Source organism: Xiphophorus maculatus, chromosome 13 (genome assembly GCF_002775205.1).
Source record: "Xiphophorus maculatus strain JP 163 A chromosome 13, X_maculatus-5.0-male, whole genome shotgun sequence".
Lineage (NCBI taxonomy): Eukaryota > Metazoa > Chordata > Actinopteri > Cyprinodontiformes > Poeciliidae > Xiphophorus > Xiphophorus maculatus.
The window spans coordinates 6415587-6517229 of NC_036455.1; the positions used below are offsets into that span (position 1 = coordinate 6415587).

Sequence of the window (101643 nt, forward strand, 5' to 3'; positions counted from 1 at the left end):
TGCGCTTTCGAGTAGGGATGGGTCCAGGCTGTGTTGGCTACTGGCTTCACTGTCTGGATCTGGTCATTCTATCCTCAGTAGAAGCTTTCCCTCCCCTGTACGCTATACAGTTACTGCGAGGGTTGTGACTGATGGCCTTATCAGTCACCACTAACTCTTTTCCCTAAGAGTTAGTAACCCAAGTGAGCTATTCAGAGTCTCACATCTGTTTTCACTGACTTGGTATCTTTGGGGCCCGCCTACTCAGTTGTGCGCCGCCCCACGTTGGGCGCCACTTGTTGTTGCGCAACACCCCCCCCCTCCTTTCTGTCTCTACTCTCTCACTCTCGTACTTCCTCTTCTGAGAGGGGAGATGTGCTACCAGCTCTCCATCTAACGGGTTAATTGAGTTTCCTAAATCTGCCGGGATTTACCCTGTCCAGAACTGAAGTAAACTCTGTTTAAGCTGGTTTCGAGAAACGATTCACCTGATTTTTAACGGCCTACATCCAGGTGTCTCACCCTTCTTCCCTCTGTGAATTAGCCAGACTGAGCAGCCTACAGCCAACTAGTTTCACAGAGCACACCTGTTAACGGTCGCTCGTTCTCTATTTTACAACTTGCATTTGTTATTGAACCAGGTAGGTTTTAGTGACTCGGGCGAGTCCCAAGGATGTTGTTTTAAATTTGGGCTACCAGCAACCTATAAAACATTTTCCACCTCTTCCTCTCCAGAATCAAACATCACAGCTATTTTACAACCATCAAAGAACTTTAAGGTGACTCATTAACTGAATGTCCACAACATCTTTTAGATTTTCTTTATGCTAAATATTTTATTAGTAAGGCATTTTTGCAAGGGTCAGTACAGCTTAATTCAGTAGCAGAAATAATCAAATAAGTAAAATCAATCATCTAGTCTATCTTTCCCTACTGCTGACACTGAGAACTAAAAAAGGAACCTTTGAGAGAGACGGACGGAGCCTGGCGCCTCGAACCCCAGACCTGGCACGACGACGAAGAAGGTGCTGCAGCAGGAGGAAGACGCCGATCGATGAAGGCCAGGATCTCCGCAGGTCTGATGATGAAGAAGGTGTTGCAGCAGGAGGAAGATGTTGATCGATGAAGGCCAGGATCTCCGCAGGTCTGATGATGAAGAAGGTGTTGCAGCAGGAGGAAGATGCCGATCGATGAAGGCCAGGATCTCTGTAGGTCTGATGAGCCTCCTCTCCGCATGGATGGTGAGGTCACACAGGACTTGGTGCTGGCAGGAAGGAAGGCACCAGTTCTTCTTCTTTGTCTTTGCCTTTGTCTTCATCTTTGTCTTTGGGGTCTGAACCCAGCCGATGAGAGAAGTGCGATTTGAAGCCACAGGTTGTGGGGCTGACGGGTTGGTCCCCATGGCCGGACAGTCTTCGGCTCCGTGGCCCCGGCTCTTCTTCAGCTGCAGAGTTCTTTGTCCATCTCTTGGCTCGAAGCTGCCCGGAGGATCCAACGAAAGGTTCCTCTTTTGCACCCACCTTATATAGGGTTTATCCACCCTTTTGGTGCGTTTTCATTGGCTGTCTGCTTAGACAGATGACCTCACATCCATCACTGTCCTTCAGACATTATGTCCTGATGTCTGTGCTGATGTCTCAGAGTTGCTCAACCTCCTGTCTCCGTTGTCTTCACAACCTTTCACCTAAATAAGGCGTTGATCATCTCTGCTCTCCTGTTAGTTCCTTGCATTTCACCTTTCACCTACTCTCTACCTCCAACATATCAGTGATGTTTAATTGCAGTTACACCTTTTACACCATTTCAAGTTCAATGTCAAAATCACATTTATATCACATTTATTTTCTTTAGCTTCTCTGATCTAGCATTCATTTATAATTTTATAACCATAACTTATATCACATTTATTTTCTTCAGCTTCTCTGATTTATCATTCATTTATGATTTTATAACCATAACTTATTAGTTACTCTTATTATGATCTTAATGTGAGTTATTACAGATGTTTTTCTGAAAAGAAACCAAGAATAATCCATGATTCTAATTATTTAATACTAAAGTTACAGTTACTTGTTTTTCTTGTAAGTGTTCCCACAAATATAAGTGTAAATATTATTACAAGTAAACCAATATTAATATAAGTATTTCACTTTGAATCTTATCAAATTACTCAAAATGTTTTAGATTTCATTCTTTAAAACTTTCATGTTTTAAAATAAGTAATAGTCTCAGCTATTTTTATAAATCTGCAGGCTGGAAACTTCCTCTTTTTCCAGGAAACCTGCTTTTCCTGTTTCATGACTCTCTCTGTCTGACTATGATTTCTTATGATTAGATAGAAAAAAGTAAAATTAAAGCAAAGTTTGCATGAGACAAAAACAACACACACAACCAGATTTATTTTATTGACACTTAAGTCTACTGTTGGGCCTAGATATCACTTGAGTGATTCATTTTAAAGATAACTTTATTTATTATTACTGTTAAACTAACTTTATTGACACTTAAGTCTACGGTTGGGCCTTGATGTCACTTGAGTGATTCATTTTAAAGATAACTTTATTTATTATTACTGTTAAACTAAAATCTCCAGCATGGGGAAGTGGGATGAGCTCGGATTTTCCTTGCCTTTCAGCTGTCAGTGCGCATGATCACCGTCCCCTATAAAGGGATCTACTCAGTCGGAGCAGCCATCAAAGTGGTACCAGACGAGCAGACTCACGCCACCGTGTCCAGTACGGAGCCGGAGCCTCCCAAGAAGAAACCCAAAACTCACGCCTGGCAGAAGCTCGCCTCAGCATTTCCATGGAGAAAGACAAACCAAGACTGATGGACGCACCGGAAGGAGGAAAACGAGTCGTCGAGTCTGCAGGTCAGCAAAAAACCAAAAAACGAAAGGGGAGACAGTGTTTTGTGACTAGATTGTTCAAAGTGGGGGTTGGAGTCTCATCGGGACTATCAGACAGAGGCCCGTTTTTAAAACTCCCTACCACCTCCATTCTACTAGATATGCCAAGAGAAGATTTCACTGTTTCCAATCCGCTCACCGAGGCCTATTTTCTTAAGTATCTCATATATCTCCGACCCACCAATTTCCAAAACGTAAAAGAGGTGGGGGAAAGTGAAGAATACACGACGCCCCCTGCCATGAAGCCACATTTATTTATCCCTACCGCACCGCCCGCTTGGAAAGGAAGAGGATCCGACAACACGGTTAATGTTGCATCAATCTCACCTATGTGCCCAAGATCTCTGCCCTGGATTTTTAATACAGTGTATCTCAGGGTATGGGGGATCGAACTACGGATTAGGTGGGGTCCCCATTATCTTGAACCACTGCAAGGACTGTATTGTGAAATTTCACTTAATGACATGATGATTTGGACCACTTCACCAAGTATGGCGAAAACCATAGTAAGGAGGGAAATAAATCCTGAATGTTATATATTTAATAACACCAGGCTTCCATTAAAATTGGAAATAGACAGGGTCTACCCCAATCCACCACACCAGAGGATTTTTACTCCGTCAACCTGGGGGTACCGCACTAGACTAACTCTGCATGGACAATCATTGTACACCTATATCTCAGTACCTGCCCCAATAGGGTACAAACACGAATCCTGGCAAGACCAGGCGCTGAAAAATGGAACCGCCCCAGGCCCATTCCCTAGGCCGGACTACTGGAGGGTGTTCCACTGGAAGTGGGTGTGGAGGGGGTTGGAGCCTGACTTACCCTACCCCTCTCCCATATATACAGCCCTGCAGCAGAGAAGGGCCACCAGACGGGTTGGAAAGAACCCTGCCAACCAGGGCCACCTCAACTCTTTGAGAAAAATCTGTACAGCGCCTGATACAGCGGATCCCAGAGAAGCACTAATCTGGCCAGGATGGATGCTATCGGCATGAGGCGCAAGCCTACAGACCCGGAGTTGCTGGATGTTACATCGGAATCAGACAGCTCTACTGACACCGACGACGACTCGGAAACCTCTAACAAACCTTTGCTACGGAAAACGACTACGATAACCGGAAAATCCCTATGCCTGAAAGGGCTGCTAACGCTTCTTGCCCTGCTGTTTGCTGCTGCTGTTCTTGCTACTATCTTCTACTTCATCGGAGTTGGACCGTGGTATCTTACGCATACAAGGGTCACCTATGGACATTCTAAGTACGCTAACTTCAATTGTTGGAATACAAGCACCACGGCTATTTTTGTGCCATGGGACAACGAGACTTCTGTCCAGAATCGAACCAACCTATTCAGCAGGGACAACGGGAAAAAGTACGTGGAACGCCGAGCCTTCAAATTGAACGACTCCACTCTGGACGACCTTCTAAATCGTACCTGGGAAATCTACAACTACGACTTCCTCGAGACTGGAGTGCTCTGCTGGATACGGGTTCTGCAGAACAAAGAACGACGGACCGTCAGATGCAACTGGATTCACCCGGACCGAGGTATGCCAGAATGGCATTGCAACATGGCTTGTCGATCGCTGCTACTGCTGCCCAACCAAGGGTACTGGGACACCGAAGTAGTCTACCCAGCCCCACCCAGGTCCTCAGGCTGTCGAGCCTGGCTCCCACGAGGGGAGTTTTGGGGGGACTATCACCTGAACTGCAGAGAGGATGACATCATCCCAACAGCACCAACGGGCAACTGGACCTTCCGAAATGCCTCCCGAGGTAATCTTCCAGTCAATACAACGATGCCGCCTACATCAGCCAATTTGACCAACATGACGGCTTTCCTGATCAGGCTAGGACCTAGACGGTTTATGTATGATGAGGAGCAAAAGCACTGTTATAGACACCACTTCAGTTGGTTAAATCCTTGCCTCTGGAATAAGTTTGTGCAATGTGCAGGACAGAATTATATAGTTACAGCCATAGAGGAATACTGGGCTGATTTGTGGCACTCTACACGCACAATCCGCACAGAAGTTGAAACCTGGCTGAACAACTCATTCCCATGGACATACCTAGCCAAAGACCAGACGTTCTTTATGGGAGACTTCCCGGAGGGAACGGTTCGCTCTCATACTGGGTTGGAGGAGCTACACATTGCCAATTTGCGTACACAACCCCTTCCAACTCCTGATGACCTTCTGAAAGTTCCTAAAAATGACTTTGCAAAAATTGATAAATGTGTCGCCAAAAGAATTTTTGAGAGCCTTAATGACACCTGTTGGAGGAAAACCCACTCATCGCCACGTTGTGACCTCTGGCAAACTGGGAACGCTCTTCACTCCACCTGGAGGTACAACTGCCCTGATCCTGACAAAGCACCTACGGCCAAATGGGCTTTGCGAGCCTGGTACGAGGATTACACTCGAAATTGGGACTACGAGTGGTGGGGACTCCAACAAGATGAGTTTGAAGCTTGGGTAACACCATGCCTCACGGAATCAACAAACTACTGGGTCAGGTACCAGTACATCGCCACGGTTTATTCAAAAGACCGCATGATTTGGCCTGGAGTTTTTTGGAGACCTGACAGTTATGTCAACCCGAGACCTTGGCGCATGACCTGTAGAAACACAACAAGACGGGTCCTCGAATGCACAATCAGTTTGGCCAGAAGACCCTGCCAAACCGTCCGAGGTTGGGAAAGCTACTGCAAGGAACATTATGCAAATGAGTATGACACTCACTCTTCTGAGGTTACTTGGCGGAAAATCAATGGCACATGGCGGAGGGCCATAGTGAGTGGACGGACATGCACCGACGCAATCCTAGGATATCATCTCCAGAAGCGCAAGAGCATTCTTGGACTACCCGTTCCGTTCATTCCAAATCCCCTTATAGCCATCGCCGAAGGACATGCTTTTCGGAAAAGTCTGTGTGAAGGGAACATCGACTCAGGGTTTGACTGGGTAGGACCCAACCTGTTGTATTCCAATCTCACCTGCTCCACCACTATGGAGCATTGGCAGCAATGTGGAGAAGGCTCTAATAAACATGACTGTTTCTGGTATGAGACTATGGGAGCAACTTTGGTGGCCGTCGCCACCGAGGTTGTGGAAGAAATTGCTCATGTGGTGGAAGAAGGCCTCAACATTGTTGAACAGTGGCTGCTAGACGCTTTGAGCGTGCTATGGCCATATCTTTTAGGTCTCCTGGGCGTCGCCGTAGCCATACTCATCGGCAAAATCGTCTTGGAGGCGTGGCTGAAAGCACTTTGTCGTTGCAAAAAGAGGAACTACCAGCCCCTCCCCCCTAAGGAGGAGCCTACTTCTGCATAAGAGAGAGCTGCCGTGTGCCTGCGAGCCATTCAACCTTCATCGCAGCTGCCGATAGGACCTGATCCAGAGCGACCATCATCTCACATCATGGAAAACAACTCTTCGACCAACTCATCAAATCCCAACTCACTTTTTGCACCGATTCAAGTGAGTACCATTGAGCACTTAGGGATTACCCTGGCCTGGGTAGTCTTCTGCCACACCGGTCCTTGGCCCAAGGGACATCCTATGAGGATCTTCGTCGCGCTACAAGGATATGCCAAGCTTATCCTCCGTCCAATCATTCTCCACAGATGGGGGTTGGCTTCGTCCCTCTTCGCTTGTTACCTGATGGGCCGTACTCGCATTAATTGGCGCAGGGGTGTTGTGGTCTGCCTGTGGCTCATCACCGATACCGCAGCACTGATATTGGAATTGGTCCTTGGGGGCACACAAGCCACACGAGCCGCCCCATTTAAGATCCTCACAGCTATTCTAGAAGGGCTTTTCGCAGTATCTATCCTCATCTACTTAGCGCGCCAGGCCTTGTCTATCAAGGGTCGGGGACGGCGAATTTGGATGCAAAAGTGGGTAATCCTGGCTCTTTGGGCAACGGTTTGGGGGATCCTGGTGGTCCTCTACTGGCTTCATGAGACCTCGGACCTCGCCATTGTTGTCTGGCTGATGACCTACGCGGCAATATTCCATGATTCAGCTCATGTCTATGATCGAGGTGAACCAGCACCAGATCATGACATTTCGGCTCCTGTGATTAATTCACCTTGGCTCGCAAAACAAGCCGGCACACGGGCTTAAAACCAGCCTACTCTCTCAGCTTTCGCTTTAGCATTTTCGTCATTGTAAGTACATGTAGTTAATCAATAACCACTGATCATGAAGTTACCTGGGTTACTGTTTCTCCTCAGGCATCAACCTGCTGTGTGGGATGTGGGATCACCGCAGAATCCTATGGATTCATTTGGGTGGCATCGTCCGCCCGCTGGTGTCACAAATGCGTGAGCAGCCATTTTAATGATGTTACGGCAATTCTCTGCGCCACAGGGCTGGAGGATTTGCCCTACATAGCGGATTCCACATCTAGATCCCTGGAACGGGTGCACAAAATCGTGTGGACCTCTGCATTTGGCCTAGACGACGACGACTTCACAACATCTCCTTGGTATACGGGACTACGGCTGCCCGTGATTCATAAGTTATGGGAACACCAACTTACTCGGCAATGCCTCCCAACTTTACATCTGTTGGACGGACGAATTGTGGCGGTGGGCGACTATCTTCCGCCTACACGTCCCGTGTCTCCGGATTTGTTTATCGATGTCGGATGCCAAGCCAGCAGTGCGACTAACGAGAGAGGTACCCAAACTGAGAACCTCAGTTCATCTCCCCAAGCATGCCAGACTGAGGACACCCTTTCCCCTTCATCTCCATCACCAAGTGATATGGATTTCCAGAATCTGCTGGCAGAGTTGGACGGCTACTGCAACAATCCATCAACGCTGCCAGACTTCGGCATGGACTTGCCTTCGCCTCTGCCGCCTCCGCTGGAACGTTCCACCCTTTCCGTCTCAGGTGACTCTACACTTGACAACGATTTGGGCGCAGAACTCTGGCTTTCTCCGCCATCCAATCTGTCGGAGTATGCGGTTGTGGATTCCTGGACACCTTCATTGTCTCCGGTTACCTGCTATGAGCAGGACATCCTCACTATCACTTGTGATGATGGACTTGATCTCTTTTGACTTTGGACTCTGTGTTTTCTGCGAAGCACCGTCCGATCTCATGGAGGGGGTGTCAAGAAAACTGGCATAGGGTGTGAGATCTTTCCGGGTGCATGCAGAAAAGGTGCATAGAGGCCTGGGAGAAAATAAGTAATCTTGTAGTTTGATTAAAAGCTAATTAAATTGAATATGAAGGAATAGTAAAATGAATACAAGTAATCACATAATAACCTTCTGAAATGTATTATCTGAAATGTGATCTGTAATGATTTCTGTAATGAATTAACTGTGGAAAGATTATGGTTGATGAATTATAATAAGTAAGAGATGTGATTGATTGTTAACTAAGGATCAAACTTGTGATAATGTGAAGTTGTAATCATTTGAAATTAATTCAAACAGGTTTAACAACAGATTTAATGTGTTTAATGAGCTATAATAAATAATAGTGGGTTATAGAAAAAGAGAGGAATACAGCACAGTCCTGAAACAGGAAATGTCGCAAGCAGTTCTGAACAGATGGTCAGAGCGCACAGGATGGTTGGAGTGTTGAGTGTTGAGTTTGGCTGAAGCAACGGAGAAAGGGGAAGTACGGGACTTTCCACTATGGTCAGCAGAAATAGGTTGGGCAATGTGGGACTTTTTCATGAGAAAACAACAGATGTGAAGCAAGTCACGTAGACCAAACCTCCCCATACACATACATGGTGGAGAAATGTATAAAAAGGGGCTGCAAAGAGGAACCAGTTGTTCCAGTCCGGCGGCGCAGAAGGAGAGACAACTTGCTGAAGCAGATTGAGCCACGGACCGCACTTCAGAACCACGGGGGAGCTCGGACTTCACACCGCCAAGAAAGGACTGGTTTCCATCGCCCCATCCCTGGTTCTTCATTCGATCGTCGGTCTCGTCTCAGCCCAGCAATTACAAACTCTGCAACAAGACTTGGAGGAAGGACAAAGCTCCCTTAGGGATGAGGAACTGGGTTTTGCAAAAGGATTCGGACCCGTTCTGCTTTGTTTCCTTTCTAAAGAGGGTTTTTTCCACACAAGGCAAAGACCTCAACCAAGGATGCTAGAAATTCCTGTTGCCAAAGATCCACCATCGTCTGGGTATGAGTTGAGTCTGCTCATTGAAATTCCATTTCAGAACTTGCGACTTTAGTCAGGGAAAAGAGGACAGGGTAGTATGATTGTACATGTAAATTTTATTACACTGTTTTTGAATTATTTACGATTGATTATTGTTTTGTATGTCGCATATCCCTGCTTAAGCTTGCTTAATAAATTTATACTATAAATTTCTAAAGAGGTTGGTGGACATTGGAATTAATAGAGTCATTTAATCTTCGTTCAGTTCTTTTAATTAAGGGAAAACTAATGTACATGATTCCAGTAAATAGGAGGCTTCATAATTTCCTTTGGTGAGAGTAAATAATGACCCTGGGACTTACATCTAAGTCACTAAACATAATCTAGCCGGTTCCAAGTGCAAGTTATGATTTAGAAAGTGGGCTACCGTTAACAGAAGTGGTTATTGGAATTATGCAGCTGTGAGGGCTACTCAGCTGATTGTTTCTTAACTGTAAAGGGTCATAACTTCTGGATTGGAGGTAGTTAGAGCTAGACGAATCACTTTCGCCACCAGTTTAAATAGATTATCTCTTATAGAGTACTTTTCGGGTAATACCCAGGTCTCAGAGATTTTCCGGACCTGTTAGACAGAGAACTGGTCAGTAGGCAGCCCTGGGTAGTAGTGAGGAGTGGGCGGGGCTGACTATTGCAGGATAACCTTCAACTCCCGCTTTTAAAGAATTACACCCGGTGGCAGGACTTGTGGCCACGGCCGTCTATATGGAGCGGCTCCAATGAAAATAAAAATGACGGCGTGGCCATTTTAATAAACAACCCGCACATCTTGGTGAAGGGGAGCACCGTGGTGAGAGAGGGACGAGCACTTTTAGCAAATCTGACTTTTAACGGACAGGATTTTAACCTCTTAAATATTTATGGCTTTAATGACAAACACGATAGGTATGACTTTTTAGACAGAAAAAGAAACAGAAAATTAAAAATGATAAAAAGAGATTTTAGAATCCCAGTAGGTTTTAACCTTTCTCTTGCATATGCTTTTATTCGGAAATTTTTAGAACATTTTGGACTGGAAGGAGAGGAGAACAAGATTTTAACTAATCATCGTTTTATCATTTCTGTTGTGCAGGACCGGGAACCAGTGACTCCAGTGCGCGGCCTCCTGTGTGGAGACGCCTCCACCGTTTGGCGCAACGTGAGCCATCCCGTCCTTCCAAACAGACTCCAGGATGTCATGGATGGTGGCTCATGGGATCCTGCCGGTCAGAGCCGTTATGCACTCCCGCGGCATGTCTGCAACATCCATCTGCCCCCGACCCGGTTGTGGCGCGCCGGAGTCGGTGAGGCCCCTGCTGTGGGAGTGCAGCGCTGCTGTGGACCTGTGGGCGAAAGCCGGCTCCTTGCAATTCCCACACTTGCCAGCAAGGGAGGTCCTTCATGTACAGCTAATGCTGTACGGGGTGAGCCAGCAGAAAATGACTAAAAAAGACTTCGATGAGAGGTGGCTCACCCCAGCCACCATCAAAGACGCCATTTGGACCTCCAGAAACTTGCTGGTGAGCAGGCGCAGGCAGATGCCCCCCGTGGCTGTGATCCGGATGGCAGCAGCAACAAAAGAGACGTCAAGGGCTGCAGGTGGCGCGCCAAGGACACAGCCACCAAGAAGAATCGCCTGCGCCTCCGTGGACGAAGGAGCCGGCGCTCCACGAGCAGAGGTCCAAGCAGTGGCGGCCTGGCTCTCCGGGTGAGGCAGGAGGGAAGGAGCTTCAGGGCAGGATCCCCTCTGAGCACCAGCGCTGTTTGGAAGGACGGGGCGGCTCCGGACTTGGGAGGGAGTCACCCCGGTCCTGCTCAACTTTTAACACACAGAGATTTTATGTTTTATAATTCTTGTTCTTAGCTTCTTTTAGCCTAAATTGATGAATTTGTAAGTTTTTAAAAGTTTCTGAATAATTGCAACAATGTAATGGTTTTTAAATGTTTACAGTAACAATAAAATTTTTTCGAAAGAAAAAAATCAGCGCATTTATCAATCATAACTCGCTAAATACTAAACAGATATTCACCAATTTTTCTGTAAACCTTATTAAAAGGTTAGCAACATTTACAAGGAAATGATTTTTAAAATATTTTGAATGACTGATATAAGGTTGAGCATATTTAACTATTCTTAGTGGGGAAAACAGAATAGAATGTGTTGATATTTCTGTATTATGATTATTTTACAAAGCACACAACCAGTAATAATTTTTTGAAATATGTTATTTAGTGATATCAATACATATTTATATAAATATACAAACACAAAAAATTACAATCAGAGAGAAATAAAGATGCTTAAATAATTATAAATGCTGAGTAAAATGCATTAAACTACACATATTTATATGGACGTGCGTATATACATAATATCTATATAGGTTTTATTCATGTTTTCCAGCCGAGGAGGAGATTAAGAGAGATTCAGCAGCTGAGATTCATCAGTGCAGTGAATCCGTCTCTCCTTAAAGACATTCCCCACTTCTTCCTCACATGGTCTTTATGAAACCTTCAAAACAAAAACAGGAGCTATTTTACTTTAGACAGAGTGAAAGAATTTCATATAAATAAGAGTCTTTGCCACCTTGTGTGGAATAATCTAAATCAATGTTAGGGAAAGAGATCCAAAAAGTGGTGAAATCAACCTTTATTGAAGTTTAACTAATTAGAAAAAGGTTTCACAAATCCCTAACATGGTTCTGAATATTCTGCTGTTAGAGCAGAATAATCCAGTTCAGGTCTGAAGAGTCCAGGTGTTGTAGTTTTTAAACTAGAATCGAATAAGATGCGGAAGCTAGTGAAAAATTAGGTGGAATAACCCTTTAGCCATTTCCCGAATCGGAAACCAACTTCAGCTTCGTGTATATGAGCCATTTTCACAGCGTAATTGTGATTCCTGCGTTCATTTACCGGTTAACAAAACATTTATACGGGAAAAGAACATTTACTAAAATGATCCTCATACAGAAAGGTGCAGACATTTAGACCTTAACCTGCATCCAAACGCTGGTGGTTCCTACCTATTCGGTGTAAGATTATCTGGGGCCTCCGGGAGAAATCCAGCAGTCTGCGATGATCATCCATCTCTTCCTCCGACTTGACGATGATTTCTTTAAACTCTGTGAATGTTTCTTCAGCAGCAGTTAACGGCTCGTTGATAAACTCGTTTAGAGAAACAGTCGAACATTCAACCAAACAGACCATGCGCCATTTTCTTTCGTTCCGCTTCCTCATCCTTCTTCTTCTTCATGGATTTACTGGCGCTTGGCAACAAACTTTTAGCAGCATTACCGCCACTTACTGGTATGGAGTGTGGTTCGTGATGATCTATCTATCTATCTATCTATCTATCTATCTATCTATCTATCTATCTATCTATCTATCTATCTATCTATCTATCTATCTATCTATCTATCTATCTATCTATCTATCTATCTATCTATCTATCTATCTATACAAAATAAATAAATAAAAAATAAACCATTCTAATATAAAATGTTCTATTGTTTCATATCTTCTACAGTAATTATATCTATTATATCTTTAGATTTTTCACTGAGTTGTCTTATCATTCTATACCAAATTTGATCTTTACCTGGTGCTGTATTTTTTGCCTTCTTAATGCATAATTCATTTCAGCTTTTGTAAACTCAACATTTAACAAATTATTTATTTCTTCAACACCCTGTAATACATCTTTATATTTAAGTTTTGTATTTTCTCTCCCTTTTCTTCCCTCTTCACTAGGATTATTTGAACTGTGAATTTTACTAAATGTTCTTGCCAATATTTCAACTTTATCTTAATCTTTTATTACATTTGTATTATCTATTTTAATGTAACATATTCGTGTAGCGGGTGGAGATGATAAAACTGATGATGCCAGTGAAGACGTGAGGCGGTTGGGAGATTCGCTTTGTAGTTCGGGCACGAAAGCTGATGGCGGCGAGCGACGATGTGGAATCGCTTGCGGGGATAAAACCTGGGGAAACAGGTTACGGCGAAGGAACAGATTTCATGGAATGCTGGAGATTCGAGCTGCTGAGATGGAGGCTGAAACTGAACCAACTGTGAAGAAGATTCCCCCCAAAAAGCTATGCCCAATGGGCTAAATTAGAATGGTTTGAATGATTCCGCAGCTGGTGGTCCTGGTTCTGGTTGGTTGTTTGGAGCTCTGTGTGTGCAGAATGCAAGGGGGTGCATGGCGTCCATTTTTGTTTTGTTTACTTTCACATTGGGTGAGTGGGTTTGAATGTCTGGGTGTTACGTGACTGTGCATGAAACCTGTTCAACTGGAACTGTCTCTGAGCCACGGAGTGACCACGGTGTGTGATGAGTTCTATATATATTGTGAGGGCTTGCAGCTCCAAGTCAGATCTCACTGCAGCTCTGTGCTATGTGTATTGTTCTCCGTCTGCAGACGAAATAAAGCTTTGCTCTTTGCCATTTGCCAGGGTCTCTGTCTGACCTGTTATCACACAGATTTTTTGTCTACATGGGTTTGAATGTCTGGGTGTACACATGAGAATGGGAACATGTGATCTTGTCTCTGTGTGCCTGGTCTGTCTGTCCGGTTTGGTCTCTGGCTCCCTCCTCTCTGTGATCACCTTTATATCAAGTTGGGTGAGAGGAGGGGGCCCCTATAAAACTTTTTTCTCACCTTTCTTTTCTCTCCCGATTTCTTCTCCGTCTCATTACAATTTAATAAAATAAACCCAAAGCAGTTTCTAATAAAGTTTCATGTAATTATATCAGGGGGAAGCCATAATGGTCCACTTATGCAAGTCTTTAGGGCTTAACCTTGGTACTCGACAATGCTGAGTGTCACACTGTCAGACAGGACAAGTTTAATACAAAACAGAACAAAAAGACAAAATGCAAGTGTATAGTCAATGGTAAATGTTTGAATAGCAATTTATCTAGTGCAGAGGATGCCAAAGTGCTTTACATGTTGATGGTGGTAAGCTACATTGTAGCCCAGCTGCCCTAGGGCAGACTGACAGAAGCTGCTACACAATCGGCGCCATCGGACTTCTGACTAACTGCAGGCAAGGCAGGTTTGGTGCCTTGCTCAAGGACTCAACAACTGAGATGGATGTGGGAAGTTTGAACCAGAAACCCATCAGTTACAGGAACCACAGAGGCTACAACCAGTATAGCTGTAGTACCACCATCTACTGGGTTCAAGGATAAGGCACAACATACACTAAAGGAAAACTCAAAACTTTAATGTTAAATGAAATGTTACATGTTTATTTCTTTCTAAAATACATATAAACATAAAAATAGTTTCAACATTAAAATACAGTAATCTAAATGCTGCAGCAGAACAGATTAAAATATTACAGCTAAAACAAGAGAAAAAAGCAAAATATTAAAAATAATTACATGTACTTTGTGCAATCAATGCATGAAAATTAGTTTGCGGTGAATTTTGCATTTCTTTAAAGTACAAAAGATTTTTTTTTTATTTGAATAGATTTTAATTAGGTAGAGTAAAACTGGTTAACATAATTTGAAAGAAATGAAATCAGATTCAATCTCATTTTACATTAAACACAAAATTAACACAAATACTGTTTTGTAGATTTTTTTAAAACACTCAACCATTCTATTGTTGATTTAAAAAACTACAAAAATAAACCCCACTCACTCTCTATGGTACAGAATAATACAAATCAATCCCTCAAGTCCAATCATGTGAGAATGTTCTGGAAGGGAGTCCATGTCCGGTCAAACTCAGTTAATGCATGAAATAGTCAGTGGGCCCCCAAGCCTCTTCATCTATCAGCATCAGTACTGGCACTCCTCAGGGCTGTGTGCTGAGCCCTCTGCTCTTCATGTTGTACACACACAACATACAGTTTGACATAAACAGTATGTTAATACAATAGCATACAGTTTATCATTATTGTTTTTTTATACAGAATATACCAGAAAAATAAAACAATGAAGGAAAATGTGTCATGGTTGAACACCTCTAAGTATCCAAATATGAAGATCAAAATGATCACATTTAACAAATACAATGCAGGACATTTATGGAACATACTTCTACAGCTTTTCAACTGTGTGACGCGTCATGTGCTGAGTTAAATTATGTTTATGACTATAACTTTTTCCACAGTTCACACATGTAAATGGTTTTTCACCAGAGTGAATCCTCAAGTGCAGAGTTAAATGCTTTTTTTGACAAAAACTTTTCCCACAGGTCACACATGAAAACGGCTTTTCACCAGTGTGAATCATCATGTGCCGAGTTAAATTCCGTTTTTCACCAAAACTTTTTCCACAGTTCACACATGAAAACGGCTTTTCACCAGTGTGAATCATCATATGCGTAGTTAAATTAGATTTTTGAATAAAACATTTTCCACAATTCACACATGAAAACGGCTTTTCACCGGTGTGAATTCTCATGTGCTGAGTTAAAGTCGGTTTATGATTAAAACTTTTTCCACAGGTCACACATGAAAACGGCTTTTCACCAGTGTGAATCATCATGTGCTGAATTAACTGCTGTTTATGACTAAAACTTTTTCCACAGGTCACACATAAAAACGGCTTTTCACCTGTGTGAATCATCATGTGACGAGTTAAATTCTGTTTTTCACTAAAACCTTTTCCGCAGTTCACACATAAAAACGGCTTTTCATCAGTGTGAATCATCATGTGACGAGTTAAATTATGTTTTTCAACAAAACCTTTTCCACAGGTCGCACATGAAAACGGCTTTTTACCAGTGTGAGTCATGATGTGCCGAGTTAAATGCTGTTTTTGAAGAAAACTTTTTCCACAGGTCACACAAGAAAACGGCTTTTCACCAGTGTGAATCATGACATGATGTGTTAAACCATGTTTTTGAGTAAAACTTTTTCCATAGTTCACACATGAAAATGGTTTTTCATCAGTGTGAATCCTCATGTGCCGAGTTAAATGCAGTTTTTGAATAAAACTTTTCCCACAGGTCACACATGAAAACGGCTTTTCACCAGTATGAATCATCATGTGCTCAGTTAAACTCTGTTTTCGATTAAAACTTTTCCCACAGGTCACACATGAAAACGGCTTTTCACCAGTGTGAATCATCACATGACGAGTTAAATCATGTTTTCGAATAAAACTTTTCCCACAGTTCACACATGTAAACAGCTTTTCACCCGTATGAGTTCTCATATGAGCATCAAAAACAGATTTGAAAGTCAAACGCTTTTTACAGATGACACATGAGAAAGGTTTTCTTCTTTCCTGATTTTGTTTCTCAGCTTCAGCAGCTTCCTGGAAGATGTCTTGGTTCCTGTTTGGTTCTGATTCAGTGTGGTCTGTTTGCTCATCAACAGGAACCACCATGCAGGTATCAGTCTCCTGTTTTAATTCAATCTGTTCTTCACCCTGACTGCAGTAAACTTCTTTCTCTTCCACTTTAATTTGCTGGTGTTTTAGATCCTCCTGCTCTTCTTTTATCTGATGATCTTCAGGCTCTTCCTGTTCTTGTTTCACCTGCAGAGGTTCCAACTCCTCCTGGTCCAGATTGGATCTCCTCTCCAGGTAATAAATGTTACACTGCAGGCAATCTGGACAAGAAAACAGATTACAAAAGCAATCGTTATTTTATTGAAGTAAATGGGAGAAATCGTTCATTGTTTACGACAGAAATGAAAAAAATGAAAAAACCCGAACCGAAAAATTTAAGAGCGTAGACAGAGAGACAAATCAGGCGACAAATCCAGCTGACAATTGGAGAATTCTCAAATCAACGGATATTAAATATTTTTTATTTATTACAAAATTAATAATAGTTGCCAATGTTGTTAATATTTACGAGTAAATTTAATTATTTCAAGATATTACTTAATTTGGAACTATCATTACTTTTATTTGTATTCAAATTTGATTTTAGTTCACTTTATATTTTGGGGTTTATTTACAGAGTTTATTTGTAGGTTAATAATTGTTTAGTTTTTGTTGCTTTGTGTTTGTTATTTACTTTTGTAAGTTAGACATTAAGAACTGTGGGTCCATTTTCTGTAAGTATAGGGACTGGTATAGGACCAGCATGCACTGGGTTGGGCCTGTGGGTTTTGACCAGAGCAGGAAAGGAAACAATGAAAAGTAGTGATGGTGAGATGCAGCTTCATGAAGCCCTGAGGAACTCCATCCAATCATTCGACTCATGAGCCGATGCACCACGGTGCTTCATTTGCTCTACTGTGACATCAACTGGACAATATATGTAAAATAGGAAATTCCTGAAGAAATTTAACCGGGGCCTGCCAAAGTGTGCCCGTCGGTTTGGACCCAGCGTTCTGATGCTAAAAATTAGCATCAATGCTAAAGAAAGCTGCAATCATATGAGGAGAATGACCAGAATGTTTACTAACATGTATTTGCACCATTCAGTATGATAAAGTAAGTGTATCAGCTGAAATTAGCCAAAATGCTAATGTTAGCATGAATGCTGTCAGTAGCATGTGGGGCATCACTAGCATGTTGTCTGTACTTTATTTACTCCATTCGGTATACTAAACATGGCTAATAAGTAAGAAAATTAGCTAATAGCTTATTTAAGCTAAAAGACTAATGCAGCAAAGATATTAGCAAAGATAATGCAGGCTAACATTATTTCACTGCCGATGGTAGTGCACTAACCTTAGAAGAATATTAAGGCTTTTATTTTGAAATCTTCAGTAAGCTTCATATTAAATGGCCGTACTAATTCAATGTGTATTCAATGTGAATGCTGTCAGTAGCATGTGGGGCATCACTATTCAGAGATGCAATGAGTTTATAGCAGTTGTTTCACCATGTCTGTAGTTCTGACATTCTGCCATCACTGTGGTTCTAAAGAGCAGCTCAGAGAGGCAGACAAAATTCTGTCTATTTTGAGTCTAAGCAGCAGTTATTTTGAGGTGTAGAACAATAGGTGCCTGCCATGCAATGCATAGAGATTGCATCCCTATGCATTGCTATGGGCAGGCCCCAAATAGGCAACGTGAAAACAACATGAAGCTTTACAATGAATAAACAAGTAAAAGATGTTTGTGATTCTGATACATAAATTCTGATTAATCTGGTTGTATGAAACAATGGCTGGATCCAAAAGAAAACTAGAAACAAATAGAAAAGAGGGTTGTGATTGGCTTGTTACTCGCTATGTCACCAGGGACAACGATTTATTACTAAAAAATAAAAACTTTAACTGCTCAGGTTTAGGTGAGTTCTCTGTCTTACCCGCTTCATTACTCAACACATCATTAATGTAAAGTTTGATCTTTGTTATTTGCTTGTCAAACTGAAAAAATAAACTATAAAAGCAATCTTCAAGTTTTTTTAACATTGAACATCTTTTACCTTCGTACGAAGCATCACCTCAGTGCAGCAGTGGCTTGTTGACTGAACTTTTATAGGATGTTTGGTTTGACAAACAATCGCCACTACAATTTATTTATTACAAATTATTACATTTTACAGCTACTAACACACTATTATTGTTTCATGCTGTTTGCTTTACTAACCTTGCGCTGCATTGTTCACATTTCTCCTGTTTTCAAAAGTAAGTTTGATTAGTTAAAGGAGGAAAAGCCATAAAAGGTCATTTTATTTCTACATCAATAAGCCATTTTCACAGCGTAATTGTGATTCCTGCGTTCATTTACCGGTTAACAAAACATTTATACGGGAAAAGAACATTTACTAAAATGATCCTCATACAGAAAGGTGCAGACATTTAGACCTTAACCTGCATCCAAACGCTGGTGGTTCCTACCTATTCGGTGTAAGATTATCTGGGGCCTCCGGGAGAAATCCAGCAGTCTGCGATGATCATCCATCTCTTCCTCCGACTTGACGATGATTTCTTTTAACTCTGTGAATGTTTCTTCAGCAGCAGTTAACGGCTCGTTGATAAACTCGTTTAGAGAAACAGTCGAACATTCAACCAAACAGACCATGCGCCATTTTCTTTGTCTTCTTCTTCTTCTTCTTTGGGATTTTATGACTGTCGTTCATTCATGTCATTGCATTACCGCCACCTTGTGGATCTTACGATCATCACGTTCATTTAAATGTGCGGTGCTGGTGGTCGAGTGGAAAGGACGTTTAACGGGTTTTTCTACTTGAATTTTCTACCGGTATTTTAATAATAGTTTGTAATTATTTATTTTTTAGCTCTCAGGATTGAAGGTGGTGCGTTTGGCCCAGATGGTGGCGCCCCCTGTTGCTGTGGCTGTCCTGTGATCAACATAAATCGATGGAGGAAAATCCAACGAGTGTTTGTGACGTCACGGTGTTTGGTGATTCTTTGCTCGGGAGCCTCCGATCCAGAACCTGTCAGCACCTACCGCCAAGCCTCGGCAACTCAGCTTAGTTTTTCTAACTCCTTCTTATCTACATAGAGGTATTATTTAATTTTACTGCTTTTATTTTAATAAATTTTTATAACTTTGAAACAGCGTCTATTGCAAAAACGTTCCTGTGCCCTAAATCAAATCCTGGGTGGAATCCCAGGTAGCGTTGTTGGCAACAAACTAAATAATTGTGTATTTTTACCATCGATTGCCTCACTAATATTTATTTAGCTAATGTTAGTTTATACACTCTTTCTACTGCACTAGATGGGTTAAATGCTATTACTCTCTTTAATACTGAAATTATTCAATATATGACCTTATACTTTAATTTGCAAGCATTTCTGTGCAACATTTAAAGTTTTAAGCAGGGTTGTTGGTACTGATTTTAAATTATTCAGTTTAGCTGACAGGTTTGCACTGTTTAACTTTTTTCTGCTGCTTCTACTCATTTCATTTCAGCAAGTGTTCTGCAGTTGAACTCAAATGTTTCTACAATTTTCAGCAGCAACATTCAGCACTAACACGACATTTTCACAGGAAAGGCAAATGTTCTACTTACTTTCTAAGACACTAATAATATATCTATGTGTGGAGGTTAAATTAGTTCCAGCATTAGAAACATGGTGATCTATAATAGAAAACAGCTGCAGCAGAACAGAGAAAAATATAACTAAGACAAAAGACACAACAAATTATTGAAGAAAATATTCAACCATATTTTCTACAATCAAGAAAAATCAATGCATGAAAACCAGGTTGTACCAGGTTAGGATTGGCTTTTTTACTTATCACTTGGCGGCTGGGATGTTTATGGACCTGTGAGGGGCTGCTTCCTTTTTCACAGTTGGTGCGTTGGCTTTTCTGTAGCATCCTTCCTACTGGTGGTGTAGTCGGCAAGTTGAGAGGCTTGTGTTTTTGGCTTATTTGTGTATGAAGTGGTGAAAGTGCTTGTGTTGGCTGGTGTTTGCATTTTGATTGGCCCCTTTTTTTGGGTCTGGTATCATTTGCTGTCTGTTTGTCTTGGTGTTGGTATGGGGTGTGATTTATTGCTTTGCTAGCCTATCTGTGGCCACAGCCTGGTGCTGGGCTGGGGTTCAGGGCTGTGGGTGGTATTCTTGTTCTGGATATTGCGCTGAGCTGGCTGGTCGGTCCATTTCTTGGGTTGGGGTTCTGTCAGTCAACCCGGTGCGCTGTATGTCTGCTGGATCTTCTTCATTGGGACTAGGTGGATCCTTTGGTTGGCAGGCTGTGTTTGGGAATTGGGATAGGGGTTTGGTTTGAATGATTCCTAAGCTGGTTGTCCTGGTTCTGGTTGGCTGTTGGATCTCTATGTATGAGAAATGCAACTGGGTGCATGGCGTCCATTTTTGTTTTGTTTATTTTGACATTGTCTACATGGGTTTGAATGTCTGGGTGTACACATGAGAATGGGAACATGTGATCTTGTCTCTGTGTGCCTGGTCTGTCTGTCAGGTTTGGTCTCTGGCTCCCTCCTCTCTGTGATCACCTTTATATCAAGTTGGGTGAGAGGAGGCGGCCCCTATAAAACTTTTTTCTCACCTTTCTTTTCTCTCCCGATTTCTTCTCCGTCTCATTACAATTTAATAAAATAAACCCAAAGCAGTTTCAAATAAAGTTTCATGTAATTATATCAGGGGGAAGCCATAATGGTCCACTTATGCAAGTCTTTAGGGCTTAACCTTGGTACTCGACAATGCTGAGTGTCACACTGTCAGACAGGACAAGTTTAATACAAAACACAACAAAAAGACAAAATGCAAGTGTTTAGTCAATGGTAAATGTATGTATAGCGATTTATCTAGTGCAGAGGATGCCAAAGTGCTTTACATGTTGATGGTGGTAAGCTACATTGTAGCCCAGCTGCCCTAGGGCAGACTGACAGAAGCTGCTACACAATGGGCGCCATCGGACTTCTGACTAACAGCAGGCAAGGCAGGTTTGGTGCCTTGCTCAAGGACTCAACAACTGAGATGGATGTGGGAAGTTTGAACCGGCAACCCATCAGTTACAGGAACCACAGTGGCTACAACCAGTATAGCTGTAGTACCACCATCTACTGGGTTCAAGGATCAGGCACAACATACACTAAAGGAAAACTCAAAACTTTTAATGTTAAATGAAATGTTACACGTTTATTTCCTTCTAAAATATATATAAACATAAAAATAGTTTCAACATTAAAATACAGTAATCTAAATGCTGCAGCAGAACAGATCAAAATATTACAGCTAAAACAAGAGAAAAAAGCAAAATATTAAAAATAATTACATGTACTTTGTGCAATCAATGCATGAAAATTAGTTTGCGGTGAATTTTGCATTTCTTTAAAGTACAAATGATTTTTTTTATTTCAATAGATTTTAATTAGGTAGAGTAAAACTGGTTAACATAATTTGAAAGAAATAAAATCAGATTCAATCTCATTTTACATTAAACACAAAATTAACACAAATACTGTTTTGTAGAATTTTTTTTTTAAAACACTCAACCATTATGTACATTCTATTGTTGATTTAAAAAACTACAAAAATAAACCCCACTCACTCTCTATGGTACAGAATAATACAAATCAATCCCTCAAGTCCAATCATGTGAGAATGTTCTGGAAGGGAGTCCATGTCCGGTCAAACTCTGTTAATGCATGAAATAGTCAGTGGGCCCCCAAGCCTCTTCATCTATCAGCATCAGTACTGGCACTCCTCAGGGCTGTGTGCTGAGCCCTCTGCTCTTCATGTTGTACACAGACAACATGCAGTTTGACATAAACAGTAAGTTAATACAATAACATACAATTTATCATTATTGTTTTTTGATACAGAATATACCAGAAAAATAAAACATCAATGAAGGAAAATGTGTCATGGTTGAACATCTCTAAGTATCCAAATGTGAAGATCAACATGATCACATTTAACAAATACAACATAGGACATTTATGGAACATACTTCTACAGCTTTTCAACTGTGTGACGCGTCATGTGCTTAGTTAAACTATTTTTATGACTAAAACTTTTTAAACAGGTCACACATGAAAACGGCTTTTCACCAGTGTGAATCCTCATGTGCTGAGTTAAATCCTGTTTTCGAATAAAACTTTTTCCACAGGTCACACATGAAAACGGCTTTTCACCAGTGTGAATCATCATGTGCTGAGTTAAAGTCGGTTTATGACTAAAACTTTCTCCACAGGTCACACATGAAAACGGCTTTTCACCAGTGTGAATCATCATGTGCTGAGTTAAAGTCGGTTTATGACTAAAACTTTCTCCACAGTTCACACATGAAAACGGCTTTTCACCAGTGTGAATCCTCATGTGCCGAATTAAACTTTGTTTTTGACAAAAACTTTTTCCACAATTTCCACATGAAAACGGCTTTTCACCAGTGTGAATCCTCATGTGCTGAGTTAAATCCTGTTTTCGAATAAAACTTTTTCCACAGGTCACACATGAAAACGGCTTTTCACCAGTGTGAATCATCATGTGCTGAGTTAAAGTCGGTTTATGACTAAAACTTTCTCCACAGGTCACACATGAAAACGGCTTTTCACCAGTGTGAATCATCATGTGCTGAGTTAAAGTCGGTTTATGACTAAAACTTTCTCCACAGTTCACACATGAAAACGGCTTTTCACCAGTGTGAATCATGTGCCGAGTTAAAGCCAGTTTATAACCAAAACTTTTTCCACAGTTCACACATGAAAACGGCTTTTCACCTGTATGAGTTCTCATGTGTCCAGTTAAATGCTGTTTTTGAATAAAACTTTTTCCACAGGTCACACATGAAAACGGCTTTTCACCAGTGTGAATCATCATGTGCCGAGTTAAAACCTGTTTGTGACTAAAACCTTTTCCACAGGTCACACATGAAAACGGCTTTTCACCAGTGTGAATCCTCATGTGCTTAGTTAAATGCGGTTTTTGACTAAAACTTTTTCCACAGGTCACACATGAAAACGGCTTTTCACCAGTGTGAATCATCATGTGCTGAGTTAAAGCTGGTTTATAACCAAAACTTTTTCCACAGGTCACACATGAAAACGGCTTTTCACCAGTGTGAATCATCATGTGCTTAGTTAAATGCGGTTTTTGACTAAAACTTTTTCCACAGGTCACACATGAAAACGGCTTTTCACCAGTGTGAATCATCATGTGCTGAGTTAAAGCCAGTTTATAACCGAAACTTTTTCCACAGTTCACACATGAAAACGGCTTTTCACCAGTGTGAATCATCATGTGCCGAGTTAAAGCCAGTTTATAACCGAAACTTTTTCCACAGTTCACACATGAAAACGGCTTTTCACCAGTGTGAATCATCATGTGCCGAGTTAAAGCCAGTTTATAACCAAAACTTTTTCCACAGTTCACACATGAAAACGGCTTTTCACCTGTATGAGTTCTCATGTGTCCAGTTAAATGCTGTTTTTGAATAAAACTTTTTCCACAGGTCACACATGAAAACGGCTTTTCACCTGTGTGAATCCTCATGTGCTGAGTTAAATCCTGTTTTCGAATAAAACTTTCTCCACAGGTCACACATGAAAACGGCTTTTCACCAGTGTGAATCATCATGTGCCGAGTTAAAACCTGTTTGTGACTAAAACCTTTTCCACAGGTCACACATGAAAACGGCTTTTCACCAGTGTGAATCATCATGTGCTGAGTTAAAGCTGGTTTATAACCAAAACTTTTTCCACAGGTCACACATGAAAACGGCTTTTCACCAGTGTGAATCATCATGTGCTTAGTTAAATGCGGTTTTTGACTAAAACCTTTTCCACAGGTCACACATGAAAATGGCTTTTCACCAGTGTGAATCATCATGTGCTGAGTTAAAGCCAGTTTATAACCGAAACTTTTTCCACAGTTCACACATGAAAACGGCTTTTCACCTGTATGAGTTCTCATGTGTCCAGTTAAATGCTGTTTTTGACTAAAACTTTTTCCACAGGTCACACATGAAAACGGCTTTTCACCAGTATGAATCATCATGTGCTGAGTTAAAGCCCGTTTTCGAATAAAACTTTTTAAACAGGTCACACATGAAAACGGCTTTTGACCCGTATGAGTTTTCATGTGAGCATCAAAAACAGATTTGAAAGACAAACGCTTTTTACAGATGACACATGAGAAAGGTTTTCTTCTTTCCTGATTTTGGTTCTCAGCTTCAGCAGTTTCCTGGAAGATGTCTTGGTTCCTGTTTGGTTCTGATTCAGTGTGGTCTGCTTGCTCATCAACAGGAACCACCATGCAGGTATCAGTCTCCTGTTTTAATTCAATCTGTTCTTCACCCTGACTGCAGTAAACTTCTTTCTCTTCCACTTTTATCTGCTGGTGTTTTAGATCCTCCTGCTCTTCTTTTATCTGATGATTTTCAGGCTCTTCCTGTTCTTGTTTCACCTGCAGAGGTTCTAACTCCTCCTGGTCCAGAGTGGATCTCCTCTCCTGGTTATAAACGTTACACTGCAGGGAATCTGGACAAGAAAACAGAGAAAGAGTAATTGGTACCTTTTCTGAAGTAAATACGAGTAATTGTTCATCGTTTAAGACAGAAATGAACAAAAAAAAAAAAACACCTTGAAACCTCAAGAGCGTAGACAGAGATACAGATCAGTCGATATATCCAGCTGACATTTGGGGAATTCTCAAATTAACGGATATGAAAAAAAATATTTTATTACAAAATTAATTGTAGTAGGGATTATTGTTAATATTTACCTGCAAATTTTATTATTTCAAGATACTATTTATTTTTATTACTTTGAATTATATTGAAATTTTACTTTAGTTCACTTTATATCTTTATGGTTTATTTATAAACATGAGTTTATTTGTAGGTTAATAGCTGTTTAGTTTTTGTTCCTTTGTTATTAACTTTTCTAAGTTAGACATTAAGAACTGTGGGTCCATTTTCTGTAAGTATAGGGACTGGTATAGGACCAGCATGCACTGGGTTGGGCCTGTGGGTTTTGACCAGAGCAGGAGAGGAAACAATGAAAAGTAGTGATGGTGAGATGCAGCTTCATGAAACCCTGAGGAACTCCATCCAATCATTCGACTCATGAGCCGATGCACCGCGGTGCTTCATTTGCTCTACTGTGACATCAACTGGACAATATATGTAAAATAGGCAACGTGAAAACAACATGAAGCTTTACAATGAATAAACAAGTTTAAAATGTTTGTGATTCTGATACATAAATTCTGATTAATCTGGTTGTATGAAACAATGGCTGGATCCAAAAGAAAACTAGAAACAAATAGAAAAGAGGGTTGTGATTGGCTTGTTACTCGCTATGTCACCAGGGACAACGATTTATTATTTAAAAATAAAAACTTTAACTGCTCAGGTTTAGGTGAGTTCTCTGTCTTACCCGCTTCATTACTCAACACATCACTAATGAAAAGTTTGATCTTTGTTATTTGCTTGTCAAACAGGAAAAAATAAACTATAAAAGCAATTTTCAAGTTGTTTGGACATTGAACTTCTTTTATCTATGTAACTGTTTGGTGTATAAGTTGAAAACGGCGTAAAAATAAAGAAACTGTAAATTCCCACTCATATTGGGCCCATGAATGCACCTTTGCCCATAGTCATTGTGCCCCTTTTCCCCATAAACTATAAATAAACGCCTCATGGACCGCTCTTGCCTATTGTTACTGAAGAGATTTAAGGCGGCCATCTTGGAGCGGTCGACCGTTCCACTCAGCTTTATGTTTAACAGACTCAATGACGTATCAGCGCATTTATCAATCATAACTCGCTAAATACTAAACAGATATTTACCAATTTTTCTGTAAACCTTATTAAAAGGTTAGCAACATTTACAAGGAAATGATTTTTAAAGTATTTTTGAATGACTGATATAAGGTTGAGCATATTTAACTATTCTTAGTGGGGAAAACAGAATAGAGTCAGAATAGAATGTGTTGATATTTCTGTATTATGATTATTTTACAAAGCACACAACCAGTCATAATTTTTGAAATATGTTATTTAGTAATATCAATACATATTTATATAAATACACAAAAACAAAATAATACGATCAGAGAGAAATAAAGATGCTTAAGTAATTATTAATGCTGAATAATATGCACTAAACTACACATATTTATATGGACATGCGTATATACATAATATCTATATAGGTTTTATTCATGTTTTCCAGCCGAGGAGGAGCTTAAGAGAGATTCAGCAGCTGAGATTCATCAGTGCAGTGAATCCGTCTCTCCTTAAAGACATTCCCCACTTCTTCCTCACATGGTCTTTATGAAACCTTCAAAACAAAAACAGGAGCTATTTTACTTTAGACAGAGTGAAAGAATTTCATATAAATAAGAGTCTTTCCCACCTTGTGTGGAATAATCTAAATCAATGTTAGGGAAAGAGATCCAAAAAGTGGTGAAATCAACCTTTATTGAAGTTTAACTAATTAGAAAAAGGTTTCACAAATCCCTAACATGGTTCTGAATATTCTGCTGTTAGAGCAGAATAATCCAGTTCAGGTCTGAAGAGTCCAGGTGTTGTAGTTTTTAAACTAGAATCGAATAAGATGCGGAAGCTAGTGAAAAATTAGGTGGAATAACCCTTTAGCCATTTCCCGAATCGGAAACCAACTTCAGCTTCGTGTATATGAGCCATTTTCACAGCGTAATTGTGATTCCTGCGTTCATTTACCGGTTAACAAAACATTTATACGGGAAAAGAACATTTACTAAAATGATCCTCAAACAGAAAGGTGCAGACATTTAGACCTTAACCTGCATCCAAAGGCTGCTGGTTCCTACCTATTCGGTGTAAGATTATCTGGGGCCTCCGGGAGAAATCCAGCAGTCTGCGATGATCATCCATCTCTTCCTCCGACTTGACGATGATTTCTTTAAACTCTGTGAATGTTTCTTCAGCAGCAGTTAACGGCTCGTTGATAAACTCGTTTAGAGAAACAGTCGAACATTCAACCAAACAGACCATGCGCCATTTTCTTTGTCTTCTTCTTCTTCTTCTTCTTCTTCTTCTTCTTCTTCTTCTTCTTCTTTTTGTTTTATGGCGGTTGGCAAACAACTTTCAGGTGCATTACCGCCATCTACTGGAATGGAGTGTGGATCGGGACGCTAACTATATACACCCCCCTCAAAACAAAACAAAACAAACAAAACAATAAAAAAAAAAAAAATAAAAAAAAAAATAAATAAATAAATAAATAAATAAAATAATAATAATAATAATAAAATAACAACACTTAAATCTTTTCTATCAATTTTGTTTTCTTAAGATAATTAATTAAATAACTTATATCTTTAGAATTAGAATTTTTTCCCAAAATATCTTGTAAATTTAACTGTAATTTATTTTCTTGTAACCGGCTAACTAATTTCCTTCTCTCAACAGAATATTTGGTACAGAACAACAAAACATGTTTTTCTGTCTCTTCTTGACCACAAAAATCACAACTTCCAGTTCGATGTTTTCCTATTTTAAATAAATTACTGTTTAACCTTGTATGTCCAAAACGCAACCTAGATATAACTGTTTCCTCTTTTCTATTTCGTCCCGTTCTCCTCAATGGACCAACTTTTCTTTGAATAGTGTATAGCCATCTACCATTTCTATCTTCCTCCCACTGTCTCTGTCATCTTTCCTTAACCTTTTGTTTAATAATAGATTTGATTTCTTCTCTACTATATGGAACTAATATATCAATATCACTATATTTTGAAGCTTGTTTTGCATATTTATCAGCCAACTCATTCCCTCTTATTCCTATATGTGATGGTATCCATGTAAATATAACTAATAACCCCATTACTTGAATTCTATATGTTAACTGAATTTCTAATAAAAGATCCGGTCTACTAATAGCATGATTATTTTTTAATGAATATAATGAAGAACTTGAATCAGAGCATACTATTACCCCATTACTGCTATTTGAGTTTTTAGATGCATCTGTAAAAACTTGGACATATCCATAGTACTTACTATCTAAATATGATTGAACCAAATATGGATCTGAAATGTTTTCTCCTTTCCTTTTCTCCAACAAAGTTAAATCAACAACATTATTATGAAATAGAGACGGATAAACTGGTGAAAGAGGAACTGTTTGACTAATGTTTATATCAGATAAACCAAAATCTTTTATAACATTTTCTATCTCCCATCCAAAAGAATTTAATTTCTTCTTTTCTTTTTCCCAACTAGATTTTAAAATGACTTGACAGGGATGATATCCATCATGGCCCTTTAAATTACACCAATAATTGGACTTTAACTGTATTCTTCTGAGATTAAGTGGCATCTCTCCCATTTCTATTAGCAAAGCTGACGTTGGAGTTGTTCTAACTGCTCCTGTACACAACCTCAAGGCTTGATACTGAATACTATCTAATTTTTTTAATAGTGTTTCTGATGCTGACCCAAATACAATACTTCCATATTCAAATACAGACCTTATTAACCCAGTATATATTGATTTCAATGCCTTCCTCTCAGCACCCCATTCACTTCCCACCAAACACCTCATTACATTTAAAACTCTCTTACATTTATTCACTACTTTTTGAATATGATTTTTCCAAGTAAGTTTTTCATCCAACCAATCTTCTTCGTCTTCTTCTTCTTTGGGATTTTATGACTGTCGTTCATTCATGTCATTGCATTACCGCCACCTTGTGGATCTTACGATCATCACATCTAAAGATTTCTCATACAGTGCCAGTTCTCTTTGAAAGACGTAAAACATTTTCTTCCCCTTTATCTAAATAAAACAAATACAATATTAGTATTCCAATTTTCCACAAATTCAAAGTTAATATTGTCTTCTGATTCGTATCTCCTACATCCCGCAACATGTTTCACAGTTTCTTCACTCCACCAGATCAGAACCTTTCCTATAGTTTCCGTATATCCACAATGATCGCTGCTGCTTTGTTCGGAGTTACTGCTGGTTCCGCCCATCCTGTGGCTTATTGAGAGCCGATCAGCACCGGCTTGTTCATTTAATTGTGCGGTGCTGGTGGTCGAGTGTAAATGACTTTTAACGGTTTTATCTATTTGAATTTTCTACCGGTATTTAAATAATACTGTAGTTTCTTTCTACTGCACTAGATGGGTTAAATGCTATTACTCTCTTTAATACTGAAATTATTCAATATATGACCTTATATTTTACCTTTGTAAGCATTACTATGCCATATTTAAAGTTTTCAGGAGGGATGTTGGATGTAATTTTAAGTTATTCAATTTAGCTGACAGATTTGCACTGTTTAACTTTTTCCTGCTGCTTCTACTCATTTCATTTCAGCAAGTGTTCTGCAGTTGAACTCAAATGTTTCTACAATTTTCAGCAGTAACATTCAGCACTAACACGACATTTTCACAGGAAAGGCAAATGTTCTACTTACTTTCTAAGACACTAATAATATATCTATGTGTGGAGGTTAAATTAGTTCCAGCATTAGAAACATGGTGATCTATAATAGAAAACAGCTGCAGCAGAACAGAGAAAAATATAACTAAGACAAAAGACACAACAAATTATTGAAGAAAATATTCAACCATATTTTCTACAATCAAGAAAAATTAATGCATGAAAATTAATTTATAGTGAATATTTCATTTTCCATAGAGTAAAACTTTTTTAAAATTTCTTCATAAAGCTTTTACATAGTTAGAGTTAGACTGGTTAATATAATTTGAAACAAATAACAGCATAAGTTGCAATATCATCTTGTTTCAAAGAGAAACCTATCAAAGATTTTATTGTATATATGTTTGAGAATGCACAACCATTAATGAAAATGTTCAATTGGAGCTAATAAACAGAGGTGAATAAATTGATTATAACTTTTCTATCAATTATAAATATTATAATTTTATAACCTTGTTTAAGAACTGATTTCCTAAAATGATTTATGACAAAATAAATTGTCACATGGTGACATGACTACTTCAGTAACTAACCCGTATTTGGCTTGGACAGATCTGGCCCAGGTGAGGCATGCCTCATGTGAACCGTGCCATCACTGCCAGATCTTTCCTGAGTCTGGCTGACATCCAATTTGCCATGCCAGAGGTTTGCCAGATGTGTCAGCAGAATGCCAGATCCGGTTCAGGTCGGTCTGCTGTGTGGGAATCGGCGAAGGCTCGCTCCTCTGGTCACCGTTTGCTCGATTACCTGTCCGCCCTCCAACACCACCTCCACCAGCGATCTACACCAAACTCTGAGACTCCACACGCCACCAACAAGCAGCCTCGACTCCAGCAGCCCCCACCGCTTCTTCCTCCCTGGCAGGTTAACTGCATTTCATCAAGTAAGTAATTAAATCCTCTCCTTCAGTCTCAATTCAAGAACGCAGACTCACCATTCACCTTTCCCTCCTCCAGGATGCAGTCGATCCTATACAGTGGACTCCGGGACAAGATTCACATTTCATTCAATTCTCTGGACAAAATAAACTGTATTGAACTGATTCACCGGCTTCATGTTTGTTCTGTATGTGGGTCAAGCGGATCAATCCCCTCATGACAGAAATTATGCTTTAACCCTCAGATTTTAACAAATGTAACTTTATATCAACATTACATTTTTTATGGCTTTCTTTTTATTTGTCTAAAAGAAGAAAATCTGGATTTATACACATAATTGCTCGACTCTGGAGAACCTGGCTGTCCTGTGGGACATTGTTGCTGGTACGGGTCTAGGTTTTGGGCATCTGGGGTCTGTGGCCCTCATCTGGGGAGGGACATTAGTGACTCTGTGAATGACTTCTGGCGGCAGCATGTGGTGAGTTTGGGGCTCCTTACAGCTTGAGATGGGTTACTGGCATGGTGGCCGTATTGTTCCTGGGGTAGTCTTGGGATTCTGGGGGCGTATTTTCCCTGGATCCTGGCTGAACCCTGAGACTTGGGTTCTGCTCAGTATGTAGTCTGGATTTGGGGCCGGTTCATGCACTGCATGTTTGCACTGTGAATTTTCAACATGGTTTTGGGCTCTTTATGCCACGTCTTGTCCTCAGTTGTGAGGTGGATCGCAGTGGGGTGGTGGTGGTTCTGTGTCTGGATGATCCAGCAGTCTCTGTGTGAGCCTGTCTCTGTGTGGGTCTGTCAGGGTTGGGGTCGCTGAGCTCTCATTATGTTGGACTTCACAACAACCATCGTCTTGTACCAGGTTAGGATTGGCTTTTTTACTTATCACTTGGCGGCTTGGATGTTTATGGACCTGTGAGGGGCTGCTTCCTTTTTCACGGTTGGTGCGTTGGCTTTTCTGTAGCATCCTTCCTACTGGTGGTGTAGTCGGCAAGTTGAGAGGCTTGTGTTTTTGGCTTATTTGTGTATGAAGTGGTGAAAGTGCTTGTGTTGGCTGGTGTTTGCATTTTGATTGGCCCCTTTTTTGGGTCTGGTATCGTTTGCTGTCTGTCTGTCTTGGTGTTGGTATGGGCTGTGATTTATTGCTTTGCTAGCCTATCTGTGGCCACAGCCTGGTGCTGGGCTGGGATTCAGGGCTGTGGGTGGTATTCTTGTTGTGGATATTGCGCTGAGCTGGCTGGTCGGTCCATTTCTTGGGTTGGGGTTCTTTCAGTCAACCCGGTGCGCTGTATGTCTGCTGGATCTTCTTCATTGGGACTAGGTGGATCCTTAGGTTGGCAGGCTGGGTTTGTGACTTGGGATAGGGGTTTGGTTTGAATGATTCCTAAGCTGGTGGTCCTGGTTCTGGTTGGTTGTTGAATCTCTATGTATGAGAAATGTAAGTGGGTGTATGGCGTCCATTTTTGTTGTTTATTTTGACATTATCTACATGGGTTTGAATGTCTGGGTGTACACATGAGAATGGGAACATGTGATCTTGTCTCTGTGTGCCTGGTCTGTCTGTCAGGTTTGGTCTCTGGCTCCCTCCTCTCTGTGATCACCTTTATATCAAGTTGGGTGAGAGGAGGGGGCTCCTATAAAACTTTTTTCTCACCTTTCTTTTCTCTCCAGCTTTCTTCTCCGTCTCATTACAATTTAATAAAATAAACCCAAAGCAGTTTCTAATAAAGTTTCATGTAATTATATCAGGGGGAAGCCATAATGGTCCACTTGTGCAAGTCTTTAGGGCTTAACCTTGGTACTCGGCAATGCTGAGTGTCACACTGTCAGACAGGACAAGTTTAATACAAAACACAACAAAAAGACAAAATGCAAGTGTTTAGTCAATGGTAAATGTATGTATAGCGATTTATCTAGTGCAGAGGATGCCAAAGTGCTTTACATGTTGATGGTGGTAAGCTACATTGTAGCCCAGCTGCCCTAGGGCAGACTGACAGAAGCTGCTACGCAATGGGCGCCATCGGACTTCTGACTAACAGTAGGCAAGGCAGGTTTGGTGCCTTGCTCAAGGACTCAACAACTGAGATGGATGTGGGAAGTTTGAACCGGAAACCCATCAGTTACAGGAACCACAGTGGATACAACCAGTATAACTGTAGTACCACCATCTACTGGGTTCAAGGATAAGGCACAACATACACTAAAGGAAAACTCAAAACTTTTAATGTTAAATGAAATGTTACACCTTTATTTCTTTCTAAAATACATATAAACATAAAAATAGTTTCAACATTAAAATACAGTAATCTAAATGCTGCAGCAGAACAGATTAAACTAGAAAAACAAAATTTCGGAAGAAATTTAGCCCGGGCCTGCCGAGGCGCGCCCGTGGGGTTCGGGCCCGGCGTCGTCGCGCCACAAATTGGTGTCGACGCTAAAAGAACGCCGCAACGTAATCAGTGGCAAGCGGAGAACCGCAAGAACGTTAAGCGAGGCGGACGCGCACCATTCGGTACGATTTAAAATGTTGTCAAGGCTTTTATTTTGGAAGTTTTGTTAAACTTCATTTCAAAGGGCCAAACTAATCCCATGCGTAATAGTCCTTGGGTTAAAATAGTTATATAATGCTCAAAACACAAGTAGCTGATGTAAAAATATTTTATTTTGAAATTTTCAGTATGCTTCATTTTAAAGTTCTGAACTAATACCACGTGTAAGAGTGCTTTGGATGAAAAAGTCAAATAAAGCCAAAAAGAGCAATTACGTCATGTAAAAGTATTCAAGGCTTTTATTTTTAAATTTTCAGTATGCTTCATTTCAAAGGGCCAAACTAATACCATGTGTAACAGTGCTTTGGATGAAAAAGTCAAATAAAGCCAAAAAGAGCAATAACATGATGTAAAAATATTCAAGGCTTTTATTTTGAAATTGTCAGTATGCTTCATTTCAAAGGGCCAAACTAATACCATGTGTAACAGTGCTTTGGATGAAAAAGTCAAATAAAGCCAAAATGAGCAATGACATGATGTAAAAATATTCAAGGCTTTTATTTTGAAATTTTCAGTATGCTTCATTTCAAAGTTCCGAACTAATACCACCTGTAACAGTGCTTTGGATGAAAAAGTCAAATAAAGCCAAAAAAAGCAATAACATGATGTAAAAATATTCAAGGCTTTTATTTTGAAATTATTATTATGCTCCATTTTAAAGTTCCGAACTAATCACATGTGTAACAGTGCTTTGGATGAAAAAGTCAAATAAAGCCAAAAAGAGCAATTACCTGATGTAAAAATATTCAAGGCTTTTATTTTGAAATTTTCAGTATGCTTAATTTTAAAGTTCTGAACTAATACCACGTGTAACAGTGCTTTGGATAAAAAAGTCAAATAAAGCCAAAAAGAGCAATTACGTCATGTAAAAATATTCAGGGCTTTTATTGTGAAATTTTCAATATGCTTAATTTTAAAGTTCAAAACTAATCCCATGTGTAACAGTTACTGAGTTAAATCAGTTATATACAGCCCATAGCAGCAATTAGTTCTAAAGGCCAGTTCAGTCAACCTCTGTTTCAACTGAGTATTCCACTATAGATAGAACTACAGCGATGCGTATTTGTAGTCCTGACCACCAGCCAATAGCCTCTTGAGTTCCGTTGCCATGGTAAATAATGGTCTCAGCAGGTGTGAGCTGTGAGTCATACATGCTCAAACACACAATTGTGTGTTTGAGCCAACACGTTTTACTGAAAAAAAGCATTGGAAACAAATCCTTCCTGTTTGGGAACCGTAATACATATTCGAAAAGCGTTTAAAGCGTATCAGAGGCCTATGTGTCTTCTGCGATAGTCCCGAGATTCATATCTGTACCTCACTCAGAGCATTTACAGCGATGAGAGAAAGAAATGTTGTGCCCAGATCTGAAATTCTATTCAAATACATGGGAGAGAGCCTCAGACAGCCTCAGAAAATCCTGTCGCATGACTTTGCTCTGAAGCACCGTGACAGAAAACCGTACGGTCTAGATAAATTTCGAAAACATTTTACCGGAGCAGACAGGCGTATCAATGTCAGGACCGATTTTGATACTAATCGTGCGATATTTGTGGGCGTGATGGCGATTTCAAAAATGATTTGGGCTGAAAAAGTTGTCTTCATCTCTCACTCTAAGCAGCCAGAGACGCACTCTAACTTTAGGAAAAATGAGAAAGTTTGGGTCGCTTAGAGGCAAATTGTGGACAAACCGTAACTGGTATCGACGAGCCGTCTTCACTTTCGAAGAGATCACAGACGTATCTACAAAATGAAATTTGAATGGCATTTCTACGTGAATTCGTGACGACACAGAAAATCCTCAAAAATAGGGTATTTCTAGGATTTTTCCCATTGACTTATAATGGGGGTTTTTTCGTAGTTTTTTGCGAATTATGTCGCCACGTTAAGCCCAAATCCCACCAAAAGTAATAGCTGGAATGGCGTGAATTTTCTGCACGTTTTGATACCTCATTTGTAGGTGTGCACCCAGCGGTATGAGCCGCATTAACGGTTACGAAAGAAAAATAAAGAAGACTAGAAAATTTCGGAAGAAATTTAGCCGGGGCCTGCCAAGGCGCGCCCGTGGGGTTCGGGCCCGGCGTCGTCGCGCCACAAATCGGCGTCGACGCCAAAGAACGCCGCGACGTGACCAGTGGCACGCGGAGAACCGCAAGAACGTTAAGCGAGGCGGACGTGCACCGTTCGGTACGATTTAAAATGTTGTCGAGGCTTTTATTTTGGAAGTTTCAGTATGCTTCATTTCAAAGGGCCAAACTAATCCCATGCGTAATAGTCCTTGGGTTAAAATAGTTGTATAATGCTCAAAACACAAGTAGCTGATGTAAAAATATTCAAGGCTTTTATTTTGGAATTTTCAGTATGCTTCATTTCAAAAGGGCCAAACTAATACCATGTGTAACAGTGCTTTGGATGAAAAAGTCAAATAAAGCCAAAAAGAGCAATTACGTCATGTAAAAATATTCAAGGCTTTTATTTTGAAACTTTTGTTAAGCTTCATTTCAAAGCGCCAAACTAATACCATGTGTAACAGTGCTTTGGATGAAAAAGTCAAATAAAGCCAAAAAGAGCAATTACATGATGTCAAAATATTCAAGGCTTTTATTTTGAAATTTTTGTTAATCTTCATTTCAAAGGGCCAAACTAATACCATGTGTAACAGTGCTTTGGATGAAAAAGTCATACAAAGCCAAAAACAGCAATTGCATGATGTAAAAATATTCAAGGCTTTTATTTTGAAATTATTATTATGCTCCATTTTAAAGTTCCAAACTAATCCCATGTGTAACAGTGCTGTGGATGAAAAAGTCATATACGGCCAAAAAAAGCAATTACATGATGTAAAAATATTCAAGGCTTTTATTTTGAAATTTTCAGTATGCTTCATTTCAGAGGGCCAAACTAATACCACGTGTAACAGTGCTTTGGATGAAAAAGTCACATAAAGCCAAAAACAGCAATTACCTGATGTAAAAATATTCAAGGCTTTTATTTTCAAATTATTATTATGCTCCATTTTAAAGTTCCGAACTAATCCCATGTGTAACATGGCTTTGGATGAAAAAGTCATATACGGCCAAAAAGAGCAATTACTTCATGTAAAATATTCAAGGCTTTTATTTTGAAATTTTCAGTATGCTTCATTTTAAAGTTCTGAACTAATACCACGTGTAAGAGTGCTTTGGATGAAAAAGTCAAATAAAGCCAAAAAGAGCAATTACGTCATGTAAAAATATTCAAGGCTTTTATTTTGAAATTTTTGTTAAGCTTCATTTCAAAGGGCCAAACTAATACCATGTGTAACAGTGCTTTGGATGAAAAAGTCAAATAAAGCCAAAAAGAGCAATTACATGATGTAAAAATATTCAAGGCTTTTATTTTGAAATTTTTGTTAAGCTTCATTTCAAAGGGCCAAACTAATACCATGTGTAACAGTGCTTTGGATGAAAAAGTCAAATAAAGCCAAAAAGAGCAATTACGTCATGTAAAAATATTCAGGGCTTTTATTTTGAAATTTTCAGTATGCTTCATTTTAAAGTTCCAAACTAATCCCATGCGTAATAGTCCTTCGGATGAAAAAGTCATACAAAGCCAAAAACAGCAATTACCTGATGTAAAAATATTCAAGGCTTTTATTTTGAAATTATTATTATGCTCCATTTTAAAGGTCCGAACTAATCCCATGTGTAACAGTACTTTGAATGAAAAAGTCATATAAAGCCAAAAAGAGCAATTACATGATGTAAAAATATTCAAGGCTTTTATTTTGAAATTTTCAGTATGCTTCATTTCAGAGGGCCAAACTATTCCATTGTGTAACAGTGCTTTGGATGAAAAAGTCAAATAAAGCCAAAAAGAGCAATTACATGATGTAAAAATATTCAGGGCTTTTATTTTGAAATTTTCAATATGCTTAATTTTAAAGTTCCAAACTAATCCCATGTGTAACAGTTACTGAGTTAAATCAGTTATATACAGCCCATTATAGCAATTAGTTCTAAAGGCCAGTTCTCAGTCCTGATCTGTTTCAACTGAGGATAGATAGAACTACAGCGATGCGTATTCGTAGTCCAAATCAGCAGCCAATAGCCTCTTGAGTTCCGTTGCTATGGTAAATAATGGTCTCAGCAGGGTGTGAGCTCTGAGCTCTGAGCTCTCAAACACACAAGTGTGTTTGAGCAAACACGTTTTACTGACAAAAAAGCATTGGAAACAAATCCTTCTTGTTCGGGAACCGTAATACATATTCGAAAAGCGTTTCGAGCATATGAGAGGGCAATGTGTCTTCTGCGATAGTCCCGAGATTCATATCTGTACCTCACTCAGAGCATTTACAGTGATGAGAGAAAGAAATGTTGTGCCCAGATCTGATCCGAGGTCGGCTGTCACTCTAATTTGAAGAAAAATGAGAAACTTTGGGTCGCTTAGAGGCAAATTGTGGACAAACCGTAACTGGTATCGACGAGCCGTCTTCACTTTCGAAGAGATCACAGACGTATCTACAAAATGAAATTTGAATGGCATTTCTAGGTGAATTTGTGACGACACAGCAAATCCTCAAAAATAGGGTATTTCTAGGATTATTCCCATTGACTTATAATGGGGTTTTTTCCGTAGTTTTTCGCGAATTATGTCGCCACGTTAAGCCCAAATCCCACCAGAAGTAATAGCTCCAATGGCGTGAATTTTCTGCACGTTTTGATACCTCATTTGTAGGTGTGCACGCAGCGGTATGAGCCGCATTAACGGTTACGGAAGAAAAATAAAGAATTATAACTAGAAAATTTCGGAAGAAATTTAGACGGGGCCTGCCGAGGCGCGCCCGTGGGGTTCGGGCCCGGCGTCGTCACGCCACAAATCGGCATCGACGCCAAAGAACGCCGCGACGTAACCAGTGGCACGCGGAGAACCGCAAGAACGTTAAGCGAGGCGGACGTGCACCGTTCGGTACGATTTAAAATGTTGTCAAGGCTTTTATTTTGGAAGTTTCAGTATGCTTCATTTCAAAGGGCCAAACTAATCCCATGCGTAATAGTCCTTGGGTTAAAATAGTTATATAATGCTGAAAACAGCAATTACATGATGTAAAAATATTCAAGGCTTTTATTTTGAAATTATTATTATGCTCCATTTCAAAGTTCCAAACTAATCCCATGTGTAACAGTGCTTTGGATGAAAAAGTCATATACGGCGAAAAAGAGCAATTACATGATGTAAAAATATTCAAGGCTTTTATTTGGAAATTTTCAGTATGCTTCATTTCAGAGGGCCAAACTATTCCATTGTGTAACAGTGCTTTGGATAAAAAAAGTCACATAAAGCCAAAAACCGCAATTACATGATGTAAAAATATTCAAGGCTTTTATTTTGAAATTATTATTATGCTCCATTTTAAAGTTCCGAACGAATCCCATGTGTAACAGTGCTTTGGATGAAAAAGTCATACAAAGCCAAAAAGAGCAATTACCTGATGTAAAAATATTCAAGGCTTTTATTTTGAAATTTTCAGTATGCTTCATTTTAAAGTTCCGAACTAATACCACGTGTAAGAGTGCTTTGGATGAAAAAGTCAAATAAAGCCAAAAAGAGCAATTACGTCATGTAAAAATATTCAAGGCTTTTATTTTTGAAACTTTTGTTAAGCTTCATTTCAAAGGGCCAAACTAATACCACGTGTAACAGTGCTTTGGATGAAAAAGTCAAATAAAGCCAAAAAGAGCAATTACATGATGTAAAAATATTCAAGGCTTTTATTTTGAAATTTTTGTTAATCTTCATTTCAAAGGGCCAAACTAATACCATGTGTAACAGTGCTTTGGATGAAAAAGTCAAATAAAGCCAAAAAGAGCAATTACGTCATGTAAAAATATTCAAGGCTTTTATTTTGAAATTTGCAGGATGCTTCATTTCAAAGGGCCAAACTAATCCCATGCGTAATAGTCCTTCGGTTAAAATAGTTATATAATGCTCAAAACACAAGTAGCTGATGTAAAAATATTCAAGGCTTTTATTTTGAAATTTTCAGTATGCTTCATTTTAAAGTTCTGAACTAATACCACGTGTAACAGTGCTTTGGATGAAAAAGTCAAATAAAGCCAAAAAGAGCAATTACGTCATGTAAAAATATTCAAGGCTTTTATTTTGAAATTTTTGTTAAGCTTCATTTTAAAGGGCCAAACTAATACCACGTGTAACAGTGCTTTGGATGAAAAAGTCACATAAAGCCAAAAACAGCAATTACCTGATGTAAAAATATTCAAGGCTTTTATTTTGAAATTATTATTATGCTCCATTTTAAAGTTCCGAACTAATCCCATGTGTAACATTGCTTCGGATGAAAAAGTCATATACGGCCAAAAAGAGCAATTACGTCATGTAAAATATTCAAGGCTTTTATTTTGAAATTTTCAGTATGCTTAATTTTAAAGTTCCAAACTAATCCCATGTGTAACAGTTACTGAGTTAAATCAGTTATATACAGCCCAAAGCAGCAGGTAGTTCTAAAGGCCAGTTCTCAGTCCTGATCTGTTTCAACTGAGGATAGATAGAACTACAGCGATGCGTATTCGTAGTCCAAATCAGCAGCCAATAGCCTCTTGAGATCCGTTGCTATGGTAAATAATGGTCTCAGCAGGTGTGAGCTGTGAGCTCTGAGCTCTGAAACACACAATTGTGTGTTTGAGAGCAAACACGTTTTACTGACAAAAAGCATTGGAAACAAATCCTTCTTGTTCGGGAACCGTAATACATATTCGAAAAGCGTTTTAAGCGTATGACAGTTCAATGTGTCTTCTGCGATAGTCCCGAGATTCATATCTGTACCTCACTCAGAACATTTACAGTGATGAGAGAAAGAAATGTTGTGCCCAGATCTGAACCGAGATCGGCTGTCACTGTAATTTGAGCAAAAATGAGAAAGTTTGGGTCGCTTAGAGGCAAATTGTGGACAAACCGTAACTGGTATCGACGAGCCGTCTTCACTTTCGAAGAGATCACAGACGTATCTACAAAATGAAATTTGAATGGCATTTCTAGGTGAATTTGTGACGACACAGCAAATCCTCAAAAATAGGGTATTTCTAGGATTTTTCCCATTGAGTTATAATGGGGTTTTTTTCGTAGTTTTTTGCGAATTATGTCGCCACGTTAAGCCCAAATCCCACCACAAGTAATAGCTCCAATGGCGTGAATTTTCGGCACGTTTTGATACCTCATTTGTAGGTGTGCACCCAGCGGTATGAGCCGCATTAACGGTTACGGAAGAAAAATAAAGAATTATAATAAAGAGACACTTTGTTGGGTGTAGAGTAATAGGTTCCTGCCATTGCTTTGCATGGCAGGCCCCAACTAGAAAATTTCGGAAGAAATTTAGCCGGGGCCTGCCAAGGCGTGCCCGTCAGGCATGGGCCCGGCGTCGTCACGCCACAAATCGGCGTCGACGCTAAAGAATGCTGCGACGTAATCAGTGGCAAGCGGAGAACCGCAAGAACGTTAAGCGAGGCGGACGTGCACCGTTCGGTACGATTTAAAATGTTGTCGAGGCTTTTATTTTGGAAGTTTTGTTAAACTTCATTTCAAAGGGCCAAACTAATCCCAAGCGTAATAGTCCTTGGGTTAAAATAGTTATATAATGCTCAAAACACAAGTAGCTGATGTAAAAATATTCAAGGCTTTTATTTTGAAATTTTCAGTATGCTTCATTTCAAAGGGCCAAAGTAATACCATGTGTAACAGTGCTTTGGATGAAAAAGTCAAATAAAGCCAAAAAGAGCAATTACGTCAAGTAAAAATATTCAAGGCTTTTATTTTAAAATTTTCAGTATGCTTCATTTCAAAGGGCCAAACTAATCCCATGTGTAACAGTGCTTTGGATGAAAAAGTCAAATAAAGCCAAAAAGAGCAATTACATGATGTAAAAATATTCAAGGCTTTTATTTTGAAATTTTCAGTATGTTTCATTTTAAAGTTCCGAACTAATCCCATGTGTAACAGTGCTTTGGATGAAAAAGTCATACAAAGCCAAAAACAGCAATTACATGATGTAAAAATATTCAAGGCTTTTATTTTGAAATTATTATTATGCTCCATTTTAAAGTTCCAAACTAATACCATGTGTAACAGTGCTTTGGATGAAAAAGTCAAATAAAGCCAAAAAGAGCAATTACATGATGTAAAAATATTCAAGGCTTTTATTTTGAAATTTTCAGTATGCTTCATTTTAAAGTTCCAAACTAATTCCATGTGTAACAGTGCTTTGGATGAAAAAGTCATATAAAGCCAAAAAGAGCAATTACATGATGTAAAAATATTCAAGGCTTTTATTTTGAAATTTTCAGTATGCTTCATTTTAAAGTTCTGAACTAATACCATGTGTAACAGTGCTTTGGATGAAAAAGTCAAATAAAGCCAAAAAGAGCAATTATGTCATGTAAAAATATTCAAGGCTTTTATTTTGAAATTTTTGTTAAGCTTCATTTTAAAGGGCCAAACTAATAGCATGTGTAACAGTGCTTTGGATGAAAAAGTCAAATAAAGCCAAAAAAGAGCAATTACGTCATGTAAAAATATTCAGGGCTTTTATTGTGAAATTTTCAATATGCTTAATTTTAAAGTTTAAAACTAATCCCATGTGTAACAGTTACTGAGTTAAATCAGTTATATACAGCCCAAAGCAGCAATTAGTTCTAAAGGCCAGTTCAGTCCTGATCTGTTTCAACTGAGTATTCCACTATAGATAGAACTACAGCGATGCGTATTCGTAGTCCTAACCAGCAGCCAATAGCCTCTTGAGTTCCGTTGCTATGGTAAATAATGGTCTCAGCAGGTGTGAGCTCTGAGCTCTGAGCTCTCAAACACACAAGTGTGTTTGAGCAAACACGTTTTACTGAAAAGAAGCATTGGAAACAAATCCTTCTTGTTCGGGAACCGTAATACATATTCGAAAAGCGTTTGTAGCGTATGACAGTTCAATGTGTCTTCTGCGATAGTCCCGAGATTCATATCTGTACCTCACTCAGAGCATTTACAGGGATGAGAGAAAGAAATGTTGTGCCCAGATATGAACCGAGATGGGCTGTCACTCTAATTTGAAGAAAAATGAGAAACTTTGGGTCGCTTAGAGGCAAATTGTGGACAAACCGTAACTGGTATCGACGAGCCGTCTTCACTTTCGAAGAGATCACAGACGTATCTACAAAATGAAATTTGAATGGCATTTCTAGGTGAATTTGTGACGACACAGCAAATCCTCAAAAATAGGGTATTTCTAGGATTTGTCCCATTGAGTTATAATGGGGTTTTTTTCGTAGTTTTTTGCGAATTATGTCGCCACGTTAAGCCCAAATCCCACCAGAAGTAATAGCTCCAATGGCGTGAATTTTCTGCACGTTTTGATACCTCATTTGTAGGTGTGCACCCAGCGGTATGAGCCGCATTAACGGTTACGGAAGAATAAAGAATATTAACTAGAAAAACAAAATTTCTGAAGAAATTTAGCCGGGGCCTGCCAAGGCGCGCCCGTGGGGTTTGGGCCCGGCGTCGTCACGCCACAAATTTGCATCGACGCTAAAGAACGCCGCTACGTAATCAGTGGCATGCGGAGAACCGCAAGAACGTTAAGTGAGGTGGACGTGCACCATTCGGTACGATTTAAAATTTTCTCAAGGCTTTTATTTTGGAAGTTTTGTTAAACTTCATTTCAAAGGGCCAAACTAATCCCATGCGTAATAGTCCTTGGGTTAAAATAGTTATATAATGCTCAAAACACAAGTAGCTGATGTAAAAATATTCAAGGCTTTTATTTTGAAATTTTCAGTATGCTTCATTTTAAAGTTCCGAACTAATACCACGTGTAAGAGTGCTTTGGATGAAAAAGTCAAATAAAGCCAAAAAGAGCAATTACGTCATGTAAAAATATTCAAGGCTTTTATTTTGAAATTTTCAGTATGCTTCATTTCAAAGGGCCAAACTAATACCATGTGTAACAGTGCTTTGGATGAAAAAGTCAAATAAAGCCAAAAAGAGCAATTACATGATGTAAAAATATTCAAGGCTTTTATTTTGAAATTTTCAGTATGCTTCATTTTAAAGTTCTGAACTAATACCACGTGTAAGAGTGCTTTGGATGAAAAAGTCAAATAAAGCCAAAAAGAGCAATTACGTCATGTAAAAATATTCAAGGCTTTTATTTTGAAATTTTCAGTATGCTTCATTTTAAAGTTCTGAACTAATACCACGTGTAAGAGTGGTTTGGATGAAAAAGTCAAATAAAGCCAAAAAGAGCAATTACCTGATGTAAAAATATTCAAGGCTTTTATTTTGAAATTTTCAGTATGCTTAATTTTAAAGTTCCAAAATAATCCCATGTGTAACAGTTACTGAGTTAAATCAGTTATATACAGCCCATAGCAGCGGGTAGTTCTAAAGGCCAGTTCTCAGTCCTGATCTGTTTCAACTGAGGATAGATAGAACTACAGCGATGCGAATTTGTAGTCCAAATCAGCAGCCAACAGCCTCTTGAGTTCCGTTGCCATGGTAAATAATGGTCTCAGCAGGTGTGAGCTGTGAGTCATACATGCTCAAACACACAATTGTGTGTTTGAGCCAACACGGTTTACTGAAAAAAAGCATTGGAAACAAATCCTTCTTGTTCGGGAACCGTAATACATATTCGAAAAGCGTTTCGAGCGTATGAGAGGCCTATGTGTCGTCTGCGATAGTCCCGAGATTCATATCTGTACCTCACTCAGAGCATTTACAGTGATGAGAGAAAGAAATGTTGTGCCCAGATCTGAAATTCTATTCAAATACATGGGAGAGAGCCTCAGACAGCCTCAGAAAATCCTGTCGCATGACTTTGCTCTGAAGCACCGTGACAGAAAACCGTACGGTCTAGATAAATTTCGAAAAGATTTTACCGGAGCAGACAGGCGTATCAATGTCAGGACCGATTTTGATACTAATCGTGCGATATTTGTGGGCGTGATGGCGATTTCAAAAATGATTTGGGCTGAAAAAGTTGTCTTCATCTCTCACTCTAAGCAGCCAGAGACGCACTCTAACTTTAGGAAAAATGAGAAACTTTGGGTCGCTTAGAGGCAAATTGTGGACAAACCGTAACTGGTATCGACGAGCCGTCTTCACTTTCGAAGAGATCACAGACGTATCTACAAAATGAAATTTGAATGGCATTTCTAGGTGAATTTGTGACGACACAGCAAATCCTCAAAAATAGGGTATTTCTAGGATTTTTCCCATTGAGTTATAATGGGGTTTTTTTCGTAGTTTTTTGCGAATTATGTCGCCACGTTAAGGCCAAATCCCACCAGAAGTAATAGCTGGAATGGCGTGAATTTTCTGCAGGTTTTGATACCTCATTTGTAGGTGTGCACCAAGCGGTATGAGCCGCATTAACGGTTACGGAAGAAAAATAAAGAAGAATAAAGAAACACTTTCTCCGACAATAACAATAGGTTCCTGCCATTGCTTTGCATGGCAGGCCCCAACTAGAAAATTTCGGAAGAAATTTAGACGGGGCCTGCCAAGGCGCGCCCGTGGGGTTCGGGCCCGGCGTCGTCGCGCCACAAATCGGCGTCGACGCCAAAGAACGCCGCGACGTCACCAGTGGCACGCGGAGAACCGCAAGAACGTTAAGCCAGGCGGACGTGCACCATTCGGTACGATTTAAAATGTTGTCAAGGCTTTTATTTTGGAAGTTTCAGTATGCTTCATTTCAAAGGGCCAAACTAATCCCATGCGTAATAGTCCTTGGGTTAAAATAGTTATATAATGCTCAAAACACAAGTAGCTGATGTAAAAGTATTCAAGGCTTTTATTTTGAAATTTTCAGTATGCTTCATTTTAAAGTTCTGAACTAATACCACGTGTAAGAGTGCTTTGGATGAAAAAGTCAAATAAAGCCAAAAAGAGCAATTACGTCATGTAAAAATATTCAAGGCTTTGATTTTGAAATTTTCTGTATGCTTCATTTCAAAGGGCCAAACTAATACCATGTGTAACAGTGCTTTGGATGAAAAAGTCAAATGAAGCCAAAAAGAGCAATTACATGATGTAAAAATATTCAAGGCTTTTATTTTGAAATTATTATTATGCTCCATTTTAAAGTTCCAAACTAATCCCATGTGTAATAGTCATTGGGTTAAATCAGTTATTTATTGCTCAAAAGAGCAATTATCTGATGTAAAATATGTCAAGGCTTTTATTTTGGAATTTTTGTTAAACTTCAATTCAAAGGTCCAAACTAATTCCATGTATAACAGTCATTGGGTTAAATCAGTTATATAATGCTGAAAACGCAAGTAGTTAGCAAAATGCTAATGTTAGCATCATTGCTGTCACTAGCATGTGGGACATCACTAGGATGTTCTCTATAATGGACTTACTCCATTCAGTATACTAAACATGGCTAATAAGTCCAATAAATAGCTAATAGCTTATTTAAGCTAAAATGCTAATGCTAATGAACTGCCTTGCTGTGCAAGGCAGTTCCCTAACCTGAGAGAAACAGATAATGCAGAATAATATTATTGCACTGCCTGCGGCGGTGCACTAACCTCAGGGGCATGTTGAGGCTTTTATTTTGAAATTTCAGTATGCTTCATTTTAAAGTTCTGAACTAATACCACGTGTAAGAGTGCTTTGGATGAAAAAGTCAAATAAAGTCAAAAAGAGCAATTACGTCATGTAAAAATATTCAAGGCTTTTATTTTGAAATTTTTAGTATGCTTCATTATAAAGTTCTGAACTAATACCATGTGTAACAGTGCTTTGGATGAAAAAGTCAAATAAAGCCAAAAAGAGCAATTACGTCATGTAAAATTATTCAAGGCTTTTATTTTGAAATTTTCAGTATGCTTCATTTCAAAGGGCCAAACTAATACCACGTGTAACAGTGCTTTGGATGAAAAAGTCAAATAAAGTCAAAAACAGCAATTACCTGATGTAAAAATATTCAAGGCTTTTATTTTGAAAATATTATTCTCCATTTTAAAGTTCCAAACTAATCCCATGTGTAACATTGCTTTGGATGAAAAAGTCATATACGGCCAAAAAAAGCAATTACCTGATGTGAAAATATTCAAGGCTTTTATTTTGAAATTATTATTCTCCATTTTAAAGTTCCAAAGTAATCCCATGTGTAACAGTGCTTTGGATGAAAACGTCAAATAAAGCCAAAAACAGCAATTACCTGATGTAAAAATATTCAAGGCTTTTATTTTGAAATTATTATTATGCTCCATTTTAAAGTTCCAAACTAATCCCATGTGTAACAGTTACTGAGTTAAATCAGTTATATACAGCCCATAGCAGCAGTAGTTCTAAAGGCCAGTTCTCAGTCCTGATCTGTTTCAACTGAGGATAGATAGAACTACAGCGATGCGTATTCGTAGTCCTAACCAGCAGCCAATAGCCTCTTGAGGTCCGTTGCTATGGCAAATAATGGTCTCAGCAGGTGTGAGCTCTGAGCTGTGAGCTCTCAAACACACAAGTGTGTTTGAGCAAACACACTTTACTGAAAAAAAGCATTGGAAACAAATCCTTCTTTTTCGGGAACCGTAATACATATTCGAAAAGCGTTTCGAGCGTATGACAGTTCAATGTGTCTTCTGCGATAGTCCCGAGATTCATATCTGTACCTCACTCAGAGCATTTACAGTGATGAGAGAAAGAAATGTTGTGCCCAGATATGAACCGAGATCGGCTGTCACTGTAATTTCAGCAAAAATGAGAAAGTTTGGGTCGCTTAGAGGCAAATTGTGGACAAACCGTAACTGGTATCGACGAGCCGTCTTCACTTTCGAAGAGATCACAGACGTATCTACAAAATGAAATTTGAATGGCATTTCTAGGTGAATTTGTGACGACACAGCAAATCCTCAAAAATAGGGTATTTCTAGGATTTTTCCCATTGAGTTATAATGGGGTTTTTTTCGTAGTTTTTTGCGAATTATGTCGCCACGTTAAGCCCAAATCCCACCAGAAGTAATAGCTCCAATGGCGTGAATTTTCTGCACATTTTGATACCTCATTTGTAGGTGTGCACCCAGCGGTATGAGCCGCATTAACGGTTACGGAAGAAAAATAAAGAATTATAACTAGAAAATTTCGGAAGAAATTTAGCCGGGGCCTGCCAAGGCGCGCCCGTGGGGTTCGGGCCCGGCGTCGTCGCGCCACAAATCGGCGTCGACGCCAAAGAACGCCGCGACGTCACCAGTGGCATGCGGAGAACCGCAAGAACGTTAAGCGAGGCGGACGTGCACCGTTCGGTACGATTTAAAATGTTGTCGAGGCTTTTATTTTGGAAGTTTCAGTATGCTTCATTTCAAAGGGCCAAACTAATCCCATGCGTAATAGTCCTTGGGTTAAAATAGTTATATAATGCTCAAAACACAAGTAGCTGATGTAAAAGTATTCAAGGCTTTTATTTTGAAATTTTCAGTATGCTTCATTTTAAAGTTCTGAACTAATACCACGTGTAAGAGTGCTTTGGATGAAAAAGTCAAATAAAGCCAAAAAGAGCAATTACGTCATGTAAAAATATTCAAGGCTTTGATTTTGAAATTTTCTGTATGCTTCATTTCAAAGGGCCAAACTAATACCATGTGTAACAGTGCTTTGGATGAAAAAGTCAAATGAAGCCAAAAAGAGCAATTACATGATGTAAAAATATTCAAGGCTTTTATTTTGAAATTATTATTATGCTCCATTTTAAAGTTCCAAACTAATCCCATGTGTAATAGTCATTGGGTTAAATCAGTTATTTATTGCTCAAAAGAGCAATTATCTGATGTAAAATATGTCAAGGCTTTTATTTTGGAATTTTTGTTAAACTTCAATTCAAAGGTCCAAACTAATTCCATGTATAACAGTCATTGGGTTAAATCAGTTATATAATGCTGAAAACGCAAGTAGTTAGCAAAATGCTAATGTTAGCATCATTGCTGTCACTAGCATGTGGGACATCACTAGGATGTTCTCTATAATGGACTTACTCCATTCAGTATACTAAACATGGCTAATAAGTCCAATAAATAGCTAATAGCTTATTTAAGCTAAAATGCTAATGCTAATGAACTGCCTTGCTGTGCAAGGCAGTTCCCTAACCTGAGAGAAACAGATAATGCAGAATAATATTATTGCACTGCCTGCGGCGGTGCACTAACCTCAGGGGCATGTTGAGGCTTTTATTTTGAAATTTCAGTATGCTTCATTTTAAAGTTCTGAACTAATACCACGTGTAAGAGTGCTTTGGATGAAAAAGTCAAATAAAGTCAAAAAGAGCAATTACGTCATGTAAAAATATTCACGGCTTTTATTTTGAAATTATTATTATTCTCCATTTTAAAGTTCCAAAGTAATCCCATGTGTAACAGTGCTTTGGATGAAAACGTCAAATAAAGCCAAAAACAGCAATTACCTGATGTAAAAATATTCAAGGCTTTTATTTTGAAATTATTATTCTCCATTTTAAAGTTCCAAACTAATCCCATGTGTAACATTGCTTTGGATGAAAAAGTCATATACGGCCAAAAAAAGCAATTACCTGATGTAAAAATATTCAAGGCTTTTATTTTGAAATTATTATTATTCTCCATTTTAAAGTTCCAAAGTAATCCCATGTGTAACAGTGCTTTGGATGAAAACGTCAAATAAAGCCAAAAACAGCAATTACCTGATGTAAAAATATTCAAGGCTTTTATTTTGAAAATATTATTCTCCATTTTAAAGTTCCAAACTAATCCCATGTGTAACATTGCTTTGGATGAAAAAGTCATATACGGCCAAAAAAAGCAATTACCTGATGTGAAAATATTCAAGGCTTTTATTTTGAAATTATTATTCTCCATTTTAAAGTTCCAAAGTAATCCCATGTGTAACAGTGCTTTGGATGAAAACGTCAAATAAAGCCAAAAACAGCAATTACCTGATGTAAAAATATTCAAGGCTTTTATTTTGAAATTATTATTATGCTCCATTTTAAAGTTCCAAACTAATCCCATGTGTAACAGTTACTGAGTTAAATCAGTTATATACAGCCCATAGCAGCAGTAGTTCTAAAGGCCAGTTCTCAGTCCTGATCTGTTTCAACTGAGTATTCCACTATAGATAGAACTACAGTGATGCGTATTCGTAGTCCAAATCAGCAGCCAATAGCCTCTTGAGGTCCGTTGCTATGGCAAATAATGGTCTCAGCAGGTGTGAGCTCTGAGCTCTGAGCTCTCAAACACACAAGTGTGTTTGAGCAAACACACTTTACTGAAAAAAAGCATTGGAAACAAATCCTTCTTTTTCGGGAACCGTAATACATATTCGAAAAGCGTTTCGAGCGTATGACAGTTCAATGTGTCTTCTGCGATAGTCCCGAGATTCATATCTGTACCTCACTCAGAGCATTTACAGTGATGAGAGAAAGAAATGTTGTGCCCAGATATGAACCGAGATCGGCTGTCACTGTAATTTCAGCAAAAATGAGAAAGTTTGGGTCGCTTAGAGGCAAATTGTGGACAAACCGTAACTGGTATCGACGAGCCGTCTTCACTTTCGAAGAGATCACAGACGTATCTACAAAATGAAATTTGAATGGCATTTCTAGGTGAATTTGTGACGACACAGCAAATCCTCAAAAATAGGGTATTTCTAGGATTTTTCCCATTGAGTTATAATGGGGTTTTTTTTGTAGTTTTTTGCGAATTATGTCGCCACGTTAAGCCCAAATCCCACCAGAAGTAATAGCTCCAATGGCGTGAATTTTCTGCACATTTTGATACCTCATTTGTAGGTGTGCACGCAGCGGTATGAGCCGCATTAACGGTTACGGAAGAAAAATAAAGAATTATAATAATACTTAAAGAGACGCTTCTCTCCGACAATAGTAATAGGTTCCTGCCATTGCTTTGCATGGCAGGCCCCAATAAAGAGACGCTTCTCTCCGACAATAGTAATAGGTTCCTGCCATTGCTTTGCATGGCAGGCCCCAAAGAGACGCTTCTCTCCGACAATAGTAATAGGTTCCTGCCATTGCTTTGCATGGCAGGCCCCAAATATTACAGCTAAAACAAGAGAAAAAAGCAAAATATTAAAAATAATCACATGTACTTTGTGCAATCAATGCATGAAAATTAGTTTGCGGTGAATTTTGCATTTCTTTAAAGTACAAATGATTTTTTTTATTTGAATATCTTAATTAGGTAGAGTAAAACTGGTTAACATAATTCGAAAGAAATGAAATCAGATTCAATCTCATTTTACATTAAACACAAAATTAACACAAATACTGTTTTGTAGATTTTTTTTTTAAAACACTCAACCATTATATACATTCTATTGTTGATTTAAAAAACTACAAAAATAAACCCCACTAACTCTCTATGGTACAGAATAATACAAATCAATCCCTCAAGTCCAATCATGTGAGAATGTTCTGGAAGGGAGTCCATGTCCGGTCAAACTCTGTTAATGCATGAAATAGTCAGTGGGCCCCCAAGCCTCTTCATCTATCAGCATCAGTACTGGCACTCCTCAGGGCTGTGTGCTGAGCCCTCTGCTCTTCACGTTGTACACACACAACATACAGTTTGACATAAACAGTAAGTTAATACAATAACATACAGTTTATCATTATTGTTTTTTGATACAGAATATACCAGAAAAATAAAACATCAATGAAGGAAAATGTGTCATGGTTGAACATCTCTAAGTATCCAAATGTGAAGATCAAAATGATCACATTTAACAAATACAACATAGGACATTTATGGAACATACTTCTACAGCTTTTCAACTGTGTGACGCGCCATGTGCCGAATTAAACACTGTTTATTACTAAAGCTTTTTCCACAATGTCCACATGAAAACGGCTTTTCACCCGTGTGAATTCTCATGTGCTGAGTTAAAGTCGGTTTATGCCTAAAACGTTTTCCACAGTTCACACATGAAAAAGGCTTTTCACCTGTGTGAATCATCATGTGCTTAGTTAAATCCTGTTTTCGAATAAAACTTTTTCCACAGGTCACACATGAAAACGGCTTTTCACCAGTGTGAATCATCATGTGCTTAGATAAATCCTGTTTTCGAATAAAACTTTTTCCACAGGACACACATGAAAACGGCTTTTCACCCGTGTGAATCATCATGTGCTTAGTTAAATTGTATTTTTCACTGAAACTTTTTCCACAGCTCACACAAGAAAACGGCTTTTCACCAGTGTGAATCATCATGTGCTGAGTTAAAACATGTTTTTGAATAAAACTTTTTCCACAGTTCACACATGTAAACTGCTTTTCACCAGTGTGAATCATCATGTGCTGAGTTAAATCCTGTTTTCGAATAAAACTTTTTCCACAGTTCACACATGAAAATGGCTTTTCACCTGTGTGAATCCTAATGTGCTGAGTTAAAGCCGATTTATGCCTAAAACTTTTTCCACAGGTCAAGCATGAAAATGACTTTTCACCAGTATGAATCATCATGTGCTTACTTAAATCATGTTTTCGAAGAAAACGTTTTCCACAGGTCACACATGAAAACGTCTTTTCACCAGTGTGAATCATCATGTGCTCAGTTAAATTGTATTTTCCACTGAAACTTTTTCCACAGCTCACACAAGAAAACGGCTTTTCACCAGTGTGAATCATCATGTGCTGAGTTAAAACATGTTTTTGAATAAAACTTTTCCCACAGGTCACACATGAAAACGGCTTTTCACCAGTGTGAATCATCATGTGCCGAGTTAAATGATGTTTGTGAAAAAAACTTTTTCCACAGGTCACACATGAAAACGGCTTTTCACCAGTGTGGATCATCATGTGCTGAGTTAAATGATGTTTTCGAATAAAACTTTTCCCACAGGTCACACATGTAAACTGCTTTTCACCCGTATGAGTTCTCATATGAATATCAAAAACAGATTTTGAAGTCAAACGCTTTTTACAGATGACACATGAGAAAGGTTTTCTTCTTTCCTGATTTTGGTTCTCAGCTTCAGCAGCTTCCTGGAAGATGTCTTGGTTCCTGTTTGGTTCTGATTCAGTGTGGTCTGTTTGCTCATCAACAGGAACCACCATGCAGGTATCAGTCTCCTGTTTTAATTCAATCTGTTCTTCACCCGGACTGCAGTAAACTTCTTTCTCTTCCACTTTTATCTGATGGTGTTTTAGATCCTCCTGCTCTTCTTTTATCTGATGATCTTCTGGCTCTTGCTGTTCTTGTTTCACCTGCAGAGGTTCCAACTCCTCCTGGTCCAGAGTGGATCTCCTCTCCTGGTAATAAATGTTACACTGCAGGCAATCTGGACAAGAAAACAGATTTAAAAAGCAATCGTTACTTTATTGAAGTAAATGGGAGAAATCGTTCATCGTTTACGACAGAAATGAAAAAAATGAAAAAACCCACACCGAAAAATTTAAGAGCGTAGACAGAGAGACAGATCAGGCGACAAATCCAGCTGACAATTGGAGAATTCTCAAATGAACGGATATTAAATATTTTTTATTTATTATAAAATTAATAAGAGTTGCCAATGTTAATGAAATTTACTAGTAAATATTAACATTTCAAGATATTCCTTAATTTGGAGTTATTACTTTTATTTGGGTTAAAATTTGACTTTAGTTCACTTTATATTTTGGGGTTTATTTACAGAGTTTATTTGTAGGTTAATAATTGTTTAGTTTTTATTGCTTTGTGTTTGTTATTTACTTTTGTAAGTTAGACATTAAGAACTGTGGGTCCATTTTCTGTAAGTATGGGGACTGGTACAGGACCAGCATGCACTGGGTTGGGCCTGTGGGTTTTGACCAGAGCAGGAGAGGAAACAATGAAAAGTAGTGATGCTGAGATGCAGCTTCATGAAGCCATCTAAAAATTAGTATCAATGCTAAAGAAAGCTGCAATCATATGAGGAGAATGACCAGAATGTTTACTAACATGTACTTGCACCATTCAGTATGATAAAGTAAGTGTATCAGCTAAAATTAGCCAAAATGCTAATGTTAGCATGAATGCTGTCAGTAGCATGTGGGGCATCACTAGCATGTTGTCTGTACTTTACTTACTCCATTCGGTATACTAAACATGGCTAATAAGTAAGAAAATTAGCTAATAGCTTATTTAAGCTAAAAGACTAATGCAGCAAAGATATTAGCAAAGATAATGCAGGCTAACATTATTTCACTGCCGATGGTAGTGCACTAACCTTAGAAGAATATTAAGGCTTTTATTTTGAAATCTTCAGTAAGTTTCATATTAAATGGCCGTACTAATTCAATGTGTATTCAATGTGAATGCTGTCAGTAGCATGTGGGGCATCACTATTCAGAGATGCAATGAGTTTATAGCAGTTGTTTCACCATGTCTGTAGTTCTGACATTCTGCCATCACTGTGGTTCTAAAGAGCAGCTCAGAGAGGCAGACAAAATTCTGTCTATTTTGAGTCTAAGCAGCAGTTATTTTGAGGTGTAGAACAATAGGTGCCTGCCATGCAATGCATAGAGATTGCATCCCTATGCATTGCTATGGGCAGGCCCCAAATAGGCAACGTGAAAACAACATGAAGCTTTACAATGAATAAACAAGTAAAAGATGTTTGTGATTCTGATACATAAATTCTGATTAACCTGGTTGTATGAAACAATGGCTGGATCCAAAAGAAACTAGAAACAAATAGAAAAGAGGGTTGTGATTGGCTTGTTACTCGCTATGTCACCAGGGACAACGATTTATTACTAAAAAATAAAAACTGTAACTGCTCAGGTTTAGGTGAGTTCTCTGTCTTACCCGCTTCATTACTCAACACATCATTAATGTAAAGTTTGATCTTTGTTATTTGCTTGTCAAACTGAAAAAATAAACTATAAAAGCAATTTTCAAGTTTTTTGGACATTGAACATCTTTTATTTATGTAACTGTTTGGTGTATTAGTTGAAAACGGTGTAAAAATAAAGAAACTGTAAATTCCCACTCATATTGGGCCCATGAATGCACCTTTGCCCATAGTCATTGTGCCCTTTTTCCCCATAGACTATAAATAAACGCCTCATGGACCGCTCTTGCCTATTGTTACTGAAGAGATTTAAGGCGGCCATCTTGGAGCGGTCGACCGTTCCACTCAGCTTTATGTTTAACAGACTCAATGACGTATCAGCGCATTTATCTATCATAACTCGCTAAATACTAAACAGATATTCACCAATTTTTCTGTAGACCTTATTAAAAGATTAGCAACATTTACAAGGAAATAATTTTTAAAGTATTTTTGAATGACTGATATAAGGTTGAGCATATTTAACTATTCTTAGTGGGGAAAACAGAATAGAGTCAGAATAGAATGTGTTGATATTTCTGTATTATGATTATTTTACAAAGCACACAACCAGTCATAATCTTTTAAATATATTATTTAGTGATATCAATACATATTTATATAAATATACAAACACAAAATAATACAATCAGAGAGAAATAAAGATGCTTAAATAATTATTAATGCTGAATAATATGCATTAAACTACACATATTTATATGGACATGCGTATATACATAATATCTATATAGGTTTTATTCATGTTTTCCAGCTGAGGAGGAGCTTAAGAGAGATTCAGCAGCTGAGATTCATCAGTGCAGTGAATCCGTCTCTCCTTAAAGACATTCCCCACTTCTTCCTCACATGGTCTTTATGAAACCTTCAAAACAAAAACAGGAGCTATTTTACTTTAGACAGAGTGAAAGAATTTCATATAAATAAGAGTCTTTCCCACCTTGTGTGGAATAATCTAAATCAATGTTAGGGAAAGAGATCCAAAAAGTGGTGAAATCAACCTTTATCGAAGTTTAACTAATTGGAAAAAGGTTTCACAAATCCCTAACATGGTTCTGAATATTCTGCTGTTAGAGCAGAATAATCCAGTTCAGGTCTGAAGAGTCCAGGTGTTGTAGTTTTTAAACTAGAATCGAATAAAATGCGGAAGCTAGTGAAAAATTAGGTGGAATAACCCTTTAGCCATTTCCCGAATCGGAAACCAACTTCAGCTTCGTGTATATGAGCCATTTTCACAGCGTAATTGTGATTCCTGCGTTCATTTACCGGTTAACAAAACATTTATACGGGAAAAGAACATTTACTAAAATGATCCTCATACAGAAAGGTGCAGACATTTAGACCTTAACCTGCATCCAAACGCTGGTGGTTCCTACCTATTCGGTGTAAGATTATCTGGGGCCTCCGGGAGAAATCCAGCAGTCTGCGATGATCATCCATCTCTTCCTCCGACTTGACGATGATTTCTTTAAACTCTGTGAATGTTTCTTCAGCAGCAGTTAACGGCTCGTTGATAAACTCGTTTAGAGAAACAGTCGAACATTCAACCAAACAGACCATGCGCCATTTTCTTTGTCTTCTTCTTCTTCTTCTTTGGGATTTTATGACTGTCGTTCATTCATGTCATTGCATTACCGCCACCTTGTGGATCTTACGATCATCACATCTAAAGATTTCTCATACAGTGCCAGTTCTCTTTGAAAGACGTAAAATCTTTTCTTCCACTTTATCTAAATAAAACAAATACAATATTAGTATTCCAGTTTTCCACAAATCCAAAGTTAATATTGTCTTCTGATTCGTATCTCCTACATCCCGCAACATGTTTCACAGTTTCTTCACTCCACCAGATCAGAACCTTTCCTATAGTTTCCGTATATCCACAATGATCGCTGCTGCTTTGTTCGGAGTTACCGCTGGTTCCGCCCATCCTGTGGCTTATTGAGAGCCGATCAGCACCGGCTTGTTCACTGAATTGTGCGGTGCTGGTGGTCGAGTGTAAATGACTTTTAACGGTTTTATCTATTTGATTTTTCTACCGGTATTTTAATAATAGTTTGTATTTATTTCTTTCTTAGCTCTGAGGATTGAAGGTGGTGAGTTTGGCCCAGATTAGTGGCGCCCAAACCTTTTGAGACCAAGATCTACTTTTTCTCTCACCAGCCGGCTGAGATCTACCTCATGACACGAAGACATAAAAATTGTAAATTAAATTCTATTGTTTTATTTTATATGCAAACATACATCAGTTATAGCAGTTATATAATAAAGTGATAGAAAACCTAACGCAGTTTTTTCCTCAGTGAGACTCTGACACTATCAAGAAAATATTATTAGAAACTGCAGAGTACTCATTTTAACCCAGAAAAGGAATTAGAACAAACTTGGAATCCAGAAATTTTTTTTTCCAGAACAGGAACATTTAGTTTTTATTATTACTTAGAAACTGATGAGTACTCATTACTTTTACAAATTTAGAGCATACTTAGAAAGTCCAAAGAATACTTATAATTATCTAGCAACCCAGACGTCTAACCCAAAACAGGGATTAGAATAAACTTAAAGTCCAGAAAAAACTACCTTAGCAACTACGTTTTAGACTCCTATTCTTCCAGACCAGAGGATACTTACTTACTTACTTACTTAGACTTATCTGCCACAATAGTCGACCGCAATAAAGGGCAATTTTTACCCTTTTTTAGGTCTCGATCACATGAGATTTGCTCTGATTCCAAAACTACAACACCTAGATACTTCAAACCTAAATTAAATTATTCTCAACTAAAAGCAGAATATTTAAAACCATGTTTCTGATTTGTAAAACTTTTATCTGATTTGTGAAACTTCACTTAACAGACGGTTGCAGAAGATCTTTCCTTCCAACAGCCATCTCCATCTACAATAATTTTTTGAAGAATTAATGAGTTACACCAACATTTAACTTCCCATTGGGATTAATAAAGTGGTTTTGAATTAGAATAGGGAAAAACTTCATGGAACAAGTGTGAATAGTAATTTAAACTTTAGTGAAGTTTCACAAATCACGTAAAGGTTTCACTAATCCCAAACATGGATTAAAATATTCTGCTTTTAGAGCAGAATAATCCAGTCCAGGTTTGAAATATGTAGTTGTTGTAGTTTTGGAATTAGAGCAGTTCTATTATTCAATATATGACTTTATACTTTACTTTTGTAAGCATTTCTATGCAATATTTAATTTTTTAAGCAGGGATGTTGGTACTGATTTTAAGTTATTCAGTTTAGCTGACAGATTTGCACTGTTTAACTTTTTCCTGCTGCTTCTACTCATTTCATTTCAGCAAGTGTTCTGCAGTTGAACTCAAATGTTTCTACAATTTTCAGCAGTAACATTCAGCACTAACACGACATTTTCACAGGAAAGGCAAATGTTCTACTTACTTTCTAAGACACTAATAATATATCTATGTGTGGAGGTTAAATTAGTTCCAGCATTAGAAACATGGTGATCTATAATAGAAAACAGCTGCAGCAGAACAGAGAAAAATATAACTAAGACAACAGAAACACTAAATTACTGAAGACAATAATAATCAACCATACTTTCTAAAATCAAGAACCATCAATGTATGAAAATTAATTTATAATGAATTTTAAAAGTAATTATTTTTTATTTATTCATTAAGCTATTACATAGGTAGAGTTGAACTGATTAATATAATTTTACAAATAACAGCATCAGTTACAATGTCATTTTGTTTTAAAGAGAAACTTATCATCTTATAAGTTTTAAATCTAAGCTTAGATCACTTTTAGACCATATACAGTACAGACCAAAAGTTTGGACACACCTTTTAATTCAATGAGTTTCCTTTATTTTCATGACTATTGACATTGTAGATTCACACTGAAGGCATCAAAACTATGAATAACACATGTGGAAATATGCACTAAACAAAAAAGTGTAAAACAACTGAAAATACCCCTTATATTCTACTTTCTTCAAAGTAGCAACCTTTTGCTGTGATTACTGCTTTGCACACACTCTGCATTTTCTTGATGAGCTTCAAGAGGTAGTCACCTGAAATGGTTTTCACTTCATAGGTGACCCCTGTCAGGTTAATAAGTGGGATTTCTTGCCTTATAAATAGTCATGAAAATAAAGAAGACCCATTGAATTAGAAGGTGTGTCCAAACTTTTGGTCTGTACTGTAGATTAGTGTAAAGACTCATGTCTAAACGAGTTATATGTAGCATCAATGCTAAAATCAGGCATACTGTAGGCTTGTAATTGGATGTATCCTCTCTTCAGACTAGAAAAGGTCAGTAGGGATTGAAGAATATGTAGAATGGAACAATTATGGTTAGCAAAAACTTTTATAAAATTTTTCAAATTTCCAGCCTGTTAACTGTCCAATATACATGTTTTCACAAAAGCCCTCCATCAGATTCCTTCCTATTAAATATACATGGGTAGCGCAACTTAAGGTACTTGATTCCTTTGTTAGCATACACTGTAAAAAAAAACGGCCTCATTTTACGGTAAAAAACTGGCAGCTGAGTTGCCAGAAGTTTACCGTCTTTATACGGTAAAAGTCTGGCAACCAAAACTGCCAGTTTTTTACCGTATTTCTAAAATACGGTAAAATTCTGGCAACCAAAGCTGCCAGTTTTTTACCGTATTTCTAAAATACGGTAAAATTCTGGCAACCACAGCTGCCAGTTTTTTACCGTATTTGCTAAATGCAGGATTTTACCGTATTTTTGAAATACGGTAAAATTCTGGCAACCACAGCTGCCAGTTTTTTACCGTATTTTGTAAATGCAGGATTTTACCGTAATTTTAATATACGGTAAAATTCTGGCAACCACAGCTGCCAGTTTTTCACCGTATTTTGTACATGCAGGATTTTACCGTATTTTTAATATACGGTAAAATACCGTACTTCCTAAAATATTTTAAAAAAAATAAAATGTGGTTTTGCCGTAGTAAATACGGTCATGCTGACTGAGGCATAATATCTACATGAGTGAAAAACACATCCAGACTGTATGATATATTGACATTTTATTGTAAACCCTCCCCCCCAAAAAAAACTTATGGTAAATTACTGGTCTCTGTTCCTACCAGAATTTTACCATACAAATTATAGTACAACAACCAAGGAAGTGTAACTTGTCAAGCATTTCTATACAGAAAGTTATAAAGAAAATAATTTCTAATTAAACAAAAATACAGATTACGAGTAATCCACTTAAAGAAACAATTTCTATTTAAAAAGTCAAGTTAAAAAAAGAACTGATTCTATTTTATGTCCAGTTTCCTCACGGTATTACTGAGATCTGGAAAACAAAAACAAAACAAACAGTATGTGTCCACATAAGAGATAACATATTGTAGAAGACAAAATGGTGATAAAAGGATTCTTGTTCTGGGTTGAGAGTCACAAGTCGCTGAGATCAGACGTTGCTCAGGATGGTTGTAGTCTTCCCAGTCACAGGTTGAAATTGAGACTCGCATGTTGTCAATCGGGTGTTTCCTCTCTGCTGGAAAACAAAAAGAAAAAGTTAGAAAGATGCACTACATGAACATCTTATTCGCTTAAATGTTTGTTTCACCTTTGTTGACTTGCATATGGACACAGGTACTTCAACCAGGTGGTGTGATCATTTCTGACTGAAAATTCAGTAGTTAAACCTTTGTTTGTTGTCAACAGGTGTGATCCTCTGGTCTGCAACCAGACAAAATACACAAACAAAAAACAAATAAAAACAAATATAACTGTTTTAGGCAATTTATGAAATAGATACTCACCATTTATCTGAGTCTCATGAAGGCCAATAGGTTGTCTTCAACCATTTATGTAAGTTACATTTCCTGCAAGCTAGCAGAAACAAAGCTGTAAATGTGAACACTTTTCATACAGGCAAACAAATTGATACAGCTGAGACAATTTATGCTAGGTTAGTTTTTCTCAGTCACTTTTGGTGCATTTCTCGAGTCATTGTTGGCATTTACAAAACAGTAAGCGCATTTCTCAAAACAATTTGTAGAAACAGGAAAAATAGCATTTGTTTGCTTTCAAAATCCTTAGTTCAGCTCTTAAAATCCTGTCTGTTAACATATCAGTGACTCAAAATAATAAGTTATAGTCTCTCTATGTACAGATAAGACAGTCAAATCGATTAGTCATGAGAAGAGACTACAAAAGGATCATTTACGCCAGTGTTTCTCAACCCTGGTCCTCAACGCCCCCCTGCTCTGCATGTTTTAGATGTGCCTCTACTCCAGAACAGCTGATTCAAATGATTGGATGACAATCAAGTACTGCAGAAGCTTGTTAATCATCCAGAGATACAATTCAGGTGTGTGGCAGAAGGGAAATACCTAAACCTGCAGGACAGGGTGACGCTGAAGACCAGGATTGAGAAACACTGATTTACGCTTTTGCTATAATTTATTCATGGACCATGCCATGGTGATTCAGAAAGAAAAAGACAGAAATGCAGAGAACAAAAAAAGTAGAAAAGGAGCCACAGGACAATCTCCTCAAGGAAAACTGTACAGTGCTGTAGAAATTACATTACATTTTAATTTCCATAGTCACTTTGTTCCTTAACTCCACTGAGGAATCTTTTTTCCTCAGTGGGGTTAAGGAATGAACAGTAGGGTGGGAGGACCTCCATCAGCATCATGTTGTGGGTCTCAGCCATGTCCTGATGTTGGACTGATGGAAACTGGCAGATGTCCTCAGCCTCTTCTGACTCTTCTTCTGCTTTCCTCCCAACTATTTCCTCCTCAGCCTCACTCCTCTTCTTCTCTCTGGCTGTTCACTCTGCCCAGATACTTGTTCATCAGTTCTCAGACATGTAACATTGTGTTGTGTTCTGACTATATAGAGCATAATGTTGCCAACTGATGGTTCACAAGATGCACCTCCAATCTGTTTCAGAAAACTGGTTGATCGTTGGTTGAGCTAATGGTTCATACACTGACCTGTTAGAGAAACTCAGGACTCACTTGGGAGCAATTTACCAATTCAGGACAGATTTAGAAAATAATAGAATATAAATTAATTAATATATGATTCACATTATGACAACTTTAAGACTTATGCATGTTAAGACTTACACAATGAACTGATGCTATTTTGGAAGTTGAGAATTCAACACAGACACGTTGTTGTCCTGTTGTCCTCATTTTCTGTATACACCCTTTATCCTCCGGGTCAAAATGACCCGTCTTCAATAAACCCCCAATATAAGCAGCTTAATTGAATTTTAAACACCAAATTCTATCTTGTATATTGTCACTCACCACAAAATGTGTGAATACTTGACTTTTCCCTCTCCACTTGAATTTCTATAGCTTAAGAAAAAAAATGTGCAAAATGAGTTTCGAATGCATTTTTATTCATCACAGTGACTAATTTTCTTTTACTTTTCTCCAGTGAACAAGAGGATGTACAATACAAAAATATGAAAAATAACATAACCCATTCAACTAATTGGCACATGTAGGGCAGTATGCAAGTGCACAGCCTTTGCAGATATATTTCTTACACCTGCAGCACACAGTATGTGTTTTACAGTCTGAGGGCAGAACTGACATCTCTTCCTCTTACTTGGCTTAGCTGAGGAAGTGGCTGTGGTAGATGGATCCTCAGGTTGATCAGGAGCTGCTGCACTCTGAATAGCTTTCACAACTGCTGCTGAGGCTTCTGTGTGGGGGACATGCTTCCTTCTTTCAATGAGTGGAGTTACAAGTGCCTTTCCTAGCTGCTCCAGGAACACCCTCTTCTTGTTGTGCTTATGAGACATCCAGGTTGGGTTGATCTCTATCCAAATCACAAAGGCATTGTAGGAGGACACATCAATGATGTTGTGGAAGATGACCAGGGGCCAGCGGGCAGTCATTCTTCTGCAGCTATATGCTCCAATCACCTTATCTAGGTTGTCCACACCTCCTTTGTTTCGGTTTTATTCCAGGATGATGATTGGCTTCCTGTCCTCACGGTCACTAATGTCGCCGTCTTTGTGCAGTGTGCTCAGAAGAACTACATTCTTGTTTTTCTTTGGGAGGTAGGAAACTAGAGTGGTGGTGGGTGTGAAGGCAAACTTTGAGGAGAAGACCTCTCTCTCCTTTGACCCAAGCAGTGCAGGTGGGAGCTCAGGCTTGTTCTTTTGAACTGTACCAACCATGGTGATCTTCCTCTTCAGGAGCTGCTGTCCGAGTTCATAAGAGTTGAAGAAATTGTCACATGTCACATTGTGACCCCTCAGTCCCTCTGTCACATCAAGCACAACTCGCAACCCCTGGTTCTTCTCTGGGCATCCACTGGTTGACTTCCCAGTATAGACTTGCATTTTCCAAGCATAGCTTGATTCAGAAGCCACCCATGACTTGATCCCATATTTTGCTGGCTTGCTGGGCATATACTGCCGGAAAGGACAACAACCTTTGGACAAAAGACATTAGCATCAGTGATTAGTATCAGTGTCACAGAAAACAGTCAAAGAAATCAATAGTGAAAATCACTTTTATTACAAATATGAAAACAGATTACCTCTAAATGGAACCAGTTGCTCATCCACTGTTACATCAGGCTCTGGATTGTAGAGGTAGGGCAACCGCTCCACCCACTTGTCCCATACCTCTCTTATGGCTGCAAGTTTGTCTGTCATACGTCTTGCTGGTCTTGATTCACGGTCATCAAATCGCATCAGTCTTGAGTAGGTGTGAAAGAGTTTGACTGGCATTGTGGCTCGGAAAATTGGCCTTCCACTCTCTGCTCACTTCTGCTACTGATTGATCTGAGACACAACTAAAACTTTGTAACATTTTATGGTTTGTAAATAACTCTGTGACCTTGATTTCAACTCCATTTGCCTCACGGGTCATTTTGACCTGAAGACCATCTTTGTACCTTTTTTTGTACAGCTTACATGGAAATGAGAATAAAAGCAACACTGAACTTTTTCTATTGTCTGGGCCAATCTAGGAAAAGTCTTAAAATCTCAAGTTAAAAAAATTACATTTAGGGGATTGTTTGGGGGGGGGGGGGTTTAACACAGTGGCGGGTCATTTTGACCCGAGGACAACAGGAGGGTTAACATATTTTGATCAAGACGATAAAAGCAAATTACAATTATAAAAGCATAGAAGTGTACATAACCAGCTACATGATGTACAAAAGCAAAACTTGCAAAACTAATTTTTTTGATGTGCAGAAGTGACACAGTAATTTGAAGATTGAACAGGTAGTTTTAAGAATTTCAATTCTGTTCTGAGAGATGCACCCAAACTGAGAAAAGCTGTAAAATATTAATATTTAAATTCTCTTATCTTCAAATCCTTCAACTGTCATGGACCCAGTGACTTTAGTGCAAGTATTTTGGGTGTGAGAGTCAAGAGGTCAAAGGAAAATATTAAATAATATCTCTGATGCCAAGCTTTATACTTCTAAGTATTACCAAAGTATTGAAACAAAAGCTAACATGTTCTTCAGAGATTTAACTTGCATGCATGAACATTTCACACTCAAAGTAATTCAAATTAATTATTGAACCAAACTTGGAAAAAGTTGCTTCTGCCATTAACAATAACTTTAAGCACATGTAGTCTGAAGTAGACCAGAAATATAATCTATGCAGCCGTTCCTACAGAAACATTAATGGAAGTGTTGCATCTGTGAAGATTAAATGTTCCATATAGTAAAAATATCTAGCTGCAGTGCATGTACATAAACAGCATGGCTCAGAAACTACACATTTCTTTGTCAGTTGGTTAAAGTTAGCTAACTTCAGTTGAAACCGTGAAAGGGACTCACCTGTGATGTGTTGCCCTTCTCCTCCTGAACGTGCAAAAATAGCAGAAATTTGATTTCAAAGACAGTAGCAGCATCTTGACAAGGACCAGGCCTACTGGGCTCTCAGCACCCTAGTTAGCAACCTTAGTTAGCACAGTGACTTTACTGTGTTGAGTTCAGGACACCACTACAGGAACAGAGTTAAAAGAATCTTGCTGCTGATGCTGAAGGATCAAGCAGCAATGCAAACTAGATAATTATTTGTTTACATGACAAATAACAGTCTCCATTTACTGTAAACCCTACTATTTATCACAATTACAAAATGAAAAACTCTCTAGACCAGGGGTCCCCAAACTACGGCCTGCGTCATTTGGTCTGGCAATGCCGGATCTGGCCCGCCTCCTCATACCAGAGAGCATTCAGTGTATTTTTTCATATATTGTATTTTCTGGTTTGTGGATTTCTCTTCAACCACCAGGGGGCTCTTGAGCAGATGTTAAACTAACTTTCCCTCAAATATATACTAGTCAGTCCCAGTCACCGTTTCACTCACGGTTTTTTCCATTTCCATTCTGGGTAAAAATCTATCTAAAAGCGACCGCGAATGTGTCGTAGTCAGCAACCCCCCCCCCCCCGTCGACAGTTTCAAAGACAGAACAGCCCCCCCCCCCCCCCCCCCCCCCCCCCCCCCCGCCGACAATAAGTTTCTAAGGTATCTTTCTCCAAAAACTAAGACCGGCCCCCGAGCAGAGAAAGGAACAGCTATGTGGCCCTCGCAGGAAAAAGTTTGGGGACCCCTGCTCTAGACTATTCTCTACTAATAGCACAATATTCAAAACCAAGTGTGGGATTTGTGAAACTTCAATGATGGGTGACTTTACAACTTGTATGATTTTGGATAACACTAGAATTGTTCTTTATTGAAGTTTCACAAATCAGATAAAGGTTTTACAAATCCCACACTTGGTTTTAAATATTCTGATATGAGTTGAGAATAATCTAGTCCAGATTTGAAGAGTCTAGGTGTTGTAGTTTTTTAGCTAGAGTAAATTAAAGATGCTGATTGCAGTGAAAAATTAGGTGGAATTGCCCTTTAGCCATTTCCCAAATTGGAAGCAGCAATTGGAAACCAACTTCAGCTTCATTCAAGCAAGAGGGGCTAACATACAGTTCTCTTAATGTTAATGATCAAATGCTCTCATAAATGATGGTGGCGTTGGCTGTAGGAGTTTGCTTTGCAATCGGTGGATCGCCAGATCGATGCCTGGTCTACTGCTGAGATTTCAGTTTGGTGTATTAAAGGCATTATTAAAAAAGAAACCAAAATATCACACCAGCATTCTGTTCTTTGTAAAAAATTATTTTGCAGTCTTGTTTACGCTTTTACATTGTAGATCTAAACATCAGCAAAATTTGTAATTTTGGCTGATTGCTACTGTTAAGTTTAGGGTAATTAACTGCTGGCAATATTACAATTTTTTAAGAACTTTACAATTACTTATATTTTTACACTATATTTCTGTATTTTCTACATTCGTGACTGTCACAATTATTTAGGATATATGTTTATTCAGTTATGATAATGCCATGTATTTTCTACGGCAGTATAATGCTGTGAATATTCTGGTCAGTAACTGCTGGCATTTTACAATTTTTTACCGTAAATTTACTGACTTTCTTTGCAGTTTCGACTTACGGTTGTTCCATGTAATTTCTACGGTAATGCAATGTTTTTGGATACGACGGTCAAAAACTGTTGGTTTTTTACAGTTTTGTACCGTAAATTTACTGACTTTTTTTACAGTGTATCCTCGCTGTTGAAATTAAAGTAAATACAACTATAGGACATAGTAAGAATGAAAATGTATCAGAGGAGAAAACAACTTTTTTTTTTACTTATTCTTAAATTGAACACATACAAACTGCTACAGCTTACTCTTAAAAACATTATTATTTTTGCTTACTTAGAGTTGTCTTATTCCGGGAATGATTTGTACCACTCTATTAAACTATTAGGGAGTAAAGTAGCCTGGGACCTTTTTGAGTATCTAGTATCACTGTTAACTAATAGATTTATGTATTTAAAGCATTTGTGTTTATATAGAAATATAGTCCTAAACTAGATGCAACATGAGAAATGTCATGGTAAATGAATCTGATGAAACCACCTGTTAAACTGTAGAAAACCGTTATGGTGAGATCCACAATATTTTATGTTTATACAAATATAATTACATTTATGTCTAATCACTGTGTCTGCTAGGAAGGGTGCAGTAAACCCTAACTCGAAATTTGAAGGATTTCATGTTTGTAACTCATGAAAAATGTACATCACATAAACTAATGTGATTGATGTAAGTCAACACATAATATTTAGAAGAGAAACTTAACTCTCAGTGTTTCTTTTCAGAAGATTTTCTTTTCTTCTAAAAGATTTCTTCTAATTGTGTGAAAAACAGTGGCTGATTTTAATGTTCAGTTAGAAGCATTTTCATTTGTTTGGATCAATCAGTTTTTGATGTGTTTAATACACATACAGTGCCATTATGTGTATTAAACACATACTGGCACTGTATGTGTTTAATACACATCAAAAGCATCTTCTACAATAATGCACATTATTGTAGAAGAGAGCTCAGCTGTCTCTTTCTACCTGTTCTTGCTTGCAGGACATAGCACAGAATTTAACAGTACGAATTCATAACATAGATGAATTTGAAAGTTTATACATTTTAGAAGAGAGACAAAAAATTTTGTTAGCATAATGCATGTTTTTCTGACTTTACAGCAATCTCATATTTGACAAGCAAAAAAAAAAAAAAAGACTGTCAACAATTTTAAACAAGTAAATAACTTGTTAAATACACCGACAGCCTTGCGGCCACAGCTCCGATAAGCCGCCTCCGCAATGGAGGCACGGAACACGGTCCACTCAGACTCAATGTACCGCATCTCCACCGGAACATGTTCAAAGTTTTGCTGGAGATGGGAGTTAAAGCTCCGTCTCACAGGGGATTCCACCAGATGTTCCCAGCAGACCCTCACAACACGTTTGGGCCTGCCAGGTCTGACCGGCATCCTCCCCCACCACCAGAGCCAACTCACCACCAGGTAGTGGTCAGTGGACAGCTATGCACCTCTCTTCACCCGAGTGTCCAAGACATGGGCCGCATCTGCGGCCGCAGATCCGATGAAAGGATGACAAAGTTGATCATCGAACTGTGGCCTAGGGTGGCCTCTCAACCTCACACACTAGCTCCGGCTCCTTCCCCACCAGAGAGGTGACATTCCACGTCCCAAGAACCAGCTTCTGCAACCGAGGATCGGACCGCCAGGGCCCCCTCCCTCGGCAGGCATCCATCACACACTGCACCCGACCCCTTTTGCCCCTCTCACAGGTGATGGGCCCATGGGAGGGGGGACCGATGTCTCCTCTTTGGGCTGAGCCCGGCCGGGATCCATGGATAAAAGCCCAGTCACCAGGCACTCGCCATTGTACCCCCCTCCAGGCCTGGCTCCAGAGTGGGGCACCGGTGACCCACATCCGGGCGAGGGAACAGCAAGTCCAAAGTTTTCTTCCATCATAGAGTTCTTCAGGTTGTTACTGTTGTAACTTCCAAAAGGGAAAAGGTAACAGGGATGAAAGACTGTGTCCTGTATGGCTAGGGCCTGGCTGTAAGTACATTCTTGAATGTAAACTAAACATGTTCTTATTTCACCAATGCAAAAACCACGTGAGCTCCATCAGCGCCACCGTCAACGTGCTCACACAGTTCCCACACCTGTCCATTATACACTGATGTGTTCAGAAGTGCTTCCTGATGATGCACAAAAATCTGGTGCAAATCGGTTCATGTAAAAAGGAGATACAGCTGTTGAAATAACCTAGGGGGCGCAGTGGAGTGAAATGACAATTTAATGCCATTGGGTTCTTAAGAGGTTAACCAAGGTCAATCATAACAAGTTTAGTGCAAATACAATGATGCATGTATGATTTTGAGATAAAGGTGCAAACAGCGATGGATTAATATTCACCATTCAGCCACATCCGCATGCTGCTGCCAGCCAGTGTTGAGAGAAGGATTTACCATCATGTTGTTCTACTTCATTAAACACAGGTTGAAATCTGCATGAACCGCTGAGTAAAGGGAAGAAAAAGAGTGGGAAAACACTGACTTCCTGTTGAAAGGGGTTGTGGTGATGTCACTAATTGGCCATGTGAATGTGATGAGCTCTGGTCTGTGATGATACAAATGAAGTTTGATGTACCTGGGCGCTTATGTGGGGATGTGTTGTTGCGCAACACCCCCACCCTCCTTTCTGTCTCTACTCTCTCACTCTCTGCTTCCTCTTCTGAGAGGGGAGATGTGCTACCAGCTCTCCTTCTAACGGGTTAATTGAGTTTCCTAAATCTGCTGGGATTTACCCTGTCCAGAACTGAAGTAAACTCTGTTTAAGCTGGTTTCGAGAAACGATTCGCCTGGTTTCTGACGGCCAACATCCAGGTGTCCCACCCTTCTTCCCCCTGTGAATTAGCCAGACTGAGCAGCCTACAGCCAACTAGTTTCACAGAGCACACCTGTTAACGGTCGCTCGTTCTCTATTTTACAACTTGCATTTGTTATTGAACCAGGTAGGTTTTAGTGACTCGGGCGAGTCCCAAGGATGACGTTTTAAATTTGGGCTACCAGCAACCTAAAAACATTTTAAACTTTTTCCTCTCCAGAATCAAACATCACAGCTATTTTACAACCATCAAAGAACTTTAAGGTGACTCATTAACTGAATGTCCACAACATCTTTTAGATTTTCTTTATGCTAAATATTTTATTAGTAAGGCAGTTTTGCAAGGGTCAGTACAGCTTAATTCAGTAGCAGAAATAATCAAATAAGTAAAATCAATCATCTAGTCTATCTTTCCCTACTGCTGATACTGAGAACTAAAAAAGGGAACCTTTGAGAGAGACGGACGGAGCCTGGCGCCTCGAACCCCAGACCTGGCACGACGACGAAGAAGGTGCTGCAGCAGGAGGAAGACGCCGATCGATGAAGGCCAGGATCTCCGCAGGTCTGATGATGAAGAAGGTGTTGCAGCAGGAGGAAGATGTTGATCGATGAAGGCCAGGATCTCCGCAGGTCTGATGATGAAGAAGGTGTTGCAGCAGGAGGAAGATGTTGATCAGCGAAGGCAGGAATCTCTGTAGGTCTGATGAGCCTCCTCTCCGCATGGATGGTGAGGTCACACAGGACTTGGTGCTGGCAGGAAGGAAGGCACCAGTTCTTCTTCTTTGTCTTTGCCTTTGTCTTCATCTTTGTCTTTGGGGTCTGAACCCAGCCGATGAGAGAAGTGCGATTTGAAGCCACAGGTTGTGGGGCTGACGGGTTGGTCTCCATGAGCAGGACAGTCTTCGGCTCCGTGGCCCCGGCTCTTCTTCAGCTGCAGAGTTCTTTGTCCATCTCGATCTTGGCTCGAAGCTGCCCGGAGGATCCAACAAAAGGTTCCTCTTTTGCACTCACCTTTTATAGGGTTTCTTTGGCTAGCACTGTTGCTGGGCTTGTTTCATTGGCTGTCTGCTTAGACAGATGATCTCATATCCATCACTGTCTTACAGACATTATGTCCTGATGTCTGTGCTAATGTCTCAGAGTTGCTCAACCTCCTGTCCATTGCCTGCACAACCTTTCACCTACTCTCTAAATAAGGCGTTGATCATCTCTGCTCTCCTGTTAGTTCCTTGCCTTTCACCTTTCACCTACTCTCTACCTCCAACATATCAGTGATGTTTAATTGCAGTTACACCTTTTACACCATTTCAAGTTCAATGTCAAAATCACATTTATATCACATTTATTTTCTTTAGCTTCTCTGATTTATCATTCATTTATGATTTTATAACCATAACTTATTAATTATACTTATTATAATCTTAATGTGAGTTATTACAGATGTTTTCTGAAAAGAAACCAAGAATAATCCATGATTCTAATTATTTGATGCCAAAGTTACAGTTACTTGTTTTTCTTGTAAGTGTTCCCACAAATGTAACTGTAAGTATTATTACAAGTAAACCAATATTAATATAAGTATTTTACTTTGAATCTTATCAAATTACTCAAAATGTTTTAGATTTCATTCTTTAAAACTTTCATGCTTTGAAATAAGGAATAGTCTCAGCTATTTTTTATAAATCTGCAGGCTGGAACTTACTTCCTCTTTTTCCAGGAAACCTGCTTTTCCTGTTTAATGACTCTTTCTGACTGACTATGATTTCTTATGATTAGATAGAAAAAAGTAAAATTAAAGCAAAGTTTGCATGAGACAAAAACAACACACACAACCAGATTTATTTTATTGACACTTAAGTCTACTGTTGGGCCTAGATATCACTTGAGTGATTCATTTTAAAGATAACTTTATTTATTATTACTGTTAAACTAACTTTATTGACACTTAAGTCTACTGTTGGGCCTTGATGTCACTTGAGTGATTCATTTTAAAGATAACTTTATTTATTATTACTGTTAAACTAAAATCTCCAGCATGGGGAAGTGGGATGAGCTCGGATTTTCTTGACACCCCCTCCACGAGGTCAGACCTTTCACATGCTGGGAGTCCATCACCCTCCTGCAGTTCGCCGTCCTCATCCCCTGGAAAGAGAAGATGTTCGTCTGGGATGTGAAGATGCAGATTCTTCATCCTCAGTTGTCACAGAGGGCTCAGTGTAGTCATCAAAACTCCACTTCTCTTGACACCCCCTCCTTGGAGTTTTGATTTCCCCCATGAGGTGATGAATGTCGAAGAAAACTTGGATCGCTCTGATTCTTCTACAGGAACCTTCGCTGGATGAACTGTCAGTTCTTCAGGATGTGGGATGGTTCTTTAGGGAAGATGGGCTGAGACAGAAGGCCTCAAAAAAAAAATTCTGGCTGTTCAGCAGAGCAAAGCAAAAAGCATAAGCATCATGACGCTTTATCCGTAATCATGATCCTTTTCCATTTTAATCCATCAGGTTGTGACAGGAGTTCTTCTTTAGCATAGTCCAATTTCTTCACGGCCCTCCCAGTCCAAAGCCTTGAAGTTGTTCTTTGAACGGCAACCTTCCTGTAATAGTGGCCAGTCTACTGTAGGATGGCATGGTGCTTGATTCTCTGGCCATCTTCTCGTAATGTTCTGGTTCGCTGTAGCTAAGAACTGGCTTGAGCACTGCTTCCTCATGGACCCCTTTCTTCATCAGTAGTACTGTGTTGAAGTTCAGTACTTGCTTTACAAAAACTCGGGCGTTGAATCTCAGCTTGATCCCCGTAGCTGCAGGCCGATCTTGAGCTTTAATCCAAACTCTCTGCCCTGCTTTCAGTGACACTTTGAGCTGCAACTTCCCTTTTTCTTCTCTGAGCAAAAAGGAGAAGTGTCTTCGCCTCCCTGCTTTCTGTGACGTGAACGGAGTTCCTCTGCAGGGGAAGACCTGCTCTTCTAGCAGTTGTCACTGTGTCCATCAGCACCAAGAGGTACTTCTCACCTCTCTTTCCTGTTGTCCCCATTGGCTCTGCTACATCCATGCAGACTGAACCCCATGGGACTGTGCTCTTGATGAACAAACCTTCCATCCGCTGCCCTCGGCGACCTGCGTTGTATTGACCATACACTTCACAGTCCCTCAGCACGCGTTGGACTTGTTTCACTGGGATCCAAAGATCTTGCTCCTCCAGCTCCTTACGGGTAGGTCGCACGCCTGCATGTCCAAGGGCCTCATGCACGCTCCGCACGACCTCGACCACGTACTCTTCTGGGACCTCCCGTCCTCTGGGAGTACTGTCCCACTTCTCGGTACCGACAAAGACGATCTTCCTTTGTTGGACATAACAGTCCACTTCATCATTCCCACGCCAATGAGCTCCCTCATGCGTGTGTGCTCTTTGATGCTCAACTTCTATCTCCAACTGCATTTTTAGCTCAGCAATCTTTTTCCACAAATCTTTGTGTGCCACGGGCTTGCCCTTTGCAGTCTCGGAACCATTTTCTTCCCAAATGGCCAAGTCCTCCTTAAGGGCTTGAGCACAGTAGTAATTGTCGGTTACTAACCACGTTGGGCGCCACTTGTTGTTGCGCAACACCCCCCCCCTCCTTTCTGTCTCTACTCTCTCACTCTCTGCTTCCTCTTCTGAGAGGGGAGATGTGCTACCAGCTCTCCATCTAACGGGTTAATTGAGTTTCCTAAATCTGCCGGGATTTACCCTGTCCAGAACTGAAGTAAACTCTGTTTAAGCTGGTTTCGAGAAACGATTCGCCTGGTTTCTGACGGCCAACATCCAGGTGTCCCACCCTTCTTCCCCCTGTGAATTAGCCAGACTGAGCAGCCTACAGCCAACTAGTTTCACAGAGCACACCTGTTAACGGTCGCTCGTTCTCTATTTTACAACTTGCATTTGTTATTGAACCAGGTAGGTTTTAGTGACTCGGGCGAGTCCCAAGGATGACGTTTTAAATTTGGGCTACCAGCAACCTAAAAACATTTTAAACTTTTTCCTCTCCAGAATCAAACATCACAGCTATTTTACAACCATCAAAGAACTTTAAGGTGACTCATTAACTGAATGTCCACAACATCTTTTAGATTTTCTTTATGCTAAATATTTTATTAGTAAGGCAGTTTTGCAAGGGTCAGTACAGCTTAATTCAGTAGCAGAAATAATCAAATAAGTAAAATCAATCATCTAGTCTATCTTTCCCTACTGCTGATACTGAGAACTAAAAAAAGGAACCTTTGAGAGAGACGGACGGAGCCTGGCGCCTCGAACCCCAGACCTGGCACGACGACGAAGAAGGTGCTGCAGCAGGAGGAAGACGCCGATCGATGAAGGCCAGGATCTCCGCAGGTCTGATGATGAAGAAGGTGTTGCAGCAGGAGGAAGATGTTGATCAGCGAAGGCAGGAATCTCTGTAGGTCTGATGAGCCTCCTCTCCGCATGGATGGTGAGGTCACACAGGACTTGGTGCTGGCAGGAAGGAAGGCACCAGTTCTTCTTCTTTGTCTTTGCCTTTGTCTTCATCTTTGTCTTTGGGGTCTGAACCCAGCCGATGAGAGAAGTGCGATTTGAAGCCACAGGTTGTGGGGCTGACGGGTTGGTCTCCATGAGCAGGACAGTCTTCGGCTCCGTGGCCCCGGCTCTTCTTCAGCTGCAGAGTTCTTTGTCCATCTCGATCTTGGCTCGAAGCTGCCCGGAGGATCCAACAAAAGGTTCCTCTTTTGCACTCACCTTTTATAGGGTTTCTTTGGCTAGCACTGTTGCTGGGCTTGTTTCATTGGCTGTCTGCTTAGACAGATGATCTCATATCCATCACTGTCTTACAGACATTATGTCCTGATGTCTGTGCTAATGTCTCAGAGTTGCTCAACCTCCTGTCCATTGCCTGCACAACCTTTCACCTACTCTCTAAATAAGGCGTTGATCATCTCTGCTCTCCTGTTAGTTCCTTGCCTTTCACCTTTCACCTACTCTCTACCTCCAACATATCAGTGATGTTTAATTGCAGTTACACCTTTTACACCATTTCAAGTTCAATGTCAAAATCACATTTATATCACATTTATTTTCTTTAGCTTCTCTGATTTATCATTCATTTATGATTTTATAACCATAACTTATTAATTATACTTATTATAATCTTAATGTGAGTTATTACAGATGTTTTCTGAAAAGAAACCAAGAATAATCCATGATTCTAATTATTTGATGCCAAAGTTACAGTTACTTGTTTTTCTTGTAAGTGTTCCCACAAATGTAACTGTAAGTATTATTACAAGTAAACCAATATTAATATAAGTATTTTACTTTGAATCTTATCAAATTACTCAAAATGTTTTAGATTTCATTCTTTAAAACTTTCATGCTTTGAAATAAGGAATAGTCTCAGCTATTTTTTATAAATCTGCAGGCTGGAACTTACTTCCTCTTTTTCCAGGAAACCTGCTTTTCCTGTTTAATGACTCTTTCTGACTGACTATGATTTCTTATGATTAGATAGAAAAAAGTAAAATTAAAGCAAAGTTCGCATGAGACAAAAACAACACACACAACCAGATTTATTTTATTGACACTTAAGTCTACTGTTGGGCCTAGATATCACTTGAGTGATTCATTTTAAAGATAACTTTATTTATTATTACTGTTAAACTAACTTTATTGACACTTAAGTCTACTGTTGGGCCTTGATGTCACTTGAGTGATTCATTTTAAAGATAACTTTATTTATTATTACTGTTAAACTAAAATCTCCAGCATGGGGAAGTGGGATGAGCTCGGATTTTCTTGACAGATGTTATTCCATCCATCCATCCATCTTCTTCCGCTTATCCGAGGTCGGGTCGCGGGGGTAGCAGCTTCAGAAGGGAGGCCCAGACTTCCCTCTCCCCGGCCACTTCTTCTAGCTCTTCCGGGGGAATCCCGAGGCGTTCCCAGGCCAGCCGAGAGACATAGTCTCTCCAGCGTGTCCTGGGTCTTCCCCGGGGCCTCCTCCCGGTGGGACGTGCCCGGAACACCTCACCAGGGAGGCGTCCAGGAGGCATCCTGACCAGATGCCCAAGCCACCTCAACTGGCTCCTCTCGATGTGAAGGAGCAGCGGCTCTACTCTGAGTCCCTCCCGGATGACTGAGCTTCTCACCCTATCTCTAAGGGAGAGCCCAGCCACCCTACGGAGAAAACCCATTTCGGCCGCTTGTATCCGCGATCTCGTTCTTTCGGTCATGACCCAAAGCTCATGACCATAGATGAGGGTGGGAACGTAGATCGACCGGTAAATCGAGAGCTTCGCTTTTTGGCTCAGCTCTCTCTTCACCACGACGGACCGGTACAGCGCCCGCTTGACAGCAGACGCTGCGCCAATCCGCCTGTCGACCTCCCGCTCCCTTCTTCCCCCATTCGTGAACAAGATCCCGAGATACTTGAACTCCTCCACTTGGGGCAGGACACCCCCCCTGACCAAAAGAAGGCACTCTACCCTTTTCCGGCTCAAGACCATGGCCTCGGATTTGGAGGCACTGATCCCCATCCCGGCCGCTTCACACTCGGCTGCGAACCGCTCCAGCGAGAGCTGCAGATCACGATCTGATGAAGCCAAAAGGACCACATCGTCTGCGAAAAGCAGAGATGAAATCCTAAGGCCACCAAATCGGATCCCCTCAACACCTTGGCTGCGCCTAGAAATTCTGTCCATGAAAGTGATGAACAGAATCGGTGACAAAGGGCAGCCCTGGCGGAGTCCAACTCTCACCGGAAACGAGCCCGACTTACTGCCGGCAATGCGGACCAGACTCTGACACCGGTCATACAGGGACCTGACAGCCCGTATCAAAGGGCCCGGTACCCCATACTCCCGGAGAACCCCCCACAGGGCTCCCCGAGGGACACGGTCGAACGCCTTCTCCAAGTCCACAAAACACATGTAGACTGGTTGGGCGAACTCCCATGCACCCTCCAGGATCCTGCCGAGGGTGTAGAGCTGGTCCAGTGTTCCACGACCAGGACGAAAACCACACTGCTCTTCCTGAATCCGAGTTTCGACTATCCGACGGACCCTCCTCTCCAGGACCCCTGAATAGACCTTGCCAGGGAGGCTTAAGAGTGTGACCCCTCTATAATTGGGGCACACCCTCCGGTCCCCCTTTTTGAACAGGGGGACCACCACCCCAGTCTGCCAATCCAGGGGAACTGCCCCCGATGTCCATGCGATATTGCAGAGTCGCGTCAACCAACACAACCCTACAACATCCAGAGCCTTAAGGAACTCCGGGCGGATCTCATCCACCCCCGGGGCCCTGCCACCGAGGAGCTTTTTAACCACCTCGGCGACCTCGCCCCCAGAGATTGAAGAGCCCAACCCAGAGTCCCCAGGCTCCGCTTCCTCAGTGGAAGGCATGTTGGTGGGATTGAGGAGGTCTTCGAAGTACTCTGCCCACCGGCCCACAACGTCCCGAGTAGAGGTCAGCAGCACACCATCCCCACTATAAACAGTGTTGGTGCTGCACCGCTTCACCCCCCTGAGACGCCGGATGGTGGACCAGAATCGCCTCGAAGCCGTACAGAAGTCTTTCTCCATGGCCTCTCCAAACTCCTCCCACGCCCGAGTTTTTGCCTCAGCAACCGCCCGAGCCGCATGCCGCTTCGCCCGCCGGTACCCATCAGCTGCTTCCGGAGTCCCACAGGCCAAAGAGGCCCGATAGGACTCCTTCTTCAGCCTGACGGCATCCCTCACCGAAGGTGTCAACCAGCGGGTTCGAGGGTTGCCGCCGCGACAGGCACCGACAACCTTGCGGCCACAGCTCCGATCGGCCGCCTCGACAATGGAGGCACGGAACATGGTCCACTCAGACTCCATGTCCCCCACCTCCCCCGGGACGTGTTCGAAGTTTTGCCGGAGATGGGAGTTAAAGCTCCGTCTCACAGGGGATTCCGCCAGATGTTCCCAGCAGACCCTCACAACACGTTTGGGCCTGCCAGGTCTGACCGGCTTTCGCCCCCACCACCGGAGCCAACTCACCACCAGGTAGTGGTCAGTGGACAGCTCCGCACCTCTCTTCACCCGAGTGTCCAAGACATACGGCCGCAGATCCGATGAAAGGGTGACAAAGTCGATCATCGAACTGCGGCCTAGGGTGTCCTGGTGCCAAGTGCACATATGGACACCCTTATGCTTGAACATGGTGTTCGTTATGGACAATCCATGGCGAGCACAGAAGTCCAGCAACAGAACACCGCTCGAGTTCAGGTCGGGCGGGCCGTTCCTCCCAACCACGCCCCTCCAGGTCTCACAGTCATTGCCCACGTGAGCGTTGAAGTCCCCCAGCAGAACAAGGGAGTCCCCAGGAGGAGCACTCTCCAGTACCCCCTCTAAGGACTCCAAAAAGGGTGGGTAATCTGAACTGTCGTTTGGCCCGTAAGCACAAACGACAGTCAGAACCCGTCCCCCCACCCGTAGGCGGAGGGATGCTACCCTCTCGTTCACCGGGGTAAACCCCAACGTACAGGCGCCGAAATGGGGAGCAACAAGTATGCCCACTCCTGCCCGACGCCTCTCACCTTGGGCAACTCCAGAGTGGAAGTATGTCCAGCCCCTCTCAAGGAGACTGGTTCCAGAACCAGAGCCGTGCGTCGAGGTGAGACCGACTATTTCTAGCCGGAACCTCTCGACCTCACGCACTAGCTCCGGCTCCTTCCCCACCAGAGAGGTGACATTCCACGTCCCAAGAGCCAGTTTCTGCAACCGAGGATCTGACCGCCAGGGTCCCCTCCCTCTGCTGCCACCCATCCCACACTGCACCCGGATGTTATTCCACCTTGATATTAGATGACGTCAGATTATGAAGACATAGGATTGTCAGGGATCCAACCAGGATCATTCATGCCAAGTTTGGTGCCAATTGACCTTTTAAGTGAAAGTCATAACGTTTTGTTTGCGTTGGCGAGTACGCCAAATTCGCCAATCTACCATGCCACCTGAACATATACAAAAAGTGAATTTTTTTGATAACTTTTAAAGCCCCACTCATTACCTGCATCCTGGCCAAGAATGAAGCCAATAGGTCGAAATCCATAGGAGGAGTTTGTTAAAGTTTGACTTGAATAAAAGTGAAAAATGGCCAAAATTTGCCCCTTGACCCAAAATGGCTGCCTTCCCGTGTAATTTAGGAGGTACCTCTAAGAGACGTTTTTTCTCTTTGTCTCTGCGTGGTTCTCCGGCTGCATAGCAGCACAGAGGAAGCCTCTCCGGAGAATCATAAGATCTGCCCAGAGGACTATCGACTACTCTCTGCCTTCTCTCGAGGAACTCCACAGGTCCGTTGCCTCAGGAAAGCCAAGAACATTTTAAGACTCCTCACACCCAGGTTACAATTTGTTCCAGCTGGCTGCAGATAGAGGAGCATTAAAACAAAGACAAACAGACTGAAGATCAGTTTATACCCAGTAGCCATAAGGGCATTAAATGCCACCTAGTACAATTTATCACCCAATTTTGTTATAATCCATGTCATTTTATTGAACGGTTTATATAACAACAATACAGTTTGTCATTATTGTTGCTACAGAATATGCCAGAAAAAAAACAAAGCATCTCTCAAGGAAATTGCTTCACATCTCTACGTATCCTAATGTCAAGATGTTTTATAGACATGAAATCTCTCCAGTCTTTAATTCTAGTTTTTAACCAAATCAATTTAATAGTGAAGCTCAACATAGGACACACATGTAAAACACTGCTACGGCTTGTCGCCTCTGTGAGTCATCATGTGCTGAGTTAAACTAAGTTTGTAAAAAAAACCATTTCCACAGTTTCCACATGAAAAAGGCTTTTCACCAGTGTGAGTCCTCATGTGAATAGATAAATTGTGTTTTTGACAAAAACTTTTCCCACAGGTCACACATGAAAACGGCTTTTCACCAGTATGAATCATCATGTGCCGAGTTAAATCGTGTTTTTGACTAAAACATTTTCCACAATTCACACATGAAAACGGCTTTTCACCAGTATGAATCATCATGTGCCGAGATAAATTCCGTTTTTGAAGAAAACTTTTCCCACAGGTCACACATAAAAACGGCTTTTCGCCAGTATGAATCATGACATGATGAGTTAAATCATGTTTTTTAGTAAAACTTTTTCCACAGGTCACACATGAAAACAGCTTTTCACCAGTGTGAATCATCATGTGCCGAGTTAAAACGTGTTTATGACTAAAACATTTTCCACAATTCACACATGAAAACAGCTTTTCACCTGTGTGAATCCTCATGTGCTGAGATAAATTAGATTTTCCACTAAATCTTTTTCCACATGTCACACATGAAAACGGCTTTTCACCAGTGTGAATCATCATGTGCCGAGTTAAAACATGTTTTTGAGTAAAACTTTTTCCACAGGTCACACATGTAAACGGCTTTTCACCCGTATGAGTTCTCATATGAGCATCAAAAACAGATTTGAAAGTCAAACGCTTTTCACAGATGTCACATGAGAAAGGTTTTCTTCTTTCTTGATTTTGGTTCTCAGCTTCAGCAGCTTCCTGGAAGATGACTTGGTTCCTGTTTGGTTCTGATTCAGTGTGGTCTGTTTGCTCATCAACAGGAACCACCATGCAGGTATCAGTCTCCTGTTTTAATTCAATCTGTTCTTCACCCTGACTGCAGTAAATTTCTTTCTCTTCCACTTTTATCTGCTGGTGTTTTAGATCCTCCTGCTCTTCTTTTATCTGATGATCTTCAGGCTCTTCCTGTTCTTGTTTCACCTGCAGAGGTTCCAACTCCTCCTGGTCCAGAGTGGATCTCCTCTCCTGGTAATAAATGTTACACTGCAGGCAATCTGGACAAGAAAACAGATTTAAAAAGCAATCGTTATTTTATTGAAGTAAATGGGAGAAATCGTTCATCGTTTACGACAGAAATGAAATAAATGAAAAAACCCACACCGAAAAATTTAAGAGCGTAGACAGAGAGACAGATCAGGCGACAAATCCAGCTGACAATTGGAGAATTCTCAAATGAACGGATATTAAATATTTTTTATTTATTATAAAATTAATAATAGTTGCATATGTTGTTAATATTTACGAGTAAATTTTATTATTTCAAGATATTACTTATTTTGGAACTATCATTACTTTTATTTGTATTAAAATTTGATTTTAGTTCACTTCATATTTTTGGGGTTTATTTACAGAGTTTATTTGTAGGTTAATAATTGTTTAGTTTTTGTTGCTTTGTGTTTGTTATTTACTTTGTAAGTTAGACATTAAGAACTGTGGGTCCATTTTCTGTAAGTATAGGGACTGGTATAGGACCAGCATGCACTGGGTTGGGCCTGTGGGTTTTGACCAGAGCAGGAGAGGAAACAATGAAAAGTAGTGATGGTGAGATGCAGCTTCATGAAGCCCTGAGGAACTCCATCCAATCATTCGACTCATGAGCCGATGCACCGCGGTGCTTCATTTGCTCTACTGTGACATCAACTGGACAATATATGTAAAATAAGCAACGTGAAAACAACATGAAGCTTTACAATGAATAAACAAGTTTAAAATGTTTGTGATTCTGATACATAAATTCTGATTAATCTGGTTGTATGAAACAATGGCTGGATCCAAAAGAAACTAGAAACAAATAGAAAAGAGGGTTGTGATTGGCTTGTTACTCGCTATGTCACCAGGGGCAACGATTTATTACTAAAAAATAAAAACTTTAACTGCTCAGGTTTAGGTGAGTTCTCTGTCTTACCCGCTTCATTACTCAACACATCACTAACGAAAAGTTTGATCTTTGTTATTTGCTTGTCAAACTGGAAAAATAAACTATAAAAGCAATTTTCAAGTTTTTTGGACATTGAACATCTTTTACCTTCGTACGAAGCATCACCTCAGTGCAGGAGTGGCTTGTTGACTGAACTTTTATAGGATGTTTGGTTTGACAAACAATCGCCACTACAATTTATTTATTACAAATTATTACATTTTACAGCTACTAACACACTATTATTGTTTCATGCTGTTTGCTTTACTAACCTTGCGCTGCATTGTTCACATTTCTCCTGTTTTCAAAAGTAAGTTTGATTAGTTAAAGGAGGAAAAGCCATAAAAGGTCATTTTATTTCTACATCAATAAGCCATTTTCACAGCGTAATTGTGATTCCTGCGTTCATTTACCGGTTAACAAAACATTTATACGGGAAAAGAACATTTACTAAAATGATCCTCATACAGAAAGGTGCAGACATTTAGACCTTAACCTGCATCCAAACGCTGCTGGTTCCTACCTATTCGGTGTAAGATTATCTGGGGCCTCCGGGAGAAATCCAGCAGTCTGCGATGATCATCCATCTCTTCCTCCGACTTGACGATGATTTCTTTAAACTCTGTGAATGTTTCTTCAGCAGCAGTTAACGGCTCGTTGATAAACTCGTTTAGAGAAACAGACGAACATTCAACCAAACAGACCACGTGCCGTCCTCTTTTGTCGTCTTCTTCTTCTTCTTCTTCTTTTTGTTTTATGGCGGTTGGCAAACAACTTTCAGGTGCATTACCGCCACCTTCTGGACTGGAGTATGAACCAGATGCCTAAACCCTATAATCTCTCTATTAGACCTGTTTTTCTAAGAAACCTAAATACGGAATTAAAAACCACATCTCCAGAAGATTTTTGTAGCAGATCTCTAATATTTAATTTAACTTTATTCCTATTTAACACTTCTACTAATTCCTCTCTTTCTAGATTATATTTATTACATTCCATAAAAATATGTATAACTGTTTCCAACTTTCCACAAAAATTACATAACCCCGTACTATGTTTATTTATTATTTTCAAAGTACTATTTAAGCCTACATGTCCAAATCTTAACCTAGATATAATATCTTCCTCTTGTTTATTCCTATTTTCCTTTCTACACTCCCCCACTTTTTTTTGAATACTATAATAAAACCTTGCCTTCTTTTCACCCTCCCATTGTTCCTGCCACTTCTTCTTGTAATATATTTTACTTATACTCTTTATCTCATTTTTACTATACTTAACTTTCAATTCAATTTCACTTCTCTTACTCGCACTCTTTGCAAATGTATCTGCTAATTCATTTCCAACTATTCCGATATGAGCCGGAATCCAAATAAACTTAACAGTAGATCCATTTATTCCCATTTTATGTATTGATTTATTTATATCTATCAGAATGTCTTGTCTTGCTTCCGACTCTTGTTCCATAATACTTATTAATGCACTACTCGATTCAGAACAAATTAACACTTTCTTTTCACTTAATTCTTCACTCCATTTTAACGCCATTGAAATAGCCAGTAACTCTCCTGTGTATACATTCAAACTATCCGTTAATCTTTTATTTTCCATGATGTTTAAATCTGGAACTATAAATGCTATCCCTACTCTATCATTTACCATTTTTGATGCATCTGTGTATATTTGTAAGTATTCTCCATATACCCTTCTTATGTATCTTTCCACCTCTCCTTCTACTGTCTGTCTTCCTTCTTCCAACAATGTTAAATCAACTTTCATCTCTTTTTGTATCCATGGCGGATTACATGAAAAATCCACCACCGGGCTAATTAAACATTGATTTAATCCTATTTCCTTTATTTCTTTATTTATTATCCATCCAAAACTATTTACATTTGCATTCTTAACACTTTCTTGGCATGGTTGTAATATATTATTTATAGGATAACTTTTTTTATGCCCTTTTACGTTTGCCCAAAACCCTACTCCTAATTGTTTCCTTCTTAACTCCAATGGCATTTCCCCCATTTCTACCTGTAGTGCTGACACTGGTGTTGTCTTCATTGCTCCACAGCAAATTCTTAACGCTTGATATTGTATTTTATCTATTTCTTTTAATAAGTTACTTGAGGCAGAATTATATACCACACATCCATAATCTATTACCGATCTAATAAGTCCAATATATAATATCTTCAAAGTTTTCCTACCTGCTCCCCATTCTTTACCTCTTAAACACCTCATGATATTTAATATTTTTTTACTTCTCTCTATTATTTTACTAATATGTATTTTCCATGTAAGCTTTTTATCAAACCATAAACCTAAATATTTGAATTTATCTACCCTTTCTACTTCTTTATCATACATTTTTAATTTTATATTAGTGCCTACCTTCCTATTAGTAAAGTTAACAAATTTAGATTTTGAACTTGAAATTCGAAATCCCCATTCTAGCGCCCAATCTTCTACTTTACCTAACGCTTCTTGCATTTTATCATTTAGATATTTTATATTTCTTCCCCGTTTCCAAATAAGACCATCATCCGCAAATAAAGTCATTCCAAACTTACCTTCGATTTTACTAAAAATATCATTAATCATTATTATAAATAACATTGGACTTATAATACTACGTTGAGGAGTGCCATTTTCAGTTAAACATTTTGAACTTACTTCATTTCCTATTTTAACTCTTATATTTCTATCAGTTAAAAAATCTTTAATCCAATTATAAATTTTACCGCTTAGCCCTATTTGTCTAATTTTAATCAGTAAACCTTCCTTCCATAACATGTCATATGCCTTCTCAATATCCAAGAACACTGCCATTAAAACCTCTTTATTCACCTGTGCTTTTCTGATTTCATGTTCAAGCTGTACCATAGGATCTGTTGTACTTCTTCCTTTCCTGAAGCCATATTGATATTTTTTTATTTTTTCTCTCGATTCTAAGAAGTAAATTAATCTATTATTCACCATTTTCTCCATTACTTTTCCGACACAAGATGTTAACGCTATTGGCCTGTAACTTTCAGTTAACTGAGGATCCTTACCTGGTTTACATATAGGAATAATAATTGATTCTTTCCACTTATCTGGCAAAGTTCCTTCTTCCCATATTTTATTATATAGTTTTAGTAAAACTAATTTACTCCTTTCATTTAAGTTTTTAAGCATAACATAATTTATTTGGTCCTCCCCTGGTGTTGAATTTTTTGTATTCTTTAATGCTTTTTTTAACTCTGTCATTGAAAACTTCATATTTATAGTATCATTATCAACCATTTCCTCATTTATCCTTTCATTATATTTTCTCATCGTTAATTTTCTTCCTTCTTTCTCTTCTTTACTAAGATTTTCATTACTATGCACTTTAGCTAAAACTTTTACTAATAATTCTACCTTATCTTTATCTTCTATAATCATATTTCCATTATTTTTCAGTATTGAGAAATTATATTCCTTTGACTTTCCTGACATTTTCTTAATTGTATTCCATACTCTATCTAATGCTGTAGTTTTTCCTAATGATTCACAATATTTACTCCAATAAAACTTTTTCGCATTTCTAATCTTCCTCCTGACTTCTGCTTGTTTCCTCTTATAACTAATTAAGTTTTGGAAACTAACATCTTTTTTAAGTGTTTTAAAAGCCTTATTCCTTGCTTTAATTGCCATTGTACATTCTATATTCCACCAGGGGACTATTCTTTTCTTTTTAATCCCTTTACCTTTTGGGATTGCTTCTTTTGCTACTTCAATAATACTCTTACTAACTTCTAAATTTAATTCGTTTATTGATTTTTTTATATCTATATTTATCAATCTATTCTCACTCATATCTTTATATTTCCTCCAATCAGCGTCTTTAAACCTCCATCTTCCTTGAGTATTTACCTGTTCTTTTTCCATATCTAACTCAACTTCAATAAATATTGGATAATGATCACTGCCTATTGTACTATTTTTATTTATTTTCCATTTACAACTATCTGCCAGACCTTGTGATACTAGAGTGAGATCAATGGCAGATTCCTTACCACTAATCACATCCAACCGAGTTCCTTCCCCATTATTTAATACTACCAATTCTTTTTCCTCAATTATTCCTTCTAAAATTCCCCCATTATAATCATCTTTCTCACCCCATAAAGTGCTGTGTGCATTAAAATCCCCACACCATATTAGCTTCTCTCCCCTGTGTTTAATTAGATTTTCTAACTTTGCTTTATCTATTTTCTTACAAGGATTATAATAATTTATAATGTCTATACTTCCATTTTTTGTCCACACTTTAATTCCATTAATCTCTAATTCCGTGTCCAATTGCATCTTAATAAATTTTATCTTTTCTTTTATACATATAGCACATCCTCCTCCATTTCCATTTCCTCTGTCTCTTCTTATAGTTGAATACCCACTAATACTAAACTGTAATGTTTGTTTTAACCAAGTTTCTTGAATACAAATTACATCTGGTTTCTCCTTTAATCTATTAATAAAACCTTTAAACTCTTGACCATTAGCAATTAGACTTCTAGCATTCCATTGTAATATTAAAATTATATGACTATTTGATTTGCTTCATTTTCACCTGATCCCTCTCCTTGTCTGAGTTCCTCCTGAATTCCTTCCCATGATAAGTCTGTAACATTAAAGAATCTTACTGCTGCTTTCACTATGATTTTAATTTTTTCAGTTTTAGTCCTCGCTTGTTCTGAACAATTTATAATGTAGGCTAAGAACGGGATCAATTTTTCTAGCGTGTCAGTATTTTGATCTTTATTTATCGTCTTCTTTTCTAATTTAGCTCTTTGACTTACCCCTGCACTTTTCACCTCCTTTACTGCTTCTGCATATGACATTCTCTTCTCTGTTTTTAGTTTTTGAACTTCTACTGCTTCTTTTCTCACCATACACCCTGCATATGCTGCAGTATGATCTCCTCCACAGTTGCAACATCTTATCGGCTTCTCTCCACATTCCCCATAAGAATGTTCTCCTCCACACCTACCACATCTTTGCTTCCCATTACATATTTTTGCTATATGTCCATATCTCTGACATTTGTAGCATCTCATCGGTGGAGGAATATAATTCCTAACACTGAAACTCAAATAACCAATCATTATTTTATCTGGTTTTTCTTTTCCTTTAAACTCTAATAGCACAGAAGTGCTATCCACTCTTTCTCCATTTCTGAAAGCTTGCAGTCGTCTGATATTTGTCACTTCTCCTCCTTTTATGATTTTCTTTAACTCATCCAAGTTTTCTCCTAATGGAATCCCTGATATTACCCCTTTTATTCCTCTCTCTTCTCCCATTATTTTCCTCTCCGTTATTTCTCTTTTACAAATCGACTGTATTTTTAACGCTTTGTTCTTTTGTTCAGCATTTTTACAGATAATCAACAGGCTTCCATCTCTTAACACTTTAGCTAATTCCACATCTCCAATTACTTTCTTTAAACCAATAGATAGAGTGATTGGACTCACTCCTGTCAAATCCTGCCCAGCTCTGAACTTCAAAATTACCTTGAACTCCTCCATCATTACTTTCTTTCGTGTCTCGACGTTTTCCTCCTCATCTTCGAGAGATCTTTTTCCTGTATTTATCCCTTTCTTGCCCTTATCTTTTCCTCCTCCACCTTTCTTATTTTCTACTACCGACCAACTTGTTTCCATTCCTTCATCCTCTGAGCACCCTCCACTACTACTAGCCATCTTAGTTCACTCACAGTCCAGATTATGCCTCTAAACCGCTCTTCCACTTTTTAGCTTCTCGTGACCGAACCACGCTCCGTCAGAGTTGCTCCCCCTCTTCCACGGACCTTTCCGTCAGTCCCATACCTTATTTGGAAATGGGACTATTGCATTCCGGAAATGAAGGGGGCGCTATTTTCATAATCACTAGTATAAATACCTTTAAACGCGGAGTTAAGAGGAAAGGAAGAAGAAAGAAAGAAGTTTGAGAGGTTCTTCCCCTGGTGTTCGGCTCACGATCAACAATGCAAAACTCACAAAGTCAACAAAAGGTATTTTTACCTTCTTAAATTTTTTTCACATAGTAAATCAATACGCTTTTCTAGATTAGGTTGAAAATACAATTAACAGCTAGTGAAATTCGTAATTCATACAGGGGAAGGCTAATTTTAGCATGTAGCATAGCTAGTTATTATCCCGCAGGGCACCATTAGATAAAAATAGAAAAGTAGATAACATGTATAATTGAGAAATGTATTTTATGCTCAAACTGTTTTTTATTTTCATTATCCACGCATCTATTTCCAACATGAACATAAATATTGCTGTCCCCTTTGCTGTCCCCTTTGCTACAGAACCATATAGCACAAACTGCTATGGTTCAACATAACGGTATGTATAACTACACTTGAAAAATATAAAATATTTTTTACATACCAGTTTTCTACTGTTTCTCTTTTATTTTTAAAGGTTAATCTTTTTTAAATATGTTTTGTACACCAATGTTAAATTTCTGGAAAGTCTAATATATTTTATAAACTAACAGCAGCCATTATATTTGGGTGTTGTACCCAGATGTGATACTCTAATGAAGAGTAGCACAACTTCAGTTTTAGTAAGTAACTGCAATAAACTACACAAGTAAGAGTAACAAAGTATTTGGTGAAATGGCTATCATTAACTACTGTTTTACTGATCATAATGTGCAATGTGATTTTTTATTTTGTTTTATTTTGTTTGTTATTTTCAGATGCCTCTGAATGTTCTTGAAGCTGTTCTCCAGGAGGTGATACCAGCACAGGGAGACTCAGCCTACCTCACCTTGGCATTGACCTGCAGGTGCTTTGAAGCCGTTGTGTCTGAGCCAGTTTTCAGGAAGAAGACTCACTTTGCTTGGCTGGATGGTAAGGAAGGACCTTTGACGTTTTTCACCTAAAACATGTGAAATTAGATTTCAACTACATGAAATCGATTTTTCATTAACAGGTGAGATCAACTGGGGAAAATTTTCAAAAACATTCAAGGCAGAAAACCGGATTCCTTTTGCGGTTGTAACGTGTTTTTCCTGCCACCGGTAATATAAAGACTGTGGGCTTCACCGGCGATGGAAGACGAGGAGAGTACCCTGGTTACTACTGTGATGGCCGACCTGGACACTGCACTGACTGTCAATACTGAATGCAAGGAGAATATTAGTTGCTTTCCACAGTCTTTCACACATTTCAGTTGTCACACATTGTTCGTTTTTTTTGTGACATCATGCCATTTTAAATCATTTCTGCTAAAGAATATTTGCCTTTTGACTTGTGCAGTCATCCTTTTTAATAATGTGTTCTTTCAATATTATTTACATTTTTGAATGTTCCTTTTGTTGTAGCTCAGTTGATTTGCATTATTTAGTTTTCATAGAAATGGTGCCGTTTCCACACAAAGTTACTTTGTGGCTGTAATTTGTTGGAGAGAGTAGAACCAATAAAGTAGTTGTAAATATATTGTAACAGCGTTGTTTAACAATAGGATAACCTTGTTTTAAAAATTTTAAATGCAAGCAAAGCTAATAACTTGCAATATTTTATATGTGTAAATACAATGTTTCCTATACTTTTTGAACAATGACTGGAATCAATACAATTTTTTTTTACAAACCTGACATACAGCTAAGTTGTTTATGTTTTAACAGTCAGAATCAACTTGGGTTTTTTTGTAATAAAGCAAGCACATACAGAAACATATTGTTCAGATACAAACAAGATTAAACGAGCAGAGCGAAGGTGTAGTCGGGGTGGAGGTGATGGAAGCTCAGATGAGGAGCAGTTGCACACATCAAGCCGGACTTTATGAAGGGTGGAGGAGATGAGCCCGGCGCCGTTAGGCTGGGATGGAGACACATAATCAGGTGATTGGCTGAGCAGGTGAGATGAAGACAGTTATAGTTAGAATTTACACACTGGTTTAATTTATGTAACCAGTGACTTTATTCAAAAAGGTTTTCATATAGAAAAAAGATCATTTTCTCTGGCAGTTACCAGCGCAGTGTCTACTGCCAGGGTCCGAGCGCCAAAGATTATTTCTTGTCAAATAAACTTTATAAAACCTACTTTCTGTGTGAGTCTTTCCAGGTTGAAGCTACATTTAAAGTTTTAAATGAATCCCTTTTTGTTTTGCAACAATTGGATATTTAAGGTCTTTATTTTATGAATCGATTGCAATTAATAGAATTGATATGGAATTTCTAAATGGAATAGTGGGACACCAATCAGTTTACTGGTTGAACTGGAGTCCTTATAGCAAAAGTTTCCAATGAGACATTATGGTAAACAATGATAATAGCTGAGCCAGGTCACCTGCAACCAAAAATATTCTAGTTTTCTGAATGGCACTTGTTAGAAGTTCAGAAGTCCTTTGGTTTGTAAATTATATTCACAATGTGAATAATAAGAAAAATATTTGGCAAATAAGCAACAAAAGTGCACTGTGAATGGACGTACTAAGTTGGCCAAAATTGTTGACTACATGTTTTACTGACCAAATCTCTTTTCCATCTAGTTCTTATTTAATAAGCCAGAGGCTATTATATTTTAGATTTTAACTTATTTATTTCAAGAGTACCATTCACAACATCAAAATATTTTATTTGAACTTCATTTGTCTATATCTGTTTTCTTAATCTACGATGGACTGGCGATCTGTCCAGGGTCAGCAGCCCTCATGACCCCGTTATAGGGATAATTCATGATAATTAATGGATGGATAAATGTGCTCTTAATGTAATGTACATTTGTCTCCAAAATATTAATTTGATTCATGTTTTATACTTTTGTTTGAGATAGATTGGGTGTAAGGATAGATAAATACATCTCCATAATGTTTTCTTATTGTTGCTTATTCTAGATTGTTTGTTACTAATATAATTTTAAATAAAGATTTAATAAAGATTTGAAAATAAAAAAAAGTGACTTACCACGTGACAGACATACCACGTGACATATCACGTTTTGTAGCCATTTCTTTACTATTTAATTTGTATTTTTAATGTTGAAAGTGTTCTTGGGTGTTTTAAAAGGCGTTGTCAAATAAAATACGTTATTATTAGTATAATTATTATAACACGGTCGGTACAGGAAATAGTGTCACTAGCGCCCCCTTCATTTCCGGAATGAAATAGTCCCATTTCCATATAAGGTATGAGACTGGCAGTGGTCCGTCCCCGCCCCATTCTGTTTGCTGCAGCGAGGTGTACTTGATTGTCTTTCGTTCGCTTCCTCATCCTTCTTCTTCTTCATGGATTTAATGGCGGTTGGCAACAAACTTTTAGCAGCATTACCGCCACTTACTGGTATGGAGTGTCGTCCGTCCGTACAAAATAAATAAAAAATAAACCATTCTAATATAAAATTTTCTATTGTTTCATATCTTATACAGTAATTATATCTATTATATCTTTAGATTTTTCAATGAGTTGTCTTATCATTCTATACCAAATTTGATCTTTACCTGGTGCTGTATTTTTTGCCTTCTTAATGCATAATTCATTTCAGCTTTTGTAAACTCAACATTTAACAAATTATTTATTTCTTCAACACTCTGTAATACATCTTTATATTTAAGTTTTGTATTTTCTCTCCCTTTTCTTCCCTCTTCACTAGGATTATTTGAACTGTGAATTTTACTAAATGTTCTTGCCAATATTTCAACTTTATCTTAATGTGGCAACCTGGGGTGGATTTTCTTTATTAGGAAACCCAAATGTAAGATGTTAAAGTTTAAGATAAGGGAAACCGACAACGCCACCTGGAATAACTCCAGGAAAATAGAATAATAATAAGGACACAGGTACGTTCTACAGGAAGTGAGACAAGATTCAGACAATTCTACAAAAAAATTTATTAAACTTTAATAGGTTGTTTAATTTCACAATAACCTGAAATCGAATAGTTAAAACAGTGAAGGCATTTTTAATAAAGTTGATTATAAAATGTTTAAATTTCAGAGGAAACTGAGGCTTACCAGTGGGGGGGAGAGTAGTGAGGAAAGGGGCAACATCCAGTGAAGAAAAGGGATCACCCTGGACACTACAAAGACACGGCAAACACACACACACAAAAAAAAAGGGGTGTTCCACAAAACACACAAGACAAGACACCGCCACCAGGGGTCACCACCGCCACCACAGAAGCCTCAGTCCCTAAAAGAAAGACAAAAAATGAAACAATATGAGTAAAACAGTGATACAATAGCATTAAAATATTGCTTTTTATCCCGTTCGTAGTGCCATCGATACTCCCGGCAGCGGGGGAAAGTTCATACAAATCTTTTAAAACAATTCATCGTAGGCAAAACAGCAGCGAGTGTACGTCCAAATTTAATAGTTGTCAGGGACTCAGCAGGAGGCTAAAAAATAGAGTAGATTATTAATACAACTGCTGATAAAAACTATGACTTATGGTAGCTGCTTACCTGTAAATTACCACACGGCCAGATTAACAGATCCACAAGTTCACCTATGGAGCGCAGCTGTAACAGAACACTACATAAAGGCTTCGTTTACATGAGACGGATATTACCTAGCCATGCTAGCGCTTACCTTCCCGGCAGCAAACAACCGAACAAATTGGTCCAGGAGTTGGAGGCACAGCAAGGGAGGCTAAACAAATCAAACCAGCATAGCATTAATGGCTATGATAAAAGCTGACAAACAAAGAAACAGCCACGCTTACCCAGCACAGCTCAGCAAACTAAGCAAAATGAGTTGACGTCATGACGCAAGTAGTCTTGTGGCAGGTAGAGACCTGCTTATATGCAGCAGCTGAAATTGATCTTAAAGTGGCAGCGTACCATTTATGCTGCTACATTAATCTTTTATTACATTTGTATTATCTATTTTAATGTAACATATTCGTATAGCGGGTGGAGATGATAAAACTGATGATGCCAGTGAAAACGTGAGGCGGTTGGGAGATTCGCTTTGTAGTTCGGGCACGAAAGCTTATGGCGGCGAGCGACGATGTGGAATCGCTTGCGGGGATAAAACCTGGGGAAACAGGTTACGGCGAAGGAACAGATTTCATGGAATGCTGGAGATTCGAGCTGCTGAGATGGAGGCTGAAACTGAACCAACTGTGAAGAAGATTCCCCCCAAAAAGCTATGCCCAACGGGCTAAATTAGAATGGTTTGAATGATTCCGCAGCTGGTGGTCCTGGTTCTGGTTGGTTGTTTGGAGCTCTGTGTGTGCGGAATGCAAGGGGGTGCATGGCGTCCATTTTTGTTTTGTTTACTTTCACATTGGGTGAGTGGGTTTGAATGTCTGGGTGTTACGTGACTGTGCATGAAACCTGTTCAACTGGAACTGTCTCTGAGCCACGGAGTGACCACGTTGTGTGATGAGTTCTATATATATTGTGAGGGCTTGCAGCTCCAAGTCAGATCTCACTGCAGCTCTGTGCTATGTGTATTGTTCTCCGTCTGCAGACGAAATAAAGCTTTGCTCTTTGCCATTTGCCAGAGTCTCTGTCTGACCTGTTATCACACAGATTTTTTGTCTACATGGGGTTGAATGTCTGGGTGTACACATGAGAATAGGAACATGTGATCTTGTCTCTGTGTGCCTGGTCTGTCTGTCAGGTTTGGTCTCTGGCTCCCTCCTCTCTGTGATCACCTTTATATCAAGTTGGGTGAGAGGAGGGGGCCCCTATAAAACTTTTTTCTCACCTTTCTTTTCTCTCCTGCTTTCTTCTCCGTCTCATTACAATTTAATAAAATAAACCCTAAGCAGTTTTTAATAAAGTTTCATGTAATTATATCAGGGGGAAGCCATAATGGTCCACTTGTGCAAGTCTTTAGGGCTTAACCTTGGTACTCGACAATGCTGAGTGTCACACTGTCAGACAGGACAAGTTTAATACAAAACACAACAAAAAGACAAAATGCAAGTGTTTAGTCAATGGTAAATGTATGTATAGCGATTTATCTAGTGCAGAGGATGCCAAAGTGCTTTACATGTTGATGGTGGTAAGCTACATTGTAGCCCAGCTGCCCTAGGGCAGACTGACAGAAGCTGCTACACAATGGGCGCCATCGGACTTCTGACTAACAGCAGGCAAGGCAGGTTTGGTGCCTTGCTCAAGGACTCAACAACTGAGATGGATGTGGGAAGTTTGAACTGGAAACCATCAGTTACAGGAGCCACAGTGGCTACAACCAGTACAGGTGTAGTACCACCATCTACTGGGTTCAAGGATCAGGCACAACATACACTAAAGGAAAACTCAAAACTTTTAATGTTAAATGAAATGTTACACGTTTATTTCTTTCTAAAATACATATAAACATAAAAATAGTTTCAACATTAAAATACAGTAATCTAAATGCTGCAGCAGAAAAAAGCAAAATATTGAAAAATGACTTCATCTATCAGCATCAGTACTGGCACTCCTCAGGGCTGTGTGCTGAGCCCTCTGCTCTTCATGTTGTACACACACAACATACAGTTTCACATAAACAGCATGTTAATACAATAACATACAGTCTAACATTATTGTTTTGTGATACAGAATATGCAAAAAAACAAAGATCTCTAAAGGAAAATGTGTCATGGTTGCACATCTACAAGTATCCAAAAGTGAAGATCCAAATTATCACACTTAACAAATAAAACAATTTTGAGCTTTATAGACATGAAACCCCTCCAGTCTTTCATTCAAGATCTTAACCAGAACAATTCCATAGTGAACCTCAACATTGGACATGTATGAGAAATACTTCTACGGCTTTTCAACTGTGTGACGCCTCAAGTGTTGATATAAACTGAATTTGCGACTAAATCTTTTCTCACAGGTCACACATGAAAACGCCTTTTCCACTGTGTGAATCCTCATATGCTGAGTTAAAGCTGGTTTTTGACAAAACCTTTTCCACAGTTCACACATGAAAACGGCTTTTCACCAGTGTGAATTCTCATGTGCTGAGTTAAATGCCGTTTATGCCTAAAACTTTTTCCACAGTTCACACATGAAAACGGCTTTTCACCAGTGTGAATCCTCATGTGCTCAGTTAAAGCCGGTTTATGAATAAAACTGTTTCCACAGGTCACACATGAAAACGGCTTTTCACCTGTGTGAATCATCATGTGCTCAGTTAAAGTAAATTTTCGACTAAAAGTTTTCCCACAGGTCACACATGAAAATGGCCTTTCACTGGTGTGAATCATCATGTGCTGAGATAAATACTGTTTATGCCTAAAAGTTTTCCCACAGGTCACACATGAAAACGGCTTTTCATCTGTGTGAATCATAATGTGCCGAGTTAAATACTGTTTATGCCTAAAACTTTTTCCACAGGTCACACATGAAAACGGCTTTTCACCTGTGTGAATCATCATGTGCCGAATTAAATCGTGTTTTTGAGTAAAACTTTCTCCACAGGTCACACATGAAAACGGCTTTTCACCAGTGTGAATCATCATGTGCCGAGTTAAATTAGATTTTTGACGAAAACTTTTTCCACAGTTCACACATGTAAACGGCTTTTCACCCGTATGAGTTCTCATACGAGCATCAAAAACAGATTTGAAAGTCAAACGCTTTTCACAGATGACACTTGAGAAAGGTTTTCTTCTTCCCTGATTTTGGTTCTCAGCTTCAGCAGCTTCCTGGAAGATAACTTGGTTCCTGTTTGGTTCTGATTCAGTGTGGTCTGTTTGCTCATCAACAGGAACCACCATGCAGGTATCAGTCTCCTGTTTTAATTCAATCTGTTCTTCACCCTGACTGCAGTAAACTTCTTTCTCTTCCACTTTTATCTGCTGGTGTTTTAGATCCTCCTGCTCTTCTTTTATCTGATGATCTTCTGGCTCTTCCTGTTCTTGTTTCACCTGCAGAGGTTCCAACTCCTCCTGGTCCAGAGTGGATCTCCTCTCCTGGTTATAAACGTTACACTTCAGGGAATCTGGAGAAGAAAACAGGGAAAGAGTAATTGCTACCTTTTCTGAAATAAATACGAGTAATTGTTCATCTTTCAAGACAGAAATGAATAAAAAAATCCAATTGATAATTCAAGAGCGTAGACAGAGATACAGATCAGTCGATATATCCAGCTGACATTTGGGTAATTCTCAAATTAACGGATATGAAAAAAATATTTTATTACAAAATTAATTGTAGTAGGGATTATTGTTAATATTTACCTGCAAATTGTATTATTTCAAGATACTATTTATTTTTATTACTTTGAATTATATTGAAATTTTACTTTAGTTCACTTTATATTTTTGGGGTTTATTTACAGAGTTTATTTGTAGGTTAATAATTGTTTAGTTTTTGTTGCTTTGTGTTTGTTATTTACTTTTGTAAGTTAGACATTAAGAACTGTGGGTCCATTTTCTGTAAGTATAGGGACTGGTATAGGACCAGCATGCACTGGGTTGGGCCTGTGGGTTTTGACCAGAGCAGGAGAGGAAACAATGAAAAGTAGTGATGGTGAGATGCAGCTTCATGAAGCCCTGAGGAACTCCATCCAATCATTCGACTCATGAGCCGATGCACCGCGGTGCTTCATTTGCTCTACTGTGACATCAACTGGACAATATATGTAAAATAGGCAACGTGAAAACAACATGAAGCTTTACAATGAATAAACAAGTTTAAAATGTTTGTGATTCTGATACATAAATTCTGATTAATCTGGTTGTATGAAACAATGGCTGGATCCAAAAGAAAACTAGAAACAAATAGAAAAGAGGGTTGTGATTGGCTTGTTACTCGCTATGTCACCAGGGACAACGATTTATTACTAAAAAATAAAAAACTTTAACTGCTCAGGTTTAGGTGAGTTCTCTGTCTTACCCGCTTCATTACTCAACACATCACTAATGAAAAGTTTGATCTTTGTTATTTGCTTGTCAAACAGGAAAAATAAACCATAAATGCAATTTTCAAGTTGTTTGGACATTGAACTTCTTTTATTTATGTAACTGTTTGGTGTATTAGTTGAAAACAGCGTAAACATAAAGAAACTGTAAATTCCCACTCAAATGGGGCCCATGAATGCACCTTTGCCCATAGTCATTGTGCCCTTATTCCCCATAGACTATAAATAAACGCCTCATGGACCGCTCTTGCCTATTGTTACTGAAGAGATTTAAGGCGGCCATCTTGGAGCGGTCGACCGTTCCACTCAGCTTTATGTTTAACAGACTCAATGACGTATCAGCGCATTTATCAATCATAACTCGCTAAATACTAAACAGATATTCACCAATTTTTCTGTAGACCTTATTAAAAGGTTAGCAACATTTACAAGGAAATGATTTTAAAGTATTTTTGAATGACTGATATAAGGTTGAGCATATTTAACTATTCTTAGTGGGGAAAACAGAATAGAGTCAGAATAGAATGTGTTGATATTTCTGTATTATGATTATTTTACAAAGCACACAACCAGTCATAATTTTTGAAATATGTTATTTAGTAATATCAATACATATTTATATAAATATACAAACACAAAATAATACAATCAGAGAGAAATAAAGATACTTAAATAAGAGATCCAAAAAGGGAAAGAGATCCAAAAAGTGGTGAAATCAACCTTTATTGAAGTTTAACTAATTAGAAAAAGGTTTCACAAATCCCTAACAAGGTTCTGAACATTCTGCTGTTAGAGCAGAATAATCCAGTTCAGGTCTGAAGAGTCCAGGTGTTGTAGTTTTTAAACTAGAATCGAATAAGATGCGGAAGCTAGTGAAAAATTAGGTGGAATAACCCTTTAGCCATTTCCCGAATCGGAAACCAACTTCAGCTTCGTGTATATGAGACATTTTCACAGCGTAATTGTGATTCCTGCGTTCATTTGCCTGTTAAAAATCATTTATACGGGAAAAGAACATTTACTAAAATGATCCTCATACAGAAAGGTGCAGACATTTAGACCTTAACCTGCATCCAAACGCTGGTGGTTCCTACCTATTCGGTGTAAGATTATCTGGGGCCTCCGGGAGAAATCCAGCAGTCTGCGATGATCATCCATCTCTTCCTCCGACTTGACGATGATTTCTTTAAACTCTGTGAATGTTTCTTCAGCAGCAGTTAACGGCTCGTTGATAAACTCGTTTAGAGAAACAGTCGAACATTCAACCAAACAGACCATGCGCCATTTTCTTTGTCTTCTTCTTCTTTGGGATTTTATGACTGTCGTTCATTCATGTCATTGCATTACCGCCACCTTGTGGATCTTACGATCATCACATCTAAAGATTTCTCATACAGTGCCAGTTCTCTTTGAAAGACGTAAAATCTTTTCTTCCACTTTATCTAAATAAAACAAATACAATATTATTATTCCAGTTTTCCACAAATCCAAAGTTAATATTGTCTTCTGATTCGTATCTCCTACATCCCGCAACATGTTTCACAGTTTCTTCACTCCACCAGATCAGAACCTTTCCTATAGTTTCCGTATATCCACAATGATCGCTGCTGCTTTGTTCGGAGTTACCGCTGGTTCCGCCCATCCTGTGGCTTATTGAGAGCCGATCAGCACCGGCTTGTTCATTTAACCCTCCTGTTATGTTCGTTTCTAGGGTACAGCAAAACTTTTCGTGGGTCAATTTGAACCGGGGAGTGTTTAATCATGCTATAGTGTCAGAAACCAAAAAAAATCCTCCAAAACATATTTATATCTGATTATTAACTCCAATACTAATCATTTCAATCAATATTTGTGCAATGGTGTTTTTTATTTCTCAGCAATTAAGGATCAATAACATCAACCCACTCATTTACTCATTTGGACATAAAAAATGGAATTTACATTTTTTTTATGTCCACTGGAAAAAAACCTAGACACAAAAAAACTATAATTTCCTTGAAATTGATCTTTGGTGAAACATTTTATATTACACTTTTTTTTAAAATGGGTGGTCTTTATAATTGTATTTGTGTGACGGACGTGTACGTCGATGGCTAGTCGCCCCCTCACTGACTATGTGCTCCGGTCAGAGAACAGCTGCGACTTTAGGTGATGTTATGGGTTTTATTGATAAACATATGTGTCTGTGTGTGTGTGTGTGGTCTCTGCAAGATAAACATATACAGAAAGAGTAATTAGAATATTGTACATCTAAATTCCACGTATACATATACAAATGCTAACGTATGCAAAATATTCGATTTCAGGTAGAATAAAATATACACATCCAGTTACATTAACAATATATATAATTGTAATTGCAATTCAGTAACACTTCAGTAACATTAATGTAACAAGGAAGAGAATTACTGCAAGTAACAAGTAATAACAGGATAATATAGGTGAGAACTAGGCACTCAAAGTGTTAATACAGAGCATATAGATGCAGTACACTTAATGACCACAGGGTGGCGCATAAAGACCACAAATGGTAGAAGCGGTTCTTCCCGCCGCGAGATCGAGAAAATGATTATCCACTCGAACATACCGGCTCCATAAGCGCTCGATGCTACATTTGGAAGCTAGTTTACCGTCCTGAACATCTTCAGAACAGTAGAAATAACACTACAATTCAGAGTACTGCCAGACAACTCTCAAACTGAACTATTCTTGTAACGTTAAACCAAGAAATGAGCGTTTAGCCAGGCATTTAAGAAATAGGCATTTCCTCATCAAAATACGTTGGAGCTCGCGGTAACCAAGGTTACACGGTTGCCGAACTAAGCAGCGTGTAAGAAACACGAGCGGATGAAATGAATTATGTACTTACATTGTCATCAACGCACACGTACACACAAAGGATTCAACATTTTAGTGAGGTGCTGGAACAGAACTGCATGTGTCTACTAGCGCAGTGGTTCTCAAATGGGGGTACGTGTACCCCTGGGGGTACGTGGAGGTACTGCAGGGGGTACGTGAAGCTTTTCAAAATATCTTTAAAAAATCAGTAGGCTCCTCATAATAAGTCTTGGGAAAAATTATTTTGTGAAAAGTTCGATAAAATATAAATGTGTGTTCATGCACTGAATTTTATATTCAGTATTTAGTTTCAATATCCTTTAAAATAAAACTGTTTGACTGGTTTTGTACCTTCCTGGTGGTCACCGTCTTCTGTTTTTCTCTTTTGTTTAACCATGCAATGTTTGCAATATGGATGTATTTGTCAGGTTCACTGATATAAGTTGTTTGGCTTTAATAAATCAGACAGTGATTTTACAGCACTGTACCCCTTTTTAATTCCAAAAATGTTTTGCCCGTGTCAGGGGGTACTTGACTAAAAATATATTTTTAAGGGGGTACATCACTGAAAAAAGTTTGAGAACCACTGTACTAGCGAAGCACACTGAAAGTCAAGAGTCATGCATACGCGCAGGCGCGTGGTACATCCCCAATAATGTCTCTGACGTCACGACGCTGGCTCCAGCAGGGAGTTTTCCACAATTTGAGACACACATACTGTTCTTAGTCAAATTGTCCCGCTGATTAAAATCAAGAGAAATGAGTCATGCAGAGAATATTTATGTTTTCCTCCACTTCTGCTGAGTGTCACTCAGTGTGGGTGGAGTTTATCCACGGGAACAGAAAAGATTCCCATCAAAAGTTGTGTGAATGTAGTGGTTATAAAACTGTTTTAGACAACCAAAAGGGAAAACGAGATCTAGTGATCTGCGATCGATTATTTTGGTCTTTCAAGTTCAGTGCTACAGACAGATACAGTAAAAGGTAGCCTAAGTTTAATGAAGTTTAAAAACAATGTATTTTTCTTTAATGTTACTTTTCCGGCTATGTTTGGTTATAATTCTTGAAAAGTTCAACCTTTTAGATTTTAAGTTATGAGGGTTTAATCATTCGGGTTTCGATTGGTTTTGTCTGATCGGATGTAGGGGAACGCGACGCTTCTGCTCCTCCATTACATCACTGGAGACGAAAGCAGTGACATCGTGTCCGTGTTTTCATTATTCCCCTACTGATAGAGTTCTTACTCATAAGGGGCGTAACATGAACACCTGCTTTCTCGCAGTTTCCTAGTGAAGTAAAGAGAGTAGTGAGAAAGTGGGCTTGTGTGAGTGGGGGTGTGCAGGTATGTGTGTGGTGGGGTGTGTTTGTGTGTGTGTGTGGTGAAATATGGTTCATAGCTGCAAGGAAACATATAGAATTGGACATTTTTTAAAATCTTATTTTGCACTTTAACCTGACTGCTGGGTCAAATTGACCCGAACAGTACCTATGTAAAAGTAGACGTAGGGGTTGGTACAAATGTGTAAAATGAATAGATTTTCAATTTATATGTAGAGTGCACCTATTAAGACAAATAGAAAAAGTTTCATGCAAAAAAAATACTTGCAACTATTAAAAAAAAAAATAATTAAACTTTAAAACGGGTCAATTTGACCTGGAACTTAACAGGAGGGTTAAATGTGCGGTGCTGGTGGTCGAGTGTGAAAGACTTTTAACGGGTTTTTCTACTTGAATTTTCTACTGGTATTTTAATAATAGTTTGTATTTATTTCTTTGTTAGCTCTCAGGATTGAAGGTGGTGCGTTTGGCCCAGATGGTGGCGCCCCCTGTTGCTGTGGCTGTCCCGTGATCAACATAAATCGATGGAGGGAAATCCAACGAGTGTTTGTGACGTCACGGTGTTTGGTGATTCTTTGCTCGGTTCTTTGATTCTTTGCCAGGTGGCGTTGTTGGCAACAAACTAAATAATTGTGTATTTTTACCATCGATTGCCTCACTAATATTTATTTAGCTAATGTTAGCTTATACACTCTTTCTTCTGCACTAGATGGGTTAAATGCTATTACTCTCTTTAATACTGAAATTATTCAATATATGACCTTATACTTTACCTTTGCAAGCATTTCTATGCAATATTTAAAGTTATAAGCAGGGATGTTGGTACTGATTTTAAATTATTCAGTTTAGCTGACCGGTTTGCACTGTTTAACTTTTTCCTGCTGCTTCTACTCATTTAATTTCAGCAAGTGTTCTGCAGTTGAACTCAAATGTTTCTACAATTTTCAGCAGTTACATTCAGCACTAACACGACATTTTCACAGGAAAGGCAAATGTTCTACTTACTTTCTAAGACACTAATAATATATCTATGTGTGGAGGTTAAATTAGTTCCAGCATTAGAAACATGGTGATCTATAATAGAAAACAGCTGCAGCAGAACAGAGAAAAATATAACTAAGACAAAAGACACAACAAATTATTGAAGAAAATATTCAACCATATTTTCTACAATCAAGAAAAATCAATGCATGAAAACCAGGTTGTACCAGGTTAGGATTGGCTTTTTTACTTATCACTTGGCGGCTGGGATGTTTATGGACCTGTGAGGGGCTGCTTCCTTTTTCACAGTTGGTGCGTTGGCTTTTCTGTAGCATCCTTCCTACTGGTGGTGTAGTCGGCAAGTTGAGAGGCTTGTGTTTTTGGCTTATTTGTGTATGAAGTGGTGAAAGTGCTTGTGTTGGCTGGTGTTTGCATTTTGATTGGCCCCTTTTTTGGGGTCTGGTATCATTTGCTGTCTGTCTGTCTTGGTGTTGGTATGGGGTGTGATTTATTGCTTTGCTAGCCTATCTGTGGCCACAGCCTGGTGCTGGGCTGGGATTCAGGGCTGTGGGTGGTATTCTTGTTCTGGATATTGCGCTGAGCTGGCTGGTCGGTCCATTTCTTGGGTTGGGGTTCTTTCAGTCAACCCGGTGCGCTGTATGTCTGCTGGATCTTCTTCATTGGTACTAGGTGGATCCTTTGGTTGGCAGGCTGTGTTTGGGAATTGGGATAGGGGTTTGGTTTGAATGATTCCTAAGCTGGTGGTCCTGGTTCTGGTTGGATCTCTGTGTATGAGAAATGCAACTGGGTGTATGGCGTCCATTTTTGTTTTGTTTAGTTTGACATTATATACATGGGTTTGAATGTCTGGGTGTACACATGAGAATAGGAACATGTGATCTTGTCTCTGTGTGCCTGGTCTGTCTGTCAGGTTTGGTCTCTGGCTCCCTCCTCTCTGTGATCACCTTTATATCAAGTTGGGTGAGAGGAGGGGGCCCCTATAAAACTTTTTTCTCACCTTTCTTTTCTCTCCCGCTTTCTTCTCCATCTCATTACAATTTAATAAAATAAACCCAAAGCAGTTTCTAATAAAGTTTCATGTAATTATATCAGGGGGAAGCCATAATGGTCCACTTATGCAAGTCTTTAGGGCTTAACCTTGATACTCGACAATGCTGAGTGTCACACTGTCAGACAGGACAAGTTTAATACAAAACACAACAAAAAGACAAAATGCAAGTGTTTAGTCAATGGTAAATGTATGTATAGCGATTTATCTAGTGCAGAGGATGCCAAAGTGCTTTACATGTTGATGGTGATAAGCTACATTGTAGCCCAGCTGCCCTAGGGCAGACTGACAGAAGCTGCTACACAATGGGCGCCATCGGACTTCTGACTAACAGCAGGCAAGGCAGGTTTGGTGCCTTGCTCAAGG

General features: G+C 39.1%; 5 protein-coding genes and 1 long non-coding RNA gene across 16 annotated transcripts in view; 1 reads left to right on the forward strand and 5 right to left on the reverse strand.

The window, feature by feature from the left end:
• The window catches only part of LOC111610446, a 19649-nt gene extending 8705 nt beyond the window's left edge, over positions 1-10944 (forward strand). For both annotated transcript variants that reach the window (XR_002753651.1, XM_023344672.1), the window contains exon 2: positions 10163-10944. Coding sequence is in view for 1 of the 2 variants with exons in the window: in XM_023344672.1 (XP_023200440.1) it covers positions 10263-10781 (519 nt within the window). In the remaining variant the exon portion in view is untranslated. The remainder of the gene's footprint in view (positions 1-10162) is intronic.
• A 4054-nt stretch (positions 10945-14998) lies between these two features.
• On the reverse strand, positions 14999-24596 carry LOC106700433 (gastrula zinc finger protein XlCGF57.1-like). Of its 10 annotated transcripts, none has more exons than XM_023344616.1 (3): positions 23284-24596; positions 22657-22959; positions 14999-15644 (listed from the first exon to the last, which is right to left on the reverse strand). In XM_023344616.1, exons 1-3 carry the CDS (start codon positions 24515-24517, stop codon positions 15127-15129), a joined length of 2055 nt encoding a protein of 684 aa, XP_023200384.1. In that variant the 5' UTR covers positions 24518-24596; the 3' UTR covers positions 14999-15126. The 10 variants fall into 10 exon arrangements, with proteins under 10 accessions (XP_023200384.1, XP_023200387.1, XP_023200382.1 ...); XM_023344619.1 differs by lacking the exon at positions 22657-22959 and adding an exon at positions 23122-23188 and having other exon boundaries at positions 14999-15692; positions 23273-24596; XM_023344614.1 differs by having other exon boundaries at positions 22573-23043; positions 23290-24112.
• A 26437-nt stretch (positions 24597-51033) lies between these two features.
• LOC106700405 (gastrula zinc finger protein XlCGF8.2DB-like) lies at positions 51034-52125 on the reverse strand. Its single transcript, XM_023344684.1, has 2 exons — positions 51838-52125; positions 51034-51594 (listed from the first exon to the last, which is right to left on the reverse strand). Exons 1-2 carry the CDS (start codon positions 52123-52125, stop codon positions 51088-51090), a joined length of 795 nt encoding a protein of 264 aa, XP_023200452.1. The 3' UTR covers positions 51034-51087.
• A 7352-nt stretch (positions 52126-59477) lies between these two features.
• On the reverse strand, positions 59478-60076 carry LOC111610477. The gene is made up of 3 exons (XR_002753656.1): positions 59929-60076; positions 59733-59845; positions 59478-59660 (listed from the first exon to the last, which is right to left on the reverse strand). It is a non-coding gene; the product is annotated as an uncharacterized LOC111610477 (long non-coding RNA).
• Positions 60077-61531: 1455 nt separating this feature from the next.
• LOC111610459 (piggyBac transposable element-derived protein 3-like) lies at positions 61532-63015 on the reverse strand. Its single transcript, XM_023344688.1, has 2 exons — positions 62681-63015; positions 61532-62572 (listed from the first exon to the last, which is right to left on the reverse strand). The coding sequence occupies exons 1-2, from the start codon at positions 62871-62873 to the stop codon at positions 62094-62096; spliced, it is 672 nt and encodes a 223-aa protein (XP_023200456.1). The 5' UTR covers positions 62874-63015; the 3' UTR covers positions 61532-62093.
• Positions 63016-77911: 14896 nt separating this feature from the next.
• On the reverse strand, positions 77912-80788 carry LOC111610439 (gastrula zinc finger protein XlCGF8.2DB-like). Its single transcript, XM_023344665.1, has 2 exons — positions 80725-80788; positions 77912-79278 (listed from the first exon to the last, which is right to left on the reverse strand). Exons 1-2 carry the CDS (start codon positions 80786-80788, stop codon positions 78179-78181), a joined length of 1164 nt encoding a protein of 387 aa, XP_023200433.1. The 3' UTR covers positions 77912-78178.
• Between the last annotated feature and the right edge of the window lie 20855 nt (positions 80789-101643).

What these genes read in the sequence shown, in the direction of transcription:
- LOC106700433 (XM_023344612.1), bottom strand. Translation starts at nt 24,097, where the DNA reads ATGATGATTCACACTGGTGAAAAGCCGTTTTCATGTGTGACCTGTGGA. An exon ending in ATGTGTGACCTGTGGAGAAA is followed by an intron (nt 15,777 to 22,620) that starts GTTTTAGTCATA and finishes CCTGTGGAAAAG; the next exon opens with GTTTTGTTGAAAAACATAAT.
- LOC106700405 (XM_023344684.1), bottom strand. Translation starts at nt 52,125, where the DNA reads ATGATGATCCACACTGGTGAAAAGCCGTTTTCATGTGTGACCTGTGGA. An exon ending in GTGAAAAGACGTTTTCATGT is followed by an intron (nt 51,595 to 51,837) that starts GTGACCTGTGGA and finishes GGTGAAAAGCAG; the next exon opens with TTTACATGTGTGAACTGTGG.
- LOC111610459 (XM_023344688.1), bottom strand. Translation starts at nt 62,873, where the DNA reads ATGCCAGTCAAACTCTTTCACACCTACTCAAGACTGATGCGATTTGAT. An exon ending in GCAACTGGTTCCATTTAGAG is followed by an intron (nt 62,573 to 62,680) that starts GTAATCTGTTTT and finishes TTTTGTCCAAAG; the next exon opens with GTTGTTGTCCTTTCCGGCAG.
- LOC111610439 (XM_023344665.1), bottom strand. Translation starts at nt 80,788, where the DNA reads ATGGATGATCATCGCAGACTGCTGGATTTCTCCCGGAGGCCCCAGATA. An exon ending in GATAATCTTACACCGAATAG is followed by an intron (nt 79,279 to 80,724) that starts GTAGGAACCAGC and finishes TTTCTTGTCCAG; the next exon opens with ATTGCCTGCAGTGTAACATT.